Here is a 140,031-nt window from a genome sequence, read left to right on the forward strand (position 1 = left end):
CTGAAACAGCAGCTCAGCGCTGAGTGGAAGAGATAAAAAAAGAAAAAAGACGAGTGGTTTGAAAAAAGAGTGAAACCAGGAACTGGTACCAGTCAGAGAACTGAACATTTCTCATCGATGATTTCAGCAGACAAGATGAACAAAATGAGGACGTTTCACCTTCTCCTGGTCTGCCTGACAGCAGGTAAGAGTCTGATGAGAACCGCTGAGGTGGAATTAACCACAAGGAGAGGAGTCGATTTCAGGACACGTAGCTCAGCTTCAGTTATCGTGCTTTTAGACAAAATATGTGGCTCACACTTCACTCACTCAACAGTTGTCGTGGTTTTTAGACAGTGATAGAGCCGTTGAATGGAATAAAACTAATTTCTATTAAAAAAAAATAGCTTAAGCAAATCATTTTACCACAGATTGAACAGATAATACTTTGTGGTTCTTTTTAAAACTCAAATGTTTTTGAAGAGTTTCCATTTTTTTCCTGTCTTGTCACGCGACGTTTTGCTGATGCTGATCAAACAGGCTGAGAAAGCATAACAGTCAATCGGCTCTAAGTTAAACTCAGTTTTCCTTTGAGAAGTCACTGTTTTGTTCATATTTATCCTACAGATGCGCACTTCAAAATGTTGGGTTAAAAACAACACAGTCTGGGTGGTTTCCCACCCCAGCGCTGGTTGAACACTGGACAGAACACACACTGGGCTCATTTAACCCAACAAACTGGATTGTTCTCCAGATACATCAATTTGGTTGCTAACATATAATTATTGCTTATTAATGTTAAAACTATTATTATTTTCTTGATTAGATATATTCTCACTCACGTAATGTAACAACAAACAGCGTTAGTCTGAATTTACAGAACACACCAAAGTGTTAAACATCCGATATGCCTTGGGGCAAAGCACAGGGAATTACTGCCTGTCACTGATACCTTACAAAATGTATATTTCTTCATGCTTCCACCTGTAGCAGCAGCAGGACCAGACCAATTGCACAACACCTCTTATTTACAGTCTGACATGAAAACCAACCAAACCTCCCTGAATAACTGGACGACAAGAACACAACAAAAGATAACCACCAATAATAATATCAACATTGCAACACCGCAATAAACCACAAAATCCTAAATCTTAAATATCCCACCCCATAATGCATTGTGGCACCACCGTCATGGTGGCCACTGCAACAATATAAAAACTCTCACAAAATGTCCACAGAAATTCCCCATAACCTTTATTACTATACAGGTGGTCTCATGGCCTGGCGAGATAGCTGCATTGACGTTAGCTTGCAGACGTACCAATCCATTCCTGAAGCTAGTACTCAACGGTGCTTCACGGACTTAACAACTACAATATTTCTATAATAATACAAAGTTAACTATGTGGCGAAACAACAGTGAGCACATAAGGCTTGTGGGCTTTGTGCAGAGTCGAGTGTCGTCAGATCAGACGAGTGCTCTGAACATAACCAACTGTCGGGGTGGAGTTCGTGGGAGGTGCTTGGTTGCACCTGCCCAAACATCAACCCAAAGTGTTGAGTCGTCCAAACTAAACCAACACAACATTGTAGAAATTATAACCCAACAGCTAATAACTTCATTACCAACAGAAATGATCGAGCGAATTGGGTTCCCAGAATGCCAAGTTCAATGAAAAAAAAAAAACCCATTAAATTAACCAACAGGCTTAACCGAGTGGTTGGGTTGAAAAAACAACCCAGTATTTCTTTCTGTGTGGTTTATGTCAGAAAATTCACCCTAACCCTTTATTACAGTTTTTCACAATAGCTAAAACACATTTCTTGAAACCTCCATCCATTTTCTCAAAACCTTAACCGCAAATCCAAAAATCCAAACTACATTCACAAAACCTCAGACGTTTCTGTCAAAATCAAACTATCACCTCAAAAGCAGTTCTTTTTTTTTCATACACAAAATGTTTTTTATTTTTTCTTCACAACAAAACGAAAAACAAAAAGAACATATTCAACAGTCACAGTACATAACAGTCGTTGCAATATCTCCATCAATAGACTTCATAGGTTACATCAGGGCGTGTCTCATTGTTTTAACATATGTTTCTTGGACGGAAAGAAACCTAGATAAAGTGATGAGCCATATCTCAAAGGAGGAAGGGAGAAGAAATACCCTTTATGTTTTCATTTTAGACAAAAAAGCTGTCCATTTTGACCATCTTGTGACATACAAATCACCTTTCAATCGCAGCAGGAGGGTCAGTCTTTCCATCTCGTGGATCTCTTCAATAATTCCAAGCCATTCATCCACTGTAGGGGGGTCAGTTTGTTGCCATTGACAAATAATTGCCTTTTTAGCCGCAACAGTCAAATTTTTTAGAAGGTATTTGTCACTGTTCATCATCCCTGCTGGAATGTCACCCAGATAGAGAGCCAAGCATGATAATGAGATCTGTTTACCAAATAGTTGTTGAAAGGATACATAGATATTTTCCCAAAATACATGAATCCCAGGACAACTCCAAAAGATGTGGAAGTGATTTGCATCAACGTCACTGCAGCCTCTCCAGCATCTTTGTTCTAAATTCTAATTATCTTGTATTTTTTTAAAACTTTATATTATTCCACCCTCCATTATTTTAGAGAAGGTAGTGATTCCTTTTCTTGACCAGAGCCTAAATTTTGGGTCCAAGTGGTTTGGGACAAATCCTGTATCAAAAGCCACCCACCTAAACTGTTTCAACTGGGGCCATAAACAACATTTCACAGCCATTTTATGTTCCCTGCCTTTCACTATGATCCCCTGTGTGTTGTCATCTTCTCGTATTGCTTGCGCTAGTGGTTCTATGTACAGCGCGAAGAGGGTTGGTGAGAGCGGGCAGCCCTGACGTGTAGACCTCTCGATCTTAATACGGTCAGAGAGACCATTTATCGGTCAGACGGCCATTTATCTTGATTCTTGCCATTGGCGCTGAATATAAAGTCTTAATACATTTAACTGATCTCTCATCAAACCCAAAGCGATCCAGTGCTGCAAACAGGAATCTCCCAATTAACACAATATCGAAAGCTTTTTCAGCATCCAAACTGACTAATACGGCTTTTGTTTTTCTAATATTTTGTATTATCTGTAGAGCACGTCTTGTATTATCGTGTGTTTGGCGGCCTCGGACAAAGCCAATTTGGTCGCTATCAATTAACTCTGGAATGAAGGAGTCTCGCCTTTTAGACAGGATGGATGCGTACATTTTGTAGTCTTGGTTCAAAATAGATATTGGTCTATAAGAGCTACATAGGACTTTATTCTTACCGTCTTTCGGGAGTACGGAAATGACCGCTTCATTCCACGACGGACGGGTTGTCATTTTCTCTAGTGTCCAATTGAAAGAATCTAATAATGTGTCTATCGCTTCTTCTTTGAAGACTTTGTACCACTTGGCTGGCAGGCCGTCACTTCCAGGTGATTTATTATTTTTCAATTTATTCAAAATGGAGCCCAGCTCTTCTTTTGTGATTTGTTTTGTTAAGTACTCATTTTGCCGATTTCCAATTGAAGGCAGATCTAGGGAGTTTTGAAAGTTATGAATTTTTTCTTTATCTCAAAAGCAGTTCTAATGTGTTCAAAACCACTCTATGCATTCAGATCTTACACACAGTAAGTAAAAACATGCTCACCTCAGATCGTTCATTAGACACTACATGAAATAACTGAGGACACAGCAGCAGTCCACACTCTGAAACCTGCTGGGTTATTTTCCCAACACATTTTCTGGGTAGCCCTAGATTTTGTGCAGATTGGGTCACTTTTACCCCAAATTAGGTGAATTGTGTCGACCCAGCAGAGTGAGTTGATGATTTCGCGGGCTGAAGGGAAGAGAAGAATCACCATTTTGAACATTCCTGCAACTTCTTCTCTTTCTTGCATCTGGAGACTTCTGGCAACAAACACAACAGGAAACTGGAGTCCTGTGTTCTCACAGAGGATTATTGAAATGGCTAAGAAGGAAAAGACATATGACATCCCTCTCCCTATGGACATGTGTGGCTGTGACTAAGTTGGTAGAGTGGTTGTCCAGCAGTTGTGAGGTTGTTAGTTCAAATCTTTTCCTCCACATGTCAATGAACTGCACTGAACCCCAGTTGGCTTCCAGTGGAGGGTTTGACAGCCTTGCATGGCAGAGGGCACTTGTGTGTGAGTTCCAAATTTTTCTAACTTTAAAGTAGCCTTCCCAGACCCCCTGATAAATCTTGACCCAGAACGCAGGGCCAAATCTTCAGCCCAAACGGCTGGGTAGAAATAACCCAGCATTGGCTCGGTCCCTTTTGGACCCAGCTCTGGGTCAGTAATTTCACCCAATGTGGGTTATTTTTACAGTAGCCCAGCAGTTTTAAGAGTGTGTAGTGCACAGAACATGTTTATCTTACGTATTGGAAATGCATTTACAGTAGCAAAAAAAAAAAAAAGAAAAAAAAAGCATCTAAGTCAAAGTGATATTCACTGTCATAAAAAATAAATAAAAAAATGTTGTGAAATGTGTTTAGTGACTGATAATGTGTCTAAGGTTTTGCAAAAAAGAGCAGATGGGTTTTGCAAATTGAGCATAGGACCTGAACAGTGTTGAAGTTTTTGCCAAAAGAGTGTTTGATTCAAAAAATGAGTTTTGGCCACTGAGAGTTTGGTTCAGAGAATGGGGTTTGGCGTTTTAGCAATTGTTAAAAACTGTAAAGTCTCATATTTGTCACCTGTCATTTCAAGATGAAAGATTTTGTTGTGGCCAAAAAAAAAAAAAAAAATGCCATTCAGAAGACTGATTGTAGCTCAGTCTCACAGGAGAGTGATCAGAGGCTGCTGGTTGTAAACCTCTGTCGCTGCAGGTCTCAGATGATGACTCCCATGAAAAAACATATCCTCAGAGGGTCATGCTAAACAAAAAACAAAAGATACATAAGTCAATGATATTGTGCAACAACTTTCGTCTATTTTTTTAGGTTGTAGAGCTCAATCTGAAGGAAAGGACTGCAGAGAGGGAGAAGTGAAATACACTTGCAACAAGGAAAAGTGTACAATGACTGGTGTGATCCAACAATCTGGTGTCCCGAAAGTGATCATCAAGTATCCTGAAGAAGACAAGCAGAGAAAGAATTCCAACAAATTAGAATTTGAAGTTGGTGAGTAAAATGCTGTCAACGGGAATCAAATTATATGATAAAAAATGTGGATTATTTCTTTTTAATGGTAAATGGTCTACACTTATATAGCGCTTTTACACTGCATTGACAGAGCCCAAAGCACTTTGCACTGCATTAACGCACTCACCCATTCACACGCACATTCACACACCAGTGGAGGCGGCTGCTATGCAAGGCGCTCAGTCCATCCAGTGGGGGCAGTTCAGGGTTCAGTGTCTTGCCCAAGGACACTTCGACATGCAGACAGGGGGAGACAGGAATCGAACAAACAACCTCCCGATTGCAAGACGACTGCTCTCCCCACTGAACCACAGCCGCCTCTTAATGCCTGTCTGTAAAAACTCTGCTAGAGTCCATCGATCATCCGTCCGTCCTTTATACCTGCTTTATCCAACTTACAAAACACACACACTTGTTCCTTAGTGTGTGGACTGTGGACTTTGAGAAGTGAAGCCAGAGAAAATCCATGAAAACACATTGAGAACATGCAAACTCCAGACGGGAAATCCTCAAGTCTGCTGCTCAACCACAACACTAAATTCCTCCACACAATAAACCCAAAGGCAGCAGTGTAACGCCGTGTTTCCACCAGACATGACGCAAATATTTCGCGCAATGAGATTACATACAAAGTCAATGTAATGACGCAATTGTTGCTTAATCTTGAGCGGCGGGCGGCAAGCGATTCCAGTGAAAAATTTGCGTGCCTGTGGACTTGCACTGCCATTTGCCGCCGCCCGCCGCTCAACGATAGCGGCCCACCGCTTCATCGCTTGACGCTCGTCGTTCGAGTTGAAATAATTGAACTTTTCAAGCGAATTCGCGCCAGGACAGCCTGTCAGCGCGGAGGTCTTCACGGACCTTCTGATGAAGGGCAAGCAGGGCTCCGACTATGCAGAACAGTTGGCGTGATGCCAAGGCGAGCAGCGTGTGACGTGCGTGATTTCATGTGTTCGCCGCTTCTGGTGGAAACACAGTGTCAGTCTGAAGCAGCACTGGAACCGGCCGTCATTCGGGCGCAGCTCCTGCAGAAGACGGTGGAACTCACCGAGCTCAGACCGCCTCCGGAGGGCAGCATGCATCCAGAAGCGATGCCGCCGCCTCGGCGCAGCCAAAGCAGACTTCTCCATGCCAAATACAGAGCAGCAATGATGGCAGGCAGAGTGTCTCAATCTCAATCTTTATTTGTAAAAGCACTTTCTATATTCATAAAAACAATGCAAAGTGCTGACAAAGTGTAAAAACAGTCATAAAAAACAAAACAGAGCAAAAACCACACCATCGATCAGTATGCCCACACACACACATAGAGTGAAAGAGAGAGAGAGAGAGAGACAGACAAACAGACAGACAGCTGGGTGCACACAGGACTGTGGGACAAACATCAGAAGAATCCTGCCCACTGCTGCTGTGCAGGAGACGGTGATGAGGAGGGTTGTGATGTTTCTGCAGGATGTTTTGTTTTGCATATTTGTGCAATAAAACTCGTGCGTCTAGCATGGCGCCATTCCATTTGTTGCATGCAGTCGCGTTCAATGCGTCTGGTGGAAACACGGCGTAAGGAGAAGCCTAAAGCCATGCCAGTTGATCAGAATCCTGGAGAAACCCTGCGTTGAGTTCTCCTGTGTTCTCCCTTGATGACAACAAACATTTCTTCCGATCGTTCCCTCATTTGAATCCTTCTGTTGACGTCGCTCACCGTGTTTTTCTGGGCAATCACTGCAACACTCACACAACTGAAATCACAGTCTGTTAGAGCTCGTAATTCAGCATCAGGATCGTAATAAATCAGATCCAATGTTTTTCTTTTTGCAGATGATGCCTGTGTGACAGCTTTTCCTCACGTTGCTAAAAAAACGAAAACAACCACCATTGCCTGCAACCTCGCTCATATCATCAACTCCTCATCCACTGACAAGTTTTTCTGCAAAGTCAATCGTTCTGACTGCAGTCCCAGCAGTGGTGTCAGTATCACACCAACCAGCAGAGGCTTCAACATCACCATAAGTCAGGTAACTCTGAAAAACCAAGGAGAGTACTGGTGTGGGCTCAAAGAAAACACAAAATATTCCGGAGAGAACAAGAATTATTCAGCTGCTCTCAAGAAAATCCAGCTGCTGGTTGAAGGTGAGTGTTTCAGATCTGAAGTCACACCTGATTTGACAGGAAACATCCACAGAATGATGTGACAGAATTCCTGTTTGTCTCCAGATATCAAATACTTTAGAAAATCCCGGACCACCGGTCACAACGTCTCATACCACTGCAACTACGCAGACTCCCCAGCTGTTGTCGACTCGTTCATCTGTAAGGGAGACGATCCACGCGTGTGTCAGACCACCGTGAACTCCTCAACGCCTGAGAACGGAAGGTTTTCAATGAAAGACGAGAAAGATCAGAGAAATATCACAGTAACCATGAGAGAGCTGACAGTGAAAGACAGCGGGTCGTACTGGTGTGGAGCAGAAACCTCCGAGAGAGAAGGCGGGAAAATCTTCTTCAACAGACTCTCTCTGACAGTCGGTGGGTCGACTTATTATTGTAATGACTGACTGTAATTCAGATCCATTCAGCAGTGATCTCTATCAGGACACAGATTACAATAAATACAGTCAATACATGGTGTAAACGGTTCCTCAGGACTTGGCATCCTTGATACTTCCAGTATGGTCGGTGTGACAGGAGAGTTAGCTTTGTCCCTACAGCTTTCATAAAGGGAGCCTGGGTTTGCTGGTGTTGTTGTTTGGGCTTTAAAAGCTGTGTGGTATTTTGAGAAAGGTGATTCAGCATTTGACTGGTGAAGTTAGCAGTGCTAATAACAAGTGTTACTCCCTTCGACTTTGAATCAAGCTACAGAATAGTTCTTGGTTATTGCTTGACCAGTCTTTCTCATGCCTGAAGAAGTTGCTTTTCTCTAATGGCCTTTAACAATGCCGTCAGAACTGAGAAGGAAAATAGAAAACTGACATTAATACTTTAAAACATGCACATGAAATAAATAAATAAATAACCATATATTAACCAAACAATGAATTACAAGCTCATTTGGCTTCTCCAGTCACATGCATTCATATAAAAAACCTTAACACAGGAAAACTAAAAAAAACTCGTTCCTCATTGGCCTCATTAAATCAAGGGGAATAAAGGTGAACTTATAGGGCTTCTTCTTGACAGTAACGACACTTTTTGTCTTTTAATAAAGTTGTTGTGATCCATCTCTTGTGGATACTCGCACAGCGCCTCTTGTGGCTCGTAATGTGTGTGCCAATTAATCTGGTCCCCCGAGCAACAATACAGATGCATAGAACAAAAAAAAATAAGTTCCTCTCTTATTTACAAGATCTTTTTAACAAAATAAATGCTCTACATATACACGAATTTACTGTGATGATTATTTATTATTAATTAAAGGTGCTGTAGGCAGGATTACCTTCGCAAGATGGCGATTTGACCCATCCAAGATGGCGATTTGAAACCCGTAGTCGGGGCCGGCAGTGTCACGGCTGCCTGCGCCGGTGGGTTGATTCACCTGTGACCTTTTCACGGCGGGCCTGGGGTCAAAGCCTTTTTTTAAGAACTACAGTAGAAACAGACAGTGTCCTCCGGGGAGTTTTGATGATGTTATGTCTGATGAAGCAGGTAAATATGCGGGCCTGGACTTCCTTGTGTGCGAAAGAGCTTTAAAGCGGCGCCCCCTCGACCAATCAGGATAGAACCTCAGGGGCTCTTCTGATTGGTCAAAGATACCTGGAGCGGTCGAGATTCCTTTTCAGCTCAGAACAGAAACAGATGGACACGCTGCGCCCTCGCGGTAGTGCAATTATGCTACACTCCTAAAGGATTATCAATGGATACTCTAACATTTAATCCAAAGAAAACAGAAAAATTAGCATTGACTAGCAAAATCTTTAATATGTATCACCTTTTTAACTGAACCATTAAATAATTAACCAAAAAATATAAAGATGTCTCTGATGGCAGCTGCACCAAGACTGTAGTTTTTGGTGGAGCTTTGTAGTCATCCGAACACTACAAGCTGAACACTTACTATCATTACCACGGGAAGTAGGGGTGCTGGGGGTGCTGCAGCACCCGGTCTTTTGTCACGCAGTCACGATACATATTGTTTTTCTCACAATGAAAAAAAAATCCCGGTAAACTTGACCTGATTGATTGATTGGTCACGTGTGTTTTCAGGGCCTGCACAGTCATCCTCCTCAGCCTCTCCTTTAATCCTGACGACTGAACCTTCTGTGGGGAGTCACAGTAAGACTGGATCCTTGAACTGCTGAAAAACAACATGCATAACAGAAGATTTTCACCTGGTTTACTGACCCTCTGCATGACTTTCTATCCGCCCAACATGTTGAGTGTGTTTCTTTGTTTCTCTTATTTTCCATGTGTTTCTCTGTCTTTGTGTGTTTTCCTGTCTCCCGGGTTGCAGGCGGCTCTCAGGCCCACATCAGTGTGGTCATCCGTGTCGTCCTGGTGCTGCTGCTGCTGCTGCTTGTGCCAGTTTCAACTCTCATCTACAAACGTGAGAACACTTTATATTCATCAACACAAGATTAGACAGATTTGCAGAGTGTGTTTGGACGGAAAAAACACCCAACCTCCTTCCTGTCTGAGAAACATGATCTCCAAATAGCGATAGCGGAGACGATGTGAGGTTTAAAAAAAAACTGCTGAAAGCCACAGAGTTGATGATCATTAGTAAATACGTCAACTAATCAGTATGAAATGGAAAAATAGTGAATTATCTGAAGATGAAACTTTCCCAGTGACTACAGGCTGATGCTGTCCTGTACTTACCCAACATTAGGCTACTTCTTGATTACAGCTGCTGGTTTGTGCATCTAAAATAAAGTGGAGTAAATTTGAAATGGCCTGTATTATTAATGCATTACTCTGATCAATAATAAAGTTAACTTTACTCTCAACACTGCTTCAGACTTACATCAGAATTTGTTGTTTAATTTCTTATTAAAGCTAGGGTTGGCGATTTGAATGAGATGCATACTGGTTAAAATGATCTTTATGACCCGATGGGAAACAATTCATAGCGTGTTCTTAAAGAAGTTTGGAAAATATCCGCTATCTACAGCAGGAGTAAAACGGGAAAAACAGCAACCAATCGTCTTGACGGGACACCTTTTTTTAAACCAATCAAATCCCTTCGCCGTTCGACCTGCCCTCTGCGCGTACATGTCAATGGCGTGCACTGACCCTGATTCAGTGCGCGCGTAGAAGGACGGAGCGTCGTTGCAGAATGGCGGAGAAGAATGTTTGGGGCTTTACTTACCAGTGAGTGCGCCATAACTTGGCATAGTGCAAATAAAGAAAAACGAAGAAACGAAGCGCTGAGGACAGGTTACGCCAGGAACGCACTGGACGCGAAAGTGCTGCGCGCACCGCGGAACGTCTCTGCGTCTCCCCTCCCAACGGAGCTCCTTCAATGGGGTGGTCGCAGGGCGGAGCTTTGGGGAGATGCTACATTCGTGCTACATGCTAGTTTTCCAAGATCGCCAACCCTAGCTTTAATAACAACAACATGTAACTCCTGTTTCATTGAATTCTTTCACTTTCTCTTATATTTTGACAGGATGTTCAGCGTCAAAAACCTCAGCAGCACCGAATAGAAACAGCACCAAGGAGGTGAGTGGACAACCCATAATTCTGCATACAGACCTCATAAAGTACACAATCCACACAAATTCTGTTCCAAGTAAATTTCAGACAACTTCTTTCCTTCTAAATATTTAAACAATTTATATTTCTTCAGAAAGGTACAACAATCAATATTTTGTAGGCTGGTTTATAGCCAGAGTGTTGTGATGTATTTCATGTTATTCCACATATCAGTTTGATTACTAAAGAATATTTTGTAGGCTGGTTTATATCAGTGATTACTAGCAACCACTTTTTCAATTAATTAGTTGATTGATTGATTAATTGATTGATTGATTGATTTTCTCTTATTAGTTTAATTTAAAATTTTTTAGCTCAGTTAAAAATTAACTGCATTTACCTTGCCTCGTAAACCAGCCGCGCCCACTCCTCATCCGCATTTGGATTTTGGAGTTGGGCTCAGTCTGGTAGGAGCCCGTAGAAGAGGATTTCACTCGGTAGTGAAACGTCCGAGTCTATCAGCGTTGCCGCTTTTTGTTTTCAAATTTTTTTGGCTAATTCCGGTGGCTAAACCGGACGTGATGCTATCACTACGAGTAGTGGAGATGACGGACTTTAACTTTAACCATCGTCTGAAAGCTGCAATAAGTAAAGTTAGAGCCAAAATACCAAGAATTACAACAATCAAGCAAGAGCGAGAGTCTGCGCTTGGTGAGTTTGTAACAGAAAAATCGTTTTCGTGTGTCTTTACGTGTTGGGAAGCTCGAGCTAATGAGCTAATGCTAACCCTTAGAGAAGCTAACGCATTTTGATGACATTTTTGTTTTGAAGCGCTGATTGGCTGAAGTACGCTGTCAGTCAAAGGAGTAACCGACACCCCCTGCAAGAAGTTTCTATGGGCTCCTATCCAGACTGAGCCCAACTCCAAATCCAAATGTGGATGAGGAGTGGGCGGGGCTGCTTTACGAGGCTAGCATTTACGCCCTTGTGCATAAAATATAAAAATATGTAATGTTTGATATTGGCCCATCTTATAACCCCAGTCATATTCATCACACCCTGTCAAAAGTGATTTGTGTGAACTGGCACATGTCAGAGAGGCCAAACTGGTTTATTTTCCATATCAATGTTAATGCTATGTTGAAAACTGAAAAATAATCACGTTTGCCGGCATTTTTTGCTTTACATTCTAACTTACAATTAAACATGTGAATGAAATTATCTTTGTGTTAACAAGTGTCTCGCCTTCTCTTATTTTTTAATCTTCTTCTCTGCAAGGATTCCATCTATGAGGAGATGAAAGCACGCCCCCCCCCCATGCCAGACTATGGTACTGCAGCACTGATCCATTCCTCTCTTGCTTACAGTCGTTCATTATCAACACTTATACATGTGTAGCAGTGGCGGCTGCTGGTCTTCCAAAGAGGGGAAGCTCATTTTCAGCATACATTGTAATATGTGTAATCTGTTTTTTGTATGTAAATTCTATTAGCTTTCATGCCTTTTGTACGCTCTGTCAAAGTTAGACAGATCCCCAAAGCCCACTTGTGACCAGACAACACCTCCCTGAGATAGTTTCATCCAGAGGCATGGCCAGCAGTACATTTTATTGGTGACAGCGCTTCCAGTCAGCAGCTCACCTTGTCAGACCAGGACAGCTGAGAGGACCTGTTGCTTTTCCCCACCTTTCGGCACCAGCTCAGTCTTAGGAGTTGATCTGTTATGCAGTTTAACACCAATTTTCTCTTCGTAAGGAAGACTATCAAATGGCTTCGCCAAAATCCGGTCCACAACATTTACATTGTCTGCCGTTGTGTGCAGCTAGCGAGCAGCTGGAGCTGCTGGAGGCTGGAGCTGTGTGAGAGAAGGGGAGAAGCTCCACAGCTGCTAGTCGAGGACAGAAACTACAGAGTGACCTAAACGAGTCTCCAAACACAACGCTAGTCGTTTTTCACAAACACAAAGTCTCCAGGGATCAGCAAAGCCTCCGAATCAACTCAGCACAACAGAATGAAAAACTTCAGAAGCGCTTTGGTGCATTTTTTTTACTTCAAGATCGCTGATTTGCTCATTTCGCTGTCAATCAAGCTTCACACAGATCATCCAATCACCATGCAGAAGCTCAGCGTCCAGGCCAGCTCACTGCCCCATAGACCCCCAGAGACGCTGAGCGTCCGTGGGCGGGACCAGCCCAGCATTTTATCCAATGAGCGTCCAGTTTCACTGCAGCAGAACAACCCACTCTAGCTTCCGCATAGACGCTCAGCGTCCAGCTGTTTAAAGCGCCGTGCCGCTGCGAGGAGGAGTGAGAAAAAAGCCGAGTCAATTACTTGAGATAAGTAGCCGATTCTGAACGAAAGATGAACGTGTTGTAGCGCATATTTAGTCAATGAAATGTTCACACAACAGTAAATATTGGACCACTTATTTTTTGACATTTTAGGGGAAGTTGAGCTTCCCTTGCAGTCTTAGAGCAATCGCCACTGATGTGTAGGACTTAGTAATTGTGTTGAGAAGACTCGCTGCTGCTGAGGCTCACCTGATATGCAGTGATTGCTGCAGATCATAGCATGCTTAGTCATCTACTCATTCCAATCCCATCTTCTGATGGCTTTGCATGTGTTGTTTGTCTTGAGTCGATCACGAGTCGATAGTATTCTGTAAAACTTGTTGTTTTTTATCAAAACGGTTTGTGAAGCCAACTTCACAGCAAGACACGATCACTGCTCTTCCTGCTCTCTTTCTGCAGTCAACATGCCCATTGGAGCGGCGAGTGACGTAGACGGATGATCTACAGCAAACCTTCCCACAATGCACCCCGTCTCCCTCTATCACACCACCATCAACATTCAGAGGCGCCCTGATCGAGACACTGATGATTCAAAGATCCACAAGCACGAGTCCTGCCAAAATGTGGCTGTGAAGTGTAAAGTGCCATGTCTTCCTCCTCCTCCTCATCATCATCATCATCATCCTCTTCATCCTCAATCCACAATGAACAAACCCTGACAGTAGTGACAGTTCTGTCAATTTTCTATTTCTATCTTTTTACTTAACGATATCCATTTGTTTTTTTTAGAATTTACAGTATATGTATCAGTTCTTTTGATATTGCATTTTCCAAATTAAGGACAATTTAAAAAAAGACAAACATTGACTCTATTTTTGTGAATTCCATGACAAATTGAAATTAAAACAAATGTTTTCAGTGCTGCATTTCTAAACGAATTGTTTTTTTTTCTCTGCCTTTTGCACTTTTTTACAAATATGTGCACTTGTATTAGCAATTTGCAATTAGCAATGTATCTGTCTGCATGATGCAATTTTAATTACGTTTGTATGAAAAACTTCTCTTGCTTCACAAAATTATTTTCTGTGTCAGATTTATTGTCAGTTGTAAACATGATTTCATTTTGTTTCATCAAATTCATCAGGACAGAAAAAATAAAGAATATAACTTGTAGTTTGCGGGTGATTCATAAAGCTACACTGCAGCTATATCTAAAAAACTTGGAATATCGTGAAAATGCACAACATTTTTTGTCACTCATTTCAAAAAGTAAAACCCATATATGACAGTCTCATGACACAGAGAGAAATATTTCAAGCCTTTATTTCTTGAAGTTTTGATGATGTTGGCTTTTAGATAATGAAAACACAAAATGAATTGTCTCAGAAAATTTGAATATTGTGAGATAGTTCAGTTTTGGAAAGTCATGATGTCACATCCTAATCCGCTATTAACTCAAACCACCTGAATGTTTCCTGAGCCTTTAAGTGTCTCAGTCTGGGTCTGAAGGCCACTCAATCCTGGGGAAGACGGCTGCCTTGACAGATGTGCAGAGGACAGTCACTGACACCCTCCACAAGGAGGGGAAGCTGAAAAAGTCATTGCTAAAGCAGCTGTTTGTTCACAGAGAGCTGGACTGAAGCACATTCAGTTGAAAGTTGAGTGGAAGAAAAAATTGTGGTAGGAAAAAGTGAACCAGCAAGAGGGATGAGCGCAGCCTTGAGAGGATCATCAAGTAAAATCCATTCAAGAATTTGGGGGAGCTTCATAAGGAGTGGACTGAGGCTGGAGTCAGCGCATCAAGAGCCTCTTCACACACGAGGACAGCAGGGCCGAAGCAGAGGAGAAAGCTGCAGCGCATGAGGATGGGAGGGAGGACAGAACAGGGCAGAGGCAGACAACAGGGGAGACCCAGCCGAAGGGGCAGGACCCAGAGGGTCTTATATTCTGATGAGAGTATCTTTAAATTTAAAACGCTGTCACATGGTTCAGGTCGAATTACTGTACATGAGGTGTTAGCTCCCTCTGCCTGTAAGTATTGCAAGCTCTGCTCAGGAAAAGGCTGAGCCGATGAAAATGTCATACCTGCCTCACTGCTTCTTCGTACACACGGCACATAACAACAAGAAATAGGTCAGGCTGGTTCACTGACCACAGTGTTAATGTGCTTGATTATCCAGCAAACTGTCCTGACCTGAACCCCTCAGAGAGTCTAGGCCCAACAATGCAGATGGCCTGAAGGCTGCCATCAAAGCAACCTGGGCTCCCATTACCATTCCTATCACTGATCTCATGTAATATTTTAATTCTATGAGACACTGACTTTTGGGTTTTCATTATCTGTAAGACATCATCATCAACATTTCAAGAAATAAAGGCTTGAAATGTTTCACTCTGTGTCATGAGCCTATATTGTGTAGGAGTTTGACTTTCTGAAGAGTGACAAAAATATTGAGCATTGTCATGACATTCTAATTTCGTGAGATATGCCTGTAGGTCCAAGAGAGGACAGAGTGCCTCTGTGGGTCAAATGTTTGTTTTTATTGGTTTGTGCAATCCAGAATACAAAGGGCCAATCGCATAATCTAAAATTCATTTAATGGGTTCAGTGTAAACATAAACTTGCACACAGAGACATATTCTGATCAAAAATGATCCAAACTGAAAACAGCTTAAATCAGGAAATGTTAACAATGTGAAATGTAATTGAAATGTGTGAATCTGATCGTAAGGGTGGTGAGAGGAAGCTGCATGTCCTGGAAAGGCCCAAAGACGACGTTCAAACAGATCGAGAATCGATTTCTTTACTGGAGGAAGAAAAGAAAATGAGAAAGAAAGTCATCTGTGATGCTCTATCAGTCAGTAGGGCTGTAATAAACTTCATTCGTCTTTAATGCTGTCAGGGTTCTTGGGCGGAGCAACTGTGTTTACCACACTGAAACAGCAGCTCAGCGCTGAGTGGAAGAGATAAAAAAAGAAAAAAGACGAGTGGTTTGAAAAAAGAGTGAAACCAGGAACTGGTACCAGTCAGAGAACTGAACATTTCTCATCGATGATTTCAGCAGACAAGATGAACAAAATGAGGACGTTTCACCTTCTCCTGGTCTGCCTGACAGCAGGTAAGAGTCTGATGAGAACCGCTGAGGTGGAATTAACCACAAGGAGAGGAGTCGATTTCAGGACACGTAGCTCAGCTTCAGTTATCGTGCTTTTAGACAAAATATGTGGCTCACACTTCACTCACTCAACAGTTGTCGTGGTTTTTAGACAGTGATAGAGCCGTTGAATGGAATAAAACTAATTTCTATTAAAAAAAAATAGCTTAAGCAAATCATTTTACCACAGATTGAACAGATAATACTTTGTGGTTCTTTTTAAAACTCAAATGTTTTTGAAGAGTTTCCATTTTTTTCCTGTCTTGTCACGCGACGTTTTGCTGATGCTGATCAAACAGGCTGAGAAAGCATAACAGTCAATCGGCTCTAAGTTAAACTCAGTTTTCCTTTGAGAAGTCACTGTTTTGTTCATATTTATCCTACAGATGCGCACTTCAAAATGTTGGGTTAAAAACAACACAGTCTGGGTGGTTTCCCACCCCAGCGCTGGTTGAACACTGGACAGAACACACACTGGGCTCATTTAACCCAACAAATTGGATTGTTCTCCAGATACATCAATTTGGTTGCTAACATATAATTATTGCTTATTAATGTTAAAACTATTATTATTTTCTTGATTAGATATATTCTCACTCACGTAATGTAACAACAAACAGCGTTAGTCTGAATTTACAGAACACACCAAAGTGTTAAACATCCGATATGCCTTGGGGCAAAGCACAGGGAATTACTGCCTGTCACTGATACCTTACAAAATGTATATTTCTTCATGCTTCCACCTGTAGCAGCAGCAGGACCAGACCAATTGCACAACACCTCTTATTTACAGTCTGACATGAAAACCAACCAAACCTCCCTGAATAACTGGACGACAAGAACACAACAAAAGATAACCACCAATAATAATATCAACATTGGGACACCGCAACAAACCACAAAATCCTAAATCTTAAATATCCCACCCCATAATGCATTGTGGCACCACCGTCATGGTGGCCACTGCAACAATATAAAAACTCTCACAAAATGTCCACAGAAATTCCCCATAACCTTCATTATACAGGTGGTCTCATGGCCTGGCGAGATAGCTGCATTGACGTTAGCTTGCAGACGTACCAATCCATTCCTGAAGCTAGTACTCAACGGTGCTTCACGGACTTAACAACTACAATATAATAATAATACAAAGTTAACTATGTGGTGAAACAACAGTGAGCACATAAGGCTTGTGGGCTTTGTGCAGAGTCGAGTGTCGTCAGATCAGACGAGTGGTCTGAACATAACCAACTGTCGGGGTGGAGTTCGTGGGAGGTGCTTGGTTGCACCTGCCCAAACATCAACCCAAAGTGTTGAGTCGTCCAAACTAAACCAACACAACATTGTAGAAATTATAACCCAACAGCTAATAACTTCATTACCAACAGAAATGATCGAGCGAATTGGGTTCTCAGAATGCCAAGTTCAATGAAAAAAAAAAACCCATTAAATTAATCAACAGGCTTAACCGAGTGGTTGGGTTGAAAAAACAACCCAGTATTTCTTTCTGTGTGGTTTATGTCAGAAAATTCACCCTAACCCTTTATTACAGTTTTTCACAATAGCTAAAACACATTTCCTGAAACCTCCATCCATTTTCTCAAAACCTTAACCGCAAATCCAAAAATCCAAACTACATTCACAAAACCTCAGACGTTTCTGTCAAAATCAAACTATCACCTCAAAAGCAGTTCTTTTTTTTATACTCAAAATGTTTTTTTATTTTTTCTTCACAACAAAACAAAAAACAAAAAGAACATATTCAACAGTCACAGTACATAACAGTCGTTGCAATATCTCCATCAATAGACTTCATAGGTTACATCAGGGTGTGTCTCATTGTTTTAACATATGTTTCTTGGACGGAAAGAAACCTCGATAAAGTGATGAGCCATATCTCAAAGGAGGAAGGGAGAAGAAATACCCTTTATGTTTTCATTTTAGACAAAAAAGCTGTCCATTTTGACCATCTTGTGACATACAAATTACCTTTCAATCGCAGCAGGAGGGTCAGTCTTTCCATCTCGTGGATCTCTTCAATAATTCCAAGCCATTCATCCACTGCAGGGGGGTCAGTCTGTTGCCATTTACGAATAATTGCCTTTTTAGCCGCAACAGTCAAATTTTTTAGAAGGTATTTGTCACTGTTCATCATCCCTGCTGGAATGTCACCCAGATAGATAGCCAAGCATGATAATGAGATCTGTTTACCAAATAGTTGTTGAAAGGATACATAGATATTTTCCCAAAATACATGAATCCCAGGACAACTCCAAAAGATGTGGAAGTGATTTGCATCAACGTCACTGCAGCCTCTCCAGCATCTTTGTTCTAAATTCTAATTATCTTGTATTTTTTTTAAACTTTATATTATTCCACCCTCCATTATTTTAGAGAAGGTAGTGATTCCTTTTCTTGACCAGAGCCTAAATTTTGGGTCCAAGTGGTTTGGGACAAATCCTGTATCAAAAGCCACCCACCTAAACTGTTTCAACTGGGGCCATAAACAACATTTTTTAACGAGAGTAAACCAGGTGTGTAGGGAGAAGGCAGTGTAAGGGCACAAATGTTCCTGATATTTTAACATCAGCTTGTGATCTGCAGTCATAGCTTGAACTGGAATCCCCCTGTCTTCCTTCTCAATCTCTTTCCATTTTGCCTCACAGGTGTTGTCCCACCAGAGGACTATTATTCTCAATTGCGCTGCGAGGTAGTAACTCTTAAAGTTAAGGAGTGACATACCTCCTTCTCCTTTTTTCCTAGTCAGTAAACTATATTTCACCCTTGGTTTCTTCCCACCCCAAATGAAGCGAGATATCTGTTTGTCCCACTCTGAAAACTGGCAGGATGGCACCTCGATAGGCAGAGATGTAAACAAATACAACAATCTGGGCAAAATCATCATTTTCACAGCCTCAATCCTAGCACTAAAACTCAATAAAGGAGTTGACCAAGTATTCAGGTCTTCTTTAATCCTTTTGTTAACCGACATATAATTTCTTTTGTATAAATCATTTGGGCAGTGTGTTAACCAAATTCCCAGGTACTTAATTGCTTTCTGAGACCAGTCGATGGGAAGCTCCTGTTTCAGACCTGGGGTTGGAGTGTAGTCAAATGCCAATATCTTTGTTTTTTGGATATTGAGTTTATATCCTGAAAGATTACCAAATTTGGCAGGAAGATCTAACAGGATAGGCAGACAAGTATCAGGGCTGCGTACTAACAACAAAATATCGTCCGCATACACAGCCATTTTATGTTCCCTGCCTTTCACTATGATCCCCTGTGTGTTGTCATCTTCTCGTATTGCTTGCGCTAGTGGTTCTATGTACAGCGCGAAGAGGGTTGGTGAGAGCGGGCAGCCCTGACGTGTAGACCTCTTGATCTTAATACGGTCAGAGAGACCATTTATCGGTCAGACGGCCATTTATCTTGGTTCTTGCCATTGGCGCCGAATATAAAGTCTTAATACATTTAACTGATTTCTCATCAAACCCAAAGCGATCCAGTGCCGCAAACAGGAATCTCCCAATTAACACAATATCGAAAGCTTTTTCGGCATCCAAACTGACTAATACGGCTTTTGTTTTTCTGATGTTTTGTATTATCTGTAGAGCACGTCTTGTATTATCGTGTGTTTGGCGGCCTCGGACAAAGACAATTTGGTCGCTATCAATTACAGTTTTTCACAATTGCTAAAACACATTTCTTGAAACCTCCATCCATTTTCTCAAAACCTTAAACACAAATCCAAAAATCCACACTACATTCACAAAAACCTCAGACATTTCTGTCAAAATCGAATTATCGCCTCAAAACCAGTTCTCTTGTGATCAAAACCACACTATGCGTTCAGATCTTACACACAGCAAGTAAAAACATGCTCACCTCAGATCATTCATTAGACACTACATGAAATAACTGAGGACACAGCAAGCAGTCCACACTTTTAAACCTGCTGGGTTATTTTCCCAACCCATTTCCTGGGTAGCCCTAGATTTTGTGCAGATTTAGTCACTTTTACCCCAAATTAGATGAATTGTGTCGACCCAGCAGAGTGAGTTGATGATTTGAACAAAATCACCATTTTGAACACTCCTGCAACTCCTTCTCCTTCTTGCATCTGGAGACTTCTGGCAACAAACGCAACAGAAAACTGGAGTCCTGTGTTCTCGCAGAAGATTATTGCAATGGCTAAGAACGAAAAGACATATGACATCCCCCTCCTTATACTTCTGTGGCTGTGGCTCAGTTGGTAGAGTGGTTGTCTAGCAGTTGTAAGGTTGTTAGTTCAAATCTTTTCCTCTACATGTCAATGAACTGCACTGAACCCCAGCTGGCTTCCAGTGGAGGGTTTGACAGCCTTGCATGGCAGAGGGCACGTGTTTCTGAATTCTGAGGGTTTACATTTTTACTGTAAAGTAACTTTCCCAGACCCGCTGATAAATCTTGACCCAGCATCAGGGTCAACTCTTCAGCCCAAACAGCTGGGTAGAAATAACCCAGCATTGACTCGGCCCCTTTTGGGCCCAGCGCTGGGTCAGCAATTCCACTCAATGTGGGTTATTTTTACAGTAACCCAGCAGTTTTCAGAGTGTGTAGCACAGAAAATTTTTATTTTACGTATTTGAAATGCATTTAGAAAAAAAAAAACCCATCTAAGTCAAAGTGATATCTAAATTCACTGTCATAACACAAAATAAATACAAAACAAACAAAACAAAGGCAGACTACTGCATGGTCACGGTCCTGGAGATTCAGTCTCCAGCATCTTGTCTTTGTGCACACTTGGTCTGATCACATCATTAGAAATATGTGTGTTCAGTTTTGAGTTGTTGTGTGTAAAAGATGACAGCTGTGTTGGAGTTGTGTTCACATTTTGCTGCTAGTGAGTACAATTTTGCAAAAATGTTGTGAAATGTGTTTAGTGACTGAGAATGTGTCTAAGGTTTTGCAAAAAAGAGCAGATGGGTTTTGAAAATTGAGCATAGGACCTGAACAGTGTTTAAGTTTTTGCCAAAAGAGTGTTTGATTCGAAAAATGAGTTTAGGCCACTGAGAGTTTGGTTCAGGCAGTGGGGTTTAGTGTTTTAGCAATTGTGAAAAACTGTAACTCTGGAATGAAGGAGTCTCGCCTTTTAGACAGGATGGATGCGTACATTTTGTAGGCTTGGTTCAAAATAGATATTGGTCTATAAGAGCTACACAGGACTTTATTCTTACCGTCTTTCGGGAGTACGGAAATGACCGCTTCATTCCACGACGGAGGGGTTGTCATTTTCTCTAGTGTCCAATTGAAAGAATCTAATAATGTGTCTATCGCTTCTTCTTTGAAGACTTTGTACCACTTGGCTGGCAGGCCGTCACTTCCAGGTGATTTATCATTTTTCAATTTATTCAAAATGGAGCCCAGCTCTTCTTTTGTGATTTGTTTTGTTAAGTACTCATTTTGCCGATTTCCAATTGAAGGCAGATCTAGGGAGTTTTGAAAGTCATGAATTTTTTCTTTATCTCAAAAGCAGTTCTAATGTGTTCAAAACCACTCTATGCATTCAGATCTTACACACAGTAAGTAAAAACATGCTCACCTCAGATCGTTCAGAAGACACTACATGAAATAACTGAGGACACAGCAGCAGTCCACACTCTTAAACCTGTTGGATTATTTTCCCAATCCATTTTCTGGGTAGCCCGAGATTTTCTGCAGATTGGGTCACTTTTACCCCAAATTAGGTGAATTGTGTTGACCCAGCAGAGTGAGATGATGATTTCGTGGGCTGAAGGGAAGACAAGAATCACCATTTTGAACATTCCTGCAACTCCTTCTCTTTCTTGCATCTGGAGACTTCTGGCAACAAACACAACAGAAAACTGGAGTCCTGTGTTCTCACAGAGGATTATTGAAATGGCTAAGAAGGAAAAGACATATGACATCCCTCTCCCTATGGACATGTGTGGCTGTGACTAAGTTGGTAGAGTGGTTGTCCAGCAGTTGTGAGGTTGTTAGTTCAAATCTTTACCTCTACATGTCAATGAACTGCACTGAACCCCAGTTGGCCTCCAGTGGAGGGTTTGACAGCCTTGCATGGCAGAGGGCACGTGTGTGAATTCTAAGTTTTTCTAATTTTTTAAGTAGCCTTCCCAGACCCCCAGATAAATCTTGACCCAGAACGCAGGGCCAAATCTTCAGCCCAAACGGCTGGGTAGAAATAACCCAGCATTGGCTCGGTCCCTTTTGGACCCAGCTCTGGGTCAGTAATTTCACCCAATGTGGGTTATTTTTACAGTAGCCCAGCAGTTTTAAGAGTGTGTCGTGCACAGAACATGTTTATCTTACGTATTGGAAATGCATTTACAGTCGCAAAAAAAAAAAAAGAAAAAAAAAAGCATCTAAGTCAAAGTGATATCTAAATTCACTGTCATAAAAAATAAATACAAACAAACAAAACAAAAGCACACTGCTGCACGATCACAGTCGTGGAGATTCAGTCTCCAGCATCTTGTCTCTGTGCGCACTTGGTCTGATCACAACTTTATAAAATTTGTGTGTTCAGTTTTGAGTTGTTGTGTGTAAAAGATGACAGTTGTGTTGGAGTTGTGTTCACATTTTGCTGCCAGTGATTACAATTTTGCAAAAATGTTGTGAAATGTGTTTAGTGACTGAGAATGTGTCTGAGGTTTTGCAAAAAAGAGCAGATGGGTTTTGCAAATTGAGCATAGGACCTGAACAGTGTTGAAGTTTTTGCCAAAAGAGTGTTTGATTCAAAAAATGAGTTTAGGCCACTGAGAGTTTGGTTCAGAGAATGGGGTTTGGCGTTTTCGCAATTGTTAAAAACTGTAAAGTCTCATATTTGTCACCTGTCATTTCAAGATGAAAGATTTTGTTGTGGCCAAAAAAAAAAAAAAAAAATGCCATTCAGAAGACTGATTGTAGCTCAGTCTCACAGGAGAGTGATCAGAGGCTGCTGGTTGTAAACCTCTGTCGCTGCAGGTCTCAGATGATGACTCCCATGAAAAAACATATCCTCAGAGGGTCATGCTAAACAAAAAACAAAAGATACATAAGTCAATGATATTGTGCAACAACTTTCTCTTATTTCCAGGTTGTAGAGCTAAATCTAAAGGAAAGGACTGCAGCGCGGGAGAAGTGAAATACACTTGCAACAAGAAAAAGTGTACAATGACTGGTGTGATCCAACAATCTGGTGTCCCGCTGTGGAAAGTGATCATCAAGTATCCTGAAGAAGAGAAGCAGAGAAAGAATTCCAACAAATTACAATTTGAAGTTGGTGAGTAAAATGCTGTCAATGGGAATCAAATTATATGATAAAAAATGTGGATTATTTCTTAATGCCTGTCTGTAAAAACTCTGCTGGAGTCCATCGATCATCCGTCCGTCCTTTATACCTGCTTTATCCAACTTACAAAACACACACACTTGTTCCTTAGTGTGTGGACTGTGGACTTTGAGAAGTGAAGCCAGAGAAAATCCATGAAAACACATTGAGAACATGCAAACTCCAGACAGAAAATCCTCAAGTCTGCTGCTCAACCACAACACTAAATTCCTCCACACAATAAACCCAAAGGCAGCAGTGTAACGCCGTGTTTCCACCAGACATGACGCAAATATTTCGCGCGATGAGATTACATACAAAGTCAATGTAATGACGCAATTGTTGCTTAATCTTGAGCGGCGGGCGGCGAGCGATTCCAGTGAAAAATTTGCGTGCCTGTGGACTTGCACTGCCATTTGCCGCCGCCCGCCGCTCAACGATGGCGGCCCACCGCTTCATCGCTTGACGCTCGTCGTTCGAGTTGAAATAATTGAACTTTTCAAGCGAATTCGCGCCAGGACAGCCTGTCAGCGCGGAGGTCTTCACGGACCTTCTGATGAAGGGCAAGCAGGGCTCCGACTATGCAGAACAGTTGGCGTGATGCCAAGGCGAGCAGCGTGTGACGTGCGTGATTTCATGTGTTCGCCGCTTCTGGTGGAAACACAGTGTCAGTCTGAAGCAGCACTGGAACCGGCCGTCATTCGGGCGCAGCTCCTGCAGAAGACGGTGGAACTCACCGAGCTCAGACCGCCTCCGGAGGGCAGCATGCATCCAGAAGCGATGCCGGCGTCTCGCTGCAGCCAAAGCAGACTTCTCCATGCCAAATACAGAGCAGCGATGATGGCAGTCAGAGTGTCTCAATCTCAATCTTTATTTGTAAAAGCACTTTCTATATTCATAAAAACAACGCAAAGTGCTGACAAAGTGTAAAAACAGTCATAAAAAACAAAACAGAGCAAAAACCACACCATCGATCAGTATGCCCACACACACACAAAGAGTGAAAGAGAGAGAGAGAGAGAGACAGACAAACAGACAGACAGCTGGGTGCACACAGGACTGTGGGACAAACATCAGAAGAATCCTGCCCACTGCTGCTGTGCAGGAGACGGTGATGAGGAGGCTGTGATGTTTCTGCAGGATGTTTTGTTTTGCATATTTGTGCAATAAAACTCGTGCGTCTAGCATGGCGCCATTCCATTTGTTGCATGCAGTCGCGTTCAATGCGTCTGGTGGAAACACGGCGTAAGGAGAAGCCTAAAGCCATGCCAGTTGATCAGAATCCTGGAGAAACCCTGCGTTGAGTTCTCCTGTGTTCTCCCTTGATGACAACAAACATTTCTTCCGATCGTTCCCTCATTTGAATCCTTCTGTTGACGTCGCTCACCGTGTTTTTCTGGGCAATCACTGCAACACTCACACAACTGAAATCACAGTCTGTTAGAGCTCGTAATTCAGCATCAGGATCGTAATAAATCAGATCCAATGTTTTTCTTTTTGCAGATGATGCCTGTGTGACAGCTTTTCCTCACGTTGCTAAAAAAACGAAAACAACCACCATTGCCTGCAACCTCGCTCATATCATCAACTCCTCATCCACTGACAAGTTTTTCTGCAAAGTCAATCGTTCTGACTGCAGTCCCAGACGTGGTGTCAGTATCACACCAACCAGCAGAGGCTTCAACATCACCATAAGTCAGGTAACTCTGAGAAACCAAGGAGAGTACTGGTGTGGGCTCAAAGAAAACACAAAATATTCCGGAGAGAACAAGAATTATTCAGCTGCTCTCAAGAAAATCCAGCTGCTGGTTGAAGGTGAGTGTTTCAGATCTGAAGTCACACCTGATTTGACAGGAAACATCCACAGAATGATGTGACAGAATTCCTGTTTGTCTCCAGATATCAAATACTTTAGAAAATCCCGGACCACCGGTCACAACGTCTCATACCACTGCAACTACGCAGACTCCCCAGCTGTTGTCGACTCGTTCATCTGTAAGGGAGACGATCCACGCGTGTGTCAGACCACCGTGAACTCCTCAACGCCTGAGAACGGAAGGTTTTCAATGAAAGACGAGAAAGATCAGAGAAATATCACAGTAACCATGAGAGAGCTGACAGTGAAAGACAGCGGGTCGTACTGGTGTGGAGCAGAAACCTCCGAGAGAGAAGGCGGGAAAATCTTCTTCAACAGACTCTCTCTGACAGTCGGTGGGTCGACTTATTATTGTAATGACTGACTGTAATTCAGATCCATTCAGCAGTGATCTCTATCAGGACACAGATTACAATAAATACAGTCAATACATGGTGTAAACGGTTCCTCAGGACTTGGCATCCTTGATACTTCCAGTATGGTCGGTGTGACAGGAGAGTTAGCTTTGTCCCTACAGCTTTCATAAAGGGAGCCTGGGTTTGCTGGTGTTGTTGTTTGGGCTTTAAAAGCTGTGTGGTATTTTGAGAAAGGTGATTCAGCATTTGACTGGTGAAGTTAGCAGTGCTAATAACAAGTGTTACTCCCTTCGACTTTGAATCAAGCTACAGAATAGTTCTTGGTTATTGCTTGACCAGTCTTTCTCATGCCTGAAGAAGTTGCTTTTCTCTAATGGCCTTTAACAATGCCGTCAGAACTGAGAAGGAAAATAGAAAACTGACATTAATACTTTAAAACATGCACATGAAATAAATAAATAAATAACCATATATTAACCAAACAATGAATTACAAGCTCATTTGGCTTCTCCAGTCACATGCATTCATATAAAAAACCTTAACACAGGAAAACTAAAAAAAACTCGTTCCTCATTGGCCTCATTAAATCAAGGGGAATAAAGGTGAACTTATAGGGCTTCTTCTTGACAGTAACGACACTTTTTGTCTTTTAATAAAGTTGTTGTGATCCATCTCTTGTGGATACTCGCACAGCGCCTCTTGTGGCTCGTAATGTGTGTGCCAATTAATCTGGTCGCCCGAGCAAAAATACGGATACATGGAACAAAAATAAGTTCCTCTCTTATTTTACAAGATCTTTTTGACAAAATAAATGCTCTACATATACACGAATTTACTGTGATGATTATTTATTATTAATTAAAGGTGCTGTAGGCAGGATTACCTTCGCAAGATGGCGATTTGACCCATCCAAGATGGCGATTTGAAACCCGTAGTCGGGGCCGGCAGTGTCACGGCTGCCTGCGCCGGTGGGTTGATTCACCTGTGACCTTTTCACGGCGGGCCTGGGGTCAAAGCCTTTTTTTAAGAACTACAGTAGAAACAGACAGTGTCCTCCGGGGAGTTTTGATGATGTTATGTCTGATGAAGCAGGTAAATATGCGGGCCTGGACTTCCTTGTGTGCGAAAGAGCTTTAAAGCGGCGCCCCCTCGACCAATCAGGATAGAACCTCAGGGGCTCTTCTGATTGGTCAAAGATACCTGGAGCGGTCGAGATTCCTTTTCAGCTCAGAACAGAAACAGATGGACACGCTGCGCCCTCGCGGTAGTGCAATTATGCTACACTCCTAAAGGATTATCAATGGATACTCTAACATTTAATCCAAAGAAAACAGAAAAATTAGCATTAACTAGCAAAATCTTTAATATGTATCACCTTTTTAACTGAACCATTAAATAATTAACCAAAAAATATAAAAGATGTCTCTGATGGCAGCTGCATCAAGACTGTAGTTTTTGGTGGAGCTTTGTAGTCATCCGAACACTACAAGCTGAACACTTACTATCACTACCACGGGAAGTAGGGGTGCTGGGGGTGCTGCAGCACCCGGTCTTTTGTCACGCAGTCACGATATATATTATTTTTCTCACAATGAAAAAAAAATCCCGGTAAACTTGTCCCCCACGCCCCCCCCCCCCCCCCCCCCCCCCTTTGGATGAAAGCACTCGTCTCAGGGCTCGTCTGAGCCCTTTTTTCTCCCAGCACCCCCTGTTGAGAATACATTCCCACGGCTATGATTACTATCATGCTCTCCAGTTGCTTCCTAAACTCATGTAATTTCCACTGTCCTCCTCTGAACACACTGCCTGAGCTTTTCAACACACACACACACACACACACACACACACACACACACACACACACACACACACACACACACACACACACTGAGCTCTCTGCTGCTCATCCCACAAATGCACCTTCTGACAAACCATCTGAAAGAGAAACAACAGATTTACAATCGCATTTTGTACCAAACACACATTTTCTTACTTTCTGTTTAGTTGATACAGTGAATGAAAACTTTGATTGATTGATTGATTGATTGATTGATTGATTGATTGATTGATTGGTCACGTGTGTTTTCAGGGCCTGCACAGTCATCCTCCTCAGCCTCTCCTTTAATCCTGACGACTGAACCTTCTGTGGGGAGTCACAGTAAGACTGGATCCTTGAACTGCTGAAAAACAACATGCATAACAGAAGATTTTCACCTGGTTTACTGACCCTCTGCATGACTTTCTATCCGCCCAACATGTTGAGTGTGTTTCTTTGTTTCTCTTATTTTCCATGTGTTTCTCTGTCTTTGTGTGTTTTCCTGTCTCCCGGGTTGCAGGCGGCTCTCAGGCCCACATCAGTGTGGTCATCTGTGTCGTCCTGGTGCTGCTGCTGCTGCTGCTTGTGCCAGTTTCAACTCTCATTTACAAACGTGAGAACACTTTATATTCATCAACACAAGATTAGACAGATTTGCAGAGTGTGTTTGGACGGAAAAAACACCCAACCTCCTTCCTGTCTGAGAAACATGATCTCCAAATAGCGATAGCGGAGACGATGTGAGGTTTAAAAAAAAAACTGCTGAAAGCCACAGAGTTGATGATCATCAGTAAATACGTCAACTAATCAGTATGAAATGGAAAAATAGTGAATTATCTGAAGATGAAACTTTCCCAGTGACTACAGGCTGATGCTGTTCTACTTACCCAACATTAGGCTACTTCTTGATTACAGCTGCTGGTTTGTGCATCTAAAATAAAGTGGAGTAAATTTGAAATGGCCTGTATTATTAATGCATTACTCTGATCAATAATAAAGTTAACTTTGCTCTCAACACTGCTTCAGACTTACATCAGAATTTGTTGTTTAATTTCTTATTAATAACAACAACATGTAACTCCTGTTTCATTGAATTCATTCACTTTCTCTTATATTTTGACAGGATGTTCAGCGTCAAAAACCTCAGCAGCACCGAATAGAAACAGCACCAAGGAGATGAGTGGACAACCCATAATTCTGCATACAGACCTCATAAAGTACACAATCCACACAAATTCTGTTCCAAGTAAATTTCAGACAACTTCTTTCCTTCTGTAACTGGCTGGTTAGTGGTGATGCCTCACAGCTGTGGCAGGAACCAACGACCAGCTGGGTTGTGTTGGGGGAGGGAATAAATTCGGCGAGCGCACGCTTCCTCCCCCTTGGCACTTCTCTGTGGGAGCAGGTATGTGGCACAGGCTCTGGCTCTGGCTCGGCGTTGGCATATATTAATATTTTCTATTTTGTTTCTTTTTAGGTTCCAGTGTGCGGGTCGGGGCAGCCGAGTTGCCTCTGTTGCCTTGTTTTGTCTTGTTTTATTTTGTTTTTCTTTTTTGTTTATTGCCCTTTTTTCCTTTCTTCTGTTTCTTTCGACTCTGCCCCAGCTGGGTCAGTGCGTTAGCTGGTTGGACTGTTAGGTTGATTTAATTTGGTCTTGGTTGTCTTCTTGGTGTGATTCATTGTAGGAAACACCAGGCAAGGCTCAGGAACAGACCTGTGGGGTGTGCGTTGCTCAGCCGCGTTTTAATCAAGTTGTGTGTCGTTGCGTCTCACCATATTTATCTTTAAGGTGGCGAATATTGTCTGGTTCTGTGCCCACTGGAGTAACAATAAAGTATGTACTTTTTACCCTCTACATAACTGCCTCGACTCCCATTTCTGAGCTGTTCTACATTTCTCTCGGTTACACTTCTAAATATTTAAACAGTTTATATTTCTTCAGAAAGGTACAACAATCAATATTTTGTAGGCTAGTTTATAGTCGGAGTGTTGTGATGTATTTTATGTTATTCCACATATCAGTTTGATTACTAAAGAATATTTTGTTTGGCTGGTTTATATCAGTGATTACTAGCAACCACTTTTTCAATTAATTAGTTGATTGATTGATTGATTTTCTCTTATTAGTTTAATTTTTAATTTTTTAGCTCAGTTAAAAATTAACTGCATTTACCTTGCCTCGTAAACCAGCCCCGCCCACTCCTCATCCACATTTGGATTTTGGAGTTGGGCTGAGTCTGGTAGGAGCCCGTAGAAGAGGATTTCACTCGGTAGTGAAACGGCCGAGCCTATTAGCGTTGCCGCTTTTTGTTTTCAAATTTTTTTGGCTAATTCCGGTGGCTAAACCGGACGTGATGCTATCACTACGCGTAGTGGAGATGACGGACTTTAACTTTAACCATCGTCTGAAAGCTGCAATAAGTAAAGTTAGAGCCAAAATACCAAGAATTACAATAATCAAGCAAGAGCGAGAGTCTGCGCTTGGTGAGTTTCTAACAGAAAAATCGTTTTCGTGTGTCTTTACGTGTTGGGAAGCTCGAGCTAATGAGCTAATGCTAACCCTTAGAGAAGTTAACGCATTTTGATGACATTTTTGTTTTGAAGCGCTGATTGGCTGAAGTACGCTGTCAGTCAAAGGAGTAACCGACACCCCCTGCAAGAAGTTTCTATGGGCTCCTATCCAGACTGAGCCCAACTCCAAATCCAAATGTGGATGAGGAGTGGGCGGGGCTGCTTTACGAGGCTAGCATTTACGCCCTTGTGCATAAAATATAAAAATATGCAATGTTTGATATTGGCTCATCTTATAACCCCAGTCATATTCATCACACCCTGTCAAAAGTGATTTGTGTGAACTGGCACATGTCAGAGAGGCCAAACTGGTTTATTTTCCATATCAATGTTAATGCTATGTTGAAAACTGAAAAATAATCACGTTTGCCGGCATTTTTTGCTTTACATTCTAACTTACAATTAAGCATGTGAATGAAATTATCTTTGTGTTAATAAGTGTCTCACCTTCTCTTATCTTTTAATCTTCTTCTCTGCAAGGATTACATCTATGAGGAGATGAAAGCACGCCCCCCCATGCCAGACTATGGTACTGCAGCACTGATCCATTCCTCTCTTGCTTACAGTCGTTCATTATCAACACTTATACATGTGTAGGACTTAGTAATTGTGTTGAGAAGACTCGCTGCTGCTGAGGCTCACCTGATATGCAGTGATTGCTGCAGATCATAGCATGCTTAGTCATCTACTCATTCCAATCCCATCTTCTGATGGCTTTGCATGTGTTGTTTGTCTTGAGTCGATCACGAGTCGATAGTATTCTGTAAAACTTAGTTTTTTATCAAAACGGTTTGTGAAGCCAACTTCACAGCAAGACACGATCACTGCTCTTCCTGCTCTCTTTCTGCAGTCAACATGCCCATTGGAGCGGCGAGTGACGTAGACGGATGATCTACAGCAAACCTTCCCACAATGCACCCCGTCTCCCTCTATCACACCACCATCAACATTCAGAGGTGCCCTGATCGAGACGCTGATGATTCAAAGATCCACAAGCACGAGTCCTGCCAATATGTGGCTGTAAAGTGTAAAGTGCCATTTCTTCCTCATCATCATCATCATCATCATCATCATCATCATCCTCTTCATCCTCAATCCACAATGAACAAACCCTGACAGTAGTGACAGTTCTGTCAATTTTCTATTTCTATCTTTTTACTTAACGATATCCATTTGTTTTTTTAGAATTTACAGTATATGTATCAGTTCTTTTGAAATTGTATTTTCCAAATTAAGGACAATTTAAAAAAAAGACAAACATTGACTCTATTTTTGTGAATTCCATGACAAATTGAAATTACAACAAATGTTTTCAGTGCTACATTTCTAAACAAATTGGGTTTTTTTCTCTCTGCCTTTTGCACTTTTTTACAAATATGTGCACTTGTATTAGCAATTTGCAATTAGCAATGTATCTGTCTGCATGATGCAATTTTAATTACGTTTGTATGAAAAACTTCTCTTGCTTCACAAAAATCATATTCTGTTTCAGATTTATTGTCAGTTGTAAACATGATTTCATTTTGTTTCATCAAATTCATCAGGACAGAAAAAATAAAGAATATAACTTGTAGTTTGCGGGTGATTCATAAAGCTACACTGCAGCTATATCTAAAAAACTTGGAATATCATGAAAATGCACAACATTTTTTGTCACTCATTTCAAAAAGTAAAACCCAGGCATGACAGTCTCATGACACAGTGAAATATTTCAAGCCTTTATTTCTTGAAGTTTTGATGATGATGGCTTTTAGATAATGAAAACACAAAATGAATTGTCTCAGAAAATTTGAATATTGTGAGATAGTTCAGTTTTGGAAAGTCATGATGTCACATCCTAATCCGCTATTAACTCAAACCACCTGAATGTTTCCTGAGCCTTTAAGTGTCTCAGTCTGGGTCTGAAGGCCACTCAATCCTGGGGAAGACGGCTGCCTCGACAGATGTGCAGAGGACAGTCACTGACACCCTCCACAAGGAGGGGGAGCTGAAAAAGTCATTGCTAAAGCAGCTGTTTGTTCACAGAGAGCTGGACTGAAGCACATTCAGTTGAAAGTTGAGTGGAAGAAAAAATTGTAGTAGGAAAAGGTGAACCAGCAAGAGGGATGAGCGCAGCCTTGAGAGGATTGCAAAGTAAAATCCATTCAAGAATTTGGGGGAGCTTCATAAGGAGTGGACTGAGGCTGGAGTCAGCGCATCAAGAGCCTCTTCACACACGAGGACAGCAGGGCCGAAGCAGAGGAGAAAGCTGCAGCGCATGAGGATGGGAGGGAGGACAGAACAGGGCAGAGGCAGACAACAGGGGAGACCCAGCCGAAGGGGCAGGACCCAGAGGGTCTTATATTCTGATGAGAGTATCTTTAAATTTAAAACGCTGTCACATGGTTCAGGTCGAATTACTGTACATGAGGTGTTAGCTCCCTCTGCCTGTAAGTATTGCAAGCTCTGCTCAGGAAAAGGCTGAGCCGATGAAAATGTCATACCTGCCTCACTGCTTCTTCGTACACACGGCACATAACAACAAGAAATAGGTCAGGCTGGTTCACTGACCACAGTGTTTATGTGCTTGATTGCAGCGAACTGTCCTGACCTGAACCCCTCAGAGAGTCGAGGCCCAACAATGCAGATGACCTGAAGGCTGCCATCAAAGCAACCTGGGCTCCCATTACCATTCCTATCACTGATCTCATGTAATATTTTAATTCTATGAGACACTGACTTTTGGGTTTTCATTATCTGTAAGACATCATCATCAACATTTCAAGAAATAAAGGCTTGAAATGTTTCACTCTGTGTCATGAGCCTATATTGTGTAGGAGTTTGACTTTCTGAAGAGTGACAAAAATATTGAGCATTGTCATGACATTCTAATTTCGTGAGATATGCCTGTAGGTCCTAGAGAGGACAGAGTGCCTCTGTGGGTCAAATGTTTGTTTTTATTGGTTTGTGCAATCCAGAATACAAAGGGCCAATCGCATAATCTAAAATTCATTTAGTGGGTTCAGTGTAAACATAAACCTGCACACAGAGACATATTCTCATCAAAAATGATCCAAACTGAAAACAGCTTAAATCAGGAAATGTTAACAATGTGAAATGTAATTGAAATGTGTGAATCTGATCGTAAGGGTGGTGAGAGGAAGCTGCATGTCCTGGAAAGGCCCAAAGACGACGTTCAAACAGATCGAGAATCGATTTCTTTACTGGAGGAAGAAAAGAAAATGAGAAAGAAAGTCATCTGTGATGCTCTATCAGTCAGTAGGGCTGTAATAAACTTCACTCGTCTTTAATGCTGTCAGGGTTCTTGGGCGGAGCAACTGTGTTCACCACACTGAAACAGCAGCTCAGCGCTGAGTGGAAGAGATAAAAAAAGAAAAAAGACGAGTGGTTTGAAAAAAGAGTGAAACCAGGAACTGGTACCAGTCAGAGAACTGAACATTTCTCATCGATGATTTCAGCAGACAAGATGAACAAAATGAGGACGTTTCACCTTCTCCTGGTCTGCCTGACAGCAGGTAAGAGTCTGATGAGAACCGCTGAGGTGGAATTAACCACAAGGAGAGGAGTCGATTTCAGGACACGTAGCTCAGCTTCAGTTATCGTGCTTTTAGACAAAATATGTGGCTCACACTTCACTCACTCAACAGTTGTCGTGGTTTTTAGACAGTGATAGAGCCGTTGAATGGAATAAAACTAATTTCTATTAAAAAAAAATAGCTTAAACAAATCATTTTACCACAGATTGAACAGATAATACTTTGTGGTTCTTTTTAAAACTCAAATGTTTTTGAAGAGTTTCCATTTTTTTCCTGTCTTGTCACGCGGCGTTTTGCTGATGCTGATCAAACAGGCTGAGAAAGCATAACAGTCAATCGGCTCTAAGTTAAACTCAGTTTTCCTTTGAGAAGTCACTGTTTTGTTCATATTTATCCTACAGATGCGCACTTCAAAATGTTGGGTTAAAAACAGCACAGTCTGGGTGGTTTCCCACCCCAGCGCTGGTTGAACACTGGACAGAACACACACTGGGCTCATTTAACCCAACAAATTGGATTGTTCTCCAGATACATCAATTTGGTTGCTAACATATAATTATTGCTTATTAATGTTAAAACTATTATTATTTTCTTGATTAGATATATTCTCACTCACGTAATGTAACAACAAACAGCGTTAGTCTGAATTTACAGAACACACAAAAGTGTTAAACATCCGATATGCCTTGGGGCAAAGCACAGGGAATTACTGCCTGTCACTGATACCTTACAAAATGTATATTTCTTCATGCTTCCACCTGTTGCAGCAGCAGGACCAGACCAATTGCACAACACCTCTTATTTACAGTCTGACATGAAAACCAACCAAACCTCCCTGAATAACTGGACGACAAGAACACAACAAAAGATAACCACCAAAAATAATATCAACATTGGGACACCGCAATAAACCACAAAATCCTAAATCTTAAATATCCCACCCCATAATGCATTGTTGCACCACCGTCATGGTGGCCACTGCAACAATATAAAAACTCTCACAAAATGTCCACAGAAATTCCCCATAACCTTTATTATACAGGTGGTCTCATGGCCTGGCGAGATAGCTGCATTGACGTTAGCTTGCAGACATACCAATCCATTCCTGAAGCCAGTACTCAACGGTGCTTCACGGACTTAACAACTACAATATTTCTATAATAATACAAAGTTAACTATGTGGTGAAACAACAGTGAGCACATAAGGCTTGTGGGCTTTGTGCAGAGTCGAGTGTCGTCAGATTAGACGAGTGCTCTGAACATAACCAACTGTCGGGGTGGAGTTCGTGGGAGGTGCTTGGTTGCACCTGCCCAAACATCAACCCAAAGTGTTGAGTCGTCCAAACTAAACCAACACAACATTGTAGAAATTATAACCCAACAGCTAATAACTTCATTACCAACAGAAATGATCGAGCGAATTGGGTTCCCAGAATGCCAAGTTCAATGAAAAAAAAAAAAAAAACCATTAAATTAACCAACAGGCTTAACCGAGTGGTTGGGTTGAAAAAACAACCCAGTATTTCTTTCTGTGTGGTTTATGTCAGAAAATTCACCCTAACCCTTTATTACAGTTTTTCACAATAGCTAAAACACATTTCTTGAAACCTCCATCCATTTTCTCAAAACCTTAACCGCAAATCCAAAAATCCAAACTACATTCACAAAACCTCAGACGTTTCTGTCAAAATCAAACTATCACCTCAAAAGCAGTTCTTTTTTTTTTATACTCAAAATGTTTTTTATTTTTTCTTCACAACAAACCAAAAAACAAAAAGAACATATTCAACAGTCACAGTACATAACAGTCGTTGCAATATCTCCATCAATAGACTTCATAGGTTACATCAGGGCGTGTCTCATTGTTTTAACATATGTTTCTTGGACGGAAAGAAACCTAGATAAAGTGATGAGCCATATCTCAAAGGGGGAAGGGAGAAGAAATACCCTTTATGTTTTCATTTTAGACAAAAAAGCTGTCCATTTTGACCATCTTGTGACATACAAATCACCTTTCAGTCGCAGCAGGAGGGTCAGTCTTTCCATCTCGTGGATCTCTTCAATAATTCCAAGCCATTCATCCACTGCAGGGGGGTCAGTCTGTTGCCATTTACGAATAATTGCCTTTTTAGCCGCAACAGTCAAATTTTTTAGAAGGTATTTGTCACTGTTCATCATCCCTGCTGGAATGTCACCCAGATAGAGAGCCAAGCATGATAATGAGATCTGTTTACCAAATAGTTGTTGAAAGGATACATAGATATTTTCCCAAAATACATGAATCCCAGGACAACTCCAAAAGATGTGGAAGTGATTTGCATCAACGTCACTGCAGCCTCTCCAGCATCTTTGTTCTAAATTCTAATTATCTTGTATTTTTTTTAAACTTTATATTATTCCACCCTCCATTATTTTAGAGAAGGTAGTGATTCCTTTTCTTGACCAGAGCCTAAATTTTGGGTCCAAGTGGTTTGGGACAAATCCTGTATCAAAAGCCACCCACCTAAACTGTTTCAACTGGGGCCATAAACAACATTTTTTTAACGAGAGTAAACCAGGTGTGTAGGGAGAAGGCAGTGTAAGGGCACAAATGTTCCTGATATTTTTGCATCAGCTTGTGATCTGCAGTCATAGCTTGAACTGGAATCCCCCTGTCTTCCTTCTCAATCTCTTTCCATTTTGCCTCATAGATGTTGTCCCACCAGAGGACTATTATTCTCAATTGCGCTGCGAGGTAGTAACTCTTAAAGTTAGGGAGTGACATACCTCCTTCTCCTTTTTTCCTAGTCAGTAAACTATATTTCACCCTTGGTTTCTTCCCACCCCAAATGAAGCGAGATATCTGTTTGTCCCACTCTGAAAACTGGCAGGATGGCACCTCCATAGGCAGAGATGTAAACAAATACAACAATCTGGGCAAAATCATCATTTTCACAGCCTCAATCCTAGCACTAAAACTCAATAAAGGAGTTGACCAAGTATTCAGGTCTTCTTTAATCCATTTGTTAACCGGCATATAATTTCTTTTGTATAAATCATCTGGGCAGTGTGTTAACCAAATTCCCAGGTACTTAATTGCTTTCTGAGACCAGTCGATGGGAAGCTCCTGTTTCAGACCTGGGGTTGGAGTGTAGTCAAATGCCAATATCTTTGTTTTTTGGATATTGAGTTTATATCCTGAAAGATTACCAAATTTGGCAAGAAGATCTAACAGGATAGGCAGACAAGTATCAGGGCTGCACACTAACAACAAAATATCGTCCGCATACACATCCATTTTATGTTCCCTGCCTTTCACTATGATTGTATGTTGTCATCTTCTCGTGTTGCTTGCGCTAGTGGTTCTATGTACAGCGCGAAGAGGGTTGGTGAGAGCGGGCAGCCCTGACGTGTAGACCTCTCGATCTTAATACGGTCAGAGAGACCATTTATCGGTCAGACGGCCATTTATCTTGATTCTTGCCATTGGCGCCGAATATAAAGTCTTAATACATTTAACTGATTTCTCATCAAGCCCAAAGCGATCCAGTGCTGCAAACAGGAATCTCCCAACTAACAAAATATCGAAAGCTTTCTCGGCATCCAAACTGACTAATACGGCTTTTGTTTTTCTAATATTTTGTGTTATCTGTAGAGCACGTCTTGTATTATCGTGTGTTTGGCGGCCTCGGACAAAGCCAGTTTGGTCGCTGTCAATTAACTCTGGAATGAAGGAGTCGAGCCTTTTAGACAGGATAGATGCGTACATTTTGTAGTCTTGGTTCAAAATAGATATTGGTCTATAAGAGCTACACAGGACTTTATTCTTACCGTCTTTCGGGAGTACGGAAATGACCGCTTCATTCCACGACGGAGGGGTTGTCATTTTCTCTAGTGTCCAATTGAAAGAATCTAATAATGTGTCTATCGCTTCTTCTTTGAAGACTTTGTACCACTCAGCTGGCAGGCCGTCACTTCCAGGTGATTTATTATTTTTCAATTTATTCAAAATGGAGCCCAGCTCTTCTTTTGTGATTTGTTTTGTTAAGTACTCATTTTGCCGATTTCCAATTGCAGGCAGATCTTGGGAGTTTTGAAAGTAATGAATTTTTTCTTTATCTCAAAAGCAGTTCTAATGTGTTCAAAACCACACTATGCATTCAGATCTTACACACAGCAAGTAAAAACATGCTCACCTCAGATCGTTCATTAGACACTACATGAAATAACTGAGGACACAGCAGCAGTCCACACTCTTAAACCTGCTGGATTATTTTCCCAATCCATTTTCTGGGTAGCCCGAGATTTTGTGCAGATTGGGTCACTTTTACCCCAAATTAGGTGAATTGTGTTGACCCAGCAGAGTGAGTTGATGATTTCGCGGGCTGAAGGGAAGACAAGAATCACCATTTTGAACATTCCTGCAACTCCTTCTCTTTGGGTTTGACAGCCTTGCATGGCAGAGGGCACTTGTGTGTGAATTCTAATTTTTTAAGTAGCCTTCCCAGACCCCCTGATAAATCTTGACCAAGAACGCAGGGCCAAATCTTCAGCCCAAACGGCTGGGTAGAAATAACCCAGCATTGGCTCGGTCCCTTTTGGACCCAGCTCTGGGTCAGTAATTTCACCCAATGTGGGTTATTTTTACAGTAGCCCAGCAGTTTTAAGAGTGTGTAGTGCACAGAACATGTTTATCTTACATATTGGAAATGCATTTACAGTCGCAAAAAAAAAAAAAAGAAAGAAAAAAAAAAGCATCTAAGTCAAAGTGATATCTAAATTCACTGTCATAAAAATAAATACAAACAAACAAAACAAAAGCACACTGCTGCACGATCACAGTCGAGGAGATTCAGTCTCCAGCATCTTGTCTCTGTGCGCACTTGGTCTGATCACAACTTTATAAAATTTGTGTGTTCAGTTTTGAGTTGTTGTGTGTAAAAGATGACAGTTGTGTTGGAGTTGTGTTCACATTTTGCTGCCAGTGAGTACAATTTTGCAAAAATGTGAAATATGTTTAGTGACTGAGAATGTGTCTAAGGTTTTGCAAAAAAGAGCAGATGGGTTTTGCAAATTGAGTGTAGGACCTGAACAGTGTTGAAGTTTTTGCCAAAAGAGTGTTTGATTCAAAAAATGAGTTTCGGCCACTGAGAGTTTGGTTCAGAGAATGGGGTTTGGCGTTTTCGCAATTGTTAAAAACTGTAAAGTCTCATATTTGTCACCTGTCATTTCAAGATGAAAGATTTTGTTGTGGCCAAAAAAAAAAAAAAAATGCCATTCAGAAGACTGTAGCTCAGTCTCACAGGAGAGTGATCAGAGGCTGCTGGTTGTAAACCTCTGTCGCTGCAGGTCTCAGATGATGACTCCCATGAAAAAACATATCCTCAGAGGGTCATGCTAAACAAAAAACAAAATATACATAAGTCAATGATATTGTGCAACAACTTTCTCTTATTTCCAGGTTGTAGAGCTCAATCTAAAGGAAAGGACTGCAGAGAGGGAGAAGTGAAATACACTTGCAACAAGAAAAAGTGTACAATGACTGGTGTGATCCAACAATCTGGTGTCCCGCTGCAGAAAGTGATCATCAAGTATCCTGAAGAAGACAAGCAGAGAAAGAATTCCAACAAATTAGAATTTGAAGTTGGTGAGTAAAATGCTGTCAATGGGAATCAAATTATATGATAAAAAATGTGGATTATTTCTTAATGCCTGTCTGTAAAAACTCTGCTGGAGTCCATCGATCATCCGTCCGTCCTTTATACCTGCTTTATCCAACTTACAAAACACACACACTTGTTCCTTAGTGTGTGGACTGTGGACTTTGAGAAGTGAAGCCAGAGAAAATCCATGAAAACACATTGAGAACATGCAAACTCCAGACGGGAAATCCTCAAGTCTGCTGCTCAACCACAACACTAAATTCCTCCACACAATAAACCCAAAGGCAGCAGTGTAACGCCGTGTTTCCACCAGACATGACGCAAATATTTCGCGCGATGAGATTACATACAAAGTCAATGTAATGACGCAATTGTTGCTTAATCTTGAGCGGCGGGCGGCGAGCGATTCCAGTGAAAAATTTGCGTGCCTGTGGACTTGCACTGCCATTTGCCGCCACCCGCCGCTCAACGATCGTGGCCCACCGCTTCATCGCTTGACGCTCATCGCTCGAGTTGAAATAATTGAACTTTTCAAGCGAATTCGCGCCAGGACAGCCTGTCAGCGCGGAGGTCTTCACGGACCTTTTGATGAAGGGCAAGCAGGGCTCCAACTATGCAGAACAGTTGGCGTGATGCCAAGGCGAGCAGCGTGTGACGTGCGTGATTTCATGTGTTCGCCGCTTCTGGTGGAAACACAGTGTCAGTCTGAAGCAGCACTGGAACCGGCCGTCATTCGGGCGCGGATCCTGCAGAAGACGGTGGAACTCACCGAGCTCAGACCGCCTCCGGAGGGCAGCATGCATCCAGAAGCGATGCCGGCGCCTCGCTGCAGCCAAAGCCGACTTCTCCATGCCAAATACAGAGCAGCGATGGTGGCAGTCAGAGTGTCTCAATCTCAATCTTTATTTGTAAAAGCACTTTCTATATTCATAAAAACAACGCAAAGTGCTGACAAAGTGTAAAAACAGTCATAAAAAACAAAAAAGAGCAAAAACCACACCATCGATCAGTATGCCCACACACACACAAAGAGTGAAAGAGAGAGAGAGAGAGAGACAGACAAACAGACAGACAGCCGGGTGCACACAGGACTGGGGGACAAACATCAGAAGAATCCTGCCCACTGCTGCTGTGCAGGAGACGGTGATGAGGAGGGTTGTGATGTTTCTGCAGGATGTTTTGTTTTGCATATTTGTGCAATAAAACTCGTGCGTCTAGCACGGCGCCATTCCATTTGTTGCATGCAGTCGCGTTCAATGCGTCTGGTGGAGACACAGCGTAAGGAGAAGCCTAAAGCCATGCCAGTTGATCAGAATCCTGGAGAAACCCTGTGTTGAGTTCTCCTGTGTTCTCCCTTGATGACAACAAGCATTTCTTCCGATTGTTCCCTCGTTTGAATCCTTCTGTTAACATCGCTCACCGTGTTTTTCTGGGCCAATCACTGCAACACTCACACAAATGAAATCACAGTCTGCTAGAGCTTGTAATTCAGCATCAGGATCAAAATAAGTCAGTTTCAATGTTTTTCTTTTTGCAGATGATGCCTGTGCGACAGCTTTTCCTCACATTGCTAAAAAAACGAAAACAGCCACCATCGCCTGCAACCTCGCTCATATCATCAATTCCTCGTCCACTGTCCACTTTTTCTGCAAAGTCGGTCATTCTGAATGCAGTCCCAGCCGTGGTGTCAGTATCACACCAACCAGCAGAGGCTTCAACATCACCATACGTCATGTAACTCCAAAAAACCAAGGAGAGTACTGGTGTGGGCTCAAAGAAAACACAAAAATTTCCAGAGAGAACAAGAGTTATTCAGCTGCTCTCAAGAAAATCCTGCTGTTGGTTGAAGGTGAGTGTTTCAGATCTGAAGTCACACCTGATTTAACAGGAAACATCCACAGAATGATGTGACAGAACTCCTGTTTGTCTCCAGATATCAAATACTTTGAAAGATCCCGGACCATCGGTCACAACGTCTCATTCTACTGCAACTACGCAGACTCCCCAGCTGTTGTCGACTCTTTCTCAAAGTTCATCTGTAAGGGAGACGATCCACGCGTGTGTCAGACCATCGTGAACTCCTCAACGCCTGAGAACAAAAGGTTTTCAATGAAAGACGAGAAAGATCAGAGAAATATCATAGTAACCATGAGAGAGCTGACAGTGAAAGACAGCGGGTCGTACTGGTGTGGAGCAGAAACCTCCGACGGAGAAGGCGGGAAAATCTTCTTCAACAGACTCTCTCTGACAGTCGGTGGGTCAACTTATTATTGTAATGACTGACTGTAACTCAGATCCATTCAGCAGTGATCTCTATCAGGACACAGATTACAATAAATACAGTCAATACATGGTGTAAACGGGGCCTCAGGACTTGGCATCCTTGATAGTTCCAGTATGGTTGGTGTGATAGGAGAGTTAGCTTTGTCCCTACAGCTTTCATAAAGGGAGCCTGGGTTTGCTGGTGTTGTTGTTTGGCCTTTAAAAGCTGTGTGGTATTTTGAGAAAGGTGATTCAGCATTTGGCTGGTGAAGTCAGCAGTGCTTATAACAAGACTTGTTTTTGGTTGAGCTTGCCTTGCGGACATGACATCTGAAATAAAACCTGAAACTGTGGCCTCAACTTAATATTTCACAGCCTTAACTTTGCATTTCATGACCACAAAATATTCATTTATGGTGACAAAATACTAATCAGAACACACTAAAAGGGACATTAAAAGGAAATCCTGAGTTATTCATAAGGTAATTAGTTACTCTTTTTCTTCAATAACTCCACATTTCTTTGAAAATAGTAACTAGTAACTGTAACACTGTGCAGAACGGATCTGTGAGGCTGTAAACTGAGCCTGACATTAGTTTAGGAGGAAGTGGTTTGATGCTGAAGGTGCAGAGACAGGAAGAGAGTGTGATCAGCTGTCATGTAACAAAGTTTCAGTTCCTCAGATGACAGGTTTTCATCTTCAGCCCTAATCTCACCATAACTCCCACCCCAGATAAACACTTACTATCATCTTCCCCAGGTGCTCTCTAAGCTCATGTAATCTCCACTGTCCTCCTCCTCTAAACACACTGCCTGAACTCACACACACACACACACACACACACACACACACACACACACACACACACACACACACACACACACACACACACACACACACACTGAGCTCTCTGCTGCTTATCCCACAAATGCACCTGCTGACAAACAATCTGAAAGAGAAACAACAGATTTACAATCGCATTTTGTACCAAACACACAGTTTCTTACTTTTTGTTTAGTTGATGCAGTGAATGAAAACTTTGATTGATTGATTGATTGACTGATTGATTGATTGATTGATTGATTGATTGATTGATTGATTGATTGATTGATTGATTGATTGATTGATTGATTGATTGATTGACTGACTGATTGGTCACATGTGTTTTCTGAGCCTGCACAGTCATCCTCCTCAGCCTCTCCTTTAATCGTGACGACTGAACCTTCTGTGGGGAGTCCCAGTAAGACTGGATCCTTGAACTGCTGAAAAACAACATGCATAACAGAAGATTTTCACCTGGTTTACTGACCCTCTGCATGACTTTCTATCCGCCCAACATGTTGAGTGTGTTCCCTTGTTTCTGTGTTTATCTGTGTGTTTCCTTGTGTGTTTTCCTGTGTTCTTGTGTGATTCTGTGTTTTCCTGATTGTGTTCGTGTGTGTTTCTCTGTTTCTGTGTGTTCCTGTGTTGCAGACGACAGCTCACAGGCCCACATCATTGTGATCATCTGCCTCGTAGTGCTGCTGCTGCTGCTGTTTCTGACCGTTTCAGTCCTCACCTACAAACGTGAGAACACTACTTCCTAATTCTTTCTTACGAGATCACACAAGTCTGCAGTGTGTTTGAACACAGGACCGGCGCGGGCTTCTCAGGCACCCTGGGCAAGCCCGACGCGAGCGCCCCGTGGTAGTGGTGTCGCGGAGAGTTGCGCTGCAAGAGTTGTTGAGAGGGGGGGGGGGGAGGGGAGCGAACCAAGCAGTGCGCTGCTCAAACGGCCGTCACAACGGCGCACCCTGGGCGGTGCGCCTCACGGCCTCATCAGGCGCCCCCCTATGACTCGGCGCCCTCGGCAAGTGCCCCAGATGCCCAGCCTAATCGCCAGCCCTGTTTGAACAGAAAAACACCCAACCTCCTTCCTGTCTCAGAAACATCATCTCCAAGTAACGATGGCTGAGGTGTTAAAAAAAAAACTAAAAAAAAACTGTGAAAGCCACAGAGTTGATGATTATCAATAAATACATCAGCATGAAATGGAAAAGTAATGAGTTATCTAAAGATGAAACTTCCCCAGTGCCTACAGGCTGATGCTGTTCAACTTACCCAACATTCTTGATTACAATCGCTGGTTTGTGCATCTAAAATAAAGTGGAGGAAATTTGAAATGGCCTTAAATTTATTCTCAACACTGCTTCAGACTTACATCAGAATTTGTTTTTTAATTTATTTTGCCAACAATAATAAGTAACTTTTGTTTATTTCATTGAATTCATTCACTTTCTCTTATATTTTGACAGGATGTTCAGCGTCAAAAAACTCAGCAGCACCGAATAGAAACAACACCAAAGAGGTCAGTGGACAACCCATAATTCTGCAAGCCATAATTCTCCTGAAGTACATTATCCACACAAATTCTGTTCCAAGAAATTTCATATAACTTCTTTTTAAATTTACAGAAGTCCTTTTTTTTTGCCATAATATTTTGATGTATTTTAAGTACATAACAATTAGATTACTTATGAATATTCTTGCAGGCTGGTTTATATCAGCAACATAGATTTTTTTTGTTTTTGTATTTCTTGCACATAACATGTAAAAATATGCAGTATTAGATATTGGCTTATCTTCTAACCCTGTTACAGTAATGTTTATCACATACTGACTGACATTTATGTAACCTGGTATATGTCAGTGAGGCCACACTGGTTTGTTTTCTATATTAATACTGTATTCTGTATTAATACTGTATGTCAAGTATTGAAAAACAATGTCATTTACCAGCATTTTTACGTTATATTCTAACTTGTGAATGAAATCAGAACTTTAAAGAATTGTTTTAACGTGTAAAAAAGAAATACTGTTAAGACTTTTTTTTTAAATCTTCTTTGGAAGGATTACATCTATGAGGAGATACAAGTGGGGCCCCTCATGCCAGACTCTGGCACCACAACAAACACCATATACGCCACAGCAGCCCTCCCCACAGCGGACCCCGCCTCGCTGCACTATGCCACCGTCAACATTCAGAGGCGCCCTGATCGAGACTCTGACGATCCGAAGATCCACAAGAACGAGTCCTGCCAATATGCAGCTGTGAAGTGCAGACAAAGTGCAGCTTCCTCCTGATCCTCTTCATCATCCTCGTCTTCATCCCCCACAATTAACAAACCCTGACAGCAATGACAGTTGTGTTAATGTTCTATTTCTGTTTTTTTTACATAGCTACATACATTTAGAATTTATATGAAACAATTCTTTTGCTATTGCATTTTCTGAATAAAGGACATTATAAAAACAGACTTAAATAAAAAGATATGTTTTCAGTGCTACATTTCAAAATGATTTTTTTTCTGATTTTTATGCTTTATTACAAATGTATGTTTGTTTTTAATTAAATCGTAATGTATCTGTTTGTATTATGCAATTTTAATCCAGTTTATAAGAAAGAAAACCTCCTGCTGAACACGAACAAATGATTTAATGTGTATTTTTCATGATTTAATATTGTTCCATCAAATTCATCAGAGAAAACATTTTGGTTGCTCTTCTGTAATTCAATGAAATTGATGCTTTTAACAGATTTTTTACCTTTTTCTTTTAAATCTTACATGCATGTTTATGAAATACTTTCATGCTTCCATTTTTTAACAATCAAACAATAATTCAAAGTCAAATTGTTTTGTATCTGTTTTTAAAAATTAAACTGAAAATCTGTGAATTTAAAAAAGGGCGGTTTTTCATCTCGTCACAAATTAATTTTGAAATGTTTTGTTCTGAATTAAATTTTCCGTAACAATTTTCAAGAGGCTGTTTTATTCCGAAAAAAATGACACATTAAATACTTTTTGGGATCTTTTATTCATAATTAAAAATGCAGTTTGAAATAATAAACTGATAATACACTTCATAATCTGTCCTTATCTTGTAAGCTCAGTGTGCTGAAACGTGAACCATGTGTTACTCCAGGAACTTATGAGAGCTTTTTATATAATGACGATTCAAATTCTCAGTAAAGAAAAAGCCTCAAAAGTATCTCATAAAAGGTTAAAAAAAAAAAAACATTTTCATGGAAATACAAACATGCTGCTGTAGAAAGTGTGTGAATTCACTATGATGTAGTTTTCATGTGGGGCCACTAGAGGGTGTAGAGTTTAGAGCTTCATTTCTGCATTGCACCATTAGCTGGATCTAAACTGTAGATCTTCAAATATGTTATGCAAACCATTTTTCAATATTATTTATGACAAAAATGGTATTTTATGGAGGTGGGAATGATGTGTCCTCCAGCAGAGGAGAACTGAGCAGTCTCTCCGCTTCATCAATGTAGGAAAAAAAACAGCAAATAAATCCTCAGAGGGCCAAAAATGTCCATGATGCTGCTTTATTTCAACTGAGCTGGTCACTTTCTACAGCAGAGAATCAATTGGAAGAAGACTGAAAGTTTATAAAGATCATCACACTTGATGAAACAAAGCGATCCGTGCCTGATGTTGATCAGAAAGATTCTTCAATAACTCCAAACAGCACCACACTTTTTTAAAAACTCTGTATCCAAACCCGTCTATTAAAAAAAACCATGGTATCAAACGTCTTCAGCTCATGTCCATGCCCTCTGGGGGCCCCAAACCCCCGCCCTCACCCCCCTGCACGCTCTGGTAGATGGACGCCATGTCGGCGTTGGACCTGATCTGGTTGGCGAAGTCGGCCATGCTGGGACTCCGCTCCACCTCGGGCACGGCCAGCAGGGCGGCGACGGCGCGCATGGCCGAGCGGCGCAGCTCCTCCTGCTTCTCAAACTCCTGCTTCACAGACCCGGCCTTCACCTGGAGCGGACATCATCGTTAGAGCCACTTTCTATTGAAACGCAGCATTTCACGGTGAGAAGCACAGAGACGGAGGAGATAAAGGTTAAAAAGACACTTAACAAGGCTTAAACCTCACAACTTCATTTAACCACTTTGTATCTGCAGGAGTTAACTGTCCTGACGCAGTAACATAAATAACCACTGTGCCACCGCGCCCTTTGTAGGCTGATACTGTGTGTCTGTGTTTCAGTACTTTGGTGGTGCAGGTGGCTCTGAGCGGCTCCACCAGTCGGTCCAGTCTTTGGAGAACGGCAGCCGGGCACAGAGAGGCCAGCCTGGCCAGCATCAGGAAAGTCAGCATCTAAAACACAGGAGAGATACAAAAAATAAAGAATATAACTTACAGGATTATAAATTCAATAAAGTGTAATTCATACGAATTCAAAATTCAGAAACTCTCGTCACCCTGATGTCGTAGTGGTCTTTGAGTCCCTCCTCCACGTGATCCAGGAACTGCAGGACGTCCAGTCCGTCCAGGCAGCTGTCCAGCAGAGTGTACATGCACTCGAACGCAGCTTTGCGCACGTCCAGGCCGTCGTCCACCGTGTGCTTGAAGGGACCCATCTCCACCTGCCGGACACACCCTCGGTCAGACGCCTGCAGGCACCAGGGCCTGCGGCGCCCCAACACCGGCACTCGCCTCCCGGATCAGGTCCTTCCGGATCTGCGTCTCCCTGTAGAGGTGAGGCAGCACCGTTCCCAGCAGGCCGCGGATCAGAGAGGGCTTGTTATGAGCCGCCGAGTTGAACATCACCAGGGCCACGCGGCGAACGTTGATGTCGTTGTCCTGCAGCGTCTTCAGGAAGTCGCCTGTCCAAAGAGAAGAACGAGAGGAAGAATCAATGCAGACTTTATTTAAACTGCTAACACCAGCTGAAGAGGTTGGATTTATGGCTGATTTTACTGAACTGCAGTTTTAATAATAATAATAATGCATTGGTTTTATATGGCGCTTTTCTGGACACTCAAAGACGCTTTACATTGCATTATCCATTCACACCATACTGGGTGGTGGTAAGCTACTACTGTAGCCACAGCTGCCCTGGGGCAGACTGAGGGAAGCAAGGCTGCCAATCTGCACCATCGGCCCCTCCGACCACCACCAACCACTCACTCTCACAACTTTCATACTAGGTAAGGTGGGTGAAGTGTCTTGCCCAAGGACACAACGACAGTTACGCCTGCGGGAGTGGGGATCGAACCACCAGCATTCCGGTTATAAGACGACCTGCTCTACCAACTGAGCTACTGTTGCCCCCCTTTTACTGGAAGAGCAGTTTTGTTAGTCCTGAACTAACCTGAGGGCGAGTTGAAAGATGTCCCTCTTCGATTAGCGTGACCACCTGAGAAAAAGCCTTTTGCTGCTGATGCTGAGTCTTACCTATGCTGTCTTTGAGCAGTGAGTCGATCGGAGCAGGATGATCAACGATGGTGAACTTGACGGCCGTCACCATTGTGCTGCGAGCCAGAGGAGAACCTGCGCAACAACCGATGGAGAATTACAACGCTATTCTAGAATGTTTTGTTTCTGAAAGACAGATGATGGATGTATCTAGTTTGTCTGTGTAAAGTAAAACCAAACATCTAGAAGTGGACAATCACGTCAGACATGAATATGTAAAAAAGTCCAAACTGAAGAAGAAAGAAATTCATCAGGACATCACACGGGTCCTCCTCCTTTGCCTTCGTACCAGCTTTCAGTTGTTGTTTGAGTCGAGGTAGCAGTTGAGCGGGGTTGACTAAGGTCAGTTTTCCGAGACACTCAGCCACCAGGTTCCTGGTTCCTTCTTCCGGACACTCGCAGTTCTGAAACAGCAGCGCCCAGATGGACTCCACGTGGGGCGAGAGACTCGAACCGGGACAGGCACTGAGAACAGGGGGGTGGTATAGTCAGTCAGAAGGAGGAACAAAGCAGCGAAGCACCCCAACAAGAACAGTGTGAAATTAGGGTGGAAGGGTTACACAAGTGATGAACGGAAGCTCAGTCTTTCATATTTTGCCCCAGTATATGTTGATAGAAACAGAGAGGGTTGGTACCATCATATCACTAGTTTGTAATTAAAACCCTCCCTCTGGTGTGTACTTGTTTGGTTTTCAGGATTGTCTTTGACAGTTGATCTCTCTTGTCAAACACAGTGTCAGAGTCTCATTCCCATCTTTGTGCCTTTTGTTGTTTTTATTTAGTCTTGCAACCTCATCTTTTAGGTCACGTCTCTTCCTACTAGGATTAACTTCCTGGACTCGTGGACTTGGGTCCTCAGAACATGTTTCATGACAAAGATGAGCAGTGAGGGGCGGAGTACAGCTAACAAGAAACAGCCAATGAGGAAAGATATGAGAAACGATCAATGAGGTAAAAGAGACTGACAAGAACGTCAGAAAGAAAGATTAAGAACAATCAATGAGGGAAAAAAAAACACGAGCAATGACCTGCAAGAAACAAAACAAGAAAGCAGGACAAAAAAGATAAATGACAGACAGGAAAGTAGTAATTAGACGAGAAAAAGACTAAGAAAAAGACATTAGTCTGTTACCGTCTAATCTTCCCCCACCTTATAATCCAGGTATCTGTAATTCTACTGAATAAAGAAGATGAGTATTCTTCTTAAAGCCACCACAGGGGACTCTGAGGCGTGGACCTTCACCTGATGACCTCTTTGAGCGAGTGCAGCAGCAGGTATTGCCTCCGCGGCTGAGCTGAGATCTCCTTCAGCATGAAGGGCAGGTAGTCGTTCAGGCTGCCGACCGCCATGCTGCCCAGAGCGCAGGAGGACGCCGTCTTCACCTGAAGTCACAAACAGGACGCTTTAAAAACCTTCTTACTCATAGTTTTTAGAGGGTTTCATGGTCCAAGTTTCAGTTTGATTCAATGTGATGCTTTATACACTCCCAAGGTGGAACTTACGGAAAATGATCCGATTTTTATTGCGTATTGTTCCCTGCATCATGTGTGGTTTTATTACTAAAACGGCACCAGGTTTGACCCCCATCTCAGCTTTGATCATCATGTATCTCACATCTGCAAAACCTCCTTCTTTCACCTCCGTAACATTGCCAAACTCTGGCCATCTCTCTCCCGTCCCGCTGCAGAGAAGCTCCTCCATGCCTTTGTCTTATCCAGGCTGGACTACTGTAACTCACTCCTCATCGGGATCCCTGGCAAGAGCCTCCAAAGGCTTCAGTATGTTCAGAACAGCGCTACGCGGGTCCTGATGAGGGTGCGTAAACATGACCACATCACCCCCATCCTTCGCACTCTGCACTGGCTTCCTGTTCACCTTTGCATTCAGTTTAAAATCCTCCTTCACACCCACCACTGTCTGCACGGTGCAGCCCCCACCCATCTCACTGAACTCTTCCACCCACACACTTCAACCAGAACCCGGTCAGGCCAACTGCACCGTCTGCACCCACCCAGAATTCGGCTCAGGACCACGGGCGACAGAGCCTTTGAGGCTGCTGCTCCCCGTCTGTGGAATGACCACCTCAGGGCTCCACAGATGGTGGATTCCTTCAAAAAAGGTCTGAAAACCTTTTTATTTCATACTGCCTTCCCTGATTGATTTTACTACTGACTGGCTTTACTGTATTTACTGTATTTATTGTCTTAGTGATTTTTTATTGTCTTGATTTATTATTGTTTTTATTGTCTTCTTGATTGTGCACATTGAGATTTGCCCACAAATGTAATGTGCGTTATAAATAAAATCCATTATTATTATTATTAGCACCTGCTAGTGACCCAACATAGAAACTACATCATTTTCAAAACGTTACCGTGTAAAACTGAAACTATTCCAAAACAAAAACACAAAAATGATGCATTTTCACCTGAAATGTTGTCGTTTGTAAATGAAGCCTGAAACACAAAAATTGTTCTACACATAACTAGGAGTAATTTACTTTTTTGTCTGTGATATCAGAAGTTTTTTTCACAGTATTGCACTTTCTTTTACTTTTAAGTTAAAGACCTTTACTACTGGTATTTTCTGTACAGAGTCACACGCTTCTCTTGTATCACCTCTTCGCTGGTGGAGGAGAAGGCCTCCAGGATGACCCCCTGCACCTCCTTACTGCCCCCCAGGCTGCCGCTCCTCCCCACCTCACCCAGAGACAGCAGAGCCAGGACACGAGCCGACTCTGGAGAGCCGGTGTTTTTAATCTGAGAGAACAAAAGAGCGGAGAGAACAGATTTCACTGTGATGATAAACATGAGCTAATGATTCAGTGACACAGAGCAAAATGAATGAGAAGCAGAGTGAGTTCCTCACCTGCTGAATGAGTCCAGCCACAGTGGCGGCGGTCTCTTTGGGAGCTGCAGAGCACAGAGCCGCCACACAGCGAGCCACCGAGTGGTAGCTCTGCCTGTGGAGGGCGCCGCCGTCCACACAGGACTGAGGGCTGTGAAACGGCTCGGTGAGCGACTTCATCAACTGACTGAGAGGAGGGGAGGACAGGGGAGGAGAGGAAAAAGGAGGTTTGGTTTTCAAAGTTCCTTTATTAAACATTTCATTTCATTTACGTTTAACCATCACAAATATCAGACAAAGAAACAAGTTTCAATCATCAGAAATGTTTATCTTCCCTCACAGAGCGGAAAACTCACCCAACAGCCCCAAATACCTCAAAACACACAAGTTTTCAGTCATCTTGCAATAGGCATTTTCCAGGAATCTTCCCCTATAGGACAGCAGCAGTAGCCACCACTTCCATTGAGACACAGCTTCTCCTTAACCCCTCATGCACACTGGATGCGGTCCGGCTATGGAACGGCTCCAGTCCGGCTCCGGCCCGGTACACTGCAGCACTGTAATTCCCTCCCAGTTCTTAGCTTGAAACCCCTCTGTATCCGAAAACACCCCCAGCACCTTCAAGCCCTCCTTCCCCCACTGAAGTCCTCCAGGCAGACTGGGAACTGCTCCCTCTACTGTCCCAACAACAAACCCTCATTTTTATCCCAGTACACCAGTGCAGAAGAGGACGCAGACATTGAACACCTCCCTGGTTAGTGATGAAGAAACTAATGTCGTCTGCATAAGCAGAGACAGTAGGGAAACGTCAAGGTCCGAGGACCCAGCAAAAGAGAACCCAGCAGAGACTCAATAGCAAAGCTGTAAAGCTTTCCTGAGATCGGACATCCCTGCCTGCTCCCCTGCTGCACCAGGCCTGGACAACTCAGTCCTGCCCCTCTCTTAACCAGAACCTGTGAACCACTGTACAACAAACTAATCCAAGACAGAAAACCATCACCAAAAACAAAAGCCCTGAGAACAGAAATCAAATAATGATCCACCCTGTCAAACGCCTTCTCATGTCCCAAAAACACACAACACCATCATCAACATTTTCAGACCTACAAATTTCCATAACATTTCGTAGAGGGAAGACATGCATTGTCCATTATAGTTCTGTTGGGCACACAATGCGCCAGTGTGCACAATCACTTCTAATCTGTTCTTCAGTCTGTTTGATGAAGCTCTGGAGAGCACTCTGTAGCCCATACAGAGCTGGGCCACTGGCCTCCAGTCCTTCAATAAGGCCAGGTCTCCTTTCTAGCAGGGACAGTACTGCTCGTAAACAGGTGACAGAGGGGGAACCTACAGTGGAACACGCCAATGAAACAGCATGTAAATCACATTTAAGAAACATTGGAAGAAGTCAGCAGATAGTCCGTCAATTCAAGGAGCCCGCCAGGATGCTAGATGATCTATATTTCCAGACTGAAGAAGACAGAAGTCAGGACATACATTTCTTTGAGTTGGAGGAAGTGGGACCTTATGAGGGCCCTCTCATAGTTGGATCAGAGTCATGCCATTCAAATGGCGTCCTAGTCTGTCCTCAGTCCGACTAGATAAGCCAAAGCAGATTTTACTTAGATGTAACTGTGGATAAGAAGAGGTCTGACCCTTTTTGAAATTTTAAACTAAATAATTGTGAGAGCCAGAATCGCCTCTCTCATACAAAGGAGTAAAGGGAAATTACATCAATCTGACATTCTGCGCCTATAAAGATTTAACAGGTAAAATTCAGTGGTGCCACTTTCGTGTTTTTTTTGTTTGTTTGTTTGTTTTGTTTTGTTTTTTAGTGGAAGTATGAAAACCTAGAAAACATGCATGCATCCACAGGCAGAACATTCAAACACAGATCAGCTTTAAGTCCAAAATCGAAACCAAAGTTTTATAGCAGCGATGAATGAATGCTAACCACGACAATAGTGTGTGGCTAGATGTCTTTTTCATCATGAAAGACCGTCTTCTAATCACCATATGGCATTTAAACAATGTATGTTTTGGAAAGTTTTGATGCTCAAGAAATCAGAAAAGTTTAGCATTATTTATCAATGCAGTAAAATGATCAATCAATATAAGCAAACTAACTTTACCTCTCTGGATCAACAGAACCATGAGAATCAAACCAACATCTGTGACCTTTAACCCTCAGCAGCTTCCCTCCAGAGATGTGTTAGCTCTCTCCAGGGTTTATAATGTTGTGTTGCAGCTCCTGAGTGAATCCTCATCATTACTTACCTGAAGCCCAGGTTGCTGGTTTTGGACTGAACCAGAGCCTGGAGGAAGTCCAGTATGGCCGCCAGGGCGCCGCCCTGCAGCAGCGGCGAGTGGACGAGCCTGAAAACTCCAGGCAGCACGGAGGAGCAGATCTTCGCCAGAGAGGAGGAGCAGGCTTTGCACATGCAGGTCAGCAAGGTGATGGACACCTACAGAGACAAAAGACATACTGAGAACCGTAACATGCAGCATCACACAGTGTCCAGGAAAAGAAAAGGCTCATTCATCCTGTCCGTCTTCTCTAAAGGCAGAGTCCAACTAATTCCTAGAAAAGACCTTTAACATCTATCATTTCTTAGCGTACTCTACTCTCCAGTGTATTTACTGCACAGGTTTGAGGAGATGGTGAATCCAGCGCACAGTACCTGTGACACATGCATGTCACTCTCGTCCACCAGCGCAGGAAGCTCGGCGAGCACCGGTTCCAGGGCCGCGGGTTTGATGCTGGCGGCGTGATGAGTGACCAGCGCCGTCAGACACGCCAGAGTGCCGAGCTTCAGAGCCCGCTGGTTCTTCCTCAGGAACGAGCCCAGCACAGACAGGGCTTCAGGCAGGATGGTCGACAGGTCGATCTGGAGGTAAGCAGGAAGGTCGCAACATTCATGAAAATAAAAGATGTTTTGCAAAAAAATAAATAAATAAAATAAAGTCAGAATTTCTTGGGTGGACCTTCAGAGGAGAAGCAGAGACGAGCGTGATGGTCCTGACTGCCGTCAGTCTCGTGATCTCGTTCTTCAGCCTCTCCAGAAAGATGGACAAGATGTCCGAGAGCTCGGTCTTCAGATGGTCGCCAAGGTAACACACCATGTGACCCATACAGGAAATGGCCCGCTCCTTCACTTCCTGGTCAATGTCTGTTGCTTTCAGCCTCTTCATTGTGACTGAAAACACCTTGGAGAGACAAAACTGTGAGGAGCAGCTCAGAAAATGAAAACAATAAAGATGAAGTAATGAACTTAAAATGTAGAAAATATGTAAGAAATACAGCAATAAGAGTTGATCCATCTGAGAGAATCCATTCAAACTGAAAACTGACTTTGCTTGTAAGACACACTTTCACTGCCTCAGGAGTCTCAAATCACTTTGCATCTTTGTGTGTCTTTGGTATTAGAGGATGACTTAGTCCACCAGCTGAACCGCAACATGCAAACATTCATTAAAATAATACTCAGGTCAATCCAAACCTGTGCAGCAGACAACCAAGATAATCGACAGCCAGTTCAGCACCTACCAACACAAAAACAGCTGGAGGTGGTCGTACCTGTTGGACGAAGGGTTTCGGGTCGAATCCTCCGGCTGTCTGTCCCTGCGGCCTCATCACTCGGATCAGCTGCTGAGTGACCAGAAGAGCCTCCGACGTGATCTTATAAAACGTGTCTTCGATGCACGATACGACCGGAGGCAGCAGCACCTGCAGGAGCCGACAGCGAGTCCAGTGAGCGAGGCTTCACACAAGGTCTGACCGAAACTAGAAATGTTCAAATGAGCGTCAGAACTCAGCAGGAAAGTTATGGCTGATGAAGCTACAGCAGTTATGGGCCTATTAATTATATACTTAATTTAAATATGAAGTACTTATTTATATCATATTGTAATGAGATTGCATTATCCATTTGACATCAAGATGTGGACCAGAGGAAGAAAGGAGGGTTTGGACTGTGGGTGGCCCACAGGCCCCTAATCTACAATAATCTGAGTTACTCTCATGTGTAAACAATAAGAAGGCTTCTTTGACCTGATGTGAAATATTCATAAGCAGAGCTGGAGAACCTGCATGTGAGGCTGAAAGACTTGAGGAGGGTGGGAGAGGAGGAGGACATGGAAGAAGGAGAGGGCGTCGATCCTCATGGTGGAGGTGGTGGACCTGTCCGTCAGCGAGAAGATGACGCCTGGAGGAGGAGGAGGAAGAGGAGGAGGAGGAGGAAGAGGAGGAGGGAAATTCATAAAGATGTAAGGTGTAGAATTTGATAGGGTGGACTTAACAGTGTTAATAAGCTGTATATACCCTGTCTTTTTCAAAGCAACGTCAAAAATCATGAAACATCTCTATCATTATATTGATTCAGCTACTTTCTCTAGTGTGTGTGTGTGTGTGTGTGTGTGTGTGTGTGTGTGTGTGTGTGCGTGCGTGCGTGCGTGCGTGCGTGCGTGCGTGCGTGTGTGTGTACCAGGAATGAGGGCCGGGATGTGCTCCTGCAGGGCTCCGGGGACGGTGTGAGCCAGCTCAGTCAGCAGGCAGAAGCAGCCCTGTCGAGATTTGATGCTTTTCTCCTTCAGCTGTTTGTGGAGCGCCTTCACGATCGCCGGCACCTGCAGACAGGCTGATGGCATTAAACAGCTGCCTTTTACATGAAGACATTGGAAGGAAGAAAACACAGCAGGAAGGAAGGAAGGAAGGAAGGAAGGAAGGAAGGAAGGAAGACGTCCTTAATAAGTGCAAATTACCAGAGGTGGAAGTTTGTGTACTTAGTTACTGTTTGGAAAAAAGGTCCAGGACACCATGAAAACGCATCAATTAAAAAAAAAAAAGATAGTAATTGTTATTCTTGAACCTGAGTACACTTCAGAACGTGTATGTTTTCCAGTTTGAGTAAATTGTTCCAAGACAAAGACACAGTATTGGGCCTCCTTCAGACGGGTACCTGTTTCTTCAGCACGGCCACAGCCGGCTCCTCCTCTCCGCCCGCTCCCGGAGGCTCGGACCCGACCACGCTGACCCCGGGGCGGCCGGATCCCGCTCGCGTCTGCCTCAGCAGCGCGGAAAAGGCCGCGAAGACGTCGGCCCTCACGTTCTCCTCGCGCTCCCTGAAGCGGCTCAGCAGGGCGGGACAGACGGAGGAGTAGAAGGAGAGGAGGAGGTCCCGGCGGGTGCTGATCAGAGCCTCCAGGCACTTGATGGAGGAGCGGCGCACCTTCCAGCTCAGGTCGTCATCGTCACTGTACTCATCGTCTGTTTCTGGAGGGAGGAAGGACGGAAGGAAGGAGGGAGGGAGTGAAGGAAAAGGCGTGCAGAAAAGGAGGTGTGCAGGCAGAGAGCGGTCACAGACCTTCATCCAGGCCGTCCTCGATGTCCATGCTGTCCTCTTCCTCCTCATTGTCGTCGTAGTTGTAATTGGGGTCGAAGGTCATGAACTTCAGACAGAGCTGCGTCACCGTAGCAACGTGAGGTGACATCTCCTTTGGACACCTGTCAGTCAGAGACCCTGCTGATGGTTTTGACCTCAAAAGTGTTTAGTCCGTAACTGTGAGCAGCGTTTACCTGCGTATGAAGGCTTCGAACGCCTGGAAGCAGTACTCCCGCAGCTCGTCGTCCTCCACGCCGGTGAACTTCACCACCATGGGGATCAGCTTCTCTAAATGTTCCCCTGTAGAGCACACAGAGACCGATCAATGAACCAGACCAGAGCCCTGAGGGACTCCGCGGCGAGGGGGCTCAGCCTGAGCGTCACGGCTGGCTCACCCACTCGATGGCCGCCCTGCCGGCTGATGGTCGCCAGGCACTGGATGTAGGTCCTGGTCATGGAGGTGGGCGGGGCTTTGGACAGCTCGGTCAGAAGGTGCTGGGTGAGCTGGGAGAAGAGGGCGGGGCTACAGCAGGGCACCAGGTGTCCCAGAGCCAGGATGGAGCGCTTTCGGACCGCCATCCTGGAGCTGGTGAGCTGATGGAGAACAGGTGAGGAGCAGAGCAAGACATGTGAGGATTAATGGAGTCAGGAAGTGACACACAGAGAGGAAAAAAAATCAGTAAATGTCATTCATATCAGAATGATCAAAGCAGGCTCGACAAACTGACGGCAAACAAACATCTCAATCATGCTTTATCCCTCAGTTTGTGTTTCGTACTTGAGGCAGCAGGCTGGAGAGAAGAGAGCCGTGAAAACTGACCAGAGCTCCACTCAACCTGCAGGACAAACAGCAAGTACACACCGGTTAGATGCAGTGTGTTCGCAAACATCTGGTCAAAGCTACATTTTGGATATGAGAGTTCCTTCCAAAAAAGCATGAAGGCTATTGTAGTTCTATTTTCTTTGTGGTCGCATCTGGTTAAACACTTTTTTACATGTTTGACCAGCGGAGAGTGATGATAGTGATGATGAGCAACTTTTTATTCAACTGTTCCAACAGGAAAAATATAGTAAACTGTACAGAGATTCAGCTAACATCCACATTATACAGCACCCCTGGTTCTGCGTGTTTTCGATGTTTTCCCGCTCCAAGGGAACATGAAACCAGCTGATAGCGTAACGAGGCAATGTAGAGAGAAACAACCTTCCCAGCATGTCGGACAGGATGTCCAGAGCCTCCAGCTGCACGGAGACGTCGTCCTGCTTCCCCATCGCACCGATCAGCTGGGAGGTGATCTTCTTACAGACACTGGCTGTCAGAGGCAAACCTGTGAATCACCACATTAAAAACAAGAAAATAACAAGTCAAACCACCAGCAGCGAGAACAATCCACAATCCGACACGAGGATTCGGTTCAGGCCAGCGCCCGGTCTCCGGCCTCACCCGATGAGGACAGCGGCAGCTCTGCTATCACAGTCTTCAGTCCCATGCTGGAAATGTCTCTCAGTTGCTCCTTGTCCGACGTCATGTTCAAACACAGCGTGTCCACCATCGTCTCCACCTGAGGCTCCTTCACCTTACTGACCAGAGGCGCCAGGCTGAGAATCAAACACACCCAGAGAGAACCCTGTAACATGCTGCATCCACAGGCTGGATATCTCTCTCTCTCTCTCTCTCTCTCTCTCTCTTTCTCTCCGTAATCTGTTACTGTCTCACTAAACTCCTGTTTCCTGGAGGAGGAGCCTCGACCGATCGGCATGTTTACCATTTGACAGCCAGGTTCTGCACCTCTCCGTTCTTGTCCTCCAGCAGTTTGAGCAGCATGCTCACCACCTTCCTCTCACTGTCCTCGTCCAGCTTGATGCTGTCCTTCTGCAGCTCCAGCATCAGGTCGTTAGTGGCCATGAACCTGCACACACACACACACACACACACACACACACACACACACACACACACACACACACACACACACACACACACACACACACACACACACGCACAAACACACACACACACAGCCACAGACACACATGCATAAGCATCCGATTGACGTAGTAAGTATAAACACGAGAGATAGAAAGGAAAGACATAACTTCAGATGCTAAAATTGTTTTAATTACTTTTTAGAAAATATTACCGTAATGCAATCATGCTTAGAATGAATAAATATTTATTATTTTACAAATTTATAACCTGACTGCCAGTGGCCAATCTGTTAGTAGAGGTAGTAGTATTACTTAATATGACCTTTATTTCTGGCTATTAGTGACATCAGTGCCATATTTTATATATTTTCTTGTAATTTTGTATGGGAATATTGTAATCTGTAGGCGTTTCACACACACACACACACACACACACACACACACACACACACACACACACACACACACACACACACACACACACACACTGACCTGAAGTCCTTGTCTGTGGAGGTCATCTTGTCCAGCAGGTTGGAGATGTGGTAGGAGACACTCGACATGTTGCTTCTTTTGGTTTTAACACACTTGCTGAGCTGAAAGTTGAGGGTCGGAGCCTCACGGAGCTCCGCAGCACGCAGAGAACAGGCGCCTGAAACCAGACACCCCCAGGCCGCAGGTAAAAATAGCCCCTGGGGCAGGAGGAGGTGGAGCCCCCCTGTGGATGCAACCAGAATCACCACAAAGTGAGTTAAGCATGTACACATTCGTAATATGTAAACTGAAAAGAAAAAACATCTTTTTTATTAGCATATTGAACTTCTGATCCAATTAGAATGTTGAAACGTTTTGTAAAATAAATAAATAAATAAATAAATAAATAAATAAATAAATAAATAAATTTGTGTTAAAAAAAATCTATTTCTAAACACAAACTGGTTTATTCAAGGCTGTAAAACAGAAAACACTGAAGAAATCGCTTTGGCTCAAACTGTCAGGTCATTAATTGATAAGGAGCGACATTATGAAAATATATACGTTTTCAATATGTGTTTCGAATTAAAAAATAAATGAGGAGGAGAGGTGGTTCTTCTTTATTCATTTCACTGTGATAGTATCTTAAATTTTAATTCCTTCTGGAAATTTAAAGTAAAAAAGTTAAAAGACTAGTGGTCTAAGAAAAGTGAGCCATTATCAGTGAAGCAATAATTTCTCCCTGGGATGAATAAAGTATTCTATTCTATTCTATTCTATTCTATTCTATTCTATTCTATTCTATTCTATTCTACTGTCTTTTATTCCCGTCTGTTGCACTTTTGTATTCGTTTCCTGCTTTGTGGAACCGTTGTTCTGGCGTGTAGTTTCCGTCCGGACGCGGGGCGGTGGGACCACAGTGGGACTCGGACCGGCTGCTGCCACGTCGCCCTGTGAGGCGGATTTATTCATTTTTAACAGAAACGGGAATTAAAATAAATACCGTGCTTTAGCCGCAGTCATGGTGAGTCTTGTTGCCTTCGATAAATTCTGCAAATGAAGGCGCCTTCGCGGGTTTTTGATGTTTATTGGTCCCCTGCTGACATGACGGCTTTTCAGCTTAGCCCTGTGGCTACTTGGCTAAAGGCTAACAACCAAAGTGACACTTTTGCTTATTTGTGTTCATGTTTGTTTTTTAGGTTTCCGTCATCAACACAGTGGACACCTCGCACGAGGACATGATTGTAAGTGTAATCTGTATCTTAATTCAGACTAAATACCAGGAAGCTAACGTTAGCTTCTTTTGGTGGATTCAGGGTTGTTGTCGCTGTTCACGGAAAATTGATCCAGATCGTCGTGTTGTCTGCGTGCTTTGTCAGTCATTGTTGAGTTGAATTAGGTAATGTCAATGTTAGTCTTCAAGCTTCAAGATTTAGTGGATCTCATTCATGTAATGCCCGTTTATACAGCTTTCAAGGTACTGTTCATCACTTTCTCATACACCAATGGAGGCTGCCGTGCAAGACGGCTCAATCCATCACTTGCTCAGGGGACACTTCGATACGTGGACAGCTGGAGTTGGGGAATTAAACCCGCAACGTTCCGATCTTGAGATGATCTACCCACCAAATGAGCCACGAAGGAGTTTATTGTAATCAAAGTTTTAAAGCATGTTGTGTTACCCTGCTGGAAGTACAAATAAGAAGATAAGCTACAGTCTCCAAGTCTCCCTCAGGATTGAAACAATCAGTTCTGTAATGTTTTAGTAACCCCCCCCCCCCCCCCCCCCCCCCCCCCAAACACACACACACACACACACACCAACATGTACTGATGATAAAATAGAGAATGCATACATACTGTTATGTTGTTTACACCTTCAACTCTGAACTGACAGGCTGAATATGACTTCAGAAATCAAGACTCATTAGTGATGAGCTTCTGACACTATAAAACTACAAAATTCACACAAAGCATGCTAATGGGGGAAAAAATAACAAAAAGCAGGCTTTCACAGTGTAAAGGAAGAGTTGTAGACTTTATCTGTATTTTCTGGTTTTTTGACTTGTCCTTTTGTTGTGTTTTCAGCACGATGCCCAGATGGATTACTACGGCACTCGGCTGGCTACCTGCTCCTCCGACCGCACCGTCAAGATCTTTGATGTCAGGAACGGAGGGCAGATTCTGGTGGCAGATCTCAGAGGGTGAGAAACCAAATCCTGCATGAAAGCCTGCTGGTTATCTGTTGGTTTGTCTTGTAATGGCAGAATTTAAATCATGAACCCATTTATGAATGGGATAGTCATTAACAATCATCATTAGCACATTTTAAGGTCAAGGTTTTTTAACATTGTGTCTGAAAATATTGTGTGCACCGTGTATTCATCTTACAGTAACTTCCAGAAGTCTGCCTTTGTTATTATTGTTCGACTGCTGAGCATCTGCAGAAGCATAATTTCCTACAGCCGTGGTGCACATGTGCAGTAGTAGCATTTCAGAAAAGGTGCATTTTTCCTCATTTCGAGAGTCGGAGTCAGAGCGTGCATTGAGTGGACATATCGAAACCCTATATATTAACGCTTTATTGCTCACAGCCCTGAGTCAAATTGAAACCTAAGGCACAGTAACTTGATTTGTATCACACATTTTAGCAACAATGCAGGTTAAAGTTTTTGTAAATTAGGAAATAAGTCGGCTCTTTCTAAATGCACCTGTGTGTGTGTCGTGCAGCCACGAGGGTCCCGTGTGGCAGGTGGCGTGGGCTCACCCCATGTTCGGGAACATCTTGGCCTCCTGTTCGTACGACCGGAAAGTCATCGTGTGGAAGGAGGAGAACGGATCGTGGGACAAGATGTACGAATACACGGGACACGAGTCCTCAGGTACAGAACCGAGGGTTCGCAGGTTTAGAGCGACTGACTGAAATCGATCATTCTGAAGCAGCTGGTTCAAGACGGCTAATCTCTGTTTATAAAGCTTTGAAACAACAAGTTCTGCGCATAAAATAAACACCACATAACTTCATCTTTAGACTCCCTGCGGGCTTTAAACATTTCTGCACTTCCCTTCATGTGATGATAATTTTCTTATTGTATCTTTGCTGAAACCTGCAACTTCAGTTTTGTTTTGTTTTTTTTTTGTAACTTTGCCATTTACATTTGTTGCTGATGTTCTAGTTGGTCAAACCTCAATATTATCTTTTTATAGCAACAAAGTTCACTGATATGCTAACTGACCCTGGCACGCTCTGGCCCTGATTAGGTCTTTAGAAAGTTCTGTGCAGTTCATGTTTTTTTGCTCTTATGTCTTCCCCCCTGGGCCAAGTGGAACTTTTGGTCCCTGCATTATGGGAATAGTCGAGAAAGAAGCACAAACAGCCTCTTTCCCTCCTCCGTGTCCACAGTGAACTCTGTCTGCTGGGGTCCGTACGACTTCGGCCTGATCCTGGCCTGCGGCAGCTCAGACGGCGCCATTTCTCTTCTCACGTTCACCGGAGATCAGCAGTGGGACGTGAAGAAGATCAGCAACGCACACACGGTGTGCCACACACACACACACACACACACACACACACACACACACACACACACACACACACACACACATACATATACATCCCTCTGCTTGTTGTAACTGCTTCCTGTCTGCAGATCGGCTGTAACGCCGTCAGCTGGGCCCCCGCCGTCGTCCCAGGCAGCCTCATCGATCAGCCGTCGGGACAAAAACCAAACTATGTGAAGCGCTTCGTCTCCGGAGGCTGCGACAACCTGGTCAAGCTCTGGAAGTAAGTCGCCGGAGGACAGACGCCACATACACACGAGCACGGACTGAAATAAAAGCTCCCGCTGTCTGCAGGGAGGAGGACGGACAGTGGAAGGAGGACCAGAAGCTGGAGGCGCACAGCGACTGGGTGCGAGACGTCGGCTGGGCTCCGTCCATCGGTCTGCCAACCAGCACCATCGCCAGCTGCTCTCAGGTCAGACACACCTCAGCACTCTGGCCAGCTGAAATAATCACATCAAACTCTTTCCTGGTGGAGTTACTCAGATGTGCCACCAGGTGGAGACATAACATGTAGTTATCTGGAGTCTCACATGAGTTTAGGTGAAACCTTTTGAGAAATTCTGCACATTTCAGTTGAAATTGAAGTTTTTTTTCCTTGTTTCTTCTTGCAGGACGGCCGTGTTTTCATCTGGACGTGTGACGACCCCGCAGGAAACACCTGGACGGCCAAGCTGCTGCACAAGTTCAACGACGTGGTCTGGCACGTCAGCTGGTCCATCACCGGGAACATCCTGGCTGTTTCTGGAGGGGACAACAAGGTCAGTTCACTTTACTGCTGTTGGGAAAAGTCAAGGCAGGTTTATTTGTATGGATCCATTCATCATACACAAGGCAATTCACAGAACTTCACAAAGGCAAAGAAGTACATCAAAATACATCAAAATTATAGAAGCAATGCACAATATTATTGAAAAGAGCATTTTAAATGACAAAGTGCAACTAAAAAAAAGAGGATAAACAGTTGAGAAATTTAGAATGAAGCTTGTAAAAATGCATTTAGTGTAGTGATTTTCCCATATTGCTGACGTTTTAAATCACCCACAAATATTAAATCCCCTCATCAGAGGACCCAGTGCTGTTCCAGGTATCTTCACTAATAATGGACTCGTTCTACACATCCAACATAGAAATAATACATGATGGACAATAAGAACAATATTTTCCTCCAAAGGGTCATGACTCACAGTCCAGATTCTCCTGGCAGTTTTAGAGCTGAGAGTCACTGTAATAACTCTCCATCCTGGTGTCTTTCCATACGAATGTCCATGTTCTCCCATTGTTATTGTTTAGAGTGTGTGGCTCTCTGTGTTGTGTGTGTGGTTTCATTACAAAATCAACAGCAACAATTAGTGGCCCAACATGAACAGTTCATTGTTTTCAGTGTTTCTACTTGGAAAAAACAATATGTTCTCTTGAAACGTTGACAAATAAACGGTGCCAGAATGTGCTGATAAGGAGCAAGATACACACCAGTGCTCCTCTGGACTGCTGGAAGTTGATAACGCTGCTCATCAGATAGTTTTTAGCTCCGTCCTGAGTTCAGTCGGCCGCCGAAGTCAAACCACTTCTTTTTCTCTCCTCTTCTAACTGAAACGTGTCTGCAGGTGACGCTGTGGAAGGAGTCGATGGACGGTCAGTGGGCCTGCATCAGCGACGTGAGCAAAGGGCAGGGAGCCGTGTCCACCATCACAGACACACAGCAGAATGAGCAGTGACCACACACATACACACACACACACACACACACACACACACACACACACAATAACGCCCAGTAATACTCAGATGAGAAGTCGCTCATTTGGACATTTGGACTGTTTCTCATGCTTCGCTGTAAAAGAATTGTCAGTTCTGAGTTCATTCAGAGCAGAAATAAACGTCACATTTCAAAGATTCTCTCGTTCTTTGTCCTCTCATGAGGACTTTATGAATACAACTGCGTCTCACTGATTTAAAATGGAAAAGTTCGTATTTTTTAAAACATTTATCGTCACTCCAGTTTGTTTTGTTTCATAATCGCTGGTTTGGTTCAGTGATCACACCTTCTCCTCATACATTCCTCCTCCCGCCCCCCGTCCCACCGCTTTAACGTGGAATTTGACCCCTGCATCGCTGAAGAAGGCAGTAAAGGGGCGTGTTTTCTTTGCTGTGTCGCGGCCTCAGATCTCGGGCTGTCACACAAAATCAAATGAAATGTAATGAAAGATTTATTTAGAAAACTGCTCATGATTCACCCTCAACAGATTTAAGGGTTTCCCTTGTTGCATTTTTTTGAAAATCAGAAATGATGTTTTTCATATTTGAAGTAATTAAAAAAAATATTAATGTTAAAACTGCTTCTTGTGTCTTTTCTCTGTTTCTGGGGATTTTTGCATCATCCTGCAGCTGAAATGTGTTGAAGTTGTTTAATCCTGTCATGAACCATTTTTTTTTTATTGTATTAAATAAATCATCCAGATTATGGAGCATCTTCCTCCTATGAACTGATTCACATTAGTTTTAGTGCAGCGTTCAGGATCATTTTAATGAAGGATAATAAAAATTAAAGTAGAAGCTGTGAGCAGGTAAACAGACTCGGACTCTGTCACCTGTGTCCTAAAAAGCAGAAGCAGCAGGAAAGGCGACACCACCCGTCTCCTCCTCCCATGACTCCACCCTGCAGGGCTTTAAAAGGAGGAGACACCTGAGCCTCGGCGCTGTGGCCCTCCATCCTTCACCCCCTCCACCTGCCTGTCTCTGGTCGTTCCTCCTCCGCCTGCATCATGAGTCTGAGCCGGACCAAGCGGATCAGCTCCAGCAGCTCGGTCCGGAGCAGCGGCGGCTCCCGGAGGCTGAGCGGCTTCGGGGCCCCAGGGGGCTTCAGCGGGGTCTCGCTCAGCAGCAGCTCCCTCTACAACAACGGCCACCACCACCACCCGGGCCTGGCGGCCCCGCTGGCCTCCCTGTCGGTCAACAAGAGCCTGCTGGCCCCCCTCAACCTGGAGATCGACCCCAGCCTGTCCATGAGCCGGGCCCACGAGAAGGAGCAGATCAAGAGCCTGAACAACCGCTTCGCCAGCTTCATCGACAAGGTCACTCCTCCACCTCTCTCTCACTCCGTTTCAGCTTCAATATTCAGTGTGTTCAAATAATGTCAGTTCTTATCAAGTTGCTCTTGATCAGTGAAAAATGATTAAAGTCATTCAGGAATGATTGTCAGATATGTTTAATGTGAAAACAGTTTTGAACTGCAGCACAAACACCTTCCTGCTCACCAAACAGGACGAAATGTTCTGCTGAGATCAGCTGATCTACTTTATTCTGCTTTCTGTCAATCACCTCTGAGACTGTCAGAGTCCGGCTAAAGAAAACCCTCACAAGGCAGTCTGAGATACCCTAATTTTTCATTATTTAACTGAATAACAATAAACTTCATTTGAATGGAATTTAGGTTCATTTGAATTCGACATCCAGGTTCTTTTTATATAAACTTCAGATTCACTGTGTTGTATCCTGGAGGTTCACTTTGGCGCGGCGTTCAGGTTGAGCGTTCAGTTTTAATTCATCATTTGGTTCATTCTCCTGTCGTGTTCAGGGTGAAATCAATTAAACTTTTTGCTTTGATGTATTTTATTTTTCCGTTTCACTTTGATGAGTTCAGATTCAGTTGAACATCTTGACTTGACAAGAGCGTTAAAGTCAACCTGAACGCTGAATTGAATACACGAATGAGCGTAAATGACCTTTAAAGACGGCGTGCTGATCTGCTGAAGGTGTTGTGGGCTGAATGTGAGAAGCTTGTTGATGCTCTTGAAGAGCAGCGGTTTCCCAGCGCAGGAGTGAGCCGCCCTGTGATAAAGGCGGACATCGATACCCTACTTAGGGGACATCTCTGCTTTCTCACGGAGTGGGTTAACACTGCCACAAAGGAGGCTTTGTGTTCGTCTTCATCTCACATCGGGACAGAAACACTTCATCATCCTCCTTTTGCTGTTAATCATCCCAGATCAGACTATTGTAGATATTCCTGGACAAAGTGAGATAAAAGGATGGAGCTCGTGAAATGATGAAAAATAAACCATTCTTTATCACATTACATTATGCAAATAGAGAAATGAATAGGATGACGTGATTAGTTTTATAAAATATAATTATACAGTGTGTTTTCAGTAGATACAGTTATAAAGAAATTCTTCAGTATGAACAAAGCGGTTACAATCATCGAAACATCAGTTAACATAAGGGCCTGTCGGGAGGTTATTTTCTTGTTGTGATTCTTGTTAGCAATGAAACTTTACCTTTGGAAAGCCCCATTATTTCCCTTTTTCAGAACATGCATTTGTGGGATGAGCAGCTCTGTGTTGAACCCGTAAACATATAAATCCTCTCTCCCTGACAGATTTTCTTCAGCGTGACTGAAAGATTGAGCTCATAAAAGCTCATTTAGCAGCAGTTAGGGTTTGTATGCCTTCGTGACAATATATTAAATATATATCTGTGGGTTTTTTTATGCCACAATATTTCCAAAATAAGGTTTTCTTACTGCTGAACACGATCCTGACTACAGCATGGCTCTAGAAATGTGTGAAACTGCAGGGTTTTGTTTGAGAAGCCTTCTGTGTGCAGCGGAGGGTTCGACCGCCCGGTTATCAGGAGTGATGTTGTGAAAGTTCACAGGAACACTGAAGAGCTCGTCCATCCGTCTCCGTGAAACAGAAGCTTGACTTCCCTGCTAATGGCCTCCTCACAAAGGAAGCCCTGTTCCTCCGTCTTTTACCGGTGAAACACCAGCCCGCTGCTCGCCGCCGGTGTCTCTAATCCACTCAGTGACCCAGCAGTGAAAACTACCAAAATGGAAAGTTGAGTAAACCGATAGACGAGCCCGCCGGTACAGATACGGACCGCGTAATCCGACCCCAGCGGCCTCAACGTCCAATGAAACATTAACGAGCTGCTTCCCTCCCGTGCAGAAGTCATTAGTTAGATGCAGCAGGCGGACTGAGTTTGACCTCCCGCACGACGGCGACCCGGTTTGAGCCCCGCCGGGACGTTTAGTGACATGCATGTAGGCTCGCCTCTGCACAAGCCATCCCTGATTGCATGCGGGCGTCCATTAAAAAGAGGCCTTCAGAGAAATGAAGAATGCATGAGGGAGTTTAAACAGCCTGAATCGGAGGCACCGGGCCGCCGGCCCATTTCCGTCCCATTGAGCCGAGCTGAAACCTGATCAGTCGGGTCAGACGCGGCGTGGTCGCATCTCACAGCCCGACGATCCTGCCGCAGGCTGAAGGCAGGCTTTGTGTTGGGAGGTATAATAGGAGGTGGATAAACCCGGCCGTGAGCTGGAAACCTGAGGCCGGCGGGGCCGAGGCTGAAGTGTTGACACGTCGTCCACCTCCACCTCCGTTTACCGGAGACAGCAGATCATTTCCACTCCAAATGACAGTTATTTTGATCAATTTGACTCGTGAACATTAGAGTTCCGCTCGGGTCAATGAGCAGGACGAGATGCAAGAACAGCCTTCAGCCAAAACTCAGGCCTTTTTGCACAACTGCATTTTCTAGTGAAAACATTAAACTTTCATAGTGTTTTGAGGGTAACTTCATTCATTCACTAGACGTCCAGCAGGAAAACGACATTGTTTTCAGTGTTTCTGCCATTGTCGTGGAAATGGTGAAACTTTTCTGAAATGAAGACGTGAAACCGATGCGTCTTCGCTTCAGGCCTGAGCTCGCCGCCTGTTTGTGCTCTGCAGGTGCGTTTTCTGGAGCAGCAGAACAAGATGCTGGAGACCAAGCTGGAGCTGCTGCAGGGTCAGGGCGTGGGCCGGTCCAACGTGGAGCCCATGTTCGAGGCCTACATGGCGGGTCTGCGGCGTCAGATGGACCTGGTCAACAACGACAAGACCAAGCTGGACGGGGAGCTGAGGAACATGCAGGGCCTGGTGGAGGACTACAAGCACAAGTGAGGGTCCGACCGCACACCCAGTCCTCACAGGACGGCGCTCTAAACTTCACCCTCCGTCTGCAACAGGTACGAGGAAGAGATCAACAAGAGGAACAACCTGGAGAACGACTTTGTGATCCTGAAGAAGGTCAGAGTGCAGAGTGACACGGGTGTGGCCCGTAAGACGACCCGGCCCATTGTCCCCTCTGTCCCTGCTGCTTTCACACAGCGTCAAACGTTCCTCTTCACCATCACACCAGACACGTCTCTGTTCTACATTTACCATGTTTGGTTTTATCGCCCTTCAAAAGAAAATCCTCACCGACGCAAACACGTAAATAATCGTATGAATTAGAAGTGTGAGGTTTGTGTTCTGAATCCTTCTGTCTGCCTGCTCCGTGTTCTGTCAGGATGTGGACTCAGCCTACCTGGTCAAAGCGGATCTGGAGGATAAAGTCGGAGCTCTGACGGATGAAATCAACTTCCTGCGTAACGTCTACGAGGAGGTGCTCGAACATCTCCGCTCTCCTCTCTTCTCCAGCAATGCCGTCCACTGCATCTGTTTAAGATCAACAAACTTCACAGAAACTACAAAAAGAATCTTTGTTTTCCAAGAAATTCAATCTGATTTCTTCAGTTCTGACTCTGTATAAGGATTTATTCAAAGCAAGAAAGAAATTATTGCAATAATCTATTAAATCTGGAATGAATAATTGGAGACAATTTGCTGCATGGATGCACGAAGCTTTATTAATGAAGGTCAAGAATTGATTGTATTATTCTAAACATTAAAGAATATATACTTTTTGCATTGTGCACAAAATTGAGAACTGCCATCTTTCAATTTATTTTATTTATTTTATTTTATTTTATTTTATTTTATTTTATTTTATTTTATTTTATTTTATTTTATTTCCTTATTGTATTGTATTTTTATTTATACATGTTTCTAAGCATCCAAATTTCATTGAATGCTTGTTATACAATGACAATAAAGGCTTTCTAATTCTGATTCTAATAAAACACAGAGAATCTGTTTTTGGGCAACATCAGAGCAGATAAAGACATAAAGAACTTGTTGTTGTTTCCGGCGCTTCAGGAGCTGCGCGAGCTGCAGGCCAGCATCAAGGACACCTCGGTGGTGGTGCAGATGGACAACAGCCGCAGCCTCAACATGGAGCAGATCGTCTCCGAGGTCAAAGCCCAGTACGAGGAGATCGCAGCCCGCAGCCGAGAGGAGGCCGAGGCCTGGTACAAGAGCAAGGTCAGGACCCGGAACCCAGGAACCCAGACGGAGGCGTTCGGGACAACCTGACTCGTCTCTCTCTGCAGTTCGACCAGATGTCGGTGCAGGCCAGTCAGTTTGGAGACGAGCTGCGCGTCGTGAAGGGAGAGGTCGCAGAGGTCAACCGGCTGATCGGCCGCCTGCAGAGCGAGATCGAAGCGGTCAAGGCTCAGGTACGGTCTCAGCTCGGCCTCCCCGGAGTCCGTCCCCACAGCCACACTCAGCACGGAGGGCTTTTCACAGCGCGGCGGTCTGGAGAACCAGCTGGCTGAGGCCGAGGAGCGAGGAGAGCTGGCCGTGAAGGAGGCCAAGGCGCGGACCAGAGACCTGGAGGACGCGCTGCAGAGAGCCAAGCAGGACATGGCCCGGCAGCTGCGCGAGTACCAGGTGAGGCCGGAGCTCAGGCACAGTGACACTGGAGTCAAAGAGTCCAGCTGAGTCCATTCAAACTGTAAAAACAAACCCGGTCTTCACCTGCAGGACCTGATGAACCTGAAACTGGCTCTGGACATCGAGATCGCCACCTACAGGAAGCTGCTGGAAGGAGAGGAGGACAGGTGAGAGGAGGAGGGCAAAACTTCATCACTGCTGCCGTCAGCGGTCACTGTTATGGTGAAGAGTCCAACAATGACCCAAAAAACTGATTTTTACATTGTTTATTTAGGTATTTTTATTTTATGCAGTCGTTAAACATTGATATATTTGGATCTTTTTTTTAAATTATGGAGAACTTAAAGTGTATTTTATGTTTGAAAGATGCTATATGAATAAAACTATTCTGATTTATTCATGTAATTGATGCAGAAATAAGCCATGACTTTAAGGATTTCCCTAAATGAAGGCTTGAGAAAATCATTTGTCTTTTTAAACACCAGTGCCAATCCCTTTTTTCCATTTAAACATTTGTTTTATTTCCATTTTGCAAAAAATAACAATAGAAAAAAAGGAATATGTGTAGAGTGTGTTGAATGCCCTGTTTCACAGTATTCATACATTAACTTCAATAAGAAGTGTGAGCACTGGTGTCTCCTCCTCTGCAGACTCGGGCAGCAGTCCATCCTCAACATCCAGGCCGTTTCCAACTACAGTAAGTAACCTGAGCAGCATCCTCCTCCGTGCACGACATCCGGGAAACTGATCTTTCACCATCTTTAAAACCCCTCCGCCTCCCTTCCCGTCTCCAGCCGCTAAAAGCACCAACGGCTTCCACAGCAGCTCTCCGGCTCCGAAGCTGCTGATAAAGACCACTGAGACCAGAGACAGCACCAGATTCAACATCCACTGAGCTGAAAAGTCTATTTGCTCGTCATGGTGGCCTCTGGGATGCATGCAGGGCTTGTGATTATTTACCTAGAGTTATTGGGGGTGAAAATCATGTAAACACGGATCATAAAGAGGGAGTATTACTGAAGTATCTACTGGAGTCATTTGTGGTGAATTTATAAGAATGTAGGCGTTATATAGTCTTTAAAATCAGGGTAGTGGTTCCCAGCCAGGGGTCCGGGGCCTCGTTGGGAGAGGGCTTGATCAAATTAAATGAAATATAACCAGAATAAGGCTTTTTAAGATTCTACAGGACTGAGGGCCTGTTTACACGACAAAGATTTCAAGTGAAAATGTTAAACTTTCGCTGCCAAAACAGCGCACAGAGTCATCAAAAGGCAGGTTTTTGCTGTACAACTCAAATGGGAGCTTCTTGAAAATACGCCAACTCTGTCATCATATAAATGGAGGAAAAAACAACTCTTTCAAAATGTCCTGACTCCATCTTGGTGTAGAAGCGCTGCTGCTACGAATGAGCGTCACGGCTCAGTAGACGGACAGTAACAACGATGTGTAAACAGACATCGTTTTCAAAACATTTTGTTCAAACACAAATCTTTTCTGAAGCAAAAATGTAAAACTTATGCATTTTCACTTGAAATGTTGCAGTGTAAATAATGCATGAACAATAGAAAGAGTGGGTGTGGCCTCCACTGGTCAGAGGTCAGAGGTCACAGGGGTTTAGTTTCTGTGTTTAGGACTCAGATTAGTCGTTTGTATTCAGACTTTTTCATGCTGTTGATGTGAAAATCTTCATCAAAGGAGGAGTTTTGGGGGTTTAAGTTTTTCTTTATTGTTGCTTTCTTCAATAAACTGAACAAGAACAAAAATGTTTCTCTCTATCATTTTTTGAATAAGAATCTGAATAAATCGTGACATCCAGATGAGTGAAATGTGCCAACAAAGGTTTAATGGCAGTACCAGGAATACATCTTCCAATTATGAACACTGACTCACACTATCTAGTCCTCCTACAATGTTTTAATCTGAATAAAAACAGGGAATATAGCATGTAAACTAGTTATAGCATGTAAACTAGAATAAAAATAAGAAAATAGTGGCGATAGGCAAGAAAAACAGTGTGTAAAGATTTTACAATAGAAGTTAAAAAACTGACATGTGCAATACACCCCTGAATGTGCAATATTTATACCTCTGAAATGTTCAATATATGATACAGTGTAGCCTTAGGATAGCTGTAACTGTCCATGGATATGGGATGTGCAGATGACCTTTCTGAGGTCAGATGATCAGAGGGATTTGAGGAGGGGTCCACTGCTTTAGCAGCAAGCCTTTTAAAGTGCTTGGTGCCAGTATAGTGGGTCAAAGAAGTATAGTTTTATATCCAGGCATTACCGGTACATTGATGTTCACTGTGACATTATTGGTAACAATGGAGGATTGCTCACTGCAGAGCAGGAAAGAAGGTCATTTAAGTGACACTGCCTAATGGTTGTAATGTCAGATGATTAATTAAAAAAAAAAGTGGTCAATGACTCAAAAGTGCCTCCCTGACGCCATCCAGTGGTTATTTTATATCACAATCCGTCCACGCATTAAAAATATTTGAAATGAAGGTTCTGAGGTTGAAAGACAGAAATTATTATTATTTATTTATTGCAGTAAACAGCAGATATGAAAATAAAAAGAAATTAAGGTCGTATTTAATTTGTAGTTTTGATGCTATTTATTTAAATTGAGACGAGATTAACTTTATTGACCCAGCAGCATCAAGGCCTTAACCTCACATCAGCGCACATTATACACAATTCTGGGAAAATCTGGGAATAATAAATTAATTCAGAGGACTTCACCGAAAAGCACGTAAAATCGGTAAATTTTAAACAGATTGCCCGGTAACCGCCGGCTGAGGGGAGCACGAGCCCATGTGGAAGCGGGTTGGGCGACGTGCTCACGCCTCACGCGTCCCATTTTCTTCCTGCTCTGATTGGTGGAGATGGAGATGTTTTCGCGCCAACCCCGGTGCATTGTGGGAGTTGTATGCAGAAGTTGGAGGTCCGTGTTGCGTGGACGTCCGCGGAGGGGCGTCGTGTTTAGCCTTTTAAACTCCGGAGGGGATTTAAAACGCCACACGGTGAGTCAGCACGAATGCGGGGCGAGGAGTCCTCGGATTCGGAGTCGGGGAGGATGGAGGAGAGCTCGGTGCGGAGGAGCTTGGAGGCGCTGTGTCAGGAGCTGAACATGGACGAGCAGACAGCCACTGAAGCAATGGACAACTTCACCGCTATCTGGAACACGTACACGCTGGAGGCGAGTCCACAAATCGATTCCTTCACTACCTAACGGGCTTTTTAGGGGCTGAATCGACCACTCAGGAGACTCTGTGCTGAAGTAAACATCGGTTAAAGGGCTCCAGCTAATGTCTGTTTTTAATTTCCAGTCCCGGAACCATGAAACCACGACACGTTTCCGGTCACCACTAGCCGACACAGCTGGTTGTTATTGTTAGTTTTAGGGCCACAAATCTCTGGAGTTATATTTTGCACTACAGTTATTTTAATGACAAACATTTATCAACACCATTCAAGTAATAACTGTCTAATGCCTTTTAACTTGCGTTTCGTTATTACATATCTTAATGGTTCTACGCTATTATTAGTGCATTATTTACAGCATGTATGTAGATAACAGCTACACGTGACTCTCGCTGACTATGTAATTATTTATACATTTAATCCCCCCTGACTGCTGGACGGTCTTCGTTACAGGCCATTTTCAACTGCATCCAACTTTCGTTTTCCAGACTACATTTAGTTTCAAACACAAATTAAGCTGAATGCGTGGTTTTCAACAGAAGTCTGATAACAGAATGTCGCCTCAAAATGTCCTCCCTGGATTGCTGTGAGATTGAGTAAAGATACAACTATCTTGGTGTCTGGCTTGACAGTAAACTTACATTTGAAATCCATACACATGTTCTGCTCATGAAGGTTAAATCCCATATAGCACCATAAAAAACCCCTCCTTTACACTCTCCATCACACAACTTCTGGTTAAAATGACACTTCTCTCTATCTTCGATTATTGGAATGTAATTTGCAGATTTGCCTGAAAAGCCGTCCTTCACAAGCTGGATGTTAACACCTTGCTGCTATCTGCAACTCCGTTCAGCACTCACCACTGGTGCCTCCTTTCCCTGATACATTATTTCAAAACTCTGTATCTACAGTCAGTTCTCAATATCCACAACATCATTCAGTCTGTGTTCTGGTAGATTCTTCAGGCTGGTGTGATTTTATCACACTTACATGCTTTGTCAACAAAGTGGTTTGATGGCACATAGTTCTGAATCAAGATAACAAAATGAAAGAAAAGTAAGTACATTTAACCAAAGCGTAATTATCATGTCTTTGTAGTATTGCTTTTATTATCAACATGAACAACAGAAGTGTTGCCAATTAAAATCTTAAAGGCTTTACAGTCATTAAAAAAAAACAAAAAAACAAAATGTGAATATAATCTAACATCAGATTGGTTTTAAACATTTTTAAATCATGTTATTGCACTTTATACTCTTGAACACAACCACAACTGAAATTTTACTCCTATTCTTGTGTATACACAGTGTCGAAATAATCGACAGTATGCACATTTATTAGTATTCTTCTGTTTAGTGTTATCATTAACTGCTACAGGGTTAGACTTAGTTTTTCCATGGGACTGCCTTGTAACTGAACTCATCCAAAATATGAGGAAGAAATCCTGAAAATGTTTGTTTTACAATCCAGTTCAGTGACAGTGCCACTTTGCAAAACATGCACTGATTCAGATTGAATGAAGTAGAGATATTAAGGAGAAGCGATGTCCTTGGGGGTGGCCTGACTTTTGCACATGACTACGAAGCATCTCTGCATGCACACCACAATAGCGGCAGTGTACTACAGCACACAATGAAATTGTGCGAGTATGGTGAGCGAAGCTGATCCCACATAGTGTTAAATATGTATGATAATCTGGATTCCACAATAACAGGGACTTATATAGACCAGAAACCTGTGTTTTCGGGGTTATTTTGTGTCTCTAATTCTCCGTTTACACAACATTTTCAAGTGAAAACAGAAAACCTTTGTTGCATTTTGAGTGTGTGTTTACAGCACAGTGGTGATCAGAGACACTGGAAACTTTGTGGTGTAAAGGGAATTAAAAATGTGTGTGTGTGTCTTTGATCTGTTCACTTGCCTTCATCCGTCATCTGCTAGAATCGGTTGGATGAAGCGAGATGATGACGGACATTAAAGTCATCATGACTGTGGACGTACGTGTTGGAATCTATGAGTAAATCGAGTTTTTGCTTTGTCAGGGAGAGGTGGTCCACTGGTTGGCCTGTTCGCTGTACGCTGCCTGCAGGAAGGGATCCACTCCCACTGTGGGCAAAGGGCTGATGGAGGGGAACTGCGTCTCCCTCACCAGGATCCTTCGCTCCTCCAAACTCAGGTCAGAAACTTCAGCTGCAGACCGTAAACACACATGCTTCTCAATGAAAGTGGATATCTTCACTGCTGTGAAAGACTGAGGACTCCTCGGTCAAACCGGGGGTCTTTAGCTTGTCTGTTACGGTTGACTGTAACCTTCACTAAGTTACATCTATCTATCTTTCAAAGGGAGTTTTTTCTAGCTATTTGAGGTGAAAGTTCAGTTAAAACATGAGAAAATCTCCTTGTGTTTCATATCAGGTGATAAATGTCGAGTTTCAAAGCTCTCCTTACCATGAAGTAAAGAAAACAATTCAATGTAAACAGACTGATTTGCTTTCGCTGCTGATTATCCTGGTTTATCTGTATGTGTGATATAAATCAGAGAAGAAGTTTAATCCAGTGAAAAGTGTGTAAAAACGGCACATTCAGCCATAAAGCTTGCAGACTCCTAGATTAAATCCTCCTCATATCTGGGTCATAAACTGCATGATTCAGCATCTGTTAGTGTTGTTCGTAATGCTGGTATAATGACGCTTACTCTCGGATTTCTGCCGTCTTCCTCTCTGCCGGGGGCTGTTTTAGATCATAAAAGGCAGTTGAAGTCAGGAAGAACAAGCCTCGTTGTTCTGTCAGCTTGGACGGGCCGTGTTGTGGTTTTATTCAGCAGTGTGTTTACACTCCAACACCGTTTGTACCAGTAAATAAGAATTTTCATGTAAATTTGGGAAGCATCAATACTGAGCACTTACTATTGGGTACTTGCCAATGCTGAGTGCTAATGTGAGTAGTTATTAAATGCAAGCTTGTTTGGCTACCTCATAAACAAATTTGATTAAAGTTTTTGTGAATAAAAATCAGCTTCCTTTTCCAAAGGCGAAATCCACTGGATAGGATGCATATTTCAGCTGATAAAATATTGAAATATTGTATTTATTTGCACCTCATTATCAAATGAAACATGGAAAACAAATGAGGAGTTAGCAGCATGTCACATTAATAACATAAAGCCTCAGACACATGCAGAAACTCTGTTGCCTGGAAAAAGAAGCAGAAATTGTCCCTTTTCACACCATACGATACTTTCCTGATTGCACCGCAGACGAGGCCCTCTCTGGAGTGAATTGTAACATGAATGTTTTGTTTGTCCCTGCCGCAGTCTGATCCAGTTCTTCTCTAAGATGAGGAAGTGGTCGGACATGTCGAACCTGTCGCAGGACTTCAGGCTGCGACTGGAGCGTCTGGAGAGAAACTTCGAGGTCTCCACCGTCATCTTCCGCAAGTTCGAGCCCATCTTCATGGACATGTTCCAGAACCCCCAGGGGGGCGAGCCGCCGCGGCAGCCACGCAGCAGGAAGCACAGGCACGGCACGCACAGACACACACACACACTCTGAAACTTTTTGAATACACTCCATGTCCATGGAAACTGGGCGAAATGAAACATTTCTAAAACACTTCGACTCAATTTTTGAAGCGTTTTTGTGTAAACAAGAACCTTTTCTGCGTTTTCACTGGAGTCGTCATTTAAACTGGTCCAGAGTCAGAGTGTCTTGTCTAACACACACTGTGTGTGTGTTTGTGTCTCTCTGGCCCTGCAGGCGGCTGCCCTGTCACATCAGCGATGTGTTCAAGTTCTGTTGGACTCTGTTTGTCTACACCAAAGGTAAAATTCACGGCCCATGGCTGTGTTTATGCATTTATCTGCATTTTTTTCTGATGACTGTATTGAAAAGCCGTGTTTGTTTGTGTGTGAAGGTAACTTCCGTATGATCGGCGACGACCTGGTGAACTCGTACCACCTGCTGCTCTGCTGCCTGGACCTGGTGTTCGGGAACGCTCTGCTGTGCGCCAACAGGAGAGACCTGATCAACCCCTCCTTCAGAGGTGAGCGTCACCTGAAGCTGAACTCCCTCCCTGCGGTCCGTGTCCTGGCGCCGACGCCCTCTCTGTGCACAGGTCTGCCCGCCCAGTACCGCGCAGACGGCCACGTCTCCTCCGACGAGCCTCCCCCGTGTGTGCTGGAGCGGCTGTGCGAGCTGCACGACGGGCTGGTGGTGGAGGCCAAAGGCATCAAGCAGCACTACTTCAAACCCTACATCCAGAAGCTCTTTGACAAACAGGTACAGTCAAGACAATGAATCGAGCGTTCATGGAGGACGTAAATAGATTTCAGCTTCCATCAACAGCAGGTGGTTCCATCCCGATGAGCCTCTCTGCAGCACGGATGTTTAACATCTTCTAATCAGATTAAAGAAAAGCAGCATTTCAATACAATCCCCGGTCCTTAATCCTCACTTTTCCCTCAGTCGATGATCCGGCTTGCTTGTAGGTGTTTGATGGGAAGCAGATATTCCACTCTTTCTCTGTCTGTTCTTGTAATCTCATCCTAATGTCTCTTTTTAACAATCAGATCCTGAAAGGCAACGAGGATCACCTGACAGAAATGCTGGACCCTCAAAACTTTATTGACAACAAGTAAGCAAGACGAACACACACCCCGATCCGCCTTTCTGCCTCTGGCTCCTGAGTCTTTAATTAGCATTAGCGTGTTTAGCAGGCCTTGTTTGTCACTGTGTGTGTGTGTGTGTTCTGCAGTAAAGCCATAAACCGAGAGTACGAGGAGTACGTGTTGACAGTGGGAGACTTCGACGAGCGGGTGTTTCTGGGAGCCGACGCAGACGAAGAAATCGGAACTCCGAGGAAGATCGTTCAGGATCCGTTAGCCAGCCAGAGCCACCAGCTGCAGCAGCACATGGAGAAGGTAAACGCACACGAGAAGCTGCTTTTACAGTGGCTCCATGAACCGTTGGACCAAAACGCAACAAGAGTTTTGTGTTTTCACGTGTAAACGTAGTTAGCTGGTCCTGAAACAACTCTCTGTTGTTGTTGCAGTCTGGCTCTCTCGCCCCCTCCACCCCTCTGACGGGGCGGGTCTACCTGAAGGACAAGGAGCTGCTCGTCACGCCCGTCTCCTCGGCAACGCAGAGCGTCAGCCGGCTGCAGAGCATGGTGGCCGGTCTGAGGACGGCACCCAGCGAAGCCCTGATCCAGATCTTCAAGTCAGCATTTCTATTTCTGCCTCCCTTAATAGTAGAAGACCTCCATAACAACACGGCCTTTTGGAGTCGGATGTATGAGTTTAAGTGAGTTATTGTAATCTTTCCGTGTTGGTGTTTCAGGTCCTGCTCCAGAGATCCCACAGAGTCCATACTGGGTCGAGTAAAAACGCTCGGACAGACCTTCAAAGAACATTACACCAACGACTCCGAGGACACGCCCGGCGCTCACATCGGTACGGCACGCTGCTGCTGAGGAACAGATCAATGTTAAGATGGCTTCAGACGCCGTTGCACTGAACATCTCAGTTCTTTCCTCTTCAGTAGGGAAACCACCTCTTCCAACAGTTGACAGCTCTTCAGTCTGTCCGTTTCTTCCATTGCAGATTTTGCAGAGAACCGCATGAAGCTGGCGGAAATCCTCTACTACAAGATTCTGGAGAACGTCATGGCTCAGGAGACCAAACGGCTGCAGGGCAGAGACATGAGCGTAAGAACCTGACGGGCCGCTGACCTCTGCGTGTGTGTGAGCTGAATTCTGACTTGCTCCTGTCGTCGTTAGGCGTTGCTGGAGCAGGACATCTTCCACTGCTCCCTCATGGCGTGCTGCCTGGAGGTGGTGCTGTTCGCCTACAGCTCCCAGAGGACGTTTCCCTGGATCATCAACATCTTCAAGCTGGCTCCCTTCTACTTCTTCAAGGTGACGTTAACATCCAGGTCATAGAGCATCTTCCTTCAACTAAGAACCAACTTATAGAGCCTCTTCCTCCGCTGCTCAGGTGATCGAGGTGTTCATCCGCTCAGAAGAAGGCCTGTCCAGAGACATGGTGAAGCATCTGAACTCCATCGAGGAGCAGGTCCTGGAGAGCCGGGCGTGGGCCTCGGGCTCGGCCCTGTGGAGCGCCCTGCAGGCCGCTGGGAGCAAAGTGCCCACGGTGGAGGAGGTCATTGAGCTTTTTCAATAACTAGTGTTTTCAGTGGCTCCAGGCACCGCAAAGTTTCCTCTGCAGACACATGTTTCCTCATCTCACTTCTTTTCTCTCTCTGCAGGTCAACTTTTCCTCCAGTCTCGACTCTGGTTCTGGTTCTGGTTCTGGTTCCAGTTCTGGTTCTAACAGTGCGGGTCAGTCCCACCTCCCCTTGGTGGCTCTCTCCCCGATCATCCACCCCCGCATCAGGGAGTTCCGGTCAGGCCTGGGCAGTGCACGGAAAGGTGGGTTTGTTTCAGTCTGACCTTCATGATTTTTCACACCCTGTTAACTCAAAGTTGGATGGTTTGGAGCAAAGCTGGAAATTATTGGTCACTTTTAAGAAGGAAGTAATGATATCTGGATTTGTGACGCAGCTCAAACATCATCAAAGCTTTAATCCTGTGAAGTTACGATGATGATCCTCTGCTGCAAGAGAACGGAAGAAGTAGAAATACTGAAGCATTTACACTTCCAGACAGAGAAAAATAATATTTAATGTAATTTTAGCCACCAATGATTTGTTGGTAACAGTGATTCGGACTAACCTCCCGTCCTGCTCCACGCCTCCTCCTGCAGATGTTCCCCCCTCTCCGCTGTCGGTCCACGACCGGTACAGCTCTCCTGCGGCCGGCAGCGCTAAGCGGCGCCTCTTCGGAGACGACCCTCCGACCCCGGCGCCGGGCCTGGGCTCCGTGTCGTCTCCTGCCAAGAGGCTGACGTTCGGCTCCAGCGGCACCCTGAAGATCGGGGGCCAGACGGGGCAGACCACCATGCTCAGCATCCCCCTGCAAGGTGAGAGCGCGGCGCCCCGACCAAGAAGTCTGCGGAAGCTCCTGCTCGTTCCTGATTGGTCGCTTCGTCCGCAGGCACCAACAGCGAGCGGACCATCACGCTCATCCCGGTGCAGCCCTGCGACGCCTCCGGCACCGTCACGGCCCAGTTCCTGCTGACCACCTCACCCAGCCGGCCCCCCGCCCCGCCCTCTGCTCCCCTCACCGCTCCCGCCGCCGCCGCCACTGCCGCCGCCTCCGACAGCCAGGCGGGACGCCCGCGACGCACCGGGTCACTCGCCCTGTTCTTCAGGAAGGTACGAGCTGGAAACGTTTCTGATTAGGATGGGACGTGGCGCCCGGCGACCCCCGGCGGTTTCCTGACCCTCCGCCGGCCGCCGTGTGGTTCGCAGGTCTACCACCTGGCCAGCGTCCGTCTCAGAGACCTGTGCGTGAAGCTGGACATCTCGTCGGAGCTGCGGGGGAAAATCTGGACGTGTTTCGAGCACTCGATGGTCCACAACACCGAGCTGATGAGGGACAGACACCTGGACCAGCTGCTGCTGTGCAGCATCTACATCATCTCCAAAGTAAGACGCAGATGTTTCAAACTGTAACCGGCTGGAAAAGTGTTGTTAAGAGTGAGAGTCCGCGCTGAAGCGTGGAGGGAGATGTGTTTCTGACAGCAGACCTGTAGCCCCTCCCCCTCCCGGCAGAGAGACTTGGCTAAACGAAACCATGTTGTCTGTTGGAGGAGGAGTGTGACCAAACCGACTGTTTTCCTCTGACTAGATCACCAAAGAGCCTCACACCTTCCAGGACATCATGAAGTGCTACCGCAGCCAGCCGCAGGCCTGCAGCCACGTGAGGAACACACACTCACACACACTTCCATCACAGGCTTCAGTGCGTTACTGATGCGAGTGTGTATGTGTGTGTGACTGCAGGTGTATCGCAGCGTGTTACTGCATCACACTCCCAGAGACCCAGTGGCTGATGAAAACATGGAGGTGGATTCTGTTTCTGGAGGAGAATGTAAAAACACACACACACACAAACCACATGAGATGAAAAGGTCCCGGCCTCATCAGTCTTTTTTTTAAACTGCTGTTTGGTGTGTTTCTTGCAGCTGCAGAGAAAACCAATCAGCTCCCAGGAGACGCAAACGCCGAGCAGTCGGCGGAGGAGGAGCGAGGAGACCTGATCCAGTTCTACAACAGCATCTACATCCTGAAGATGAAGAGCTTCGCCCTGCGATACGCCTCCCACGATAACCGGGTACGACCCCTCCCCCCTCTCAGCGGCAGCTCGTCCGTCATCGCCGCGCTTTGACCTGACGGTGTATGTATGTGTGTGTGTGTGTGTGTCGCCCCCCTGCAGGCTGACGCTCCTCCTCTGTCTCCGTTCCCGACGGTCCGGGCTCAGCCGCTGTCTCCCCGCCGGGTCTCCCAGAGACACTCGCTGTACGTCTCCCCTCACAAGAACTCCTCCGGATGCCTCACGCCAAACTCCTACACCTACAGGATCAACAGCAGCCCGTCTAAGGTGAGCGCACACACACTTACACACACACACACACACACACACACACACACACACTCTCACTCCCCAGTCGGTGCACTGTGTGTGTTTCATGCAGCTGTGAGCTCATGTCTGTCCTCTCTGCAGGAGCTGTCGGACATCAACCGGATGATCCGGCAGGGCTGCGTGAGCAGGAAGCGGGCCTTCACCATGGAGGGCGACGTGATGATGTCATCAGCCTGCGACTCCCCCAGCAAGAGGGCGTGTCCGGAGAACGGCAGCAGCCAGGACGTGCTGCTGAAGCGCCTGCAGGACGTCGTGTCGGAGCGGCAGAGCCACTGACGGAGCGCGGGAGGTGAAAGGTCACACGTCTTCCCGAGGGATCCGGGCGCCGAGGTGTCGGGTTACAGTCAGAACCCGTGAGCAGTGCAATTCACGCCGCCGTCTTTTAACCACTGGTTTTAGTCCGACTACAACGGAGTCTCATAACGCGAAGAGACGGTCTGCAACCGAGATCACAAGTCCAAAACAGCTTAGACAGCAAGTCCAGCACACATACACACACACACACACACACACACACACACACACACTCTTCTGTTAGCGCCTAACCTCTCCCGGCCTTCTGTATTTAACTTTGTGTTCGTCCGGGCTCACATCCACAGCGATCCTTTTCAGACAGATTGATCTGAAAACTGTGTCATAGTTCGGCTTGTGTATCAGTTTTAGAGTTTTACTTCTGTGTCTTGTGACTTTGTGTGTTTTAGCGTTTGTTTTAAATGTTGTAAAGGAAACTAGAGGCGCACTGCTCACAGGAGGAGTGCCCTGCTGGCTCAACGTGTGTAGTATCTACACAATTTTAAATCTAACCTGTTACACAATCAGTTTTCATTCATGCTAGGAAAGAAGATCTCTAAACATTTTTCTGTGTTTTGCTTTTTCTTAATGGTTTGGTTTTAAAAGAAAAGAGTCCCAAACAAATCCGTTTGTTGTCAAAAGAAAGTAGTTTTCTTTCTCACTAACAGCCTGAAAAAAAATGCAATAATGGACAAAACTCGGCTTTTCTAACATGTAAGGTTTTTGTATTTCTTACAGTAAAGTTTTGTATATTAAAAACACTCGAGTCATTAAACACCTTGTTTGTGCTTTTTTCTACTATTCATATGACGGCTGCATCCATTGACATGCACAGGGAGAACATGAAGCTAACAGGCTCAGTTCCAGTGGGATGAACGGTGCTGTGTTTTTATTGATGGCAGTCTGTATAGCCAGTATTTGCTCAGCTCTCCAAATCACTGAATTCAGGAGTTGTGATCTCCTCCATGGCCACTCAGACCGTTCATTTAACTGTTTTATTTGCTGGAAGAAATGGATTTTTCTCGATTTCTGTGGCCGGGTTTTGTTTTTTTTTCAGTTTGTTGTGAACTTTCTGACCTCGAAAGTGAATCGGGGAGAAAACTGGATCGCGTTTCTGAACCAAAGTGCAGTGAGATTCAGAGAAAATTGCAACTGCTTTGGAGGATTTGAGGAGTTGAAAGAGATCCATAAAGCTGCGTGTCCTCCTGAATGCGATCATTTCTGATCCCGTTGGAGGGAATACAATGGCCCCGTCTAAAATTAGCCTGTTCGGATATTGAGGCCAGCTCTGCACGGGGCTGAGAACCCGCCTCTCGCTGGTTCCTCCTCCTCCCCTGACCTCACATCCTCCCAAGGTGAGCGGCGATCATCCGCCGCCGGCTGCACAGGCGCGTCCGGGCCGCCGCCGTGACACCAGATTATTCACCGTTTCACGGGCTGCTGCCTCCTTACATGGCTGACCCCCCCCCCCCATCCCGACAGCCGGTGGTCCACCACTGAGATTGGGTATCTGGGAGCTGCGTACAGAGGAAATCTGACATGTTTAATGTTTCTCAGGAGCTGCTTCCACTCGGTCTTTCTGCAGTTACTGCTGGAGCCTCCAGCCAAATCCCTTCTGTCTGTCTGTCTGTCTGTGTGTGTGTGTGTGTGTGTGTGTGTGTGTGTGTGTGTGTGTGTGTGTGTGTGTGAGAAGCACTCATCCAGCAGTCAAACATCTGGCCAGAGAGCTGCTCTAATCATTCAGAGTTCCCCCCTGTCAGCTGTACCTGGAAGATGGCGTCTAGTAACACTGATTCCACCTGAAATAACGTTTGCAAACACTTTCTAAAAGTATTTTTATTATTTTGCTGGAAGTCCCTCTCTCTAATAATTCTAACAACTGTGAAAACACCTGTGAGGAAGGCTTTAATCTGTAACTCTGAAAAGGACAGTTCTGAAAACCACCGCCTGTGAACAGTCTTAACCCATACCTCTGAATGTTCTTCTGATAGTTGAGAAAACACCGTCTTCCATGAACGCTCCTGGACAAACGCTTTAAATGTTCCAGAATACCGTCCTCTGTTATGTCAGTTTATTTTATCCTCCCAACATCATTCTTTACGAAGTATATGTTATCATGGTTATTTGAGTGTTTCAGTGTTTCTATCTGATGATTTTTATTTCTTCTCCTCATTCATTTTTATCCTGCCAGTTAAAGCTTTGGGCTGCTTTTTTTTTAACTTTTGAAAAGACCATTTCAAAAAGATCATTTCGAAAAGATCATTTCATTCATCTACTAAAGGCTGATCCTGGGTTCCTGTCAGTCAAACAGCTCTTTTTCCCTCAGACAACATTCAGCAGCATCGTTTAAACTTTGAGGCCCCGTCTAATTCAGTGAAACATTATTTGCGGCTTCATCTCCACGATGAGCGCGGAGTCAAAATGTAACTTTAAGGAAACACTAGAGCTCCGTCTCAGTCTCCTGGTACTTTCAGAGTTGACAGTCGCTGTAACAACAGTCCGACAGATGCTGAAGCTGTGATTGTTCGGAAGGACGACAGGTGATAATTAAAAGGGCTTTTCGTGACTGCAGGTCTCCTCCATGTGCATGTCTGCTCTGGATATGTGTTGCTATGGCAACAGGCATGGAGATCATGATCTTTGCAAAGCGAGTGGATTCAGGATGTTCCGCCAGCGGAGGTTCATGTGCACACCGTCTCAGACCTCAAGGTTGATGGAGATGTTTTATTACAGTTATTTCTGGTGTTTAAAATAAAGATTAATAATTTAACTGAGTCTCAACTTTCATGAACAATATGAATTTTTCTGTAAGTTTATACTGTTGATTTGATAAATATTAGAAATAAATTACATTTAAGGGTTTGTTTGAAGCTTAAATTGTTTTTTTTCTGCTAAAATGCAATCTTATAAACAGTGGTGGGACTAAAAAAGATAATCTACAACTAGAATATAATAATGTCAGCACCTCTGTTATTTTAATTTTAGAAATGGAAAATAAACAGCATTGGTGTGTGTGTGTGTGTGTGTGTGTGTGTGTGTGTGTGTGTGTGTGTGTGTGTGTGTGTGTGTGTGTGTGTGTGTGTGTGTGTGTGTGTGTGTGTGTGTGTGTGTGTGAGAGAGAGAGAGAGAGAGAGAGAGATGTAGGTCAAAAGGCGCAAAGTGGATCCTGTGACTCTGACAGACACCAGCAGAGGAAACCACGAGCTGCTTTTTGCGCATGATCAGTCTCTCTCTCTCTCTCTCTCTCTCTCTCTCTCTCTCTCTCTCTCTCTCTCTCTCTCTCTCTCTCTCTCTCTCTCTCTCTCTCTCTCATCCAGCAGCATCCCTCCCTCCCTCCGCAGCTCCTCATCCGCCTGAACCTGCTCCGGTCTCGGCTCCAGCAGCTCCAGGTAAGACGCCCGGTCCCCGGTCCCCGGTCCCCGGTCCCCGCAGCCCACACCCCGCTGCCCTCCGCTCCCTTTGCGCATTCCGTCCTCCTCCTCCTCCGACTGATCGATGCCTCTCGGGCTCCGCGGCGGCGGAGGCAGCCGGGGTGGATGCTGCCTGGATACCGGAGCCTCTCCCGGTGTCTCCCCGCGGAGGACGCGCCGCTCCCCGCGCCGCTGCGCCGACTGACCGTCCGTCTGCTCCGGGTCACGAAAAGCGTGTCAGGCGGTGTGGAGCTGCTTATCTGCTCCGGATCATCCCGATACTATCTGCACACGCACGCACACATGCGCGCGCGCACACACATACACACACGCGCGCGCACACGGGCAGCAGCGGACAGCTCCAGGTTTTGGCAGTTTGGCGCATCAAGGTCACTGAGATGCTGACGGTAATTTGACAGCTTGCTCACCGCCTCCTCTGATTCCCTCCTGATAAATAGGAAGTGTGTCAGTGGGCTTCTTCAGCCTGGAGCCCCCTCCCTCCTCCTCCTCCTCCTCCTCCTCCTCCTCCTCCTCCTCCCCTGTTTAATATTTTCAGAGGGATCAGGTGGAATTAAAATAAGGAAAAAGGAGCTTTCTGCTCCTGAGCCTGGAGGATTGTTTGATCCTTCACAGCAGCTCCTGCAGCCTGAGGATCACACCCAGACCGGGTGTCTTCACTGCCTTTAACCCTTTATCAAGCAGATGGCTTCATTGTTTTTCATGTTTCCTATGATCAAACTGTGATAATTCAGCAACATTCAAAGAGCATGATTAAATATTCAGGTGACGTTTTGTTGTATTTGTTGCTTTCGGCCTTTTTGCTTCAGTGAAACGTTCTCACAGATGGTTTTACCTGGAAAATATGAGAAAATGTACAAACACTGACACATAGTTTGGTGTGAAGCTACAAATTCAGTGCAGCTTTTTCCTATTCAGCGTTATTTCTACAACTCGACCTGCTTTATGGCTTCAGGCTTGTTTGGACTAAAACACCTTTTTCTTCTTTCTTCCTCTCTTTTGTTTGCTCAGGCCTGTTCTCCTCATCAGAACTCCATCGGGATCTGCAGGACTGACGGCGCTGATGGGAGAAGGAAAAATGGAAATAAAAACCCACCAAGGTGATTCTGTGTGTTTGATTACAGAACTGATCATAACTGAATCACTTTTTGAACTAAGATCATTCAGTAAACAGGATATTGGATGGTGCTGACTGCAGTGTGTCCATCGTGTCCCTCAGAGCGGAGGATGCCGGCCGGACGCCTGTTGGAGACATGAGCACGTTTCCATGGAGTCGTCTGTCAACGCCGTAGAGCTCCGGGAGCTGCGAGGCGGAGGAGGCGGAGGCCGCCGTGGGCCCTCCCCCACGCCCGGCTCCCACCGCTGGCCGGCGGCCCCGGCGGGCGGCGCCGCCCGGGGCTTCGAGAACGCCTCCTACCTGCAGGACGAGGAGCCGCAGCAGGGGAAGGAGTCGGAGGCGGAGGCGGCGAGGTACCCGCCCTCCGGGTCAGGAAGCAAGGTGGGCGGGGCTGCGGCCCGACCGATGCCCGTTTACACGTCTTCAAGTGAAAACGCTGAACTTTAATCACGTTTTAGGATTCTAAATTTAAAAGGTCAGAAATGCTCCTGCTCCGTTGTCGTGTCAACGGGGGAAAACACAACTTTCTGGAAACGCTTCTGCTCCGTCCCTGTAAAGACAGCAGGAAAACACCACAGCGCCTCTCGTGGTCCAACATGAAAACTACACCAGCGTTTCTCTCGTTTCCGTGTAAACACACATCGTTTTCAAAACGTTCCCACTTGAAGCGTCGTTGTGTAAACGGGGCCTCAGATGTCTGGTGATGAAGTGTCGCTTGTGTTTGACATTTTTTACATTTATTCTTGTTCTTGTTTACCTTCAGTCTGGATTTCCTGCAGCTTGAAGAAATATGAGGTTCTCCAAACAAAGTGATAAGCCGGCATAGCACGACGTGAACTTATTGGTATTTTAAACTGATCGTTTGTTCTCAATGCAGCAATAAATCAATAAATAGATTAAATTAATGTAGCCACTCTGATAAATGGATGTTATCTTAACAGAAGATCAAATTTTTCTTCAAAACTCAAGTCTCCTGCAGTAACTTGATCTGAACTTTAGAATTTCTTTGTTTTTCCATCGTGAGAGAGACAACACACACGTTTACAGATTTAGAGATGAAGTCTTCGTGACAGCTTGACTGTTAATGTTTTGAGTCACTTTAATGACGTGTCATGTGTTGGAGTAATGAGTTTAGCTCTGCTTTTCATTTCTGGTGATTTATCCTAGCTGCCATCTGCTGGCAGGAACAATGAGATGTGTGAAAAGATCGCGAGTGACAGTTTTACAGATGTACTTATTGTTTATGGTGACGAGGCGAGGGAGGGAATCCAGAGCCGCTGCTGAGACCAAGAACCTCCGAAATCCACGACCTGAACTGGACAGAGGAAAGTTTCACTCCTCCCTCTTTCACTCTGCTTCTCTCATCCCTGTTTCCAGCCCCAGCAGGAGTCCTCCTCCCAGTCGTACGATGAGGAGGATGGAGGAGGAGGAGGAGGAGGAGGAGGGGGTCAGGAGGAGGCCCAGGACCTGACGGAGTTCAGCTCTGCCGACGACCACTCCGCGGACTACGGCTTCATCCTGGCGCTGGTGTTCCTGGTGAGCGGCATCGTGCTGGTGGTCATCGCCTACACCATCCCGCGGGAGGCCAAGGTGGACCCGGACCTGGTGTCGGCGCGGCAGATGGAGAAGCTGGAGATGTACTACGCCCGGCTGGGCTCCCACCTGGACAAGTGCATCATCGCGGGGCTGGGCCTGCTGACGCTGGGCGGGATGTTCCTGTCCGTGCTGCTCATGGTCTCCATCTGCCGCGGCGAGATGTACCGGCGCCGCGCCGCCTTCGTCCGGCCCAAGAGGACTTACGGCTCCATCAACCTGCACATGAAGCAGCTGGCCACGGGCGAGGCGGGGGAGGGAGACGCGGCGGACGGAGGGGAGGAGCTTCTGGTGGAGCCCGCAGAGGGGCGGGATCACAAATCGAACCCGGGACCGAGCAGAGGCTCTGCTCCTCCTCCTGCTCCTCCTTCCTCCTCCGGACTCCACTAACCCGCCGCTGCCTTCGCTCTGCAGCCGGCGCCAGGTGCATTATGGGGATGCACGGCGGCGCAGGTCAAGGCCCATCTCCAGCACGAGGCTCTGAGAGGAGGATGTGTGAATCTACGGAGAGGCTGGAAGCGGAGGTAAGCGCTCATTCACCGACCAGCGGCTCGCCGCTGAATCCTCCCACGTCCATCGCAGACTGAGCGCCGCGTTGGAAAGCACATTGAGACGTAAGAAAAGCACCGCAGAGAGCAAAGCCGGCGAGGTTTCCCCGAGTCGGACGAAAACCTGTCATGTCTGACGTTACAGTCAGTTAGCAGGAAGTCAAGGCTTCAGACTGACGTGATGGAGGGCGCCGCACTCTTTCCTCACACCAGGAAACCGCGGCAACGGGTCTGGAAGTGAGCCGGGACGCTTTCAACCAACACCAGCAACGAGCAGAGAAATCAGACAGTTAGAGAGTCACTGCAGAGAGCAGAGAGCGATCAGCTCAGCCTGAAGCGTTCTGCTAGAGACATTCGCTGAGTCTTCTCGGCTCCTCGTGGTCACAGATCGCTTCATACTCGTTTCATATTCCTTTGTTTGAGCTTCAGAGGTCAGAGGTGAGCGTGTGAGGCGCCAGACACTCCTTCACCACAGAAACAGATTTCCTGGAGATCACTCCAGCAGGTGGAAACGTCTCCACCTGACACATATCAGCTATTTTTTAAATTTCCAGCTGTGTTTTTGATCCTTGTGAGTTTGCGGGCGACAGCCGGAGGAGACGAGACATTTCACACCAGATGTGCGAAAGTCGACTAAATGCACATTTTCCTCACTCCTCCCGTTCCGTGTCTGTAAGTCAGCTCCGTCTGAAATGAGTTTTTTAAACGCTGGAGATGTGGCTCGCTCGAAGCGTCTCGGTTCACTTCACACCCAGCCGCTGCCCGGTGCTGACTGAACAGCGTTTTTCTGCTGGCGTCGCCGGAAATGAACACCCTCCATCAGCAGCTGCTCCTTCACAGTGTGACCAAACGTGAAAATCCTGCTCCGATATTCACAAATATGAGAAGATCTGAGCCAAACTCCAACATTTAAATGTTACTTTCTAAGGTGGAAAAAATACTCATACGTAAAAAGTAAACTCAACACAAAATCAGACTTATTTATGGTATTTTGAGGGAAACAAATACACAAATTTACAATTTTGTATGTTTTCCTTTCTCTTTACTCTCCTATTCATCGGGTCTGCAATCCAACAAAAACTTTATTATCCTGTTTCAAGATCAGCTACAATTAGAAATCCACCTTAAAAAAGTACATGCAGCGTCAGAAATTACGTGAGAGGAGCATTCTTGGCCTCATGTTACTTCAATCTTATTCAAAAATCCTTCACAGATGTACTGATTCTTCTAAAATCAGTACTCTGGAACAGATGTGCATTATTTTAGTCCTCAAAAGGGGAAAGCACGACGTGAATTTCACCTTCATGAATAGATACAAACATTTTCACTTCCTCTGATTGTGTCAAATCAAAAAGCCAACAGTTCAAATCTTCATATCTTGACAAATATTTACAAGAATGTAAAAATGTTTCACACACTTCCAACCTGAAGAAGCGAGCTTTCTGCCTGAGAAACTGTAAATGTGAATGTTTTGTGGAATTTTACAAGAAAATTGGGGATGTGTCATATGATGTGCTCTCTGATATCAGCCTTCAGACTTAACAGAAAAAGAAGAGTCTTCAAAACAAATGAAGTGAAGCATTGTTTATGAATGAAGTTGTTTTCCCAAAATGTGGGAGGAAGATCTCTACAAGTGTGACAATAACACACACAGAGACTTAAACGTTACATTTCGGTGGAGTCAAAGTTTTTTTTAGTGTTGAAAATTATAACTGGTCAAAACAAATAATAACCAAAGTGACTCAAACTGACTTTGCAGCAGAGTTACAAAGGATGCAGTGAGGGATACATCAAGTGAATCCCTGGAGGCAATAATTCTCGAGCGAGGATGTGTGTTTAACCAATATATTCCATTTTATTCTGTCTAATGTGATCTGAGGAGGAGACATGAGCCACACTTTGGAAACCGAACAAGTCCGTCCACTCCGGGAAAGACGGGATCCAATGAAACCTGCTAATAGTTCGTCCCGAACGCGAAGGTGACCCACGAGCCTTTAATGACGCTGCGCCTGCTTCGTTGTATTATATGTAAAGTCGAGTTATTTATGTGATGTAAGGATACGATATGCCTTAACCAGTAAACACACACACTGTACATTGTCTATACACTCCTCCTATTATTATGCTAATCTACTGCAGTCTGTATAGTGAACCAGTTAGCCAAGGGTAATGTAGCCACACACACACACACACACACACACACACACACACACACACACACACACACACACTCACACACACCTGCATTCTTCCTGACCTCACCCGACCTTCTCCTGAAAAAGCCGACAGTAATTATAAACAACACTCGATCGAGCTGAAACTGTCCGCTCCGACTCGACTGCAGGTTTAATTAAACACATGGAATTCAGTTTGAAGCCTGGAGGTGGCGCTGTTTCTCATAGTGTAGAAAATACCAGGAGGCTGCAACGTTCCACTGAGCTGACTGTGTTGATAACCGAAGCCCAAAGTTTTTGTGTTTCCGTTTCGGAAAGGTTTCTTGTTTACACGGCAACAATCTGAAATCGCTGTCCGTTTCCTCGGGAACAGCAGAACTGCTGAACGCAATGGTACTTTCCATGCCGGGCCACTAGTGGGCGCTGCTGGTTGTTCTACGGGATGATGGAGTTGGAGTGTTTTTTCATTGGCCCTGAGCACCGTTGTCATGGAAACAGACCCCAAAATGCGAAAAAAAAATTTGCATTCTCACTGGAAAATGTTGTCTGGTAAATCTCTGAACTCTATGTAACGTCAGCCTGGATATTTTCTACACTATTAATCAAGAAAGAAAAAAAAACCAAATAAAGTTTCCACAGTAATTTCAGTAATTTTCAGCCGGAGAGAATTAGCCTGACATCGCTAAATGATTGAAGGTAAATATAGAGGGTTTATTGACTTAAAAAGAATTCATGTGTTTGTTAAAATATATTTTAATACAACAAGACATTTATGATACATTAAGCATCCTTTTTTCCTTCTCTCTCTAAAATTATAGCACACACACACGCACACACACACACACACACACATACATATAAATCCCAATCCAGTACTTTTCCCCTCACACACACACACACACACACACACACACACACACACACACACACACACACACACACACACACACACACACACACACACACACACTGATTCTGGTCTGGAACCACAGTTTTATTTTTCAGGACAAACAAACTGTAAATATCAAACAAAACAGAAACACACACACACACACACACACACGGCTGTACGAGGCCCAGCAGACGCTCTCGCTCACAAACCAAATACTAATATGCAAACGCAGTTAAAAAAGGAAATGCAAAAAAAAATAAAGCTTGCCAGGAGAGGAAGGATTTTCTTCTCTTATTCAACAGCAGCAGCTCAACGAGCAGAGCTCTGAAGGAGCAGATTATTTACACAATGGAACATTTTTTGGCTACACAGTTAAATGTGTTCAGTAGCAGCATTTATTTAACTCGAAATTTCACTTAAGTCCTTAAATTTGTTTTTAAATCCCAAAATAATAAACAACTTTAAAAATAATGGGATCATTTAAAATACAAACGTAAATTCACAATGTTTACAATCAGTTTTTGTGTTTTTGTTACAGCTTTAACAAAAATTTGGGTTATTCTTCACCTGTGTGCAGAAAATTAAGACTTAAAAATCAGAAATATGTGAAAAAAGCATCATATAAATACATTTGTGTTGAATTTGAACCCAAATGACCAAAATCAACCATTAAAAAAGCCTCAAATCCAAAGTGACGGTTTTAAATAAAATGAAACCCAGCTCCCTTATGAGAATAAGCAGGACGGTGCCCGAGTGTTTTCAGAAAGTTGCATTTTCGCTCATTTACACAGTCAGCCGTTGCGTTGTCAGAAGGTTCCACCTCAAGAGCCGTTTCCAGACGGTGTGTTTTTGCACCATTGTCGTTTAAACGGGGCCTTAAAGCAACACTAAGGAACTTTCAGTTTTCGTTGATTTTGGCGGCGCCAGTGGACAAAAGTGGTAGTGTTTTGCCTGAACGAATACTACAGTTCCCATGAGGACTAGCGCGTGGCGTCGTAAAATGCTGCTCCCGGTGGCGTGCTGTCGGACTGAACTCGCCTACATTTGTTTCCAGTGGCTGTGTGAAGGATGGATAGCGACGAGGTCATGAATCTAATGGTGGTTAAACAATGTTCTATCATGATGTGACGCATGCCGTAAAGCAGTCCGCACATTTGGAGTTTTTTAGTGTGCAGGGTTCCTACCACCCTCCTCACAGCTGCTCAGTCCAAGTGGAAGCAATACTGACGCCCTCAGGCCGTGACAGAGGGGTCATTCAACTAGTTGTAAGTCGATGTATCATCACAAAAGATATTAAAATGTTTTATTGAGGTTGAAAAGTTCCTTAGTGTAGGTTTAAAACTCTGAGCTCGTTTCCTCATTATTTTAATTTGATTCACACAGGGACAAAAGCAGCCAGTCCAGCTTCAGCTCAGTTATGCCCACATCGTCAGAATGTGGTGGCAATAAATAAATACCTCCAACTAACTGCTGATAACATTCTCCAGCTGAGATGAATCTGAACAGAAGTGAGGAGGAGGAGGAGGAGGGGGAGGAGGGTGGTGGTGGTGGTGGGTCATGGAGTCCCGGATGACTGGAGGTGGTTCTCTAAGAGGAGGATGAGATGAGTGACACATTCAGGTTCTGGTTCTCGCCCCGGAGCGTCCAGGCCACGAAGAGATGCAGATCAGACTGAAAGATTCAACCAGTGAGAGAAAGCTGACTTAGAATGAATCTGGTGGAGGGAGGAGGAGGAGGAGGAGGAGGAGGAAGAGGGGGCTGCTGGGTGGCTTCAGTCTGAGTGCACAGAGCTGGAGGGTCTGAGGGTTTTTACTGCAGCTGTATGGAGGGAGTCAGCTGAGCAGGAAGCTGAACTGCTCCTCACTGATCAGTGAGACGTTAAACCTCTTCATTCTTAGAGGAGCTCTTCACTTTATCAACGGGACACGAATGCCTTCATCTGACGAATTAAACGGAATCTGAGCAAATATGAAGTGAACCTGTGCAATATACAAACTGAAAAAGGCTGAACTGTGAGAGATTAACATTCTAATTCTGAAAAATGTGATTAACCATTTATTAAGTGACAGTCATAATTATTCCACACCTGGTGGTCGAATGGAGAAGATGCTCTATCATCTGGATGTTAGATCTTTTTGAAGGAAAGATTAGTGAACTGATGACAAGAAGAAGGAACCGTGAAGAGAAACTCCCAATGTGCAGACGGCTCATAGAAAGAGAAGCTAGGAGTTCAGTAACACAGCAACCAGCAGGACGAACGTCGCTGCTATTAGCTGCTGTTAGCTGCTGTTAGCTGCTGTTAGCTGATATTAGCTGCTGTTAGCTGCTGTTAGCTGCTGTTAGCCTGTCTGTCGCCACTGAAATGTTGAACTGTGACTGAGGAGTGTGTGACAGGATTTCATCCAGTAAGGTAAAGTGATGTGGAGAGAGAGCCGCCACTCAAACACCTCTCCTCCATGAGACAAGAGCGAGCTCAGATGAGATGAATGAGAGGAAGAGTGTTAGCAGCTGAAGCTCTCCGTGAAAAGAGCAGGACTGTTTCAGGTCTCGTGAATGTCAAGACCAAACATGAGCACCTCGGTCAAAGACACACCAGAAAATCAATCTTCATGCCGTCGGTGGCGCAACGTCTCTGTTACCATAGAAATAGTCTATTTATAACGGGAAGTGTTGGTGGAGCGGCTCTCGGATGTCACGGAAAGTCCTTGTGAGGACGCCGCAGAGGAGGCGACGTCTGAAAGCCTCCGGCTGTCCCCTGGAGCCCGGAGACAGCGGCAGTCTGGGAACAAGCTGCCTTCAGCGGGCGTTTCTCTGTGAGGAGCCGAGCGTTAATCCGGCCCACAGCCAGATTCAGCGGAGTAAACACAACCTGAAGGCAGGAGAACAGGAGGGTGGAGCCGGCGTGCGGCGGCGCACGGCGGCGCCATGCGAAGGGAATCAAACCTCAGCACCTCCACGCACACAAGCCTCACGTTTCACTCTGTGACACTTCTGATGCACGCCGTAAATAACCGAGGCCCCGTTTACACGACTTTACGAGTGAAAAGGCGTTTTTTGTTTCAGAAAAGTTTTCAGGATGTCCGTTTCCATGGAAACGCCCACATCAGCAGCTCACTGAGACCAGGCAGCACCCTGGCGCATTATTAAGACGTACGTTAGGCCTTCTGCAGAAGAAGAGCCAAAATGGCGCCCTGTGTCCTTCGCACAGAGCGCTCGCAGGTCAAAGGTCGACCACAGCTGCTTTCGGATTCAGCGCGTTACTCAAGGACACTTCAGCAGCGTGCGGGGTTTCAACCCCCGAGCTGGCCCTCATTAATCACTGCTCGTCTCGCTGCGTCTGGAAAACACACACCGCCAAGGTCGCCATGACTACAAGCTCCAGATACACACACCCAGAAACACCTGAGCCAGAGCGACACACATACACACACACACACACACACACACACACACACACACACACACACACACACACACACACACACAGCCGTAGCATTTCACCCAGAGACTCAATGAATGTACAAATTGGTTCCTGAGAGCAAAACAGGAAACAGCGTCACAAAAACATCACAGTAATCTGTCCTTCATTCAGCAGTCCTGCTCTTTATTTTCATTTTTATTTTTCTTCTTCCAGCCTGCTGGGTTTAAAGCATTTTAATGAGAAGAGTCAATGTTTCACACAGGCGGGTTTGGCAGAGCAGAGAGCAGGTCTGAAGTTCACGTTAAAATAGATTTTTTTTCCTGAGTGAAATATCACTTCAACCACAATAAAAAAAAATTAATAATCAAACATGTACAGAAAGAATGACATTAAAATACATTGTGTGGCCTGAAGAGGAGGAGTCGTGTTTCAAAGATCTTTTTGCAATCAATATCTGACAATGAAAGTAATGTTTAGCACAAATATTTAATAAAAGAAAGGAATTAAAGGGATATATCACTTTAAAATAATGTTATTTACAGAGTAAAGTGCTGGAAATGTTTATGGGTTGCAGAGATGTTTAAATTTGAAATATATTTATGTGTGTAGAGGTTTGGTGAAGTGTGTTACGCAGCAGATGTGTGCAATATCTACGCTGGAAAATCAGTTTTCATCTGCTTTTAGACACACTGTGGAATTCAGACAAGAATTCACAACTTTGTTTTTGTAATTCTTGCAAATGTTGAAGATGTTGAAGATGTTTACGATCGACGGCTGTCCGTTAAAGTCTTTAAAATTCTGCCGAAGAGCCGAGCTAAATGAATAATGTGAAATTTTCTCCTAAAAGCACCAACCTCCAAATGAATGTAGTTCTCAATGATTTTTCAAGGTGTGGTTTGTGATATTTAGTGATTCCTCTCCTGTGCATTAGGTGGCAGTACTGAGCAGCATTCACAGCTCATGTTTATTGTTTTTTTTACTCAGTAATGTCTCTTTGGATTGAAAATAGATGAAATGCTAACTATATGAGACTGGACAGGGTCAAGCTGGCCAGTTAACCTGTAATCTGTCTTGTCATTCCACTTTCTACCACCAGATGGTGCAGTGAGTCCCTGATTGTTTCTACTGCCACCTAGTGCACAAAGTTTACATGAGAAGCGAGAGACAGACTGCACGTTGAAACGCTGTGAGGCGCTGTGCTCTCACTGCGACGGGTCCTGGAGGGAGGACAGGATCGCCGGTGTGATGGTTTGTCCTTCTTAAAGATGCTGTGTCGTGCGCTTCGGGAGGTCCTGCATGTTGTTAGTGTGACGCTGTGAAGGCGCGACGCCTCGTTTCTGTACATCCTGAGGAGCTGTATCCTCCATGTAACGACCACGCTGATTTTTAAATATCACTTTGTTAACGTGACTAATAAAGTTTCTGTTTTGCTGTTGTTTTTAATTCCGAGTGAAGATGTTTTGTTGTTGTTTTTAATTAAATATGGAATCAAACACAGGAACACACACAAATCTTCATATTCATATCCAAAGCACTTATTGAAATTCTCTCCTGCTACAGTTCAACTATAGATTACTATTGTTTGCTATTGGAGGCTTTGGCCACTGAATATTTGGTAAAACCCTTCAGTGACGCAGCCTTGGCTCCACTTCCTGTCCTCTTCCTTGTTGGAGCCTCGACTTCCTGTCGTCCTCCTGTGGATGATGGATCCCTGTCGGAGCCTCCAGCAGATCCTTTCAGTCGCTGACCTGAACCACTTCTCTGCTTCTCTTAACTCAGTTCTTTCCTCCAAGGACTTGGAGGATGGTTGCTGTTTGTGGTTTTGTTCTGGCTCTCAGGTAACCTCAACCATCTGCTGAACGGGTCGGCGACCTTCCACTGTCTCCACTCTGTATCTCATCTTCCTCTCCAGCCTTGTCTTACAACTCCTTCCTCCTCTTTCTTCTTGATGTCTTATTTTCTTTATCCCATCTTGTTTTCCATCAGTCCCTCTCCTCTCTTCCCTTTGTCTTTGCTGCACCTTTCATTTCTCATATTCCTCAATTTCTCTCCTGCTCTCTGTATTTATCTTTTTTTCCCTTTCTCAGTTATTCCCTTGTTTTCCTCTCTACTACTTTTCTCTCCATCTCATCTTTCCTTCCTCTCTCTGCCCTTTGTTCCCTCATATCTCAGTCTCCATCCTTTTTCTGCCATTTTTCACTCCACAGTTTGTTTCTTCAGGAACAAATATGAACCATAAGATGTATTTTAATGTCACAATAACAATAAGCCGTATATTTTGGGGCTTTATGAGCCACCAGCTTCCAAAATAAAGGCGCTCACAAATGTTGACATGAACAAGAAAAATTTACTTTATGAATAAAAACGTAGTTCTTTCGCATCATACTTTACCCACTTTCAATGTTCATCAGAAAGGATTTTTAAAAAAATGTTTAATCTGAAGTGAGACACAGATTTCTACATCATATTTATTGCTTCATGAACACTCGAGAAAAAAACACATTTTTTTCTTCTGGTAATGCAGGGAAAATGTGAAGTGGAAGAAAGTGAAGCGAGGATGAGGAGCAGACCGACGAGGGGAAGCTTCTACATGAACATGTCGTCGTATCCCGGAGGAGGCATGTGGTCCGGATCCGGCCTACACACACACACAGACACACACACACACACAAATATCTGATAAAGACCCACTTGGGATTTTAGGTGTTTTATTAGTTGTGTGTGTGTGTGTGTGTGTGTTTGTGTGTGTGTGTGTCTCACCCTGGTCTGTGACGTCCGACCGGTCCAAACGGGTCGAAGCGGGCCCCCGGGGGGACGGCTCCTGGAGGAAGGATGTCTGGGATGCCGCTGGACGGGTCGAAGCCGGAGCGAGGATACCCCGACCTCAGGGGGTCCACGATCATCCCACCGCCGCCCCGAGACCTGGGGGGGGGGGGACGGAGAGGGGGAGGAGGAGGACGACAAGATTTAATGAGGTCGGGGAGAGACAGACTCAACTCCAGTCGATGCTACTTTGACCTAAAAATCAGGACCAAATCATTCCAGTCTGACTATCGGATGAAGAGGAAATAAAATCCAACCAGCAGAATTTACATTTCAGATCAACCTGCAGCTCTCAGGCCTCGTTTACGCGACATTTTAAGTGAAAGTGCTAAACTTCAGTTTCTCGCCTATGAGTTTTAGAGCTGACAGTCACTGGAATAACAGACCAGCTTGGTCGTCTGTGTTCTCCCATCGCTAATGTTTTAGAGTGTATTTGTTCTCCACATGTGTGGTTTTATTAAAAAGACAAACAGCACCCACTAGTTGCCAAACATGGAAACTGCATCGTTTTCAGTTTTTCTGTGGAAGAGGACATCATTTTTTAAACGCTGCCGCGTAAATGTTACACTTTACTGAGACGAAAATGCAAAAATGATGCTTTTCCACTTGAAACGGCGTAAATGGAGCCTTTAAAACAATACTGTGTCCTCAAACAAGAGGGTCGATGCCAGCAAGGAGATACAAGCAAATCCTAAAATATGAATAACAGCACTGAAAATTAAAAACACAACAGAGTCACAAGCTCAAAGAGATGGAAACTGAATGAACCTCAAAGCCAAAACAAACTGCAAACACCCTGAACACAGAGTGATCCAGACCCTCCTCAGCGGTATCTTTGTTTCAGGAAACATTGTGAAGCTTGAGAGCAATAAAATAAAACATTACAGACTGAATGTGATTCTTCTATTTATTTTTTGGTGTTTCCTTTGCGTCAGTCACACGCTGGACGCTAAAACCTCAGATTCAGCTTTCAGAAGGAATCTGGACCAGATCCTGTAATCCAATGCTGTGTGTGTGTGTGTGTGTGTGTGTGTTCCGAGTGCTCATCCCCCAAAATCCCAGATTAGAAGGAAAACACGCACGCACGCACGCACGCACACACGCACACACGCACACACACACAGTCTCGTATTTCTATCCTTGCGGGGACCGTCCATTGACTCCCATTCATGTCTAGCCCCTAACCCTGACCCTTACCCTAACCCTAACCCACACCACAACAAAGCACTTTTACTTTTTTCAGTAACAACAACATGGTCAAGAAAACACTGTTTCTCCTACTTAGGACCGGAAAAAGGTCCCCACAAGGCACGTCGTTTCACGTTTTGCTATCCTTGTGGGGACATTTGGCCCCAACAAGGATAGAAATACGAGCACACACACACACACACACACACACACACACACACACACACACACACACACACACACACACACACACACACACACACACACACACACACACACACACACACACACACACACACACACACACACACACACACACACACACACACACACACACACACACACACACACACACACACACACACACACACACACACACACACACACACACACACAGGGGGAAATGACTTCCATCAAAACAATTACATAGAATCTGTCAGGAGGGAAGAAACTCACCCGAAAGGATCCAGATCTGCCCCTCCTGCAGCGAAGGGGGGCACCATGGGGTCCGGCCTGGGACACAGAGAGAAAACAATGAGCTGTAAACATCAACAATAAAAAAACAGCTGCTTTGTTTTTGTTTAGCTGTTTTACGTCCAAATAAATTCAACCTTCAGCTGCTCCTCATTTCCATCAACTTCAACATGTCCTCCTCCTCCTCCTCCTCCTCCTCCTCCTCCTTTTCACTCTACTCATTCAGATCTGTTTTTAATGTTTGCCTTCTCTCTTTATGTCGCTCTTTGCTTTGTTTTCCACCAGCCCCCCCTCCCCCGTCTCTCCCTCGGGACGAGTAGGAGACAGCAGCCAGGTTGGTAAAGTGCTGAGATCAGCTCACATCTCATCTGATCGGGTCACAGCTGGGAGGACGGGGACGAGGGGAGGACGGGGGGAGGACGGGGGGAGGACGAGGGGAGGACGGGGGGAGGACGAGGGGAGGACGAGGGGAGGACGGGGGGAGGACGGGGGGAGGACGGGGGGAGGACAAGGGGAGGACAAGGGGAGGACGGGGGAGTGGTCACATGCCTGTAAAACACTAAAGCCTTCATGGATGTATAAACATGTATAAACAAAGCTGTCCTCTCAGATCTGACCTCTGAGACTTCTGCCGCTGTGATTTCTTGATCTCATTCAAAAAAGCTTCTGTTAAACTGAAATTCTCTGCAGCCAATCAGGTTCATTTCCTCACAGCTGAATTCCCCTGTCTGGCTGAAGACTACATCATTTCCAAACCGTTACCACATAAACGAGAAACCTTTGTTGTGTAAACGGAGTCCCACTGTCTTGAAGTCAAACCGAATCCAAAGCTGATCCGATCTGCACTTCAGGAGAGGGGAAGCAGCCGCAGAGCGGAGCGGTCACCAACCAGTGAGGCTGACGGGGGTGTCTGCTGGGGATCCGGAGCGGGTCGCTGTCCTCCGCTCTTCTTCTTCTCTGCTCCTCCTCTTGCTCGTCCCTGCGACTCCTCGTCTCAGCTCGCTGTCCCGCCGCTTTGTCCTGAGGGGGCAGCAGCTGCTTCCTCACCATCTCCGACAGCCCGTCCGCGTCCTTGAAGGCGCTGCCGAAGACAAACCGCTTTCAGCTTCAGACACACTGAGATGGACGTGTGTGGATGTGTGTCTGCCAGTCTCTGAATATTCAAAGCCAATGCATCCATGCAGGCTGGCTCTAGATGCTCGGACCTCAGCCTTCTGCTGAAGCTCCTCTGAGAGTCTCACTCAGGTAAAACAACAATAAATCACAAACCAACCTGTCAAACGTGTGCAGCTGGCCGGCGTCCACGTGATCACTGATGTTCACCGTCAAGTCTGAAACCTGCTGCGTGCTGCAGTTCTACACACACCAAAAACACCGATTAACACAAGGTAGGAATTTCAGAACGGATCATAGTAACAAGCCACCAACACATACAGATGAACATTATACTACTAAAGCCACTTTCTTGCTTTCTCATGCACACACATCATCAAATGCTCACAGTACAAACATCCAGTTACTTAATGAGCTCAGTTTAACACAGTTTAACTCAGTTTATGTCCACTGTGAACTAGCAAAGAAATAATGCCATCTGGAGAGAGGACACATGTCATGTGTTTATAATAAAATGAACGGACGATGCCATCATCCTGCAGTGATGCTGCCCACCATCAGGTTGAAGATCAAGGTGGAGTCCACAGAGATGGCTTTGAGCAGCATGTTGGTGTCAGAGCTGTTGGCTTTATATCTCAGGCTGTACAGCTCCTTGTTGCTGCTCCAGTCAGCTGGCAGCAGCTCGGACTTCTTATCAGAGCTGCGAGGCTGGAGGACAGAGACAGAGGAGACACATAATCATCAGGGACAGAGGAGACAGTTAACATCAGGGACAGAGACAGAGGAGACAGCCACTCCAGCAGAGCACAATGCCTCCACAGTCAGCTCCCACTGACGCAGCTAGCTTGCTGAACATGACATGACACTTTTCACAACTCGAGCAAAAACACGCTAAATCCACATGTCAGACTTCTACAGCCATGTATTTGACGTCAGACACTCTCGGGGGTCTTCTTCAGGGCGCTAATCGAGCTGGCTGCAACTTCGCCTGTACAGAATACCTATTTAAAAAAATGCTGATTTAAGATATCCTCTAAATATTTCCAGTGAAATAAAAAACAAATACCACCGTAAGATGGGTTTCTAGAAGTTTAAAGCGTTTTCTTCGATTCGGCGTGTGAGCGATTCGCTGACGTTTTCAGCTGAATGCGTAGTGTTTGTTATTAATTTGATGTCGGTTGATGCGCGTGTCGTAACGCACCTCGTCCCCGGAGCCGACACACCGGAAGCCGCTCTTGATCATCTCCCAGTGGACCAGACAGACCACGGCGTCCTGCGGACAGGAGACGCTGCCTGCCACGCAGGTGTACAACACCTCCAGCCCGGCCATGTTTACTCACAGCTCTCGCATCAACACAGCGGACAGGAAGAGAAACCGAAACCGGAGTCAGGGCGGAAGTTCAGCGGAAGTGGGTCGGTCACGTGGCGGAAGTCATTGATGTGTCACTGTCAAATTAGCAGTAATCGTGGTTACTTTAAGCAATATTATTAGTTGATAGTAATTAATATTAGCAATAGTAATAGAAGTGGTATTCTTGTATGTTTTTTTTAATTCTCTTCAGTCCGGCTGCATAGACTACATCTCCCGTCGTGCATTGCGCGGGGTGGACAGCGCTTCCTTGTGAAGATGGCGGCTCCCTTGACTCTGCTGCTGGTGGTCGCTGTAACGATCCGGGCGGCTCTCTTCAGGTCCAGCCTGGCGGAGCTGATCGCGGACCGGGTGGAGGTCGTGTCTCCGATCAGCGCCTGGAAGAGAGGTGAGCGGCCCGGGCGGCGGCCGGGAGCTCCTGCTCTCCGGGTCCGTCTTCCTCCTCCCACTCTTCCTCCTCCTCATCTTCCTCCTGCTGCTGCTCAGTCAAACCGGCTCGACCGCTCCAGCGTGCACCTGCTGCTCACTTTTCAGCCAGCTCCGTTGTTAACTCGCTGATTCAGAGATCGAACCTGGAAACATGTGGCCTCTTCACCCAACACATCCACTGTCACACCTGCACACTCCTCCAGTAGAGTGCAAACTGTGTTTGAAGAAGACTCAACAAACTGTGCAGATTGTTAATACTGTCAGCATGAAGAGTGAATGCAGGACAAAATCATCCCTCCTTTGATTGTGTCAGAAATGAATAGGCTTTAAACTGAGAAGCGGCAGCAGCAGCAGTGTGTGTTATTCCAGCTCACACACTCATCATGGACCTTCCTGTCTGTCTGCAGTTATTGAAGGCTTGGCTCTGCTTGATTTGGGAGTTTCACCATACTCTGGAGATGTTTTCCACGAGGTGAGTCACAGAAACAATGAAGACTCCACTAAAACATATATTTAATTGAAAACAGTTTTGAAATGCATGTTTCATTTGATTTCAAAGCAACGTATTTAGTCTTGAGTTAATTCTTCCACTCATTTTTATTATTTTCGTTTTGCTTGCAATCAGCAGAATTGGCTCTCATGTTTTACTCCTGTGAATATCATAAGTGGGACGTTAACTCCAGACATGTTGTTGATGTGTTTGTAGATAATTTTTCTTTCAGTAAGGAATGATGAGTGGACAGTTCCAGAAAATGTGGAAATATTTTGCTTCCTTTTCCCGACACTAAAAAAATAAATCTCATTAGATTTCATCTCATGTCTGTTGCAAAAATCTTCATTTTTCTGAGCTGAATAATTCTTCCAAACATTATGGAAAGTAGTTTATATTAAATGAGGAGCATGTGGGAAGAATATATAAAAGGTGTCACTGACAGTTTTAATGTTTGTGGACTTTTGGAATATAAAAAAGCGGTTGTTTTTAGAGAATGTGAGGATTGGGAAATGGACGTTTCCTCTCTGATCTGCCCTCCTCAGACTCCCCTCATCATTTACCTCTTCCACTTCGTGGTGGACTACGCAGAGATCACGTTCATGGTGAGCGTCCTGTTTGATCAAAAGAGAAAAATCCATCGACAGGATTAAAAAAAATGAAGCAGTGTTTTTTGCTTTTCTGTGCAGCTGGCGGACGTGATCACGGCTGTGGCGCTCTACATCGCCGTCAAAGAGTACAACAAGCAAGTGGTGAGAAATCCGGAGGAGACGCTCCTCTTCAGCAGTGAGGGAAACAGGATCAGGAGTGGTGACGAGTGTTTTTCTTCTTTTTCAGTCCAGAAAGCAGAAGTTTGCCCTGGAGGCCGACAGATACCCGATGGACTGCCTGGAGCTCATGAGAAGCCCCACCGAAATGTATTACATCCCGCTGAAAGTGGCCATGTTGTACGTATATACCCCAGATACCGGTCCCAGGCGCAGTGTCAGTCTTATTCTTAGTTCTAATCCTAATCCTAGTCTCAGTCTTATGTCTTTTACCATTGTTATCGCTAATACTATTATATTTCATAGCTCCTGTTATCATTTGTATAATTTCCATTGTTGTTTTTGTTACTTAAAAAAAATGTTTTCACTCAAATTCTGTTTTCATTTTTCACATAGAAAAATATTCTTACATTTTATTAGTAAGAGTTATTCATACTTTTTATTTCACAACAAAATTCTAAAATTCTGCATATTTTAATGAGGAAACAAAATATTTCAACATTTTTTAAGCAGTATGACAGTCAAACAAAATATTTTAATAAAAATGACTAATTATTTTATTGTAATTTTTGTTAATAATAATAGTGATATATGAACTTGACTTTTAGAAGCGTTTTGAGCTCCGATCTGTATTTTTTCATCTCTTCCTTCCCTCCCAGTTACCTGTTGAACCCGTTCACCATCCTGTCCTGCGTGGCCAAGTCGACGTGCGGCCTGAACAACGCCGTCTTCTCCCTCTTCTTCCTCACCACCATCAAAGGTTCGAGTTCCACTTCTGCTGATGCTGGTTTCTGTCTTTTGTCCTCCAAACCTCAGTCAACTCAGCATTTATTATTCTGAGGAGTTTTTACTGTTTCTCCCTCCATGTGACTCCTTATTTGTTTGTTTTGTTTTTTGGGTGGGGGGGGGGGGGGGGTAGAAATTTATATTCTGACTGATTTAACTGCTGTATCCACCCTGTTGACAGAGTGTTACATAGTATTAGAGTATCTACAGTGTGTTTCACTGTATATGAAACAGGAAAGGTTCAAACAGCCTCAAAAAGTGATTTTCTATCAATAAATTCAAAGATAAATGTTCTGTTTAGTCATTTCTCTGCATGTTGACACTGTAAATAAATAATGTCGGTTCTTTTGCCTCCTCTGGGTAAAAACAGGTAAGGAGTACAGCCTCCCCGTGGTTTACTGCAGTAATGACCTTTATTGCTTATCTTTACAATATTTTCTGTATTCATTTAACAAGGATTAACCCTGTCATCTAAACCTGAGAGGATTTGTCTGTTTCAGATTTTAACTTCTGACTCTTTTTCCAGGAAACATGCTGCTGAGCGCCATCTTCCTGTGCCTGGCCACCTATCAGTCCATCTACCCGCTCACTCTGTGCGCTCCGGCCATGCTTTACCTCATGCAGGTTTGGACCTTTAAACGACACATTATCGTTCTGCCCTGAAGCGAAGCGGTGAAGTCTGTCTGTCTGACTGTTTTGAGTCGTCTCTGTGCCGAATCGTGAGCAGGATAGAGCGACCTTTACAGAGCGGTCCGCCGCGCTCGGCCCTGACTGTTTGTGCTGGTGGCTCCGCAGCGGCAGTACGTCCCGGTGAACGTCCGGCGGGCCAGCTTCTGGTGGTTCGTGGCGCAGTACCTCTTCATGTACCTGGGCAGCCTGTTCGTGCTGGTGGGCCTGTCCTTCTTCCTGCTGGGCTCCTGGGACTACCTGCCCTCCGTCTACGGCTTCATGTGAGGAAACATCCTGCAGGGACTTTCTCCTCTGACTTCTCTCTTTTTCTACCTCTTTCTTTTTCCATTATTCTCACGATAACCCTCAACTCTAAATCTGTCGTTTCTCAACATAAATCTGTCAATTCGTCATGTTTACCTTCTTATAACTCATGTTCCTCTCTAAGTCTTTAATTTCCTCATGAGTAAACCTGTCTCTACTCATTCCATTCTGTTTCTACATCTATATCTCCAATCTATTTCTCTCTCTTTCTGTTTAACCATCAAACTTTCCAATTTTTTGTTTGAGTTACAAATTAATTTCAGGTAGCACAGTAATCCAACGCCTGTTTTGTTACAGTAGATTTTTTTTTGGAGTTTTTAAATTATTTCACTGAAAACCCGAATTTGTTATTGTGCATCAGGTTTTCTCCAGTGAGGAGCAATATGGAAACTCTCCACCAGAGGGCGCTCTGTGGCGTCTTCTTTTTAGAAATATATTTTCTTTCTCTCGTTTTTAAAACATTTTTCAGCTAATTGAAGTTACTCATAGTGCACGTTTGTTTGTTTATAAGTTTATTTTTTCAATTTATTTGTTCAATTTTTTCAGATATTTTTTAATTAAATTTATTAACATCTTCCTAATGTCAGCTCCTCCTGCTCTGAAGTTGTTACTTGTTTTTTATTATTTTATATATTTGACATATTTTTATATTATTTTATGTTACATTGTTTATTATTAATTATTTTTTAAAAGCACTCTGAACTTTTCTGTTCTTTAGTCGTGTTTCATTCATCTCTTTTCAGTCAGATTTTGACTGAATTGTGCCAGATTAATTTAAAAAAAAAAAAAACACCCTAAGATACTGGATTTTTATTTATTTTATTTATTTATTTTTTCAAGTTTTTGCTGAGTGTTTTCAAAAGAGTTGTCAGCAGTGATGTTGAATAAACCAGACGAGAGTCTCCCGCTGTGGCAGAGGGAACCTCAGTCTGCCTCCTTCAGACACGACAGACGAGTCACGGCGGTTTCCGTTTCTCCCTCCTCAGTCTCTCGGTTCCCGACCTCACGCCCAACATCGGCCTCTTCTGGTACTTCTTCGCCGAGATGTTTGAACATTTCCGCCTCTTCTTCCTCTGCGTCTTCCAGATCAACGTCTTCTTCTACACCCTCCCTCTGTCCATCAAACTCAAGTGAGTCGTGAAATCAATCCCCGCTCTGCGGCGGGATCGAGAGGTTTGTCAGGTTCTCAGAGCTCAGACGGGTTCACCTCTAACTGGCCTGTGTGTGTGTGTGTGCGTGTGTGTGTGTGTGTGTGTGTGTGTGTGTGTGTGTGTGTGTGTGTGTGTGCAGGGACCACCCGGTGTTTCTCATCTTCATGCAGCTGGCGGTCATCTCCATCTTCAAGTCGTACCCGACGGTGGGCGACATCGCGCTCTACATGGCCTTCCTCCCCGTCTGGAGTCACCTGCACCGATGTGAGTGGAACAGACGGAACATTCAGGCAGTTCTGGGTTTCTGTCGCCCCGGTTCGATCCATCATGGAGTTGACGGAGGAGTCCAGGTCCAGAGTAACTCCTGAGTTCCTCTCAGCGCTGCTGGAGGCCAAAGTAACGCCATCCAGTGATGAAACGCTTCAATCAGATACTGAGAAACTAAGAAAAAGAGCTGCACTTTCTGCTTCTGAAGGGAATGATGACATCTTGATGAATAAATGTGCTTGTTTTGCTTTGAGCTCCTCACAGTCAGGAGCTCAGAGTTTGAGATCCTGATTCACGGCCGGTTTTCTTCTCAGTCCTGAGGAACATCTTCCTGGTGTCCTGCGTCCTGCTGGCCTGCTCGGCTCTCTTCCCCGTCCTCTGGCACCTCTGGATCTACGCCGGCAGCGCCAACTCCAACTTCTACTACGCCATCACTCTGCTCTTCAACGTGGCGCAGGTAAGACGGTCCCGGGGGGTCTGGGATGGCGGTGGCTCTGGCCGGCGCGCTGAACCTTTCCGTCCCCTCAGATCCTGCTGGTGTCGGATTACTTCTACGCCTTCCTGAGGCGAGAGCACCACCTGACGTACGGCCTGTACCTGAAGAGGAAGGACGGCTCGGAGGCCACGCTGGTGCTGAAGTAAGAGCCCGGGCCCCGCGGGCCTCCGTCCCCACAGGGGGTCCGGCAGACTTTGAGCGGCCGGTGCTCGGACGGGCAGAGGAGCACGCGCACGGGGAAGTGTGCGCGGTACGACGGCGGTGCGGCGAAGTGAGCCGGCGGACACGTGTGGGATGTAAACCCGAGGCTCCGGCTCTACCGGAGCGCTCGACACACTCGGACCCTGGAAGCCGTCAAACACTGCAGAGGAACTTTAACCTTTAAACTCTGAAAAGGGGTTAAAAGACTAGAATGTGTTTTCTGATTTGATGAATCCTCACAAACACCTCACTCTCTCACTTTGGTTTTTTGTTTTTGGGTTTGAAACACTTGAAAAGCCTCTTCTTCTTTTGTTCCCACCTGGTTGCTCTTTAAAGGTGCAGGTAACAAAATGCAGGTAACATTGTCCATTAGGGGGCAGCAGAGAGTCCCTGTTTTTCTCTGGTTCCAGGAGCTTTTTCCTGTCAGCAGCTCCAGACTCTTTCAGTCTCCTGGTTAGCCTGCTAACTTCAGTGCCATCATGACTGTTTTCTCTTTGTTAGATATTTTTTTTAACAAACAGTAAAACGTACTGTACCTTTAATGATCATCAGTGTTGCGTCTCAAACAAAAGCTGATGAGACTTGTTGAGACACATCAGACATGTGATCATCCTCAGCTGCCTCCGAAACTGAAATGTTGAACTAAAAGAAGTAAAAGACACAGAAACTACAAGACTGATACTTTTAACTGACGATTAATAAAACTTACAGCAAATCAGAGTGGAGAGAAAAGACGGATGTGAGTTTTTGTTTCTTGATCCTGGAATTCAGGCTGTGAAGAGACGAGAAACACTAAATTTCACTGTAATGAAGTTCAAGATGTGATTTTAAACCGTTCAGTTTCTACTTAAAGGTGCTGTAGGCAGGATTCCGCATCTCCGCCATCTTGCTTAGGGTTACCTAAGCAAGATGGCGATTTGAAACCCAGCACAGCCAATCCTGTCCTGTTTTCTCTGACATCACGCCCTTATGCAAGTTAAGCCCCTCCCACAAGAATGTGCGACGAACGCCCCTTGACCAATCACGGTTAGAGCCTCGGGGCTCTTCTGATTGGTCAAATATACCTGGAGCTGTCGAGATTCATTTTCAGCTCAGAACAGAGACAGATGGAAACGCTGCGCCCTCTCGGCAGTGCAATTATGCTACACTCCTAAAGGATTATCAATGGATACTCTAACATTTAATCCAAAGAAAACACAAAAAAATTAGCATTGACTAGCAAAATCCTGCCTGCAGCACCTTTAATGGGCTCTATGCACAACTCAACCACTTCCTGAACTTCAGGAGGCTCTTTGATTCCTGTCTTTCATGATTTTTTATTTAACCTTTATTTATACAGGATATCCCATTGAGACCCATGGTCTCATTTACAAGAGAGACCAGTGATATGATGATGACAGGATGATAGGACGAGCTGATTAATGCAGGTGTGTCTGACCATTACTGTTGTGGTTACAGAAGTCAGACACACCTGCATTAATCAGCTCGTCCTATCATGAAAGACAGGAAACAAGGAGCCTCCTGAATTCAGAAAGTGGTGAAGTTGTTCATAGTCCATGAAATGCTCCAGTTATTTTAATCGCTCCTGTTTCCTGTGAGAAACAGCAGAAACGTCTCTATGCATGTGTCAGATTAATTATTAACATTTATTACAATTCCCATTTAACCGATTCATCCTAATAGATTGTATTTATGAATGACGCAGTAATAAAACTAAAATGTTAGAATTTTCTAACATAAAAATCAAGATAAAAAAAACATTCAGATTAGTTCAGAGGGAATATTTAGACTTTTTGTCACTGGTTTTCATCTCTTCATCACATTTTATTTTGAGCTGATCCCTGAGTTCCATCTGACTGAGCAAATGGTAGTTCTGCACATGCTCAGTAGAGGGACAGTAAGAACAATGCTGTCCTCCAGAGTGCCGTGACTCCCAGTCCAGATTCTGCTGGTAGTTTAAGATTTGACCGAACAAACAAACTTTGTTGTCTATCCTTCAGCTCTTCTTTCAAGTGAAGAAATTAAATCCGACCCACTCTGTGAAACTGAGGTCATATCACCGCGGTGCATTAGGGGGCAGTAGTGAGTCTTCAGTTTGTCTTTATGTTCCTCCTGAAGAAGAACTCCAGCTTCTGTTGTTCACTGACAGTTTCCTCTCTCATGTACTGAACCTGTGTGTGAACTCCAGACACACACACTGAAAATGTCTTTTCTCATTTTTTCCTTCCTTCTTCATCATTAAAACCTGAAAGCTGGAGGACTGTGATGAGGAGAGAAAACAAACCTGTCTCCTCATGATCCACTGACAAGCATAAGAACACAAATGTTTTATTTGATGCCAGTGTGTGAAAAAAATTCTGACGTTTCTTTATTTGCTGCACTGAGAACTTTTTCCAGAGATTTAAGTTGTTTTTTTTTTTTCATTATGATCAATATGTGAGTGTTTTTTTTCCCCAGGTGTTTTGATACTGTTGTGTACTTATGAATGTGTGTTGAATTAAAGCTGAGGGTGTGACCAGGTTGATGCTTCATGTGATGAATGAGTCAACATGACTCATATGTAGATTATTAACCTGAAGGTTAGTTTGTTAGTTTGGACTCATTTAAAGTCACCGTTCCACATTTATTTTTCCAGTGAAAATGGACAGACTGCGACCATCAACTGTCCGTCTAAGTCCAGGAGAGTGTGGACTGGGAGTCGTGACACTCTGGAGGAGAACATTCTTATTGTCCATTGTTCATATCATGATCAGAATGACTTGTCAAATGTAGAAATGATCTTGAATGTTGCCACATTTCTACATCTAAGTAGTAATTCTGAGTCATAGTTTCTCCTGGTTCTGACCCACCAGAGAGTCGAACGTTCGAACCCCCTGATACACAAGGTTCACTTTATCAACCAACAGTGTGATTTACATGGCCAAGAGGAGGCGCTTGATGTTTAAACGTCCCTCTCGTTGTAATTTGGGACATGAATTAAAGGGACTGTATCATGCAAAATTCACTTTTTGTATGTTTTAACCTTGTTATATAGTTATGCACTCACCAAAAACACTCCCAAAGCGTTTTTTTTCCTTCGTGCCTGCGTGTTTGAGCTTTCCTGGTGTTTGTGCTGCTCAGAGAGGCAGCCCCTCCCGCACCCGTGAAAACTCTGTTTCCCATGTTCACGTCATACGGTGAAGATGGCTCCCCTGAGCCCCCCTCCCGCAGGCCCTCAGTAATCAGCGTTGCCGCTTTTTTCTAACTCTGATTACGGAGATAAACTTTAACCATCGTCTGAAAGCAACAGTCAAGCAAGAGCAAGAGTCTGAAGGGTCTGAAGGGTCTGAAGGGTCTGCGCTTGGTGAGTTTCTAACAGGAAAAGATGTTTTCGCGTGTCTTTGTGTGTAGAGAAGCTAGAGCTAAAGAGCTAAAGCTAGCTAGCGTATTTGTTTTGAAGCGCTGATTGGTTGAAGTAGCTGTCAGTCAAAGTCCACAGGGGGAGAGGCGGGATTTTCAGTGAACCAGAGCGTTTTCTCTTCCGGGTTTCAGAATTAGCCCCAGAAAATCTTGTATTTCACACAAAATGACTTTTCCTTAGCGTCAAAAATAAACTATTACCATGTTAATGCCATTTCTAGGGTTTGGACTACCTAAAAAAGCATGATACAGCCCCTTTTATGTTCATTTTGGTTGTTTGAGTGTTTGGACTTGTTGATTCAGATACCAGGTTCACTGATGTTCAGAGAACTGCAGACAGTCAACATGCTATAAAGCAAGCAAATCAGAAATCTGTGCAGAAAGCAGTGCCTCCACTGAGATTCTTGATCAGTTAATGACGCCCACAGTTTATTTATTCCTGTGTGTTACTCATTAACTAGGAACGTCACCGAATGTTTGGAGCATCTATAAATGCATCATATCAATAGAACAGTTTCATTATCAATGAATTGTTTCAAAGTTTGACCTCCAACACAGTCAGAGGAGTTACAGCTACAGTGGAATTAACCACAGAAACTTTTCAACCTGCTGCTGATCGAAAATCCACAGCTCGTAGTGAGTATAACTTTAAAAGGTCTTTTCCACTCTTGTTCATCTTTCTCACTCTGAGACAAAATGTCTGATCAGACAGAAACAGATCTGTCCTGTCCTGTCTGCCGTAAGATCTTCACTGATCCCGTCCTCCTGCTGTGCAGCCACAGCTTCTGTAAAGACTGTCTGCAGACCTGCTGGAGGCAGAGAGGCTCACAGCAGTGTCCAGTCTGTAGAGAAATATCTGATTTAAACGATCCACCGAGAAACTTGGTGTTAAAGAACCTGTGTGAGGCCTTCTTATTGAAGAGACAGCAGAGAGTTTCTGAACCTCTGTGCAGTCGACACTCAGAGAAACTCAGACTCTTCTGTCTGGATCATCAGGAGCTGGTTTGTTCCGTCTGCAGAGACTCAAAAACACACACCAACCACAGGATCAGACCTGTTGATGAAGCTGCAAAAGATCACAGAGAGGAACTCCAGAAATCCCTGAAACCTCTGCAGGAGAAACTGGAGGCCTTTAACAGAGCTGAAGTACAGTTTGATCAAACTGTAGATCTCATTGAAGTCCAGGCTGGAAACACAAAGAGGCAGATTAGTGCAGAGTTTCAGAAGCTTCATCAGTTTCTCAAAGAGGAGGAGGAGGCCAGGATGGCTGCTCTGAGGGAGGAAGAGGAGCAGAAGAGTCAGAGGATGAAGGAGAAGATCCAGGCTCTGAACAGAGAGAGATCAGCTCTGTCAGACACCATCAGATCCTCCCAGGAGAAGCTGAGAGCTGCAGACATCCTGTTCCTACAAAACTACAAGGCTGCAGTGGAAGAGGTGCAGCAGCGCCCCCTGCTGGAGGATCCACAGCTGCCCTCAGGAGCTCTCATCGATGTGGCCAAACATCTGGGCAACCTGAGCTTCAACATCTGGAAGAAGATGGAGGAGAAGGTCTCCTACAGTCCTGTGATTCTGGATCCCAACACGGCTCATGAGGATCTGATGGTCTGTGATGATCTGACCGCTGTGAGAGGAGGAGGGAGGCAGAAGCTTCCAGATAATCCAGAGAGGGTTAAAGGTCACAGCATCGTCCTTGGATCAGAGGGCTTCGAATCAGGATCTCACTGCTGGGATGTTGATGTGACGAATAATAACTGCTGGAGCGTCGGTGTGACGACTGACACAGACCAATTGACTACATACAGAGAAATACGTTTCAGTGGTGGAAAATACACAGCAGTCCGGGACATAGATGACAAGCAGTCACTCAGTATGTTGGAACAGATCAAATTTAAAATGTACTTTGATCGTTGGCCTACAGTGGATCTCACTTTGACCAAGAAGTTGACCAGGGTCAGAGTTCATCTGGACTGTGACAACAAGAAGCTGTCATTCTATGATCCTGACACCAACTCACACATTTACACCTTTGGTAGATTCAAAGCTTCGTTGCTCTGGTCTGTGTCACCGTGTAAATTGTTTCCTTACATTCACACCTCGGATGAACATCCAGTGAAGATCTTACCACTGAGCGTCTCGACAGAAGTGAAACAGCTCACAGTCTCTTCACCAGCTTCTTAGTTGGTTCTTCTGAACCAGGTCAGTCTGTTTCACTTTTATATTTTCAGTCCATTCAGTGTTTTCTGTCTCAGTTTTTTGTTGAAGCTCCTCTGCTGATCCCAAACAGCTCCTCCTGCCTCGCTGTGTCTCGACCCTCGATGACCTCTGTGACCTTCCAGCAGTCCTGAGCTCCACCTCGCTGAGCATCAGAACCTCGCTGGCTGACAGAGGACAGACGCTGGTTGAAGATCCATCCCACAGCAGAGTGTGAGCAGGCGGAGAAAATGTCCTCACTTTACGTCTCATATCTGCCAAACTGGACATTCTGAGTTTGAGGACAAAGAGAAAGGTTGTAGAAAAGACAAGATTTGGGTTTTAAGGCTGGAAACAAAGTTTGTTGCTGTAAAATGTGGAAATATTGATGTTCAGAGAAAATCTGCAGGTTTTTTTTAATTCACTCCTTTTAATAGAATCGAAATAGATCATGATTGACATTATTTCTGGACTCTTCAGCTCACTGTTTTACATTTTTCTGGGGCTACAGTGAAGTCATTCAGTAGAGTTAAGGTTTCTCTTGTAATTTTTTGCATGGGAGCTTTTGAGGTGTTTGAGGGGTTTATACAGTGGACAAAGATTAAACATGAGGTGAGACAGAGCGAAGAGCAACACTGAAGATTTGAGTTCAAACACTGTTTAAATTAATTTTTGGAAATATTTAAAAATATTAAATATCTGTATATTTATAAAGTCAAATGTTTGAAACGTGAACAGATGACGATAGTTTTAGTTTCACTTTTTTGTCTTATTTGTTGTTTTAAGTGTGTGTGTGTGTGTGTGTGTGTACACAAAATCAATCAGTAAAGTTAAAAATGAAACCTTGAAGAAACAGAAACATTTTATTATTTAAGTAAATTAGTAAAATCAGTATTTTCACTTCAAAGTCTGTTTTCCTTCTTCAGAATCTGTACTTCTATGAAAGATTATGAATAATTTCATTTTTCTTAATGTATATCCAGCAGAGTTAAACACACACACACACACACACACACACACACACACACAGAATAATTAAACATACTAGAATTTGTTTTGCATTTGATCAAATACCTGCCTGTTATGTTCAGTCTGTGTTTTTTGTGTCTTGCCAAACGTCATCATTTCCTGCAGAGCAAATCTTCCCACAGGTACAAATAAAGGAACCTTTGACCTTGACGCTCCCAGTCCTTATCAGCTTGTTATAGATGCTTCCTATCACTAAAGTACTTGTACTGTCAGGTCAATCAATAACGTTTACACAGAGTGATTTTCCCTGTGATAGAGTGAAAACTTTTAGGGGCTTTTTGTTTTATGGCACTCCTGTTGAATTGTTGAAAAATGACTTTGTCCTATTTGTTCAATATATTTAATGAGTCATTGAACCAGCATTATTAAACTCTGAGATGGGCCATGTTCCATCTCTGCCTGATTTTCTCTGAGACGGTGAGTTAATTGAGTCCTTTCCTGTATGTACTTTACACCAACGACTGCCGCAGCATCTCACCCACCACAACAAACCTAACATACTCAGACGACACAGCCATCCTTGCACTTTTCTCTGATAATCAGTCTACTTTGGACTACCACAACTCAGTCACCCACTTCACCAAGCTATGCACACACAGCTATCTGGAGATTAATGTCAACAAAAGTAAGGAACTACGGTTGAACCCCCCCTCACCCCAGGATCCCATTATCATAAACACCCAAACAGTTGACTCAGTTGACACCTTCAAATATCTAGGAATAACTCTGGACAAAATACTCACACATTACTCCGGTCCTTCAAGCTCTCCACTGGCTTCCGGTGCGGTTCCGAGTCCAGTACAAGATTCTGGTGTTTGTGTTTATGGCTACTAATGGGTATGCCCCCCCTTACATCTCAGAGCTGTTGCAAATTTATCAACCTGCCAGGACTCTACGCTCGTCAAGCCACACCTCCTTGGTTGTCCCCAGGGCGAGATATAGAAAGTTTGGTGACCGCTCTTTTGCTGTTCTTGGCCCGAAGCTCTGGAACTCTCTTCCTCTGGATTTAAAGTCTATCACTGCACTTAATGTTTTTAAATGTCATCTGAAAACGCACCTTTTTCATTTAGCGTTTGATGTTTAGCCCCCTTTTAGTACTTTGTGTCTTAAAGTGTTTTTACTTATTTATTTTGTTTTACTCTGTTAAGCGCCTTGTGCTCCGTTTGGCAGTTGGAAGGCGCTTTAGAAATAAAATTTGATTGATTGATTGATTGATTGGACAATAAACTGACCTTTGATCAGCACACCACGGACATTCAAAAAACAAGTCAACAAAGACTGTCAGCCATCCGCAAACTGAAAGGATTACAAGTAGCACCCCTCCTCCTGTTGTTATTCTACAAAAGTATCATCCAACCCATCCTCCTGTACTGCTCCAGATGTGTCTACACCATGCTCTCTGTCACTAACCGGGCCAAATTTACACGCATCACAAACACAGCTGCTAAAATCATGGGCCTCCCCACACCCAACCTCACAGAGCTAAATAACAGATCCATCACCCGAATGGCAAACACAATAGTCCAGGACATGACACACCCATTACACCACTACTTCATCCTCCTACCCTCAGGGCGCAGGTACAGAACACTAAAATTCGGGAGGGCTCGCCTTGGGAAAAGCCTGATTCCTGCAGCTATATCCGCCCTAAACACCCGGCCCCACTGACAGGCTGACCAGTTCGTTAACTGTTGTCTGTTGTCATCAATGTCCCCATACTGTTATGTCTGCCCCCACTTGCTCTTGTCTGTGATGTATAATGTGTGTTGTTGTTTTATGTCTCGGTCCGTGAAGACGGATTTCCACGGGGACGAAAAAATGAATCTGAAAATCTGAATCTAATATGTCAATAAGAGGTTCACATTTAAGGAAGTCGCCTTTTACAAAACATGACAAACCTGAATATCCTCACTTCACCGTGTGCTTTACTGCTTAAGTTGACCAGGGTCATATTTTCAGTTCATTCAGTGTTTTCCATCACAGTTTCTTGTTGAAGCTCCTCTGCTGATCCCAAACAGCTCCTCCTGCCTCGCTGTGTCTCGACCCTCGATGACCTCTGTGACCTTCCAGCAGTCCTGAGCTCCACCTCGCTGAGCATCAGAACCTCGCTGGCTGACAGTGGACAGACGCTGGTTGAAGATCCATCCCACAGCAGAGTGTGAGCAGGCGGAGAAAATGTCCTCACTTTACGTCTCATATCTGCCAGACTGGACATTCTGAGTTTGAGGACAGAGAGAAAGGTTGTAGAAAAGACAAGATTTGGGTTTTAAGGCCAGAAACAAAGTTTGTTGCTGTAAAATGTGGAAATATTGATGTTCAGAGAAAATCTGCAGGTATTTTTTTCTTGTATTCCTTTTAATAGAATCGAAATACTTCTTGATAAACAAGTGATTGTTCTTTCCTTAATTTATTTTCAGACTCTTCAGCTCACTGTTTTACATTTTTCTGGGGCGACAGTGAAGTCATTCTGTAGAGTTAAGGTTTCTCTTAAAAGACAAACTTGTAATATTTTCCATGGGAGCTTTTGAGGTGTTTGAGGGGTTTATACAGTGGACAAAGAATAAACATGAGGTGAGACAAAGCGAAGAGCAACACTGAAGATTTAAGTTCAAACACCGTTTAGATTGATTTGATGAAATATTTTTAAATAATAAATATATGTATGTTTAAAGAGTCAAATTTCTGAGATGTGAATAGATTAGTTTTACTTTCACTTTTTGTTTGATTTTTTTTTGTTTTGGGTTTAACTCTGCTGGCTGGACATACATTAAAATAAAATTACTCACAGTCGCTGCTCTAGTAGAAGTACAGATTCTGAAGAAGGAAAACAGACTTTGAAGAGAAAATACTGATTTTACTACCTAAAGGTGCATTAAGGAGTTTTTCAACTTTAAAAATACTTATTTTCCACCATAAATATGTTACACATTTTTAATGATGTGTACAATGTGCCCTGACAGATTCATTACAATTACCTCTAACAGCGCTAAATTGTCACTTGAAAGTTGCAGTGCCGGTCCGGCACCAGCATTTTTTTGGGAGAATTTGAGAGAAATAACGTAATGCACGCTGCCACTGACCTGATTTCCTTAAGTTTCGTTTTGTCCGCCATTACTCCGCCAGATGCTTAGTGAGCAACAACTGAGCAGGAGCTTCCAGAAAGTAAGAAAAGACTGGCTTCTAGCTCTGCCACAACTCCACACAGACTCCGCCAGGTGAAAGAAACTTAAATCTTACTTGAGCGCTACTAAAAGAGCGAGGAAGGAGTTCCCCTCTTCCGTGCACATGAGCCACAGGCACGAGTATTTCACTAAGCTGCATTATGCCCAAGGCCTGCAGGGGGCGCTGTTTTGCATAAAACGTGCAAACTCCTTAATGCACCTTTAAAGCAACACTAACACAAACAAAACTTTCAGCTTTTGTTGATTTTGGCGGCGCCAGTGGACAAAAGCGGTAGTGTTTTGCCTGAAGGCATACTACAGTTCCCATGAGGACTAGCGTGTGACGTCATAAAATGCTGCTCCCAGTGGCGTGCTGTCGAACTGAACTCACCTTCATTTGTTTCCAGCGGCTGTGTGAAGGACGGATAGCGACGAGGTCATGAATCTAATGGTGGCTAAACGATGTTATATCATGATGTGACGCATGCCGTAAAGCAGTCCGCACATGTGGAGTTTTTTAGTGTGCAGGGTTCCTACCACCCTCCTCACAACTGCGTATGAGTACTGAGTATTTATAACTATATTTATACAGTGTTATAATGTACTTATAATGTGTTATACAGGGGTGCTTCAAGTAAAGTGTTACCGGTCACGGTATCTGCAGATCATCTGTGTTTTGTGCTTCGTGTGGTAGTGTCAAAATCCACAACGAAATACTACTTTCCAAGGACTTGCTAGGAAGAAAATGGAGCATTTTGCTTCCAGAGATTTGGTTGCTAAAACCTCTTCCATACTGATCTTGTTCACATGTCGCATCGTCGTGGACTGTGTCAGGTTGATTTTTGGATTAAAGCGAGGGTTGGCGATTTGAATGAGATACATTTTTTTAAATACTGGTTAAAATGATCTTTATGACCCGATGGGAAGCAATTCATGGCGTGTTCTTAAAGTAGTTTGGAAAATATCCGCTGTCTACAGCAGGAGTAAAACGGGAAAAACAGCAACCAATCGTCTTGACGGGACACCTTTTTTTAAACCAATCAAATCCCTTCGCCGTTCGACCTGCGCCCTGCGCGTACATGTGAATGGCGTGCACTGACCCTGGTTCAGTGCGCGCGTAGAAGGACGGAGCGTCGTTGCAGAATGGCGGAGTAGAATGTTTGGGGCTTTACTTACCGGTGAGTGCGCCATAACTTGGCTTAGTGCAAATAAAGAAAAACTAAGAAACGAAGCGCTGAGGACAGGTTACACCAGGGACGCACTGGACGCGGAAGCGCCGCGCGCATCGCGCACGGCACGCGGAACGTCTCTGCGTCTCGGCTCCCAACGGAGCTCCTCCAATGGGGTGGGAGCTGGGCGGAGCCTTGGGGAGATGCTACATTCCTGCTACATGCTAGTTTTCCAAGATCGCCAACCCTAGCTTTAAATTCCATGCGGATTGTCCGGCATGGCTGTGTATGCATGCCTAAAACAGTATAAAAAACCAGTTGAATCATTTCCATCAGGCGGCTGGCCAGTAGAGGGCGCCAGGGCGCTGCCCCAGCACTCATCTCTCACCACTCACCTCATTATCTTGATTAAACAGGTACAAAAAAAAAGTAAAAATGAAATAATAAATTACAAATATTATTGAGTGGATGCTTATCTGCTTTTCTATGAGCATAATGAAAAATATATAGGGAATGATGATGAATTAGGCTGTTTCATTCATCCATTCATCATTCGTGACGTATATCCGGTTTCCGCTCTGGGGCGCAAATATCTTCTACCATAGACTCTCGTAGAAAGTTGGACATGCACAGTAGCTCCTCTTCAATACAAGAAATAGGGCGATGTTGGGGCGCACATTTCACGCGTCCACAGCAGAATACAAAAAGGTTATTTATGTACCACCACCACCCTCCCGCCATGGGAGGCGCTGACATGTAGCCGACACACAGATCAAGGCACGGAAGTTGGAGATGCAGATTCCCAAACTCAATGACGTATATGTACTATATACATCATTACTGATGTACTGCAATGATCCAACTACTCTCTGTGAAGAACACAGAGGCAGTGTATCTCAGCTGGCCAGGAAACACTGCACACTGGGTCCAAGTGATCTTCAGAGTAGCTACAGAGGTAAGCTAAAGAGTGTAAATAGTGTACACACAGTGTTTTTAATACTGCTATATTGTGAAACACACATCTTAATATAGGCCCTTTACAGAGGCGCTGTGTTAGTTTGCATTATTGACACAAAATTAACACATTTAAATCATAAAATAAATAGTTTATCATTGAGAAATTTGTTTCTCTCAAGGAAAGAAGGGCAAAATTTATGCACAAAAAGTAGCAATACAAAAGTATTGTTTCTTTTTGCACTTGTAATTTATGTAAATACAATGATTTAATTATTAGTACATGTTTGCTTGCATTTTGTTTGTGGTTGTTTAGGGTTGTTCTGTGGCCATAAATTAGGTTTGTTTGAAAGAAATTCTGTGGCTACAATTTTCCTTCCAACTTTGCATCTACCTCAAAATTAATTTTAAATTAAAAAAAGTCTTAATTTTGTTCAAATCGACAGAACCCCTGTTTTTGGCATATGCCTGTTTTGGAGTTATTGCCCTCCCTGGAGAAAACTGCACCAGCCGCCACTGATTTCTACCTGTGGTTTTGAGGAGGACGTACCTGGACTGACGCACCATGGATATAATGAACCTGGAAGGCGTAATTTCACACCATAAAAGAACCAATACTGTTACCTCATATCTAACCTCCATAGACTTTTATGCACTCCTGCTTCACCGACAACTTCCACCACATGGCAGCACGTAGGCACCAGAGATATATACAATATAAACTGAGGCACGTCAGCACGGGATCTATGTGTCTTATTTCTATGCTCGTCATACACATGCTGTTATGCCTGTTCTGGAGTAATGTGAAGTTGGGTAGTTTGGACTTCCGTGTTGAAAACAGGCATGTGGAATTACTAAGAATTCATAATATACAAGTACTCAATAGTGTGTAACACCCCAGCTCTCCTGATTAGTAGGGATCCTGTTTAGATATTACCGTTGGCTTGGAGGATCCACATATCGACAGCTGGAGTGGTCAGGGTCACTTTAATGAAATAAATATAATTCTCTATATAATTAAATGACTGGACCCAGACATCTAACTTTGGTTTTCTCAAAAAATAATCAAGAAATATATTTAAAGAAAAAATATAAACTCGCCATACAAATTAATGATTTTTGAGAACAGAACTCAGAGTTCAACAGCGCTTTGCAAGAAAATTGTAACTACCCAATCAACAAAACAGTCCAACACCCTCTCAGGGATGAATAAACTCAAATTCCACAAGGTCAACTTAAAGACGACACTTCTTTAGAGTCACCGATCTCTGACACGTGGGCCCACACACACACACACACACACACACACTCTCACAAAACAAAAAAAAGTTGCAGGCCTGTTCTTCTTCTACTTTACAAGTTCACAGCGCTCATCCACACATCAGACGGTTCAATGGATGGATGCTGAAATGGATGATGCAGAAATCCGGGGACAAACGCAGGTAAATCCCCCCAGGTGGCGGAGGACGATCTCCTGGAGGAGTCCGAGTCCACGGCTGGCAGAGTGTGAGGCGTTCAGGCGCAGTCCTCAGCTGCCTCGTGGAAACGGCGGTTTCCAGAGTCCGTGCTCCTCGGCCGTCACCAGCAACCAACAGTCCACCAGCAGCAAACTTCTGCTGCTCACTCTCAGTGTGACTGTCCACGATCTGTCTGCACCAGACTTCTGTTTTGCCGTTAATTGGACTCCTCAAGTCTCTCCTGTCGCCATTCTGCCGCTCCTCCGGTGTCAGTCTTCACCCCGCCCCTCCCTTCCACATTCATGTAATAATAATGATAATAATGAATTTTATTTATCATGCACTTTACATTTGTAAAACAAATCTCAAAGTGCTACAGTAGAGTTTAAAAACAACAATGACAATTAAAAGTAACAAATACAGGCTAAATCAATAAAAGTAGTTGAGAAAGATAAAACACTCATATTTTTACACAACATAAAATATAATAGGGTACAAAGTTAAATCATTCAAAAGCTTTCATAAAAAAAAACGTTTTCAAACAAGATTTAAATGAGTCCACCGACTGTGGCGCCCTCAGGTGGGCAGGCAGGGCATTCCACAGTTGGGGTGCTGCAGCCTGAAAAGCCCTGTCCCCCACAGAGCACAGCTTGGCTTTGGGGACCTTCAGCAGATTGATGTTGGCGGAGCGGAGGCGTCTGGTCGGGTCATGTGGGGAGAGAAGTTCTTTTAGGTATACTGCTGCACTACCGTAGACACACTGATGGGTCAGGAGGCAGATTTTGTATTCCACCCTGAACCTTGCCGGGAGCCAGCGAAGGTTATGGAGAATGGGGGTGATATGGTGTCTTTTTGGCACCCTCATCAGGATCCTGGCAGCACAGTTCTGGATCGACTGAAGCCGTTGTAGGCTTCTTCCAGAGATCCCGATGAGGAGTGCATTGCAGTCGTCCAGCCTGGAGGAGACAAAAGTATGGACCAGCTTCTCAACAACAGGGAGGGAGAGGGAGGGGCGTAGTTTGGAGATGTGCCAGAGGTGAAAAAATGAAGTCTTACAGACATGTTGGATATGGAGGTCAAAGGTGAGGGTGGGGTCAAAGCGGACACCCAGGTTGGTAACGGCAGTTGTTGGGTTGATTTTATGGCCGGCAAATGATAGAACTGTGAAAGGGGAGGACTTAAGTTGGTGTGGGGTTCCAATTAATATAAATTCAATTTTGGAGCTGTTGAGCTGGAGAAAATTGTCATTCATCCATGCTTTAGTCTCCTCCAGGCAGGCGGTGAGTGATTGAATAGAGAGGGAGGAGGTCCGGTCCAGCCTGACATAGAGCTGAGTATCATCAGCATAGCAATGGTAGGAGACTCCATGCTTGCTGATGATGTGGCCCAAAGGGAGCATGTAGATGGAGAACAGGCTGGGCCCCAGCACTGACCCCTGGGGAACCCCACAGGTGACAGTGTGGGACCTCGACCTGGCTTCCCCAAAGGCCACATACTCAGCCCTACCAGTCAGGTAGGACCGGAACAACTGGACCGCTGTATCTGAAAGACCAATGAAATGCTGGAGTCTATAGAGGAGGATGGAGTGGTCGACAGTGTCGAAGGCAGCTGAGAGGTCCAGGAGTAACAGGAGTGATGGAGAGCCCTGGTCAGAGGCCACCAGCAAATCATTGGTGACCCTGACCAGAGCTGTCTCAGTGCTGTGAGCTGAAGGGAAACCGGATTGGAATTTGTCGTACAGATGGGAGGACTGGAGGTGTGTGTGAATTTGTGTTGAGACTACCTTTTCAATGATTTTGACAGGAAGGGAAGATTGGAAATGGGCCAGTAATTAAATGGTTTTTCAGGGTGAAGGGAAGGTTTTTTTAGAAGAGGTTTAATTATTGCAGTTTTCAATGATTGTGGCAGGTGACCGTGTTGCAGGGAGTGATTGATCCTGCGGATGACGTCCTCCACCTGTCTGTCTGTAACAGGGAAAAAATGGGAAAATTTGGAAGCTGGAGTGGCAGGTGTGGAGTTAGGGGAAGTAGAGGGCAGGAGAGCGGAACGAATGTTATCAATCTTGGATATGAATGTATCCAAAAATGCATCACATTGTTCGTTATTGTTTGTTTTTTGTGTAAGTGGTTGTGGTGTGAGAAGTTTGTTTACAGTTTTAAACAGTTGTTTTGAGTTTCCTGGGTTATTGTCAATAGGACAGGAGTCACACTGGATGTAACAGTACATCAATGAGTGCGTTTACATGCAGTCAATAACCCTTTCTTAACCAGAATATTCGCAATAACCCGGTTGCGCACAGCCATGTAAACACGTGCAAAAACCTGAATATGCTCATATTCCGGTTTTTAAAAACCTGAATATTACCCCTGGGTTACTCCTTTTCTAACCTGAATTTCTGGTCATATAAACGCGCATCGGAATATCCCGATCGAAAGGGACATGAAATACTGCTCTGCGCATGTTCTACCCACGAGGAATCTCGGTCATTTGAGTCCAGGAACTACTTTTGACACAGTTTAACTGCTACTAAGTAAATAAAATGTGCCAAAACTATAGTTCAGTTCTTCTCTTTTACTGAAAAAAAACGGTGCATTGCATTATTAAACTTATTACCACGACTCGCTGGCTTACTTTTTTTCTAACAACATGCAGAGAGAGCCTGCAGCGGCTGCAGCGCCCTTCTTCTTCTGTGGTGTCTGTGTAAAATAAGGTTGAACATGCAAACAGCACACCTAGTGGCAGGAAGTGTAAATGCAGTCATGGCATCGTCTGTGCTCCGCGGTTTGAATGGGGATATCCCTGATCATGTAAACAGGAGTAACTCTGTCTGTTTAAGCATGTAAACGGGTTATTCCAAATGATGCAGAAACCGGAATATTGACCATAACCCGAATATTGACTGCATGTAAACGTAGTCAATGATGTTTGAACAGGCTAGACTGAGGGCTTTGGAATATGGTTTTTGGTGTTGTCTGTAAGTTTGTTTATGGACTGTTAAACCTGAGGCTAAAAACCGCCTCTCGAGGACCCTCCCAGCCGCCTTCTGTCTACGCAGTGCACCAGTGTACCACGGAGCAGATTTCGTGAAAGTCACGGTCCGAGTCTTCAGCGGGGCATGGGTGTCAAGGATCAGCTGTAGTCCAGTGTTGTAATGGTCCACAAGGGCGTCTGGGGAGGAGTGGTGGGCAGTCTGGGTGAGGTTATGGAAGTCACAGGTCAGGTGGTCTTGGTTGGTGTCTTTTATTTTGCGAAAATGGATTTGTCGTTTGTCCTTATGGTTTGATGCTTGCAGGGGGAGGTCGAGTGAGATGGCACTGTGGTCCGAGACGCCGAGGTCATAAACATGGAGGTTTTTTATGGGGGTGTGTGAGGAAGCTGGAAGCCTTCCCTCACTAATCAGGTGTATTCTGCCACCCACATTCTGTTATGTACATTTTCATTTAGTTTCTGTCTTCACACATTTATTGAGGTGTTCATTTAGGTTCATACATTGCATTTCTTTTACAGATGGTTTTGTGTTAACTGAAGATTGGATCCTTATTTAGTTTTCACATCTATTTGTTTGACTTCTCACCACTTCTCTTTCTATGAGGCGATTGGCTGGGGCACTGGCTTGGAGGCACGCCCATGTGAGTGCAGGCCAGCTGCACATCATCACCCTTATTGGACTGGCCCAAGTGGAGCCCAAGAGAGGGGAGGTTTCACTTGGGGATTTGCAATGTTTGGTTTCCAGGGAACTTAAATGTATAACTTTAAGATGGAGAAGATAGAAGTATTTGTTGTACATAGAGTGAGTGCTGAATGTTGTAAATAGGGTACTTAATTGTAGATAGTACTGGTTCAGTGATTGTTAATGTAAGTGAGCACAACCCTCTGCGTTTTGGGTGGGTGGTTTAGCCCCTGGTTATTTAAGGGGTTTGCACACACACACACACACACCTGGGTCGCCTGTTGTTTGTGGAGGGGAGATGCTGCCACTGTGTCCTGGTGTGATTCATAAATGGAAGAGCTCTGCAAGACTTTGGGCTGTTCATTCCTTGTTCTTGGACGTGCTGGCCATCCTGGGCCCGTAAGAGCCATCACAACAACTGAAAATCTTACAGGGTGTGTAATGATGAGGTCCAGGGTGTGTCCTTTGGCATGGGTTGGAACATGTATATGCTGGGTGAGGTTAAGTGAGTCGATGAGTTGGGTGAGTTCCATAGAGTACTGACTCTTGGGGACCTCAATATGAATATTGAAGTCCGGTCTGTTTCCCATGCTGACGTCACACGGTGAAGATGGCTCCCCTGAGCCCCCCTCCCCCAGGCCCTCGGCAGTCAGCGTTTCCGCTTTTTGGAACTCCGATTACGGAGATAAACTTTAACCATCGTCTGAAAGCAACAATCAAGCAAGAGCAAGAGTCTGAAGGGTCTGCGCTTGGTGAGTTTCTAACAGGAAAAGACGTTTCCGCGTGTCTTTGTGTGTAGAGAAGCTAAAGCTAAAGAGCTAAAGCTAGCCCTTAGAGAAGCTAATGCATGACGTATTTGTCTTGAAGCGCTGATTGGTTGAAGTTCGCTGTCAGTCAAAGTCCACAGGGGGAGAGGCGGGATTTTAAGTGAAACGGAGCGTTTTCTCTTCCGGGTTTCAGAACTAGCCCCCGAAAATCTTTTAACACAAAATGACTTTCCCTTAGCGCCAAAAATAAACTATTACCATGTTAATGCCAATAATAGGGTTTGAACTAGCTGAAAAAGCATGATACAGGTCCTTTAAATGAAAATTCAGCGTGAACAAATGTGCAGAAGAACAAATTTAAGATGAATCTCTTTGTGGTCAGTTCACTGTGGACTTTGAAAACCATACAAGAATTGAGACGATCAATTACTAAAACATGGCTTTATGTCATTATGTCATGTTACACTGCTCCTTGCCTGCACACGTACGCCGGCGTGATCGCATCCTCATGGGCATATTTCATGGTTTGTTGTTTTTACCCTTTTTGCGCATTTTAATAGTGTCCTTACTTTTACGTTTTTAAATGTTTTATTCTGTATGCTTGTTTTAACTTTAGCTGCTTTGATGCTTTCTTTTTTGCATTTTAGGCTCTTTTTTGTTTTTTGTTTTTTTTCCCCCCAACGGTTTATGCTACTTAGTAAAGATTCTTTAATTTTCGCCTCCCTAATAAAACTACCATAACAGATTTTTCCCAGTTCTGTATTCTGTGAACAGATCTTACCTGAAAACTTTCGGACAGCAACAGTTCAGATCCAGACGAGCCTCTTCTTGTTTCAAGCATACACTAAGGTGTAACTTGCAATTCGCAAAAACTGTCTGAAAAATTTTAGCCGCTGTTTACATCAGCGCATCCCTCCAGAGGACACTATTATATTGACGATATAACAGTCAGTACACAATGAAACAAGGACTTGTGATTCTGATAGCACTGACTTCTTTACACTATTTACTTTGGAGAGATGAAGTAAGGATATTGAGCAAAAAAAAAAAAGACTTTTGCAGATAATTCATGGTATTTTGTTACTTGTACAATTTGTTTTGAGAAATGTACTTACTGTTGTGTGAATGTCGAGTGTGATTCAAAAAAATGACTGAAAAGTGTGAAAAAAAGTCAACTCTGCCAGAGTGTTCGAACTTCTGCTCGTGCTTCTCTGTGTTTTTCTTTAAACTGTGGCTTCACCTTCTGGAGGTCAAACTTCCAACATCCACACGTTCAATTATGAGGCAGTTCCAGACCAGAGGAGTGTTAACTGAATTGTTTTATTCCATAGATTAACCTTAAATCAAATTCACTTCACACAGTGATTTTCAAATCTGACACATATTATTTCAGCAATGATATGTCACTAAATGGACTACACTTGTAGAGCACTTTTTACCCTGCACTGACAGAGCCCAAAGAACTTCACACTGCAATATCACATTAACCCATTCACACCATACTGGGTGGTGGTAAGCTACTACTGTAGCCACAGCTGCCCTGGGGCAGACTGACGGAGGCGAGGCTGTCAGTCTGCCCCCCATCGGCCCCTCTGACCACCACCAGCCATTCACTCACACACTACTTTCACACTTAGGCAAGGTGGGTGAAGTGTCTTGCCCAAGGACACGACGACAGCTTTACGCCTGCAGGAGCGGTGATCGAACCGTCAACCTTCCGGTTATAAGACGACCCGCTCTACCATCTGAGCTACTGTCGCTCCAATATAATGAGCTTCCTATACGTTCTCCCTTAATCTCTCTTCCTTGCTTTATAAAAGTCAGAAGCAGAATCCATATTCACAAACATGAAGCTCCTTCAGATACATTCTATGAAAGTCTGGTTACATTTTTATTTTCATCCTTTGTAGTTAATCTGTTTCCACATCTCTCACTGACATATTGTAGGTTATAGAAAAAGACAGACAAGATGAAGCGGCAGCATTGCAATGATCGGGGTTGATGTGTGTGGGGCAGTTGGGTTGGTACGGCGGAGGATCGGGACAACTTAGACTGGGCGCCACCTGCAAGACAACAGAACACTGTCAGTGGGATTTAACTGGGAATAAAAACATTCACATTGCAAACACACTTATTTCATCTACGTGAGGGTATAGAGCGGGGGCAACAGGTGCTGCTTGGAAATGGGGCGGAGCCTGAGGGCCAATTTGACCTTCTCCAGTCTGAACGACGACTTGCGTCTGCTAGAAGAGGAAAAACACAAAAGTTTCACTGAAGCCCCGTTTACATGAGAAAATTCAAGTGTTTTTTTGTTTTTGTTTCAGAAAACCTTATTTTCAACGGCAATGTCTTGAAAACAATGTCCTTTTCTGCTGAAACAGCCGAAACACTGAAAATGATGTAGTTTTTGTGTTGGGCCACTCGTTGGCGCTGTTGGTTTTTGTTTTTTGTAATGAAACCACACACACTGCTGCATTAGCAATACCCTATAAACATTAACAATGGCAGAACACGGACACTCACATGGACAGATGACCAAGCTGGATTAATCTGTCATCTCTAAAATTACAAGTGAAGGATGGGGGCAGTTTTTGCTACGGGTAATGTGGGCAAACGCCCAGGGTGCAACCGCTGAAGAACTGCCATGTGCTCCATAAAGGAGCTCACCGAGCCCAGCTGCACCAGCTGCATGGTAAGGTTCAGTGTAGAGCTCCTACAGGTTCCTGTACCCCCTTCTGGGGGAATATGACAGATGATAGTATGGAACATGATGTGCATCGATACCACCAGTATTACTATTTGCGTGTTTTTACTGCTTTTATATTATTGTATTGTTTTATGGTTGTTTGAAAAAAAGGCATGCTTTGGACTAAGAGTATGAGAAGAGATATTAACTGGCCACGCCCCCTGAGACTCCTGATTGGTCAGCACAGCACAGCGGGCAGCTTAAAGGTGTTTGGACACAGGGACCGGGCGGGGGTGGGAGTGGGGGGACCAGCAGTGAGGATGATACGGGGGCGGGGCTGTCCGTCTCATGGCCCAGTGGGGACCCAAGACAAGGCCTGGGACCGGGTTGTGGACGTGAGGAGACAGACACTTTCAACGCCTGACTAAATTAAGTGAAAGGCAAGTGTACAGGTGAGTTTCAGTGTGTTGAGAAACACTTTTTCGCTGGTATGAAAAAGAACGTCACCCCAGTGTGCGACACAAACGTTGTTATTGTCCATCTGCTCGTTCATGTGCCAAAATATAACCTACTGCAGCCGTGTTGCGCATGCACAGCATCAGCAGTTCCATCATCGAAATAAAAACAGAGTCGGAGCATTTTCAAAAAGTTACACCTCAGGAGATGTTGTTGAAGTCAAATTTTCAGTGGCTCAAGGCACTGTTGTAAATGGATCCCGAAAACATAACCAAGTTGTGCATTGTCACTTGAAAACGTCATTGTGTTAACGGGCCCTGAGTTTCCTTAACTGTACAGCCATTCATCTGAAGGGTGAGTAATCTGGTGAAACAACACGAACACAGGTGAGGAGCTGACTCACCTCTGTGCAGCAGCAGCAGGTTGCGTTACAGGCGTACGCTGACACGGTGACTGAGATGAAGAACTCCAGGAACTGGAACACAGCCACCACGACCGAATAGCCAGTATAGTAATACTGAGGAGAGATTTAGTTAGTATCTGCACACAGGGAATTAGAGCTACATGGATACAACTGAAAAGTTAAACGAGAGAACAGCCACAAATCCACAGTGATCTTTGTACACTGTGGAGTAAAAGTAAAGCCTAACAGGAGATTTGAGGACAGACAGAAGGTCAGGGGCATGTTTAGCTCTAGCAATCTAATAACATGACTGAAGCCAAAGTGAGTGTCTCCAAAATATGAACAAGAACACTACAGTGATGCAGATGTCCTGGTCAAAACCCCTATAAAGACGAACACGACTCTATAAAGGTGACCATGATCATTGGAATTCTTACGCGAATGTAGGGTTGGTAGTAGCCGTAGGGGTTGTACTCATAGTTGGAGCGATAGAGTACGGGATCAAGTGCGTAGAGGATGACACCAGTTACAGCAACAATTGTTGCTATTATGTTGAGCGCCAGAGAGGCGTTGATCTGTAGAGAGAATGTGGTTAAGAGAAAGAAAGTTAGACCAAGTCTTGTGAAATGTTTAAAATATGTGACAAAGAAGAGGAAATATTTTAAATTCATTATAACTCAAACAAAACTCATCTATATCAGGATTAACCCCATTTATAGTCTCAAACCACAATGCACCCACACAAATCATCCCACACATGCCTTGTCTCAGACCAAGTATTAAATTCTTAATGGCTGACGTGCACATGCTTCTCAGCGTATGAAAATGGAAAAAAAAAAACTGTAGCATGCCTCTCAGAGAGGACTTATTGTGATACATACAGTATCCAGCTGCTGACTTAACTATGAAATTTTATCATTTTGATTATTGTTGGAAGAATGTCCCACAAAAGCCAATACAATACACTTAACCCACGTTCAAAAATGACAAAAGTTAAATAAACATTAACTAGCTACTCATTTAATTTTTTGCAAAGTAGTTCAAATATTTTGAAACCCAATTTTGATATTGCATTAAGAAAAGATGGTCGAAGTTTTATTTCTCAAATTCAACGACCTGTGTCACTCACCAGACAACGGCTCACAGTTTTCTCAGCAGCCACCGTCACCGATCCTGATGCGATGTACTGTAACATTTATGGAATGAAGCATTTTTATAATCAGTTTTACATAGACTGATCAAATACAATCAAACCACAGGCCTTGCTTCATGATAAAGAGGATTTTGTCAGTAGCTGTGATCACTGTTCCAATAACACTGTACTGTGGCATTCCACAAGGTTGTGTTGTTAGTCTCACTGTGCAAGTTTCCTCCATTATAATCTGAAAACATTGATAGCACAGTGATGCAGATGATACACAGTCACATTTTCATTAGAAAAAAGCAATACAGGTATGTTAAACTTACAGACTAGTTGTGATGTGAATTCTATCAGTCTAACAGTCTTGAAAGAAAGTCTGAACTATTTGAGAGGTGGGAAGGTCGTCCCTGAATGCAGCTCAACTGAGCCTTCTCAGCTCTTTCAAGGTCTGAAATAAAATCAAACCTTATTCATAAAGACCTCAGCAAAGGGAGATGGCCACCACCACCCACCTCCCACTGCTGAGCCAGGCAGGGTGAAGAGTTCACCACAATGTGACATCTTAACTTTGGGAAAAAGTCACATTTGGAGGACCTAAACCCAGACAAGGGTTTGTGAATTAAAAATGAATTGTTTCACGACAGGAAAGGTGGTTCCTGGAGCTTATGTCCTGTAATTGACATTTTCTGTTCATAAATCTGCCTCTTTTAGACAGAGTTATCCCAAACTTCAGGAATTTCCCAGTTTGGAGTTAATAAAGTAACTCTATCTGTATAAAAGAGGCAGATTTGCCTGAAGATTCCACCCAGTGATGTTCTGAAAGTAACTTGACTTCAATGAATGACCAAATGCAAGTCCTGTCTCTAAAGTGATGTACGTTGTGTCCTTCTCTTGGTGATAACTGTATGTGAAGACAGAGAGAGATGATTTGAAAGCAAAGGAACATAAAAACTGAACTTACAATCAAAGCTCCCCAAACAAAGATCCCGCTGTAAACTCCCAGTGAAGGTTGGTTGACAGCCGTTGTAATCCCAAACAGCAGCGTCAACACGCCAATCATGATCTGAACGGTCTGCAGAGAAAATCAGAAGAAATCCAAGTGATGAAAAACAGTGCTTGAAAAGAATGAGAGAGAATCTGATATAAAAACTTTTTTAACTTCTACTGGATGGTTGATGTTGGACTGGATTCTGATTCTGGATTCAGCCTGAGAACAAAGAACTTATTGCATTTGGATTCATGTACTTGCAAAATGCCCACAGCTGGGCATTTCAGGGTGCACTACCGCCTCATCACCTCACGATGGCGCTCGTGAGGCCCGCTCTGTCCACACCACCCAAAACTCACCACAAAAACCAAGCAGAGGCTGCCGTCATGACGTCAGACTGGGAGCAACCTGGCCACTCCTCAGACAAAGACCTGAATTTTCTCCGGAGGGTGCCGAATAGACGTCCGGCACTTCTCACAAGGAATGAGAAGTCCCTCTCCCGTGACCTCCGTCCCCAACGGTTATGTCTTTGCACTGGGTTATTTATGGTATTTATTTTTTTATTATTGTGGGGTTTTGCTCTGGGCTTTTTATGATATTTATTGCTGTGAGGTTTGCACGTTACCAATTCTGTTGTATGGATGCTCCAAACGCAATTTCGTTGTTCTATGACAATGACAATAAATATTCTGAATCTGAATATCTGAATCTGAATCTGAATCACCTTCTGGAGCTGAACTGCTGAACTCAACTCACTGGCCGAGGAGATGATAGAGCTCACTTCTGATCCTAGTAGTAACCCACAGTTAATAATCTGTAATTATTAATTATTATATGACCATATTCTCAAATTAATAATTTGATAAAAATACTCAAAGTGATAAATTGCCTTTACCTCTATCGATAGAAAAAACACCTCATTGATGTCTGTCAAAGGTCTACTCCACACTTTTAAAAGCCTCTTATGCATAAAAATTGCATGAGTAGTTCATTGTGTGTTCTAGGAGTTTATTAATATCTCAACAGAAAACAATGATTATTCTAACAGATAAATAGATTGATGAAAAACAAACAAACTTAAACAAATTGGAAAGTTTCAACCCCATAATATAATAAAGGATTAAATCATGGAATAAAAAAGTTGATTGGTTACCCACTAAGATATATGTTGTCATAAATATGCTGTGCATATGAAATATCACTTTTTTTTTCGTTAGTTCTGTATTTTATGACCAGCGACAGGAAGAAAAAAAAAGCATCAAAAGACCCACTTTTTTTCTGCATTTGCATTTCTGCAATCGTATTTCTAGGACGTGGAGGTGCAGCTAAATTGAGACACTCCAGGGAACTAATGGGAGTCAAGGTTCATGCTCAGGGAGCCACAGCGGTGACACTTCAGGTATGGGAATCAAACCAGCGACACTCTGATCCCAAATTTGCTTCTCAGACCTCTAAGTCACCTCTGGTCATTAACATTAAATGTTTAGTTTAACAGTGTAAACCTGACGTGACTCACTGCACATAATCAAGCTTGTTTTCATGTTATTTCAGAGCTGAATCACACAAATACTGTTGTGTTTTGACCATTTGGTTAAATTATTAAATGAGACTCATTGCATTACTTCACAAACCAATCCAAATAAATGAAATAAAATTAAATCATTATTTTAATAAGGTAAATGTATTGAAAAATCATGTCCTGATATCTTCACAAACGGTACCTTAGTTATAAGATTTGACAAAAATCCTAAGCTGTTATATTTCCATCTATTTCTGTCAGTGTTAATCCAAGAAACAGTGTGTTCAGGTTTGTCTGTTGTCAGAAACTCACCCCGAGCGCTTTGGGATGTCCCTTCCTGAACTTGTGTCCTTTATACTGCAATGGCTGCTGCGACCCGTCGGCAGTCATCACATGGGTGACCACCACCACATTTCCCGGGGTGTACGGTATCGAGGAAGGAGCCACGTTAGAAGAAGCCATGTTCCACGTCGAGATGTTCCTGCGATCTTCTGAGCTGCTCCAGTCGCTGTGACATATAAATCCACAGGTTAATCATTAATCGTCCTGTTGCGAACGGCGGTAGCACCAGCCAAGAGCTCCCGTTTACTGGAAGACAGTAGGTCATATCTGCAGAAAGTCTGTGTTTTGAGCTTTGCATGGGAGTGCCAAGAGTCATAAGGAAACGCTTCTTCGAACAACAGTTAACAGCCTTCACCTTTGAGTTTTGTTCACCTGCACAAACATGTTGCACCTTCTGCCCGCGGACTTTCTGGGAAGGAAATGGAGCAAAGTGTTTACAGAGATCTGTGTGTTGCTAAGAGCACGTCAGGGCTCAGAGCGACCCCAGGGAAAGTGCTCTCATGGCAACTCCTCTCTCTCTTGACAGCACCTTGTTGGAGAAAAAAACCCCAAATCTACTGTATTGTGGGATCTGTGAACAATAAAACTAAACAATAAACTGTTACTTCTCAGTGAGAAGTAACAAAGAGGGTCATTAGGAGTCACGTGACATGATCAGAGGTAGATTAGGTAGCAGGGAGGGCCGGATGTCAAAGTGATGAGACCATGACTTCTGGAGCTGCTACATTCAAAAAATAAAAACAGGTCGTTTTGTCCAAGTTTCTCAGCTCCAACATGTAGTTCCTACTAAATGAAATATGATATAAGATTTACATGATCATTTTGTGCCCATTTTATTTTAAACCTTACGACTCAGTATTAAGTTGATCAACTCACATTGAGCTAACATGTAGGAATCAAGTTCACAATCAGACGTGGTAAAACTCCGACTCTATCAGCAGGTTCTAACTGTCAGACCGTCTGTGTCTCAGTGTTATCTGTGTCTCTGTGCTCTTGCCCTCCCCGCTGCCTGTCTGATTAGTGTGATGTGTTTCACCTGCTGGCTGTCTTCTTAAACTCTCTCCCTCTGCGTGTCTGTCCCTGTCTTCATACTTCGTGTTGAGCAGGCCTGCTGTTTCAGTGTGTTTGTTGTGTTTTAAATTTTTTCTTTTTATTATTTTGTACTTGGCTTTTGACACCACCTCAGGATTGTCCCAGTGGACACCGTCTCCTTCTGTTTTGATGATAATTTTTGTTAACCTCACTCTGCTCCCTGTGTCGGTTTTTCGGTCCTGCCACTGTCCGTGACAACAACTGTAGGAAGAAGAGAGCATGATGCTGGAGCACATGGAAAGTGACGTGACGTCACCCATAGTGTTCTGAAACCCCATTTTGAAGCTACGAGCAGTGCTGGTGTGCTTGAGTCACGTCAGAGTGACGTCAAGCCCCAAAGTGTGCATTGGTTGGGAGTAGGTATGGGCCGGTTACCGGTTTTAAGGTATACCACGGTATGAAAAAGTCAAGGTTTCAAAACCACTAAAATTGTCCGTCATACCGTTCCTGTGGTATGAGCGTTTTTTTTTTTTTTTTTTTTTAATGTGACGTCTAAATCAGGGAGAAAGTAGAGTTCCTTCACGCTGTCTGAAGCTGCAGCCTAAAGCCCCCCTCCCCCCGCGCCTGTTGTGAGTGACGAGCAGGCAGCTCTGCAGGCTGTGTGATGGCTGGAGGAGGCGAGCCTCCAGAACTTTTTCCGCCGTCCAAGTCGGCTGTTTGGGAATAATTCGGCTACCGTGAACGGCCACGGCTTGGAGGAAGAAGGTCGCCCGTCGTACAAAACGTGCTTGAGGACAGTGGCGGGACGAGGAGGCAATACATTGAATATGATAGCGCATCTACGGGAGCACCACCCATCGCTGTATGCTAAATTTAAGGAAAAGTTAATGCTGTCTTGAAATGAACGAGCGTATTAGCGTCTGACATTAGTGAAATGAGTTTGTTACCGAGGCAGATCTTATCTTTTCTTCTTCTCTATCTTTTAGTAACTTTTTTTATATTTTAACTGAGGCAGATATGGTAACTAGCTTGCAGTAAAAAATAAAAGTTATCTACAATTTTCCTCTTTCATCAGTCTTTATTGCTAAGATGGATGGCCAAGCGTTCATAGCGACATCTCTTTTTGATCCTTCGATGTCGGCTCTTCCTAACATTGTGAAGCAGAATTCACCAAGCGTTGTATTGTTCACCCACTAATAGGGAACGTGAGCTGGTTTAGACCGTCGTGAGACAGGTTAGTTTTACCCTACTGATGATGTGTTGCTGCAATAGTAATCCTGGACAGCTAGTTTACTCTCTAACATGACATGAAGAAGAGAGACGCACATGCAGAGCCGGTCTAAGCCATAAGCGGACTAAGCAGCTGCTTAGGGCCCCATGACCATTAGGGGGCCCCCAAGAGCAATTAACTTAAAAAAAGAAAAAAGTAATTTATTATTTTTTCCACGTGTGAGTGATGATGGCTCATATATCATCAAATGTACGTTAATGTACAAAAGAGATAACATGTTAACAGACTAGTTTCCTACTGCCTCTCTGCTCTAAATGTCAGAGCTCCACTGGTAATATGTGCATCCAGCCCTGCAGTGCACACTGCGCATCCAAGGGGCTAGGTGCAGGTTCAACATTATGTCGCAAAAAAGGACATACCCTTCAGGTGCTGAAAAGAGGAAAAGGAAGAAAGAGGAAGAGGAAAAAACAAGATAAAGGTATGTTTGCATGTCTTAGTTGGTTGGTTGGCTGGTTTGGGGTCAAGGAGATTTTTAGAAACTTCCTCAAATTAGTGAAGGCACTGACTAGCCTATTATGGGGTGACAGTAGCTGAGATGGTAGAGCAGGTCATCTTATAACCAGAAGGTTGGCGGTTCAATGCCCGCTCCCGCAGGCGTAAAACTGTCGTTGTGTCCTTGGGCAAGACACTTCACCCACCACGCCTAAGTATGAAAGTTGTGAGAGTGAATGGTTGGTGGTCGGAGGGGCCGATGGTGCAGATTGGCAGCTTTGTTTCTGTCAGTCTACCCCAGGGCAGCTGTGGCTACAGTAGTAGCTTACCACCACCCAGTATGGAGAGAATGTAAAGTGTCTTTGAGTGTCCAGAAAAGTGCTATATAAAACCAATGCATTATTATTATTATTAGCCTGTAATGGCAGTATAGCTAGTTCAAAACTAAATATATTTTCTGGGTTGCTTTTGGGCATCATAAGGTTTTTGACAACTTTCAATACCAAATGTTTAATAACAACTAATGTCAATTACAAACGAGGTGACGTTTGTTGGCAATATGTTTTTGCATTTATGAATTGAGTAAGTTAACTTATAGTTTGAGATATGTTGTTTGCAGTTGTTTGTTGCATAGTAATTTATGTGAGTACATCAACCACCTATTATGCTCATAAGTTGTGTTAAACTTTCTCAGGAGCACTGCTGAAGTATTTTGGAGGAGGTACTGACAGCTCAGGGGCAGTCCACCTCCGCAGGTTCAGCCGAGGCAACTGGATCAGGTGAGGGAAAAACTATCACAATATATATTTAATCTCTCGTCAAATTATCTCATTAAGATCTGCTAATACAAGATATAATTAGCGTAATATATTGTATATTTTACGGTTTACTTATTTAGAAAATAAACAGCATAGTTTAAATATGACATTTAACACGGCTAGCTTTGTACATCGTGGTGAAGAAGGAGCTGAGCCGAAAGGTGAAGCTCTCGATTTACCGGTCAATCTACATTCCCACCCTCATCTATGGTCATGAACTTTGGGTCATGACTGAAAGGACAAGATCCCGGATACAAGCAGCTGAAATGAGCTTCCACCGTATGGTGGCTGTGCTCCCTGAGAGACAGGGTGAGGAGCTCAGTCACCAGGGAGGAGCTCGGAGTAGAGCCGCTACTCCTCCACATCGAGAGGAGCCAGCTGAGGTGGCTCGGGCATCTGGTTAGGATGCCTCCTGGACGCCTCCCTGGGGAGGTGTTCCGGGCATGTCCCACCAGGAGGAGACCCCAGGGAAGACCCAGGACATGCTGGAGAGACTATGTCTCTCAGCTGGCCTGGGAACGCCTTGGGATCCTCCCGGAAGAGCTGGAGGAAGTGTCTGGGGACAGGGAAGTCTTGGCATCCCTGCTGAGACTGCTGCCCCCGCGACCCGGCCCTGGATAAGCGGTAGAAGATGCATGGATGGATGGCTAGCTTTTGTTGTTATTGATTTTCATCTTAGGTCCATCTCCATCCTCCGCCTCATCTGTGACCACTGTCCCCTCTGTTTCTGCTGCAACCTCAGCTCTACCTGGTAAGTTGACAACAAAACAGCCTTTGTAATTACTCAGCGAACTGCAGAACATTCTGAGATTAATAATTTTGTCAAAAAATATTAATTTCCTTACAGGTCCTTCCTCTTTGGTCATCGAGGTTGATGTTTCATCGACTAATTCAGCAACATCCAGTTTGCAGCAGGGATCAGCAGGCCCGCCAGTAGACCCAGCTGAGTGGCCATCTTTCCTGACAGACTCAGAAAGAAAATTTTACTTCATACTGTCTGTTTTTGTACATTTGTTGTTGAAATGTATCTAAAAATAAAATAATAAAGCAGATTGTGTTAATGATTGATTTATTTTGTTGCTTTTAGTTGGCACAGATGACTTTCAGTATCCCACTTAATACTATATCACTTTGAATATTAAGTAAATCTACCCCAGGCTGCTCTTGTTGCTGAATTTCCTTTCATTTCAGATTATAAACCATAAGTAAAACATGCCAGGCTGCTCTTTGAGGTTTTATGCATTGATTCCCGTGTGGCCAGTAGGGGAAGTTGCTGACTTTGCCAAATATTAATTGAAAGAATTTTCTTCAAGTTTGCTGATCTGTTGTCTGCTCCCATGGTCTGTGGATTACAATCCAACTACAACAAAAAGATCTGACATCTAGTTTTGCAAGTGTATTCGTAATGACAGAGTAGATCATGAAATGAGTTATAGTAGTATGTGAATGATCAGTAATAGAGGGCCCCAAACTCAAATTTTGCTCAGGGCCCCATGGAGGCTTGGGTCGGCAGTGCGCACATGTAATGTTTTATTTTGAATGTCTTATTTTTTTTTTTTTTTTAGGACAGAAAAAAAACAGAAACAGAAAAAATAAAAGACTGTTCAATTGAAACGTTTTTTCCTTTTTTTTAAAATACAGACATTCAAAGCACACATTTTCGAGCTGCAATCATAATACCGTGAAACCGTGATATTTTTGCCTAAGGTTATCATACCGTCAGAATCTCATACCGGCCCATGCCTAGTTGGGAGGCACACGTTCCCATGCTCCATTTGGCTGATGGGAAATATTTTCCAAATAAAGTCATTCATTCATTGAGGCAACACAATCATTGTAGCATCGTAGTAAAGATGTCGCCATATTGAGAATTTGAAACCAGATGTAAATATGATTGGTCAAGCCTGGTGCATGACTGCATCATGGGGACAGAGGAGGCGCTGGGATAGGGTGACTTATGCAAAACATTAACTCATCAAATAAAATCCGCAGGTGATTTATATGAAAGTCAGAGTCTGGTCAAGACGACAGGGTTGTATATACGAGGGGGGACCCAAAAGAAACTGGACTGTGGTTATAGAAAAAAAAACCAAGAATGATTTCAGACTTTTGGCCATTATATGTCGCTATAGCATAGCCTTAAAGGGACTTAAGGCAACTTTACAAAATGTACCTCAGTGCTGCCGCGATGGGCGCTGTGGGTAACTGCAACCAACAGCCAAGGCGGCATGGGAGCGCGCACAAACACTTCCGGTGCACGTCAAGCCCTAGCGTAGGCGATGCGTAGGGTGCTATGTACACGGCGTAGGAACGGTGTCGCTGCGACGGGGAAGCATACTAGAGATGCGCTTTTTTTTCCATCCGCAACCGCTTCTTAAAATCTCCATCCGACCTCTATCCGCCCGCACGAACGATTTTTTTTATCAATTTTCAAAACCGAACCCGCCCGCCATCTGCAGAATACTTTTTTAGGAAGATGCCTCCTAAAAAGATTCTATTGAAGATGCCTCTGCTGTTGGCCGGGTCACAGAAAGGGAGCAGGCGCGCAGCAGAGCATGGAGGAAGCGCGCACCGACGTGGCGCACGGGGGAAGGGGGGCTCGAGGTGACGGCAGATGAGGGTCTGTCACCGATGAGGAGTCATCTGGGAACGGGGAGAGTCCGGCGAGGCCCCAACGTCCTCCAGCCAGAGAGGGACCCCAGCATCACCTCAGACCTCCACACAGTTACAGATAAACCGCCTGCATGCGGCGCGTCTCACCTGCCGGCCGACACTGCAGTGAGACGCTGATTGCCCTTGAAAAGGAAAAGCTGCGTTGTACTCTGAGCATGCTGAATGTACGGTAAGGTTAAATTGTAAATGCCATGATTATGCACACTTTTGCTTGTAATTGTATCACTTGTTTCTTTCAGTGGTTCTGTCTGATGTCACTGCACTACTGATGTCCCGCCGGACATTTATCATAAGTTTGTATTGTTATTCTAACTGTGCTGCAAAATAAACAAGTTAATTTTGCAGTTAATAAATTAATTAACCATTGTTTTTGTTTGTTTCTTCACGTTTTGAATATTATTAAAAAATGTTTTTATTTGAGTGCTTCAACCGCAGCCCGCCCAAATGTAATTAAAATCTTAATTTTTCGACACGTCATCCGCCCGATCCGCAGTTATCCGCGGATGCAACCGCAATCCGCGCATCTCTAAAGCATACTGAGGCTTTTATAGAGTGTCCGTCTTCACTGCACCTACCAGGGATGCAGTGTTTGAGTCCGTGTCAATGGCGGCCACGTTCTTCCTGTTCGGCAATGCGCATACAGCGTCAATTTACGTCACATCCCCACGATTGCGCAGGAAATTCGGACCCCAAACTGCAGCAAAATTATTTGGCACACAGCCTGTTAAGGCAACAGACAGATACGCAGATTGGCCTGTTATTTTAGGTTTTTAATGCTTCGCGGTCCATTAGCATTGAATAAACTGGAAATGCATGTGTAGTTTTTCACAAATCTTGCCTTAAAGGTGCTGTAGGCAGGATTCTGCAACTCCGCCATCTTGCTTAGGTTTACCTAAGCAAGATGGCGATTTGACCCATCTAAGATGGTGATTTGAAACCCAGCACAGCCAATCCTGTCCTGTTTTCTCTGACATCACGCCCTCACGCAAGTTAA

General features: G+C 44.2%; 9 protein-coding genes and 1 long non-coding RNA gene across 16 annotated transcripts; 8 read left to right on the forward strand and 2 right to left on the reverse strand.

Moving 5' to 3' along the window:
* The first annotated feature begins 6,704 nt into the window (after window positions 1-6,704).
* LOC115388499 (CMRF35-like molecule 8) lies at window positions 6,705-13,923 on the forward strand. Its single transcript, XM_030091661.1, has 8 exons — window positions 6,705-6,726; window positions 6,985-7,296; window positions 7,381-7,692; window positions 9,367-9,435; window positions 9,614-9,706; window positions 10,772-10,824; window positions 12,076-12,127; window positions 13,547-13,923. The coding sequence occupies exons 1-8, from the start codon at window positions 6,705-6,707 to the stop codon at window positions 13,585-13,587; spliced, it is 954 nt and encodes a 317-aa protein (XP_029947521.1). The 3' UTR covers window positions 13,588-13,923.
* A 2,166-nt stretch (window positions 13,924-16,089) lies between these two features.
* LOC115389257 (CMRF35-like molecule 8) lies at window positions 16,090-45,534 on the forward strand. 6 transcript variants are annotated; one of them, XR_003931556.1, is made up of 10 exons: window positions 16,090-16,206; window positions 23,345-23,530; window positions 25,082-25,393; window positions 25,478-25,789; window positions 27,900-27,968; window positions 28,147-28,239; window positions 28,750-29,031; window positions 29,104-29,460; window positions 30,678-30,726; window positions 31,048-31,704. XR_003931556.1 is itself a non-coding variant. In XM_030092743.1 (8 exons), the coding sequence occupies exons 1-8, from the start codon at window positions 16,140-16,142 to the stop codon at window positions 44,759-44,761; spliced, it is 1,326 nt and encodes a 441-aa protein (XP_029948603.1). In that variant the 5' UTR covers window positions 16,090-16,139; the 3' UTR covers window positions 44,762-45,534. The 6 variants fall into 6 exon arrangements, 4 of the variants coding, with proteins under 4 accessions (XP_029948603.1, XP_029948605.1, XP_029948606.1 ...); XR_003931555.1 differs by having other exon boundaries at window positions 28,750-29,460; XM_030092743.1 differs by lacking the exons at window positions 28,750-29,031; window positions 29,104-29,460; window positions 30,678-30,726; window positions 31,048-31,704 and adding exons at window positions 43,933-43,985; window positions 44,528-45,534.
* Window positions 45,535-46,223: 689 nt separating this feature from the next.
* cand2 (cullin-associated and neddylation-dissociated 2 (putative)) lies at window positions 46,224-58,701 on the reverse strand. Its single transcript, XM_030091859.1, has 24 exons — window positions 58,553-58,701; window positions 57,898-58,041; window positions 57,576-57,730; window positions 57,336-57,459; window positions 56,910-56,967; window positions 56,527-56,725; window positions 56,326-56,431; window positions 56,114-56,253; window positions 55,709-56,022; window positions 55,235-55,376; window positions 54,837-54,955; window positions 54,328-54,477; window positions 53,736-53,957; window positions 53,432-53,638; window positions 53,028-53,215; window positions 50,772-50,937; window positions 50,522-50,662; window positions 49,146-49,285; window positions 48,192-48,367; window positions 47,882-47,977; window positions 47,141-47,310; window positions 46,906-47,070; window positions 46,694-46,801; window positions 46,224-46,458 (listed from the first exon to the last, which is right to left on the reverse strand). Exons 1-24 carry the CDS (start codon window positions 58,618-58,620, stop codon window positions 46,228-46,230), a joined length of 3,729 nt encoding a protein of 1,242 aa, XP_029947719.1. The 5' UTR covers window positions 58,621-58,701; the 3' UTR covers window positions 46,224-46,227.
* Window positions 58,702-59,430: 729 nt separating this feature from the next.
* sec13 (SEC13 homolog, nuclear pore and COPII coat complex component) lies at window positions 59,431-64,071 on the forward strand. The gene is made up of 9 exons (XM_030091395.1): window positions 59,431-59,555; window positions 59,731-59,775; window positions 60,620-60,735; window positions 61,262-61,413; window positions 61,935-62,068; window positions 62,182-62,315; window positions 62,387-62,507; window positions 62,707-62,853; window positions 63,700-64,071. The coding sequence occupies exons 1-9, from the start codon at window positions 59,553-59,555 to the stop codon at window positions 63,808-63,810; spliced, it is 963 nt and encodes a 320-aa protein (XP_029947255.1). The 5' UTR covers window positions 59,431-59,552; the 3' UTR covers window positions 63,811-64,071.
* Window positions 64,072-65,071: 1,000 nt separating this feature from the next.
* Window positions 65,072-82,509, forward strand: rbl1 (retinoblastoma-like 1 (p107)). 2 transcript variants are annotated; one of them, XM_030091393.1, is made up of 26 exons: window positions 65,072-65,166; window positions 67,831-68,039; window positions 68,109-68,169; window positions 68,432-68,527; window positions 69,121-69,285; window positions 69,354-69,479; window positions 69,550-69,693; window positions 69,787-69,863; window positions 73,874-73,877; window positions 77,126-77,185; window positions 77,476-77,540; window positions 77,661-77,826; window positions 77,952-78,124; window positions 78,245-78,357; window positions 78,508-78,611; window positions 78,684-78,821; window positions 78,901-79,065; window positions 79,172-79,334; window positions 79,669-79,884; window positions 79,959-80,179; window positions 80,276-80,452; window positions 80,655-80,726; window positions 80,810-80,897; window positions 80,992-81,140; window positions 81,243-81,407; window positions 81,531-82,509. In XM_030091393.1, the coding sequence occupies exons 1-26, from the start codon at window positions 65,098-65,100 to the stop codon at window positions 81,723-81,725; spliced, it is 3,381 nt and encodes a 1,126-aa protein (XP_029947253.1). In that variant the 5' UTR covers window positions 65,072-65,097; the 3' UTR covers window positions 81,726-82,509. The 2 variants fall into 2 exon arrangements, with proteins under 2 accessions (XP_029947253.1, XP_029947254.1); XM_030091394.1 differs by lacking the exons at window positions 65,072-65,166; window positions 67,831-68,039; window positions 68,109-68,169; ... (4 more) ...; window positions 69,787-69,863; window positions 73,874-73,877 and adding exons at window positions 72,639-72,900; window positions 74,951-75,084; window positions 76,222-76,425; window positions 76,664-76,728; window positions 76,821-76,949 and having other exon boundaries at window positions 77,022-77,185; window positions 77,958-78,124.
* A 3,726-nt stretch (window positions 82,510-86,235) lies between these two features.
* Window positions 86,236-88,268, forward strand: tmem74b (transmembrane protein 74B). Its single transcript, XM_030091662.1, has 3 exons — window positions 86,236-86,268; window positions 86,388-86,666; window positions 87,663-88,268. Exons 2-3 carry the CDS (start codon window positions 86,436-86,438, stop codon window positions 88,266-88,268), a joined length of 837 nt encoding a protein of 278 aa, XP_029947522.1. The 5' UTR covers window positions 86,236-86,268; window positions 86,388-86,435.
* Window positions 88,269-92,993: 4,725 nt separating this feature from the next.
* On the forward strand, window positions 92,994-95,435 carry LOC115388889 (uncharacterized). Its single transcript, XR_003931527.1, has 2 exons — window positions 92,994-93,030; window positions 95,328-95,435. It is a non-coding gene; the product is annotated as an uncharacterized LOC115388889 (long non-coding RNA).
* Window positions 95,436-97,330: 1,895 nt separating this feature from the next.
* On the reverse strand, window positions 97,331-101,914 carry psmf1 (proteasome inhibitor subunit 1). The gene is made up of 7 exons (XM_030092196.1): window positions 101,713-101,914; window positions 101,067-101,219; window positions 100,672-100,754; window positions 100,288-100,479; window positions 99,381-99,437; window positions 97,674-97,835; window positions 97,331-97,551 (listed from the first exon to the last, which is right to left on the reverse strand). Exons 1-7 carry the CDS (start codon window positions 101,839-101,841, stop codon window positions 97,500-97,502), a joined length of 828 nt encoding a protein of 275 aa, XP_029948056.1. The 5' UTR covers window positions 101,842-101,914; the 3' UTR covers window positions 97,331-97,499.
* A 212-nt stretch (window positions 101,915-102,126) lies between these two features.
* pigu (phosphatidylinositol glycan anchor biosynthesis, class U) lies at window positions 102,127-108,412 on the forward strand. The gene is made up of 12 exons (XM_030092195.1): window positions 102,127-102,268; window positions 102,717-102,781; window positions 103,345-103,404; window positions 103,489-103,551; window positions 103,637-103,746; window positions 104,226-104,326; window positions 104,879-104,976; window positions 105,148-105,302; window positions 106,332-106,475; window positions 106,636-106,760; window positions 107,078-107,220; window positions 107,292-108,412. The coding sequence occupies exons 1-12, from the start codon at window positions 102,139-102,141 to the stop codon at window positions 107,403-107,405; spliced, it is 1,308 nt and encodes a 435-aa protein (XP_029948055.1). The 5' UTR covers window positions 102,127-102,138; the 3' UTR covers window positions 107,406-108,412.
* A 3,143-nt stretch (window positions 108,413-111,555) lies between these two features.
* Window positions 111,556-113,287, forward strand: LOC115388501 (zinc-binding protein A33-like). Its single transcript, XM_030091663.1, has 3 exons — window positions 111,556-112,678; window positions 112,778-112,888; window positions 113,196-113,287. Exons 1-3 carry the CDS (start codon window positions 111,556-111,558, stop codon window positions 113,285-113,287), a joined length of 1,326 nt encoding a protein of 441 aa, XP_029947523.1.
* The last annotated feature ends 26,744 nt before the right edge of the window (window positions 113,288-140,031 follow it).

The sequence above is a fragment of the Salarias fasciatus genome, chromosome 5, assembly GCF_902148845.1.
Source record: "Salarias fasciatus chromosome 5, fSalaFa1.1, whole genome shotgun sequence".
Lineage (NCBI taxonomy): Eukaryota > Metazoa > Chordata > Actinopteri > Blenniiformes > Blenniidae > Salarias > Salarias fasciatus.

What these genes read in the sequence shown, in the direction of transcription:
- tmem74b (XM_030091662.1), top strand. Translation starts at nt 86,436, where the DNA reads ATGGAGTCGTCTGTCAACGCCGTAGAGCTCCGGGAGCTGCGAGGCGGA. An exon ending in CCTCCGGGTCAGGAAGCAAG is followed by an intron (nt 86,667 to 87,662) that starts GTGGGCGGGGCT and finishes CCCTGTTTCCAG; the next exon opens with CCCCAGCAGGAGTCCTCCTC.
- rbl1 (XM_030091393.1), top strand. Translation starts at nt 65,098, where the DNA reads ATGAGCCGGGCCCACGAGAAGGAGCAGATCAAGAGCCTGAACAACCGC. An exon ending in ACTTTGTGATCCTGAAGAAG is followed by an intron (nt 68,170 to 68,431) that starts GTCAGAGTGCAG and finishes GTGTTCTGTCAG; the next exon opens with GATGTGGACTCAGCCTACCT. An exon ending in ACGCCTCCCACGATAACCGG is followed by an intron (nt 81,141 to 81,242) that starts GTACGACCCCTC and finishes GCCCCCCTGCAG; the next exon opens with GCTGACGCTCCTCCTCTGTC.
- cand2 (XM_030091859.1), bottom strand. Translation starts at nt 58,620, where the DNA reads ATGTCGAGTGTCTCCTACCACATCTCCAACCTGCTGGACAAGATGACC. An exon ending in GTGACATGCATGTGTCACAG is followed by an intron (nt 53,216 to 53,431) that starts GTACTGTGCGCT and finishes TTGTCTCTGTAG; the next exon opens with GTGTCCATCACCTTGCTGAC. An exon ending in GAGCCACCTGCACCACCAAA is followed by an intron (nt 46,459 to 46,693) that starts GTACTGAAACAC and finishes TGTCCGCTCCAG; the next exon opens with GTGAAGGCCGGGTCTGTGAA.
- LOC115388499 (XM_030091661.1), top strand. Translation starts at nt 6,705, where the DNA reads ATGCGTCTGGTGGAAACACGGC. An exon ending in GCGTCTGGTGGAAACACGGC is followed by an intron (nt 6,727 to 6,984) that starts GTAAGGAGAAGC and finishes TTCTTTTTGCAG; the next exon opens with ATGATGCCTGTGTGACAGCT. An exon ending in ATAGAAACAGCACCAAGGAG is followed by an intron (nt 10,825 to 12,075) that starts GTGAGTGGACAA and finishes CTTCTCTGCAAG; the next exon opens with GATTCCATCTATGAGGAGAT.
- LOC115389257 (XM_030092743.1), top strand. Translation starts at nt 16,140, where the DNA reads ATGATTTCAGCAGACAAGATGAACAAAATGAGGACGTTTCACCTTCTC. An exon ending in CAAATTACAATTTGAAGTTG is followed by an intron (nt 23,531 to 25,081) that starts GTGAGTAAAATG and finishes TTCTTTTTGCAG; the next exon opens with ATGATGCCTGTGTGACAGCT. An exon ending in ACCTTCTGTGGGGAGTCACA is followed by an intron (nt 27,969 to 28,146) that starts GTAAGACTGGAT and finishes CCCGGGTTGCAG; the next exon opens with GCGGCTCTCAGGCCCACATC.
- pigu (XM_030092195.1), top strand. Translation starts at nt 102,139, where the DNA reads ATGGCGGCTCCCTTGACTCTGCTGCTGGTGGTCGCTGTAACGATCCGG. An exon ending in GATCAGCGCCTGGAAGAGAG is followed by an intron (nt 102,269 to 102,716) that starts GTGAGCGGCCCG and finishes GTCTGTCTGCAG; the next exon opens with TTATTGAAGGCTTGGCTCTG. An exon ending in AAGAGTACAACAAGCAAGTG is followed by an intron (nt 103,552 to 103,636) that starts GTGAGAAATCCG and finishes CTTCTTTTTCAG; the next exon opens with TCCAGAAAGCAGAAGTTTGC.
- LOC115388501 (XM_030091663.1), top strand. Translation starts at nt 111,556, where the DNA reads ATGTCTGATCAGACAGAAACAGATCTGTCCTGTCCTGTCTGCCGTAAG. An exon ending in CAGAGAAATACGTTTCAGTG is followed by an intron (nt 112,679 to 112,777) that starts GTGGAAAATACA and finishes GTTGGCCTACAG; the next exon opens with TGGATCTCACTTTGACCAAG. An exon ending in CTCACACATTTACACCTTTG is followed by an intron (nt 112,889 to 113,195) that starts GTAGATTCAAAG and finishes GTGACCTTCCAG; the next exon opens with CAGTCCTGAGCTCCACCTCG.
- psmf1 (XM_030092196.1), bottom strand. Translation starts at nt 101,841, where the DNA reads ATGGCCGGGCTGGAGGTGTTGTACACCTGCGTGGCAGGCAGCGTCTCC. An exon ending in CCTTGATCTTCAACCTGATG is followed by an intron (nt 100,755 to 101,066) that starts GTGGGCAGCATC and finishes TGGTGTGTGTAG; the next exon opens with AACTGCAGCACGCAGCAGGT. An exon ending in GTCGGACGTCACAGACCAGG is followed by an intron (nt 97,552 to 97,673) that starts GTGAGACACACA and finishes GTGTGTGTGTAG; the next exon opens with GCCGGATCCGGACCACATGC.
- sec13 (XM_030091395.1), top strand. An exon ending in CCATCGCCAGCTGCTCTCAG is followed by an intron (nt 62,508 to 62,706) that starts GTCAGACACACC and finishes TTCTTCTTGCAG; the next exon opens with GACGGCCGTGTTTTCATCTG. An exon ending in TTTCTGGAGGGGACAACAAG is followed by an intron (nt 62,854 to 63,699) that starts GTCAGTTCACTT and finishes ACGTGTCTGCAG; the next exon opens with GTGACGCTGTGGAAGGAGTC.